Here is a 121,896-nt window from a genome sequence, read left to right as displayed (position 1 = left end):
AGTTATGACCCACTAAGATGGCAGCTGTTATATTTATAATTCTGGCTGCAGCCAACTCCCCACTAATCTAGAAAAAAACCTTATTCTGCCCAGTTATACGTAAATTTATTTAAATCCATACAAAAAAAGTAAAAAAGGAAACAGAAAAAAAATTCTTGTATAAGCAGGCTATAAAAGTGTTTCTGTTGTAAAGTGACAACATGAGGCTTTATGGAGATTGACTAGTCTTTGGAGACAGCCTCTAGTGGCCGCAGGTGGAACTGCAGTTCTCCGAACTTCTGCATTAAATTATTGTTAGTCTCCAAAGGTTCAGTCTTGAGCAGGTGATATGTAGTCCAACGAGCAGTTACCCCATGAGAAATGTTGTCAAACTAACTTCCAGCCAAACTAGAAACTAGCATTGAGATAGACTTGAGAGCCTAGAATGCCACACGCCTCATTCAAAAAAATAAATAAATAGATAAATAAAAATCAAGTCTAAAGAGCCAAATTGTTCTTTTTTTTTTTTTTTAGCAGGCTGTATACATGTTTATCTCAGATGTTGAGTTTGTAATTTTTACATGAGGCCTTGCGGAGATTTGATAGTCTATGAAGACAGCCTCCAATGGCTGTCGGTGGAACTGCAGTGCTACTGTATTGGCTTTATCTTTAAACACAGATTGGGTGCCATTACAATAAAAACTGAGGTTAGGGCCTGAGTAAAATTTGAAGTTTTTTTTTTTTTTTTGATTCAAATGTTTCTGAGGGTGCAATAAATTTTATTACCTGCAGGAGAGGCTCTGGGGGTCATCTTTAAAAGGAATCAACTTTATTGCATTTTATGGTTTTATGAATGCTGTTTTAAACAGTCAGATTCTGGCACAGTGTGTAGCGCTCTCGGCTTCCAAAAGTGTTGCTTCTGTCATGAAATTTAGAGGTCTGAGCAGCTGGTGAAACCCTGCAGATACATTACATCCCAGTCTGTTAGTGCCATGGAGCAGTAAAACCCTCACTGATTGCTCCTTTTTAAACGGATGAACATGTTTTTTTCTTTTCCTGGAGGAGCTTTTGGCGTTTCTGGCAGAAGTTTTTCAGTGGAGTGGCAGGTGAATATCAGCGGGACTCATTCTGCCACTGCTCAGTCTCCACAGCCAGTCAGATTAGAAACGACGGGCAATAAAAGAAGAGAGGAAGCCAGTTTCCCTGGGGAACAATCTGGAAAATGACTCTCTATTCACACAGACAGGGAGAAGACTGACACTCCCTCACAGCCAATCAGCTCTCTGCTGCTTTTTATCAGGAAGTCTCCGAACATCTGCTGCTCCTTCGACTGATTGTCTCTTGTTTCACTGTCTCAGAGCCAAGTCTTGGATCAGTCCAGATTTGGCACCAACAGCTCCTCAAACTTAACAATAGGTGTGTGTTTCTGTGAGTGTGTGTGTTCAGGTGGTGGATCTCCCAGAAGATGATCTGGCATGCCAACATAGTAAGCAGTAAGAAACAAATAAGCGCCAGACGACGCTTCTTTTTCTGTGTGCTGCCTTGATTACGGGCCAATCAGCAACTTCAGGTGCGACTGTGTGTTCAGATGAGAAGAGAAATTCACTCCTCAAGAGATGTCCGAGGAATAGAAAACATGCTCATTTTTTAATTAATTCAGTCCCCCTGACCAAGTCTCAGTTTCATTTATAAGAGTTATACAGACGTTTCACTCCCCGTTTTTCTACTTGACTATGGTGAGTCTCAGCTTCACTGTAAATAGTAAAACAGTGTTTTTTTTTCTCCATTCAGCTGTTTGTGTTGAGTCTTAGCTTCACACAGGCTTTGCTCTGGCTTAGATTCATTTGTTTTGAGTTAGTCTGAGTTTCACTGTAAATAGGTTTCATAGTGGCTTTACAATGGCTTACTACAGTATTTGAGGTCAATCTCAGTTAGACTGTAAAAAGTAGGTTAACCAGACACTTTACTCTGGCTTCCTGCTCAACTGTTGTGCTGAGTCTCAGTTTTACTGTAAATAGGTCAATCAGAGGCTTCACTGTGGCTTATCATTCACCAGTTTTTGGAAAGTCTCGGTTTCACTGTAATAATTGAGTTATTTAGAGGCTTTACTTTGCCTTAATAGTCACTTGTTTGTAAGTCTTGGTTTCACAGTAAAAAAGTTCATTTTTGCCATTAGTCTCAGTTTTACCTTAACTACTAAGTCACACAGAGGCTTTCCTCTCATTTCTTGTTAAACTGTTTGTTGTGGGTCCTAGTTTCATTGTTATCAATAAGTTGAATAGACTCTTCTCTAGCTCCCTGTGCATTTGTTTGTAGTAAGTCTCAGTTTTATTGTAAAAGGTTCAGGTTGGTCAAACAGAGGCTTCACTTTGACTCACAATTTCTTTGCTGTCTGGGAGTCTTAGTTTACTGTAAACGGTATGCTGAACAGAGGCTTTAATATAAAGAAGTACATATCTGTTTTTGTTAGTCACAGTTTCCAATTTTTAATTCAACGGTTTGTGGTAAGTTATAGTTTCACTGTAAATAGAAGGTCAAAAAAGGCTACACTTTGAGTTACTATCCATCTGTTTCTTGTGAATCTCAGTTTTACTGTAGCAGTGAGTAACACAAAGGCTTCACTCTTCCTTCAGCAGTATGAAGCTGAAATAGAAACAGGTAGAAGATGACAAGAAAAAATATTTTCATGTAGTTAATGACTTTTAAGTTTGTTCCCGCCTGAAGGATTCACATCAAAGCTTGCTGTGTAAGAAAATACATTTATTTACAGATTAACAGTAATTAGGTCGTGTCTGAGCAGATAAACAGCCTGACAGTCTGCTCCACCTGAACAAACACATCCTGAACTAATGAACCAGAATCATCCATGAAATAACAATCTGCCCCGAGCTCACGCTGTCAGAGGCAAGAATTAAAGAAACGCTTCATTTCATCTTTGATACGAGAGGATTTCAAACATTCAAAGGAAAACTGTTCTGTGAGGTGTAAGCACAAAATTCATGACACTTAATTTAGCATCGTAAACAAATCCCTCGCACAGTGTGAGGTGACATTTAAACACAACATTTATACAGTCGCACAGTGCATACCCAGCCAAGCTCCTCAGTGTTGGCCTGGTCGGAGCTGCCTCAGGATGAAAGAGTCTGGATGATAAAAAGTTCATTTAGTGTATGTACAATTATTCACTGATCTGTGGCAGTTTGAGAGGATTTTATGTGTCAACAGACCGACTGATCGGAGGTCTGTTTTCACCAAGTTTCCAGAAATACTGTTTATGCTAATGATGAAAAGCAAGACACAGCGTCTTCTGCAGAGAAAGGAGCTGCATGGAAACAATTTCAACATTCAGCCCTGGTGAAAAAACTAGGTGTGAACTCAAGTTTACCTGATGGAGCCTTCTGCAAAGAGGAAAACATGCAGGCCTGCTCTGTTTGCAGCTCTTCTTGCATATTTGACACAGTTTATTTGCATTTATTTTAACTTCACAAACAAACACAACTCCCACATTCTCACACCTTCTGGTGTTTTCTTCAAACCACGTCTGTGCTTATTGCGTCTCCTCTCACAGCTGGGTTAATGTCTCCTTGGGGTTGACCAGTTTGATCCACAAACCTGTAGACTGGTGAAACTCAGGAAACTCTGTAAGACTCCAAACAAGTACTTCCTTTAATAACGGTTTGGTAAACTGAAAGTAAAGTTATTCTGCATAAATAGTCGCTTTTTCTCCTGGAGTCAATTTGAAACATTTACATCTTCATCAGAAATTGCTGAGCATCGATGTTTGAGCCACGAAGGATCGTAAGTGAGGTGTGTCGGGATGAATCAGGACTATACACGTGATTTGTTGACAAGATTGTAAAAAACATTGACATCAGGAATCGTCCAGGCTCTCCTCGTCCTCCTCAGCTGAAGAAATCTTTAGAAATAGCCTCCACAAAGTTCGGAGCGGACATGAGGATGCCGATGGTGCACAGGATGGTGAAGAGTGAAAATGCCACCAGACACAGCCGGTCGATCACCGCCGCAGCAAACTTCCACTCATTGCACACGTTCTCCTCCTCATCCTGACCACGGAAACGCCGGGCGATGTACCTCACCTCCTCCAGGATCAGGTTAAGCTCCGCCTCCAGGGTTGAGTTCCCGATAACTCCTCCCCCTCCTCTTCCAACAGCTCCGCTTCCTCTCAGCATGTCCTCCTCCCCGCCTCCCATCAGGCGTGAGCAGAGAAGCTCAGGGTCAGCCGAGGAGGCGTAGTGCAGCCCCTCCATTCCCCTGAAGCCCACGTACAGGAGGTTGCCGTTGGTTACAGGCGTGTGATGTCGCAGCGAGGCCTGACTGACGCTCAGCTCCAGGCTGGACATGCTGCCTCGTTGACGCTTTGATGCGTTGTGGCACGCGAGGCGGACTTTCGCCTCACCAGGACGCCGCATCCTCAGAAACCAGGCGCACCAGTTCAACAGAATCACACGAGTCTGAAGGAGAAGGAGACAAGGAGAGGAAGAAGCAAGTCAGGAAGGAAAAGATAACTGAAGAAGAAGGAATGAGGAATGAGGAATGAGAAACAGACAGATGAAAGGAAGAAGAAACTGTGAGGGAGAAGAAGAACTGAGGGTGAGAGAAGAGAAAAAGGGAAATGAGAGATTTCTCATCCTTCATCAGGTGAAGCTGGAGAAGCATGAGAGATGAGAAATGAGATGACGGATGAGAGATGTGAGAGTGAAAATGGAAAATAACAAAAAGAGGAAGAAGAAAAAAGGGACAAAGATACAACTGGTTGAGAAAAGAGAGGAGGAATGAGGAATGAGAAGAAAAGGAAATGAGGAAGAATAAAAAAAAGTTAAAGAAGACAAAAAAGGGAGACAATGAAAGTATGTAGGAGCAGGGATGAGAAACGAGAAGAAAGTTAAGGAAAAAGTTGAGGTAGATGAAAAAAGATGAGTACAATGATGAAATATGAGAAATGATGAGGGAGAAAATAAATGTGGAAAGAAGGAAGATTATGAGGAAAAAGAGAGCTGAGGAAGGGGAAAGAGAAAAAATGGGGAAGGAGAAGAATAATATAAGAATGAGAGAAATGAGAAAGAAGAAGAGGTATATAAGGGGAAAGATGATTAATGAGGAAGGAGAAGAAAGATGAGGAGCAAGCTGGATGAGGAAGTAGAACAGATGAAAGAGAGCAGATAAGAAAAACACAAAGAAGAAAACTGGAGGAAGGTCAAATGGGATAAATGAGAAATGACAAGAAGAGAGATAAGGGAGGAGAAGAGAGTAAAAACATAAAGAGACAAAAAAGAAGAGGAAGAAGAACAGGGAAGCAAAGCAAAGAAAATGAGAGGTTTGGGGAAGGACAAAAAATGAAATAAAGGGGGGAAAGATGAGGTATGAGAAAGAGATGGAAAAAGATAAGGACAGAAAAAAGCGACGAGGGAGGAGAAGAAGAATCTAAAACCTGTTTTTTTTATCAAATGGAGCTAAAAATACTTAAATGTAAAAACAGTTTATTAAAATTCATGTATGCAGAAATGTGTTTAGGCTGAACAAATGTTTACATTAGCGAGACGAGGGTCCGCATGTGTGTGTGTGTGTGTGTGTGTGTGTGTGTGTGTGTGTGTGTGTGTGTGTTTACTGAATCTGCAGGAGAGGCAGTGTTTAAAAATAGATCCTGAATTAAGCAGCTGCTCTCCTTTAGTCCATTTAATACCACACTAACTCAGATGTCCATTAGCTCTCCTGCTCGGCTCTTTTCACTCACATCCAACAGTTTTCTTCCTGCTTTCATCACCTTACGCATCCTTTCATTCAATTTTCATTCCTTCACTTTGTTTTTTATTTGACTTCAGGGTGAATCCAGACGATTTTTTCACACTCTGCTCTCCTAAAAAGTCAAACTGCACTGATTTCACAACTGCCTGCTTCATCCCACATCCTCAAACTATATGACAGTCGGTTTCAGCCGACAGATTTCTGCTCTCAGCCTCCACTTTATCATCACGACACTCATACCTTCACCTTAATAACTCAACAGCCCCCCCTTGTCTTTATCAGAGGACACATTCACATTCAGGACACACAGAGAGGAGCTGTCACCTCTCCACCTCCACCTGAACCTCACGCTCTCAGACAGCTGAGGTCAGAGCTTTGACCTTGAAGCTTAAAGAAACCAGTACTCTCTCAAAGCCCCAGGTGTATGGAGTCAGAGCGGTCTCAAAATTTACACCTGCAAATTTGCATGTGTGTACACTGTAAACTCCAGAGTTCAAATTACTCAATTGGATTAAGCTATGAAAACTTAAAATTTGTTAGTGAGTTCAATTTACTCAAATGTTCGAGTTTTCAGTGTTGAAACTGATGATTTCTGAGAAGATTTAACTTTTGTTACTGTTTAAGTAAGCACAACTTAAAATCATTAGTTTTTGACTGTGTTTTGTAACCGTGAGTGAAGAGGGGAAGCAGTGGATATGAGACCCTGCTGTACTTCTAGATGTGCAGCAGTGGCACAGATTGTCTGTGCTCCACATGACATGGACTGTTTGGCTGTGCGTCACAGCACGGACCAGCTGTCTATGCTCCTTGTGGTATTGATCAGCTGTCTATGCTCTACATGGTGTGGACTGGCTGTCTGTGTCAGAACTGAGTAAATATATCTTTTTACACTTTCAAAATTGGCCTAAATAGCATGATAGTCCAGACAAAATTTCATTGATAAATATATGAACCATGAAGCACACACTGCAAAAGTCAAGAGGTACAAGACCCCGTGCCATGAAGCACAGACCACCAGTCAGTGCCGTGGGGCTCAGACAACCTGTGTCCCCTGAAGAACAATATTTCAATGTACAGTAGGGTCTCATATCTACTGCCTTCCCTCCTCACTCATGGTTACTAAAGTTATGAAATTAGAGCTGATCTTTATTGTGACAGCGTTTGTAACCATGAGTGAGGAGGGAACACTGTGGATATGAGACCCAGCTGTACTTTAAAATGTTATTTAATTTAATTGTTCAGATCTACTTCAATTTATTATTATCACATTTACTTAATTCATAAGGCAAATTTATCACATCTTTCAGTTTTAAGTGGTAGTGGGTAAGGTCAACTTATTATGTTCTACAGTGATAAGTTACATTTTTTTTAACATTACTTAATATTTTAATGAGTAACAAATAAGCATCAAGATGTTGGGTTAAATTTACTTAAGTTTCATATTTCATTGATTATTTTTTTTTAATTCATATATGTTTTTAGAAAACTGGTTTGCAAACATTTTTCAGGTAAATTCAACTTATTGACAGTTGAATTAGATGCGTTTACAGTGTAAAATCATTCAAAAATGTGCAAACGGATTTGCAAGTGTGTAAAACATTTACAAATGCGTGCACAAATCCACAAAGGATTTGAAGGAAGGATTCATAGATGTAAAAAAAAAAATCATCTGTCATTTGTAAACCTCGCTGCATTTGTGTGTGAATTTTTAAGACTTCCCTGGCGTGCTTAGATCCACAGATACATTTTTTTTTTCATCAGGGAAAGTCTGTAGCCAGATGTCTTCCTCCATTTCAGCCAATCACAGTCGTGTACATTTGAGGGTATGTTTCAATGTGATCACTGATGCAGCATCTATATGAGGTTTACAAATCATAAACAATTTTTTTTTTTTAAATTGTGAATCTTATGTGCATTTGTGCACACATTTGTAAATATTTTACACATTTGCAAATCTGTTTGTACATTTGTATGTAAATTTTGTGACTGATCTGACTCCATACAGGTATCTGTAAGAATAATCTGATAGCACATTGACATCCAATCAGCAGAAAAGAAGAGGAAGGACTGACCCACTGAGGCATGTGTCCTCCGTCCGGGTCGTGGTGATGATACTGCAGAACCAGAACCGTGGCAATGACGGACAGACCCACGATCACCATGGTGGTGGCGAAGTACTGAGCTGAAGCACAGAGGTCAAAGGTTATAGGATGAAGAGAGAGGAGGAGGAGGAGGATAATAAAGCTCTTTGAAGGAAGTCTCACCTATGAGGGGGACAGAGTCAGAGGTGGCTGGCATGATCTCAGCGACCAGCAGCATGAAGACGGTCAGAGAGAGCAGTACGGTGATCCCTGCAGGATGATAAGAAGAAGACTCACATCTTCAGAATCTGACGGCTGATTTTCACGGTTCACTCTGTATGAACCACGGCTAACTGTTCACTTTAAACAAAGTTTAACTTATAAAAAGTGTTTCTTCCAGAGTCTCTCAGAGCTTCTTGATGTTCTCTGGCAGCTCCGATCGAACAGCTGCTGAGCTCAGGTTTGAGGCAGAGTTGGATGAAGTATCAGTGAAGTAGAAATCTGGGATAAAAGGATGTTTACTGGCTAATGAGAGGCTGAATCCCCTGGACTGAACACGATGAGACAGATCTGTGCTGAGCTGCCAAATTACAGCAGAGTTTAAAGGTGAGGAGATCTGACAGAATCTGAATCTGGTTCAAGTTTGTACTTTTTTCTTCAGATTTAATTTTTGGAAAGTAGTCAGAGAGGTCATCTGCACGCTAACCTTCAGTTATCACCAACATTAAACCTGTCTGAGAGGAGGGCGAGGAGGTCAAAGGTCAGATTTATGCACCACTTCCTCACCTCGTAAAGCCTCCTAATCCAATAACCTGGATCAATAACGAAAACAAACGCTTGTAAACACACGCACACACAGACGCAAACACATACACACTCATCCACACACAAAGAGATGAATGAGCATTGTCTCTAAAAGTGCGCCATAAAACCTTTTTTATGGACAAGCTGCTGTTGTGGTTTGTTCAATTGGCTGACCTATTTTTTTTTGTTGTTGTTGTTGTTTACGCAGTTTCCCTCAAACTTTTCATTTTACTGTGAACTCACCCTTTAACTGAGAGGGGCTTTCTGTTGAGTTGTGCATTTATGTAAAGTCTGAACTTGTTTCATGTTTAAGCCAAACCTTGTAGCGAGCATGTTGTTCACAGTTTGCGTCATGTAAAGTTAGTTCAAAGAATAAACAAAAGCCTAATCCTTAGCTAAGTTTGAACCAAGAACTTTGATTTTCCTTCAATAAAGAAATAAAAACAGTGAGGATTAAATTTGTGAACTTTTGAGAAAATAGGCACAAAATTGTGATTGAATTTTTATTTATGTAAAGCCAGAAAAATTGTAATTTGTAACTAATTATCTTACAGATTCACAAATTTGCAATCGTAACATTATCTTACTTAACTGTATAATCTCATATATAAATGCAACATTTTATTCCTAATTTCATTTAACAGGTTAAAAAAATCACATGTGCCACTTTTTCTCATAGATTAGCAACATTTTAATATCACTCATTTCTGAGTTTTTAATCTTAACAAGTTGGTAACATTCTAATCTCTTTTTTTTTACCAAGCAAACTCACAAGTTTGCCACTTTTTTTAATATATGAGCAAATAAAAAATCAAAAATAAAAAAAAGTACAGACACGTTTATTCTTGAATAAGAAACTTTGTAACCTCAAACATTTGCAACAATCTTCAAACACATTTGCTACTTTTCCTGATAAATGTGCAAAATCTGAATCTTCAATCTTGATAGTTTGCTGATCTAACTAATAAGCTACGTTTGAAATGCACTAGTTTGCACCTTTTCTAACAAACAGCATATTATTATTGAGTTTTTTTTACAAATTTGCAACTTGATACAGATAGTCTGGAATGTTTAATATCTAAAAATTCTGAAATGTGCATTTAACTTTTTAAAATGTTTTTATACATATACATTTTTAAATATTTGAAATAATTCATTCACAAATTTGCAACTTTTCACCCCCCCAAGTTAATAATCTCACTTATTTTTCCTTTTTTCTCCTCACAATTATGAATCTTTTGAATCTAAGGGCGTATTCAGACCTGGACTGTCTGGTCCACTTTAAATGGACCAGGGTTCGTTTCCCACGCTGGTGCGGACTTTTCATGCAGGTGTGAATAGACACAAACGAACCCTGGTGCGGACCAAACAACCAGACCGAGACCCACTTTTTGAGGTGGCCTCGGTCCGCTTCCAAACGAACTCTGGTGCGGTTTGTGGTTCTCCGGTGCAGGTCTGAATATAAACCAAGGTCCATCCGAACTAACTACAGGATACATGCGCCTTTTGGGCCTATAAAGCCACCGTAACCTAACCGTCTTTGGTTCATACCTGATCCTCCGTCTTCTGTTTAGCCACGCTGTTGCTAGCATGTTGTGGGTCAGGACACGCAGAGCATAGCGTCTCCTTGCTGCGATCATTTGTCTTCGCTGTTCCAAAACTTGAAACAGTGTTGTTAAGCCTGCTTTGAAGGAGCTGCTCTTGAAACTGAAAATAATTTTGCAGCTCTAATAAGAGCACAAACACACGTTTACCCCATTTCCGAGTCTGTATTCTGTGTGCCGCCTTTGTCAGTGCTGTCCAATGAGAGCACTGATCGTCACACGTGTGGATGTGTTTACAGAATATAGTCCACTTGCAAAAAGTACAATCTGAATACGAACTGCACTAAACGAAAAAATAAAGTTCGCTTTTGGTCCGGACCAAACAAGTGGACCAAAGGACTTTTCTGGTCTGAATACAGCCTAAAATTGTGCCACTTTCCAAACCAAAAGCAAATCTTAAATAAGTCAGAACTTTTTCTCTCTCATAAATTTGTGTCTTTATGATCACGTTGTGTAACTCCATTGATCTCAAACTTTATGACTTTTTAAACATAAAAAATTTGCCATTTTTTTATTTCAGTGTACTTTCTCTTCTTGTGCTGTTGTTTGCTGTGTACAACCACAGTTGTAGTCAGAAGTGAACTCCCTCTTATTGATAATCTGTCCTACAGACTCTTGAACAGTGTTTCAGCTGTGCCTGGACGGATGGAGACTGATGCTCCAGCGCACATCCAGCTTTGTCTGAGAGTGTAAATTAAATCAGCTGTTGTTTCTGGTCTCAGTGGCTGGAAGCCTCGCAGCAGCTCTGACTTCATGTCTCAGGATGTTTTATGTCTGATGAGAATCGACTCTGAGACTTCAATCATCTGAGGTCTCAGGAGGAAACAGCTGGCTGAAGAAAGCATCCAGCAGACAGACTTTGAATATGAGCAGCTCGTTCGATCATTGGACAAAAACACAACTTGAAGGTCGGTATTAGTGTATATGTCTCAGCCTGCTCTGTGAATAAATAAAATCAGTAAATCCGTGACTTTTTTGACCCTTCAATGACCCTTTAACATGAACAAAGTGTGAACGCAGGGATTTGGTTTGTGAGTTTCTGGCAGCTCCAAACTTTTGACCTTTCTCCCTCTGAGAATATAACACATCCAGAAGTGTGTGCCCTTATCAGCAGTGAGCGCTCACCGAGGGAGATCTTCTCTCCGGAGTCAGCGGGCAGCAGGAAGACGAGGAGCGCGAGGGTGGAGATGAGGACGCAGGGGATGAGAAGGTTGAGTCCGTAGTAAAGCGTCCTCCTCCTCATCACCACGGTGAACGTCACGTCGGGGTACGGCTCCTTACAGCAGTCGTAGAAACGCTCGTTTCTGCGTCCAGGAACCTCTGGACATAAAAAAGAAAATACAGATGATAAAGAGAGCGTGATAAGTGGAGGTTTTCATCATCCAGTTATTGAATCATCACTTATTAACAGAGCTGAGGACAGATGAATAAATTAGACAGCTTAATGTAGAGTGTTTGTACGGCTGTAAACTCAGACCACAGTTATTTAATGATTTATTCTCCTAAATTAGTCCTCCTCCTCCCTCCCCCTCTCCTCTCTGTGGTTATTTCTCTGATGAATCAGCTGCAGACGAAGCGTCTCGCTGCCTTTCATTTGCCTTTACAGTACCACGCTCCACACTACACTGGGTTTAATCTCTGCAAAAGGTGCTGGAGAGGAAAGCAGAGGCCTGAATGGGAAACATGCTGCTGAGATTTTCAATTAAGTTCCCGTGAAGGGCTCATTGGCTGAGCGGCGTCTCTAGGGGATGCTGGCTTTATTTCTTTGCTATCTTCTCTTTCCATTTCACTCGTTTTTTCTTTGTTTCATCCCTTGCTACAAACAGAACAGGTCTAACTCTCTAAAGACCAAGGATGGCTGGGTCTGTCCTCTGCTGGGTGACCTGTGCTGGCTTTTTGTTCTGCTCTTTGTGGCTCTGAAACAGCGAATATTCATATTCACACATGATAACAAAAGGAAAGCTGAGAAATTTTTTTTATGAAACATTGAAAACTGAACCAAAAGGGTGTCAGATAACTTATCAGTTGATAAAAGGAATGGTTTCACATCATAAAAAACAAATTCATTGGATAAAAACAACTGTTACAGTTGCTGGTTCTGGCATTAAAGGTCCTGTGAGGACTTAATGACTTTTATCCAAAGCAACGCACAACATAAGCAAGAATTCAGACTGGAGGGACAGACATTAGTCAGCGCAACGTGTTTCAAGTTATTTTGGCGTGTAATTTTTTATTTTCTAATCTAAAATAATGGCAGAACGTGTATCCATTTATGGCACATAGACTGAAAGTCTCTTTAACTACACTACACTAGCCAGCTAAAGGCTGGCACACATCACAGGATTCTCCAAAACTTCACACATTTAGAGACCACACACTTGCATATAACAAAAGACCACGGAGTGCACACCACACCTGAGTGCAGATGTATAATCCATAGACTGTATATAGAGTGGACAGCGTGGCTCCACCATTTATCATTGTGCGGTTTTGAAGCCGAAATACCCCCGTCACAGGCACCACCATTGTAGCAGTTTGCAGCCAGAGTCTGCGCAGTAGAGACGATGAGGGATTCTGGGAGAATCTGAGTGGAGCTGGTTGAAAATAATAGTAATTTTTTTTTTTCTTTCAAGAGTCTAATCAATTCCTGACTCTACCTCCTGACTTATTTTACAATCCCCGAAAAAAATACACGAGAACGGCAGCTGTCAATCATCGTTAAATGTTACACAAAACCTTGACACGAGAAACATTTCTACGAGGTGTATCAATTTCTCAAAGTTTGACCACAGCCCATCTGGAATGGCTGGAAAGCTGGATTTTTTACCTATACTGCAGCCGGCCACCAGAGGGAGCAGTTTTTTTGGAGACCTCACTTCAAGCCGAGCAAGTGGACGTCCTTTTTTTTTTTTGTAGTCTATGGTATAAACCAGTGTTTAGCATCAAAACAAAGATGAGTGCTGTATGGCAGATAAAACAGACTCAGTGAGCTGAGCAAAGTGAACCGGCCGACTCTAAGCCGAAGCAATGAGTGACAAATTAAAGAATTAACAGCACTTGATGAGTCACCTTTCTCCTGGGAGAGGGCAAAGGTTTCAGCATCAGTATCCTGAGTCTCTGCTACTCTGCAGATGTATCAGTGTCTGAGACAGAAGGTGAACCATGGACATGTAGACTTCTGACATGAGTCTTATGAATGTCTGACAGCCCAGACTTTAATATCGAAAATGAAGATGACGTTATTGCAGCTAAGGAGAGAATGAGAATTGATGTCTCTTCAGCCTGATATCCTACATTCATCACAGCACATGGTTCTTCTTTTCAAAATAATCGCTCCTTACAAGACAAATTTGGCATGGAGTTTTGGTTTTGATCCTGTAGAAAAAGGAATACGGAGAAATAGGAGGAGGACGGATCTGCAGTAAATATCCTGATCATCTCCTGTAATCCTGAGCGAACGTCCTGATGCATGGAGAGTAAACATTCAGTCCATGTGTGCGTGATCAGACAGCTTCATGGCTTTATTGAAACACTGTCTGTGATCCGTCTCACAGCATGTCAGCAAGCAAACACATTAAAGCTGAAGTTTGTCGACGCAAACATCACTTATTGTTCACGCTTTGTTGCATGATGTGCCGTTTGTCAGCGGTGGATGGTTTAAACGCAGCCTGCAGCGCTTGGGTTCAGCTGCTCGCTCTGCAGAGGGACGATTTAATTAGCAGCAGATTGATGCAGGATGGGAGATAGAAAACCCTCGTCGGCAGACGGACGGGCCTCCGAGCTGCATGCTTAAGGAGCTGGTTTGTTAACAGAGAATTTCATGGATCTCTCTGTGAAATGAGTTTCTAAACTTCCTTTCTTTATTTGTTTACTAAAATTTCTTTCACACACACTCTGCTCTCCTCTGGAAAGAGTCTGAATCTCTTCACCTACATACTTAGCAAACCTTCACCTCCCTCTCCAACACAACATCCATGTGCAACAAAAAACACCAATCAGTGTTTCATTCACAGTAAAAGCAACGGAAATAGCTACGTGCGCAAAGATTAAAGTTGAAACCTTACTTTCCCGTCTCTGGTAAAGCTCCAAAAACACTAGAGAAAAGTGTCAGCGAGTGTTCAGCTGAAGGTTTCAGAGAGTAAAAAAAATTGGCAGATTCTCACCCCCACAATTTCATCAGCAGGGAAGTGTCAGGGGAGGCATTTTACCCAGCTGTTTGATCATTTGACATCATGTCTGATGGAGTGCACTGATGCCTTTATGCTCCTGTGGCTGAATGGGAGCGAACCTCAGCTGCCAGGTTTTAAAACAGCAAACAGAGATTTCTCAGAGGAGAGGGGAGCAGGGAGAGCTGAACATTAACTCCAGTTATCTATTTAATCACATTGACAGTCCTGAGTTCTGCTATCTTTAAACAAATACTATGTGAATTTATACCAGAAAATGTGAGGGATGGGGTTTTAGCCTGAGAAGCATTCTGGTCCTGTTTGTAGTCTGAGTGTACTGCAATAAAATAAAATTTTATTAAGTGTTTTTGTCTTATTTTATGTAAAAATTGTCTTATTTTACTTGTTACAAGCAATTAAGACATCTTTTTTGTCTTTAAATAACTTGAAATAAGACCTTTCTCTGGACTGGTCAGGTGAACGTGGCTCATATTGAGTCTAAAAAGGCATATTTTACTTAATATAAGGCAAAAACACTCAATAAGATTTTAGTTTTTTTGCAAAATGGTATTGACCAATCAGGTAACAGCAGTCTGTTCCAAAATTCTAGAATTTTAGAATACAGAGTTCTAGAATTCAGAACTGGATCCGCTCCATTGTGATTCTGCTGCATGCTAGCTCCAGTAGGCCCAAGCCCTTTGGATAATAAACACACAGCTCCTATTTTTCCCAGATGCCAGAGCATCGATGCATCAAGTTACAAAAAACAAATCAAGCAGGACAGGAAGTCATGTATAGAAACCTCATGAAAAACGCTAATTGACTTTCAAAATAAAACAAACTGTATCAAAACCTGATCGTGTTTATCTTGACTACAACAACAACAAACGCTCTAATGAATGGAACTGGGCCAAGAGTTTTACAGGTTTGAGGTTTTGCAGGTTAACATAAATGAAAAGAGGCACATCAATGGCGTTGGAAGCACGGGAACTCCTTGGTCTGGCAGCCCTGACATGCAGTTTTGGAAATACGGTGTTACAAATGCCCTTAATTACTATCTTAAATGTTAAAACGTCGTTACAGTTACCGACAGTGAGAAGTGCGTTACCATTTATCTGACCTGGTTTGTTAAGCTAGGCACAAGAGAGGAGCCGCAAATAAAATGTGGGGAAAAGCTGCAGATAAAGTAATAATGAGTTCAATCATGATGATGTGTCTTTAATAAAGAGCTGATGGTCAAGTTAACTTTTCAGCAACAAACATCACACATACCTGTGTGCGTCTAGGTAACCTGCAGTCAGAGAGGATCTCCTGCAGCATCTTTGGATCAAACAAACTCAAAGGTAAGGGGTGGATACTTTTTTGAGGATTGAATGTAAGGCACAAAAACCTGACTTGTTTTGACTTGAAAATATCAGAGATGACAAGACCACACTAAAAACACTTAATTGGGAGAAATTTCAAGTCAGAAGTGGAGTGAGAGACGGGTTTAAAAAGCAGGAGAATCCCTCCTTAATCAAGAGAGTTGGCAGGTCCGACCTAACTCACTCAGCCAGATACAGGACAGGAGCTGTAAATTAAATATGTGCGAGTCCGGAGTGATTGGGGTTAAAACTGGCATTTTCAGGATGGAAGTAAAACACCACTTCAGCGTAGATGTAAAAGGCAAGAGCATACATGTGAATATTATGTCCCAGAGCAAAATCTGCTCAAAAACGAACCTCTTTTGCAAATAAAAGGTTTTTCAAAAAAGTAACGCAAAAATTACTTTCAAAAAATTACTTGTTTTTTTGTCCTAAGTCCAAGGTCTTGTCTTACATTTTTAAGTACCACAAACTATATTTTGCAAAACCAGAATGAATACTTGTTTAAAAAATGCTGCTTCAAAGCTGGGGTATCAAAAGAAGCCACTCTTTTGTTGGGTTCTATGTTCTCTTACCCACGAGGTCCCACTCTCCATTGGCGATATATCCGGTGACGTCTGCCTCAATCATCTGCAGGTCCAGAGACCAGCCCCCATACGTCCACGACCCGAACTTCAGGTCACAGCGCTGCACGTCGAACGGAAACCAGCGGACGTCGATGTAACAGGTGCTCTTAAATATTCCTGAAAGAAAACATAAAATAAATGCGCCATGAGTCGGCAAAGGAAGACGGTAGCCTCACTGCAGATAAACTTCTGAAAACAAGCGCTAGGAATAAAAAAAATGGATCAAACCATCAAAGTGTCATTAAAACAAATTAAAGACAGAGAAAAACATCATTTTGAGTGATAGAAACTGCCACTATAAGAAATAAGAGAAGAAACAGAGTTGGGTTGGAATTGCCCAAAGAGACAGGAGATGGATGAACTCAAAAACTCCAAAACATCACAAGTAAAGTTATTTTTCTTCACAGGTAAACAAGAAAACTTGTCAGTCCTCCCCCGGTAAAAGCATCAGTCCGCTCAGGGGGACCGTGTTTGGGGTTTTTATTGAATTTGCAAAGATCAGCTGGGAGATCCAATCCGATCCCAAATCAGCCGGCACCTGCTGCCTCCGAAAAAAGATGAAAGTTTAATGATCCCGGAGGAGAAATGAGGACGCTGCTGCAGCACAAAGTAAACAGGATACAGTGGAGAAGACTTTGGGATAAAAATAGGACATTAAGAATAACGCTGAGGAAAGTTTCATTATAAAAACACGGCACACAGCTTGGAGAAACGAGGGAAGGATTCAGAGCAGAGGAGGCTGGGAAAATCTGGATTTTGGCTTTATTAGGAGGAGAAAAAGCAGAGTAATTACATACGGACCTCATTATGAATGTATACCGAGCATTCTGGCTGTTTATGTAAAAGATGATAAAATAATTCACTGTATCCACATTAAGCTGTTCATCAGAGCCTCATTTTAGGGTTTATAAACTCTGAACTCCATCATCTTTAGGTCTGTTTTCTTCCATTTACGTCAATCATTAAACCCTAAATCTGAGAGGATCACCAGCACTTCCTGTCGATAAACCTGAGATGATCATGGTTTTATGAAGAAAGCAGTTTTTACTTTGAACCAGACTCAGTGCGTGTTTAACATGCTGGTCTGATCTGAGCGTGCTCAGAGTTCTTGCACAGATCATCTGTGCAGAATGTCAGCTGAGAACAAACACACCAACACACACACGTCTCAACAAGCGGGAAATGACTCTTTTGGTAAGAAATTAACGAGTATTTCCTCTGCTGATTTTTACACCTCTGTTATATCGAATGACATTTTCTCACCCTTTAAGCCTCTGCTTGTCTCTGTCACCTCCATCCATCCTAACAACAACTCACCCTGATCAATACCATGTGTCAGTGGTAATGGAGCTGTTAGGATGTTTATTTCTTATTGATTCCTGGTTGGATGAGTGCTTTCCCTCATCTTCATGACAAATAACCCTTGACTGCTTTAAAGATTTCAATTTTTCTGTCGGTAAAGCAGCAAAAATGAAGTTTTGACATGTGAAAACTTAATAATATGTTATCAGTTTGTGTTGTTTGAAGCAGATTAAAATATAAATCCTGCTGCCTTGTTTCTATCAGAGTCCTGATGAGTCTCAGGTCGTCAATCAAAGGATCGTAACTCCTCTTGACCTCCTCCTATTGACCCTTGACCTCATATTGAACTCCCAGACCCTCATAAACCTGCAGGAAACATATCTGTCAGGGTTTGATGTAGTTGTTCAGTATTTGTAATGATTTCTGAGGATGAACATTTTCCACCTTCTGTCTGGAGGGACGCTCTGGGAATAGGAAGTCATTGTTGAAATCAACACTAAAGACAACCAGCGCGTTGTTGATGGTATATGAGCTTGTTTAACTTGACGTGTAAAGAAAAAAAACGGGGAAAAAAACCCATGGTATTTTATTCTTAGATGGAGATGATTTGAAGAAAAAGAAAAGAAGAGTTTATAAATAAAGAAAAGTTTACTTGAAATTGAACAAAAGGTGTAATCTATTTGCATCAATATTCAAATTAACATTCTTAGTAAAAAAAAAGAAAAAAAGAAAAATGTTTAAACTTGAGAGAAAAAAAAGCCTGTCATGAGAAGACACAGATGTCACATTTCATCTCACAAATTTGGTTTAAATGTCAAAGTCTTGACTTTTCATCTCATTACTTTCATGTTTTAGCTCAATGGTATGATTAATACCTTATTTTTATGACTTTCAATCTCAAAATTATGACTATTACTGCAAAACTGTGACTCAATATCTCACAAATTTCACAATTTATCTTAAAATCTTGGCTTTTTCACCCAGGATTATTGCTTTTACTAGATCATTTTCACATTTAATATAGAAATTCTGAAATTCATTTTATTAAACCTTTATCTAACCAGAAGAACCTCATTTAGATTAAAAATCTAATTTACAAGAGTGTCCTGGCCAAGACAGCACAGATACAGACATATCAATCAGTTAAGACACAGTCACAGAGCAGAAAATTTTCAGTCAAAGCATTGAAAGCCTACTTAATCATCCTCTAAAGCTTTTAATCTGCATTTAAAACGATTCAAAGAGACCAGCTCTCCAAGACACAGTTTTTCTTGTAACAGATTCCAGTCTACAGGAGCAGCATGTCTGAAGCTTCTTTAACCCATTTCAAGATGAACTTTGGGGACCGATAGCCTTGTAAATCAGAGTGTGCCAATGACTCAGTCTACGAATATTCAAAGAGGGCCACCCAACTCGCTCATACAGAGTACAATGATGAGTTAGAGCCTTGAGATTTGTTATGAACCTTAGAGCTCCATGATAAACAGTACCCAATGATTACAGGCATTGAGAAGAAGCATGCTGGTATAAAACATCACCATAATCAACCAGAGGCATGAAGGGTGTAGAAACAAGATGCTTTTTTGCAGCAAACAAAAAACAGGACTTATTTCTGAAGTAAAAGCCCAGTCGCAGCCCTAGCTTCTTTACAAGCTGTTTAATAAGAAAATTAAATTTCATTGTAATCACTCACTAGCTCATAATTTTAACTTTACATCACCAAATTATTACTTTTATCTCATGAGTAGAAGTGTGACTAACTATCCTATAATTTAAAGTTAAATCTCAAGATATTTTTAATTTCATTTTCACTGACTTTTGTTTCAAAATCTTTATCTGAATTTCTTTTGTGACTTTTGTGTCCTTTGTAATTGACTTTCAAACTCTTTTTTTTTCAACATCTGATCTCAACTCTTCCGTTTTTAACCTTAAAACCTTTTTCCTCTTATTGTTAGATCTCCTATTTATACTTCCAACTTTTTAATTTCTCCTTATTATGACATAACACTTGGGATTTTTCTTTTACTAAAAAAAACCCAACCCTTTTTTAATTAACCTGCTTCTTATTGGGCTTCCATGGTCGGGATACTAATTCTAAAACTTTAAAAACTGTTTGCTTATTCATTTCAGGTTCCCCACTTTTAGCCAGAAACATTGCAGGGACACAAACTAGAGGTAAGAAATATCAGACAGGAAGTTGTTGGCAGTAATAGCCTGTTTGTAGGGGGCGGGGCTTCAAGGTGTGTTACCTGGTGGCAGGTACTGGCAGTATCCAGAAGAGTTGACGAGGATGTTGGTGTGGAAGGAGGCGTCGAACCTTTCATCAGCACTGAGGAGACAAACACATGAACAGCAGTGAAGTCTAATAGGGACCAGGAATTTGGTTGCAGCAACTATTTTGTAACTAAGCAGGAAACCTCAGGGTCGGGGTCAGCACTCTGAGCCTCTTTCGCTCTGGTCTGTGGCTTACACAGACCTGAAAATTGATTTTCAAGTTGTTGTTAAGTTGCATCTAAATAAACCTCACACCAGCCCTCGCAGAGACACTCTGAGAAAAAAGGAGGAACAACTGGCTCCATTTGTCTCCTGTGGACTGTGGATGTTTCAGTTCACAGCGAGACGCTCTGAACGATGGCGAAGACACCACCGTTTGTTTTCATCCCTCGGTTCTGACTCAGTAAACAAGCTGGTTCAGCTAATTCCCTCCTGTTATCGCTGCAGAAGACGGCTGCTCTCCTGTCAGGATCAGCACCTCTCTGTTAACACCCCGTCGCTGCACGCTGTGGGAGGCTCTCTGCCAGGTCCTGAGCGTCTCAGCTCATTAAGCAGGCTGCGTTCAGGAGAAAGTTTGATACTGGCGGAGGCTGACGGAGGAGGGGGCAGGCTGTCAGGGCGAATATTGACCCGGCTGGCTTTAATGAGAGGAGGTCAATGAACAAGATCAGAGCCTGACTTTGAATTACTAACCAGTCAAATTTTCCTGTAAACTCAGAGTTCTCAAAGTTTTCCTCTTTTCACGTAACTTTCATAACTTTGAAAAACAGCAAACTTTGGGTGAACTCAGCGTACCTGTTGTACAGCAGGATGTCTGGCCTCCAGATCTGGTTGTCTGGAAATCTGACGTTTGTCACACCTGGATAGTCGGACATGTTCCACTGCAGGTAGTGATCTGTCCAGTACTGCAAACAAACACAGAACAAGAAGCCATTTAGTTCAAGTACTTTTGAGTTGCTGTGGTTGTTTATGTGTCCCTGTGAGTCCACAGGATAGGATGAAGAAACATCAAATCACAAGGTGCTAAACATACATGACAACATGATACATGGACTCACCCAAAGCAGTCAGTAGAGCTAATTGTGTTAGAATCTCACCAATGCTAAAAACTTAAATTTAAGTGTCTATGTCTTTTTTTTTCTTTTTTTCAAATTGTCTCATTAGACTTAACATGAACCAAATTAACCTGGGAAGTCCAACAAATTTTCTTATTTAAGACATAAAAAGGCAAAAACTTTCTTTTCTTAAAAAGATATTTTTGGGGCTTTTTATGCCTTTATTTGGATAGTAGAGAGGACAGTGGATAGAGCAGGAAACAGGGTGATGGAAAGGCAACAGTAACTCAAATAACCACTGGTTACAACTGAGGTCTGCAGAAGAGCATCTCTGAACGCACAACGCGTCCAACCTTGAGGCAGATGGGCTACAGCAGCAGAAGACCACACCGGGTGACCCTCCTGTCAGCTAAGAACAGGAAACTGAGGCTACAATTCACACAGCAACACCAAAACTGGACAATAGAAGATTGGAAAAACGTTGCCTGGTCTGATGAGTCTGGATTTCTGCTCCACATTCAGATGGTAGGGTCAGAATTTGGCGTCAAAAACATGAAAGCATGGATCCATCCTGCCTTGTATCAATGGTTCAGGCTGCTGGTGGTGTAATGGTGTGGGGGATATTTTCTTGGCTCACTTTGGGCCCCTTAGTACCAACTGAGCATGGTTTAAAGTCCACAGCCTACCTGAGTATTGTTGCTGACCATGTCCATCCCTTTATGAGCACAGTGTATCCATCTTCTGATGGCCACTTCCAGCAGGATAACGCTCCATGTCATAAAGCTAGAATCATCTCAGACTGCTTTCTTCAACATGACAATGAGTTCCCTGTACTCAAATGGCCTCCACAGTCCCCAGATCTCAATCCAATAGAGCACCTTTGGGATGTGGTGGAACGGGAGATTCTCATCATGGATGTTCAGCCGACAAATCTGCAGCAACTGTGTGATGCTATCATGTCAATATGGACCAAACTCTCTGATGAATGTTTCCAGTACCTTGTTGAATCTATGCCACCAAGGATTAAGGCAGTTCTGAGGGGGTCCAACCCTGTACCAGCAAGGTGTACCCAATAAAGTGGCTGGTGAGTTTACATTCTGTATGTATTCAGGCTTGAGACTGAAACTAATGAGAACACTGGCCTTTGGTGGCTGGGTAGAAACACCACAAAACAACAGAGGGAGCAGTGTGGGGTTCAGTGGCTCAAGGACACTTTGGCTTGTGACTGCTGGTGCTGAGCTTGAGTTGTGATTAAACCTGCCACCTTCTGATTGAGAGACAACCACTCCACCACTGAGCCACAGCAGCGCTCCCTTTGATCCCTTTTAACTGCTCTCCTAAAATGATGACATATTTCTTCTTGTTATAACTTTACTCTGAGCACTTCAGACATTTTTCATCACTCCATGCTGTAAAAGTTGGTCTTGCTAATACCTGTGAGAATAATAACAGCAGCTCATTTCTGTTTGACCTCTATATTTCAGCCGTTTATTACCATGAAACCCCCAACAGCTCTTCCGTAACAGCTGTCGTTTCCTCTCTGTGTTTTCATCTGGAAGAGAGGAGCTTGCTGCCACGACCGATCAGCACTGCACTGACGTCTCATTTGCATCCACGGCTCTTTGGTCGGCTCAGTCCTCAACACGCTGGAGCCTCTCCGAGCTCTTTGGTGTGTGTGGATGGTTCCAGGCAGTGAAGGTCACACACGTCTCTCTCAGTCTTGTTTACTCCCTGTCACTGCGCTGAAATGTTTTCCTCAGAGGGATCTGATGAAAGCAGCGAAGTCACAGCGGCTGCAGAGATACTCACAAATCACAGGACGGCACTCGCAAGTTCCTGGGTTTCCACTCAAAACGTCTACAGTTCAAACTTCTAAGAAATCTTCTTTGGAAGTCTGTTGGATGTATTGAGGTTTTCAAGTTGTACAAAAAAATGTAATTAGCAAGTTTTAATTAAGTGAAATTTAGCACTGAGGAAAGTTGTTTGAAGCTGAGTGTGTTTACATGCGCTTAGATAAAAATCTCAGACACATTAAAAGTGAAGCTGTCTTTCAAAAGACTTAATGATCACAACTCTGTCCCTAGATCAGCAGCACAGGAGAAATCAAACTGATAAATATAATGTTATTTGGCTTTCTGCTGTTTGCTTTTCATGGAATAACAGAGAGGAAGTATAAACCTAAAGAAAATACCCTTTTATTAAACTTTCAGCAATGAAACCATGGTGCCATATGTCGATGTAGTCTCAGCGACGTCACCCATCTGTTCCTGATACAGTGAAATGAAGCTAATCCAGGGATGCAGCCACATTGGATGTGACATGGGCTTTGAGCTTCCTTTCTATAGTGCACCAGTCCCCCTTATAACGTGTGCTAATAGCAAAATTAGCGTTTTTGAACCAGGCAGTAGATATGCTTTTTAATGCTGTAAAAGTCTTTCATGGCTGGGTGTGTACGTGACCTCTGGTCTTTCTACAGCCAACCTCAAGCGGATCCTCGATGAACAGCAACTTTTAGCACTTCCGCACACACTGTTAACCCAAAAGTTCAAATTACTCAACTGGATTAAGCTACGAAAACTTAAAATTTGTTTGTAAGTTCAATTTACTCAAATGTCTCAGTTTTCAGTGTTGAAACTGATGATTTCTGAGTAGATTTAACTTTTGTTTCTGTTTAAGTAAGAACAACTTAAAATCATTAGTTTGCTACTGCATTCTGTAACCGTGAGTGAGGAGGGGACACAGTCAACATGACACCCTGCTGTACTTCTAGACGTGCAGCAGTGGCACAGGTTGTCTGTGCTCCACATGACATGGACTGTTTGGCTGTGCGTCACAGCACGGACCAGCTGTCTGTGCTCCTTGTGGCATCGCTCAGCCGTCTATGCTCTACCTGGTGTGGCTTGGCTGTCTGTGTAATTAGGCACACTGCAAAGTTAATCAGTACAAGATGGAACAAGATGGATGCCATGGAGCACAGACCAGCAGTCAGTGCCGTGGGGCTCAGACAACCTGTGCCCCCTGAAGAACAATATTTCAATGTACAGCAGGGTCTCATATCTACTGCCTTCCCTCCTCACTCACAGTTACTAAAGCTGTGAAATTAGAGCTGATATTTGTTGTGATGGTGTTTGTAACCATGAGTGAGGAGGGAACGCTGTGGATATGAGACCCAGCCGTACTTTGAGATGTTATTTAATTTAGTTGTTCAGATCTGCTTATTAAATTTACTTAATTCATAAGGCAAATTTATTGATATCTCATCTTTCAGTTTTGAGTAAGGTCAACTTATTATGTTTTACAGTGATATGCAACATTTTTTTAACATTACACAGCCAGACCAGGAGTCAATGTTTTGAGGTTTTACAGACCAAAGTGAACAAGGAATCTTGTCATCAACGTGGGAAGCATGGGAACTTCTTGGTCTTGTGAGTCCAGCAATGTGCTGGAGTGAACACACGGACGGTGAGAGTTGGAGAATGAACACACGCAACAGAGCAGAGTCGAGAAAGAAATGGATCTGGTTTATTCCTGGAGTTATCCACTGCTGAGGTTTACAGTTAGACTGTAATCCATGTTGGAGTTGGAGATGTACTCATCACACATTCACATATTCATATAATCCCATAGACTTATAACATGGTCAGTTGAATTTTTTAAAATTTCCTTTATGTTTACAAGGATAGAATATCCGCAAGTTAAGACTCACTGGACTAACACCTAGTGTTCAAAAGAAACTCACCAACTCCTCACTCTATCAACTTGTTAATTTCTTTTTTTTTTTTTTAAGTTAATGTTTCTGTTAATTCTTAAGCCTTTAGCAATCCCATGACATATCCCTTCAACCTAATGACCATTGATGTAATTTTATCTCCATGTGAGTCCCAAAGGAAGAGGACTACTCTGACAGTTTTGTATCTGCTCTCTTGGAGACGATGCTCAGTCTGTACACATTTAATCCAGCTGAGCAGAAAGAATTAAAGCGTCCTCACAGATCCAGAAATATCCTGTAACTGTGTCCAGGAAGATAATCCTGTTAGAAACTACTGAATCAGACCCAAACAGAATTTATAACAGCACCGAATAGTTCCTGGGTTTTATCTCCTCAATCTGTTTCACAAAAATGGACAAGTGTGTGTGAACTGCTTCCATGTTCCTCACTTCTTTTCTTTTCCTCTTATTGCATCAGGTCATCACTTCCCTTTATAGTCTGAGGTTTTCTTACACTCTCATCCTTTTCTGTGAGCCTTTGAACTTGCTAAGACAGGAGATTAAAGAGCAGACACTCCCACCTGTTCATTAAAAATAAATGTTAGAGCTCAATTTTTTCTGCTCAGATCTGGACTGCTTCTCTTTGTGAGTCAAAATTTGAAGGAAGTTATTTAATTTATTGGCTCAAACCCCACTGAAATTTGTTGCGCAGATCCATTTGGAAACCAACATTAATTTAGGGAATATGCTCCTTGTATTTGCAGGAAGTGGCAGCCCACTCACTGGTTTAAAAGATGTTAAGATCACAAGTTCACCTGACTGACAGGTCTGGCACCCTGTAGCTGTTAGCGAAGAGGCTCAAAGCCTGCCTCTTCAACTCAGCATTTCCAATATGGAACCATTGTCCAAAGGCTTAATTTCTCTGTTCAGGATCAGATGGGTGATATCACAGAGACTATATTTATGAGACCAGTGGTTCTCAAAGACGTACAACACAGCGTTGTACTGTTATCATTACTCCGTTGATGAACGAAAACTTGAATTGGGTTTAAACACTGATTGAATAAATGTTGTTAAGGAATTTTGCTTGGTTGCTATTTTTTTATATATATTTTTTAATCTTTGGTACCCCGTATAGTGCCCTCGCGTATCCCAAGGTGTACACATACCCCCATTGGAGAAACACAGAAATGAGACGCGCAAGATCTGGGCGAGAGAACGCGTGAGGCTCTTGTGCTTTTTAACATCTGTTGGTTTCCATTCCCAAACTGCAGGGGGCGGTGTAACACAAACGTACGTCTACCAGAGTACTAAACAAGAGTCAAAGAAGTTTGGCTTTGTTTACAGCACATTTACATATCTGTCCTGGAGACTTTTCCAGGTTCTTTAACCGATTCCTCTTCTCTGCTGAGAGTGGCTGCAATTTCACACTATGAATTATTTACTACTTGGTTACCATGGTGATCTCCGTGTGAAGATTTATAGAACTGCCTGTAGTTCTGCACTTCAACCACTTCAAAATTTTTGAGTGTATGCAGCGCGGAACTTTTCCGCGTGAAAAAGACCCCGCGAGGGGGTGAAGGTAGGGCATCTAAGGGATAAAATAAAGTCATTTGTTTTAAAGCTGGACACACTTCATCTGGTCCGTTGATTAATAAACTACTGGTTATACACTTTTTTACTAACATGTACGTTCATTTTTAAAATTATTATCTCAGAATTCCAGAACACCTGCTTCTGCACCGCATACAGACATTTTTTTTTTTTTTTCCCGGGTGATACGTGATTGGTTGATACTATTCAGACAACAAACAGAAACCAGAACACTTCTCTGCAACACAGAGTTATAGAGGTATAAAACTAAAAAAAAGAAACTGATTTTCTTGTGGTTAAAGGCTCTTACATTTCTGGAAATAACAATATTATGATGAAGATTAGTAAAAGGTCAAAAGTCAAGCATTGTCACATTTGACAGGTCTTCAAATGTTTGTTGAACTGGGCTCTACACAAGGGGACAAGGAAGGTCTAACAATAGACTATAAAAAGAATGGACGTCATCTTGCTCAACCTGAAGTGAGGTCGCCACGGAAACTGCTCCCCCTGGTGGCTGGCTGCAGCGTAGGTCTAAAAATCCATCCAATCATTCATTACTTATCAGAGAAATGAGGCTTAAAGTCACGTTTAAGGATGATTGACAGCTGCTCTTCTTGTGTTGTTTTCCTTTTTGGGGATAGTAAAATATGTCAGGGGGTAGAGAAAAGAAGAGATTAGATGCTCAAAAGAAGAAATAATTATTATTTTTGTCACCCAGCTCCACTCGTATTCTCTTTGAGTCCCTCATAGCCTCGACTGTGCAGACTCAAGCTGCACCACTGCTGCCAATGACGGCACCTGTGATGGGGGTATTTTGGCTTCAAAACCGTACAATGGTAAATGGCTGAGCTACAATGCCCACTCTATATACAGTCTATAGGTCTGACCCTGATCTCAGTGTCCTGAAACACCTGCTTTTGCTCTCCATATAGACTATTTTTCCTGCTGACACCTGATTGGTCAATCCTACTGAGACTACAAACAGAAATAGTTGAGGGAACAAAACTTGACCCAAACAAAGGTTTTGGTGGCTCTACAACACTGTTGAATACATAAATCTTCCTTTTTCAGTTTGACATTTCTTATTCTAGTACTGTGCCTCTCCTTTTTGTTCTTTTTCTGTTCCTTTGTTGATCCCTAAGTGAGTCAAAGAGTTCATGACTCCTGGAAAAATTTCCAAAAGCTGCTCTGAAATTCAAAAACCCTGAAGGATCCCAGCTCAGAAATGTTTCCTCACACTCCCAGACATCCATCCCCCCCTAAAACACACAAATACTCCAGAAGCAGAAGGAGAGGAACAGAGGAAGAGGAGGAGAGGAAGTAAAAACCAAATTAAATTAAGCTTAAAGACTAGTTGTCCTGGGAGGATGCTGCAGAGAGGAAATGCAGAGTCTCTGGGGAGGAACTAACCTTTCCATCTGAGAGGAGCAGATTAAGCCGGATTAGTGCATCACCCCTCCACAAACACACACTCCTCAGGACCTGATGTGAAACCTAATTAAATCTGGACCACTGCATGAAATGGGTTTAGGAAGTTCCCGTAATGAATTCCTACGCTCTCCATTAGCTTTGACATTCACACAAGAGTCAGTCCCATGCCACAAAAGGCGGAGAGGAGCAGCTTTTTATAGACTGAGGTGGAGTCGCAGCGAACAAAGGAGATGCAGGAGTTGATCCGAGGAAGGTGGAGGAGGTGTCAGGTGAGTCCTCTGTCAGAGCGAGCGGCAGAAACTGAAGATCGAGTGCTTGTGAAGGCAGAAAAAGAAGCTGGCATGGATCAAGTTTTTCCTCCGTCTCACACAAACTTATCTGGGTCAAGAAGCAGAGCTGGAGTCGTGTGTTTCCTCCAGAGTCTCTCTGGAAGCTGAACTGAAGGAAGGAGGGAAAGATGTGGCTGCAGGCTTCCATTTATCATCAATGTTTACTCAGTGTCTTTCCTGCAGAGTCAGTTTACACATCGTCCCCGGCGGTCTGAGCGGCAAAAATAGACTCATCTGTAACCGCTGGAAGTGACACAGGTTTAATTTACTGTAATGGAGCTGCTGTCCTATCCTGGAGAGGCAGGTTTGTGACATTTCTGTCAAGTCTAAATCACTTCAAGGTAAAAAATATTTTGGAGCTGCTTCAGTAGATTGCCTCAGAAGTTTGCAGAAAACTGCTTCAAAGATGGATACTTTCGAGTACATCCACAGTCAGATGTTACATGGGTAAGTCGGGTCCGAGTTTACCATATTTAGTCCAGTTTATCAAAAGGCTTGTTTTTCTTCACCTATCATAAACATTTTATTCATCCTCCGCATGCATAACACAGAGGAAGAGAAAAAAAGCCTCTGTGGTGTTTCTGCAGCCCACCCACTGGAGAAAAAGCTTATTTGAGGTGGTTTGACTTTGCTCCTGTGGTGATGCAACCACAGGATCTGATGTGCATTAGCATAACATGTGAGAATAAATATGTTAATATGCCAATAAACTCCTACCCCAACACATGTAAAAAAAAAATATATGGATATGAAAGTAAAGCATCAATATTTTATGTGAAGGAATAAGGTTTTTATCAATTTGATGTTCAGTGTCACTACCTAATAACTCCAACAAGTGAGATGATAATTACATAAATCCTGCATTTTGTCTTTGAAGAGGCATTTTTCAATCTTTGGTTAATGAAATATTGTGATGAATTGTCACTAGAGATAAAACAGTTCACAAAATCCACGGTTCGGTTCTTATCACGTTTTTTTTGTTTGGTGTACATTGTTGTTCTTGTAACACCCCAGATTACCGTATACACTAATAATCCACTATTAACAGATTAATTTTAATCAGTTATGTCATTTTTAGTCATGAAAAACCTGAAAGAATGAGGCTTTTTCCCATTTCAAGCATCATTAAAGCTGAGTGAAGCACTGCTAGTTTCAACATGCCAACTCCTCAGTAAGGAAAGTCCTAGAAGTCACTAAAAGCCACTAAAAAACGCTGCTTTCTAATTTGCATAACAGTCTATTTGCATGTAAGCAGGTACAACACAGCATCATAAATATGTTCAGAACTACAAATTAACTTTCTTTTGTCCATTCTTGTATTTTTATGTCTAAATACCAACCCTTCTCCTTTATCTGGGCTGGGGACCAGCAGAAGTGACCATAATGAGACTCACACTTGCCTGATTCATCTGGATGCAGTTGTCTGCTTGGAGCAACAGGAGGAGACTGCTGTGAGTGAAAAGGACTGTCTGTCTGTGTTTTGGATAGGGGAGGGATCAAAACACGCTTTAACATCAGATTCTCCAAACTCAATAAAAGTCGCAAGAATTCTCGTCTTTAAAAAAAACTCATCAGAGGGGTCTGAAAAGTCATTAAATGTAGCGACAAAGTCTCTAAGCTGGTAACACTAAGTCGCGGTTTATCCTCCACTTTCTTACAGCCGTCCTCAGAGCTCACACTGAATCTAAAAAGCTCCCAGACAGCAGAAAGACTCAACGCCACAGGTACACCCTCTAACTCTGTCTTCTCCGCTCGTTATGTAAACAACACATCCTTCACTTTGCGTTGCACATGGGTATGATTGGAGCTACATACTCGCTCCAAACTGAGTAGTAAAAAGAAAAAAAAAGAAAAACATGAATTGAACGGAGCACATGTCCCGAACCAAGTGAGGAAAACCGAAGAGTACAATTCTTTTTTTCATAAACCTTTCCATCCCTAATTGTCACACAATTCGTTTGCAATATATTGGTTATCGCAGTATATTATCATCGTCAGCCAATCATTGCATTCTGAATCATGAGTTTCCAAGGGATTCCTCGCCCTAATAGCTATTCAAATTACTTCTTGAAAACTACATTTTACAATCTCAAAAGCTACCTTCTCAAGGACACAGTTTAGGTCTGATCAGATTTGGTGTTTTTCTGCCTCTGCATCTCAGACAACATGCCAATGACCAATCAGCCCAGTGTATAATGCATTATGACATTACTTAACAGTGCTTTACGATTGGAAAATCAAGCCCAACAGCTGATAACACAAACAGGACACTCACCCAAGAGATAAGGGTACAAGTCGGGTGAAGAACTTGTGTCTTCCATGAATAGTAATTAACTTTTCTTTTTAGATAATTATTTCTGGGTGCCTGGACCAAGAAATACCAACACATAAGAAATGAGAAGTGAGTTGTAATTGTGAATATTTTAAGACTGACTTCCACATGTTTAAGATGAAACACCGTCTTCAAGGAAACTCACCAGCTGCAGCCAGATGTTGGTGGTCAGCACCTGATTCTTCTCATCCTGTAAAAAGAAAAAACAACAGAAACGGTCAGACCCTGGTGTGTTTGTGGATCAACTGAAGGTCCTCTGCAGCCGTGGTTAATAGTCTGTCCACTCCTCGCTGTTTCCTTCATCCCTTTAAATTAATTTTAAACATGGCGGCGAGCCAGCGGAGAGGGGGGTGAATATAAGTAACGTCAGTTTGATGAATGTCCGGCCTGCTAATAGATTCTCAGGTAGTGGAGCGTACAGAAGGAATTACAAGAAGGAGGTTTGTAAGCAGGTTGCTCTCCGGCAGGATGAGGCGTAATAATCCCGCACTTATCCTGAAATAAGAGCTCAGCTTATTGAAATGGAAACCAAAATAGGGAGGGTGTATTACATATTTAGATCTCCTTTTCCAGGGGATGTATAAAGGAGGATCTCAGAAAGAGTCTGCAGAGACACCAGACTTCACTGGAAAATGAGGTCGTTTTACATCACTATGAACAGGAGATGCTGGTCGACTACATTAATTATTAAGATCACTGTTTGTTTGTTTTTGTGCTTTGGTGTTATAAGGTGTTAGTTTAATTAGTTACAACTGCTTAATTCTGTGTGTTTAGAGAGTGATGTAACATTTTTGAAGGTTAAAAATTCTTCTTTCTCTTTGACAAAAAAAACTCTGTAATAATGTCAGACATCATCGTGTCCACCTTACTCAGCTATACTTGGGTATATTTAGCCCCATTTTTACCAAGCGGTTCAGTTTGGTTTGTCTCGGTGTGACAAGCATTTTGTGGCGTTTCCTGAAACCAGGACAGCTCTCCAAGTTACCAACCCGACTGTCCCACTTTTTGGTCCATTTCTGTTGCCAGACAAACCAATCTTTCCCAAGAAGGTGGAGCTAGAAACACTGGAGTCTGTTGACTGGCCGAAAGAGTTGCCATCTCCCGTGCAACAGCGGTAATAAAGAACACATAACCCTACCATTTGTAATTCTTCAGTCGACTTTGTGAGAATATAGGTGTCTTCCGTCATCTAGCTTACACGCTGCCTTCCAAGAAGGGCACAATTGGCTGTAGAAACCATAGACTGTGTAAAACATGGATGTTGCTTCCATGACATCACCCATCTTTCAAGATACCGTGAAATGAAGCCAATCCGTGGACGCAGCCACATTTGTTATGACGCCCACTGTGAGTTTCCTCTGGAACAGCTACAAGGTGTCTGCCAGTCACGTGACCTGAGCAGTGTCTCTGATTGGACAATCAGACAATCCTAATAACTTCCAAACCACGGTGCCAGAAAAAAATTCACTCACTATCAACACACAGTGTGTGTTGATAGTGAAATCAGTGTTTTAGACCCAAGATGTTTTTTGAACCAGGCCGTGAATATACTTTTTAATGCCTTGAAAGTCTGTTTTTATGGCTGGGTGTCTACATGACTTCTGGTCTTTCTGAAGCCAGCCTCAAGTGAATTCTGGATGAACAGCAACATTTAGCACTTCCTTACAGGCTTCATTTATACTATCGGGATGTTGACCCTTGGTAGAAACGCAAACAGGGTCAGGAACGACCCGTACTACACTGTACTGATCCATCCCGGCCCGCTTGGTGGAAACGGGGCTTCTGATAGTCAGATCCCTTGTACCCCTTGTATCCCTTGGCCTATTCTTTGGCTTACTTTTTTACAGGGACTGCAGGTGAATTATGTTAAAATACAGCTGATAAATGCTGCCATTCATCGTACAGCTACAGTATTACAAGAAAGAACAGAGAGAAGACATCAAGGGAAACAGAATGTGCTATGGTTCCAAAATGTTAGTAGAAGTACAATGCTGTCCAGCTGACCAATCAAAGGGCTTGTAGTCTGCCTGTGCTTTACACAAAGGCCGTGTCCTCATGTAGCCGGATATTTGGGATATTTCTGATAGGCTGGCATGGGTTCTATGTTTGGAAAACACTGCCCAATATGGGTTTGGCATGCCTTGAGCCGCAATTATCGGCGGATTTGCCCGCTATGTGTTGACGAAAGTATTACTAAAAACGAACGAGGGGGGGTATTTCTTTACGAAAATACCCAGCTACGTGTGGACATGGCATTAGTTGCATTTGAAGGAGGTGCACATCAGGCTACATGTAATGGAAAAAGAGTTATGTGGACCGACAGCGTTGATCTGACACAAAAGTATATACTAGGCTTTAGTCATTCAGATGTCAAAATATGTAAAAAATATGTAAAAACATGGTCCAGTTTATAAATAAATAAATATAACCCATGTCCGGTATTTCAAATTTTCTATGACAAAGACAGAACAATAACAAGCTATGGAGTCTAAAAGTCCAGGTTGTGTGCCCTTTTTTTTATCGGTTAGGAAAGCTTAAATAAGACAGGAAATGTCATTGGTAGAGAGTTGGGGAAGACATGCAGCAAATAGCTGTGGCCAGGAGTCAAACCTGCGTGTGCCAGACACTGTTAGCACATGCATAAGTGGTACTGCTTTTTCTATACAGGGCGCTAAAGTAAACACATATTTTAAATTCCTCACAGCGCTGCTCATTTTAAGTTCAAAGCCGCTGTAAGACTTGAAAAAAATGTCAACAGATTTTAGAATACCTTTACATTCACAGAACCTGGGAGTATGCAGGCATAAAAATGTCATCCAGACTTCATGAAGGCAGCAAAGAAAGCGACTCCTATCAGAGAGGACAGATGTGCTGAGCTGCCATTTATTAAGGTGGAATGAAAATCAGAGCCATTAAACCTTGGATCCTGTCTATCCCTCTCGTTTTTTTAGATTAATGATGTAATTTTTGTAGCAGTGCTCTCTTTTGGCCATGATATTAATGAGTTACCTGCTGCTGACATCAGATGTCCTTCATCGTGCTAAAATGATGCCATTATTTTTTGTCCAGCAGATTAATTGAAGTTCTGCAGGTAACTTCATCAAAGTCATGGTGTGTTTGTAAAGCTTATCATCCTCAGCTGCAGAAACCACGGTTCAGGCCTAATCAACCTCACTGCAGAGACACAGCCTGGACCGGACTAGACTGGACCTGCTGCAGAGACAAACCTACTCATCTGGATGAAAAAGTCAGAAGCAATGAGGCAAACCAGCAGCTGCTGTGAGACTGAGCTGGACAGCCAAAGTGACACCAGATAATAACTGTCAGCACACGCGGCTCCCAGGCTCCTGACAGGCTGCTGTTAGAGACAGAGGGATGATCTGAGAGTTTAAAGTCACCATGACAGGGAAAAACACCAGGGATGCATGATGAGGAAGTTTTGAACCAATAATGATGACAGATAATAACCTGCTACACATTTTCTCAACTTTTTGTGTTGTTTGTGTACATTTAAGGTTTGGTTTATACTTCTGCGTTGACTACGCTAGCTTGGCCAACTACATCTCCCTGCAATATTCCACTAAAACATCTGTGTGCAGTGCGGTCTCTTTGACAGTCTAATTGCCTATACCTGGTCCCTTCTTTTTTTCTGCCTGCTTTTCACAGAAAGCACTATGGTAAAATAAACTGCGGTTTTGGTGTATATCCTTAGTTAACAGTTAGGCTAATGACTTCTGCCAGCTACAAAGTTTTGCTGTGTCAAAGTGAAGCAGAGACCTCCAGCAGCAAGAAATTGAATAGATGGAGAAGTGCTGAAAATTGCAGTTCCTTAAGCGACCACTAGAGGCTGGCTCAAGAAGTAGTGTAAACCACACACACACATATTCAGAAATGCTGTAAAACCAGCTTGATGCAAAATGGCTCCAGCCTGAATTGCTTATTTCTCTAATAGCAGACGTTACATTATTTTCCTATAAATCCTATAAGAGCCCAAAAGCGGGTCTTTGTCTGAAGATAATTTTTTAAGTGCTTTTATTTTGAAGGGCAGTTATCAGTTTGATCAATATGTAGCTAATTGGGTAGAGATATTTTCCTCCCTATTGTGGCATCATGTTGGTTGTTTTGGTTTATCATGAACTTTTTTTTCTATCTTAGGTTCAAACTGCACATTTTATTACATAAAAGAGGAAGTTTTTTTCTTAATATATGGTTGTGACTTGCCATTAAAGGGAGATGATGGGTCTAGAAGCCAGAGAAGTTGAGGTACACTTGTTTATTAGACTTCAAGATAGGGAGTTTGCAAGAATCAGAAGAATGTCTAACCTGGTTTACAGGTGAGAAAACTTGTGACTGAAGTTTCAGAATGCTATAATCATGTTTTGTTCAAGGACAACACCAAAACTGAACCTGTTGACATACAACAGGCATAAACACCCTTTCAGGTGGCTCTACAGAGACTAATAGAACGTCTGTTTTGACAAAATGCAGGATTGCAAAACAAATTCAAAACCTTAAAGTCACTGAATAACAAACAGATTAGAGCAGTACAACACACAATGTGGTAAAATGACTGGTTTTTTTTCTTTTTAAATGAGACTGGTTGGCTTTGACAATGGTAGATGTGTCTTTTTGGGAGTTGGATCAGGGCCTTGGGCTCTCTGCGGGCTGGGTCTGGGTGGACCTAGACTTTCTGTGCCTAAATCTTTGATAACTTGATTTCCCAATGCCCTGATGCTAAACTATTGTAGAAGAAGAACAACAAAAAGAAGAAGAAGAAGAAGAAGAAGAACAAAAAGGAGAAGAAGAACAAAAAGAAGAAGAAGAAGAAGACACAGAGTCCATTGAGCCCAAGAGTTAAGGCTAGAAAAAGAAGAAGAGGAAGTAGAAGAAGAAGAAGAATTACAAGAAGAAGAAGAAGAAGAAGAACATAGGGGGTCCATTGAACCCAAGATTTAATGCCAGCTTGAATCCAAAACCTTAATTCAAAGACTTCGATTTTAAACAAAATTAGTGAGTTGAGGGGTCTGCAGAATAAAAATCCCCGATCAAGACAGAGCAGCTTCTTTTATTTCTGAGTACAGCAGGCGCTAGGCATCTCTTTCTCTGTACAACATGTTGGTTGGCCGTTCTTTCCTCCCACCAATTTTTATTTGGGCAACAGGAGCTATTCTCTCTGGGTTCACAACTGAAAGGTTTTTTTTGGTTCCCTTTTGAAGTTTATATTAGAGTCTCATTTGGGGGTCAGGAAAAGAAGAAATATAAACCTGTGGATGTGAATATGTTGGTGCAGGCTCTTTTTGGGGGTTTTCGAGGCCTGGGTGCCCTTGTGCTTTTTTTCAGCCATGGCATACTTCTCAAACAGTCAACCGAGGCAACTGACTCTTCAAGAATGCGAGGGCCAGATATTTCTAGGTTTCTGTTTACCAGAAGACTGAAGAAGAAGACAGCTGGCTGCTATACTTAAGCTACTTCACATACTTGAACTGTCCCAGTATTCACTTCTTTAACAAAAAAAATCACCACACAATGAATCAGCTGTTTTTGGTTTGAAAAAAAACCCAAACAAACCTGATATTTCTTTCTGGCAAGAATGTCTTTCTCTGTTAATTTATTAAGTGTCTGACAACATAACAGAAATAATCCCTTCAATCTGGGGCTGTCAGTGGGATAAAATAATAAAAACTTTTCAGAAGCAGTTCCAAACTTCCTCTCAGGGAGTCATCCCCAAATATGCCCTAACTTTAAAAGTACAAGCCTAACCCTGTAATCTGCTGCTTCAGAGATTAACTTCAACATACATCCTGATGTAAAATGCTTGTATAACATTGTGCTCGCTATCTGCTGTGCTGGGACGTCCCTGCGCACTCTTGATGTTTTAATATGTAGGAACTAATTTGGGTTTAGCGTTAAATTAAGTCTGCAGGAAACTCCCCTGAGATAAAGCCTTCACTGCATTCATAAGCCTCCTTTACCACAGCCTGCAGCGAGCAGACTGACTTATATAAGTCTGTCTGCTTTTAATAACCTGTAGGAGGAAGTGAATCTGTGCGTATAATTCATCTGAGATCAGAAAATAAAACACTGACAACAAAATGACAGAATATGAGGCCAGCTGGGGTGACAGAGGAGGGTAAAAGCTGCTTCTGAAATAAATATGAGTCTGTTATTATCTGATATTAATAAGACATGCCAGAGTGGAAATGAAACAGGATTCTACGCAGTGATGAAGGAACAAAATACAGAGTGATACAAATTAAACAGAATATAAACATAACGAGAAGAGATATCAGCTGAAGGGATATATACAATTTATTACAAGAAGAAAGAGAGATATTAAAGAGGAAACACGCAAATGAACTGAAGCCTGACCGCAAACTGATACTGAAGATTTGGTGATGAAAAATGATCAAACAGCATGAAAAACATCCTTTAAATGGATCACTTTTCAGAACTGCAACAGCTGTAAACTTCTACGAAAAGACGCACAACAAGAGTAAATTTCTCTACAGATAAACGCATAAAGACTTTGTCTTGACCTTCATCTTGTTACATTGGGACCATGTTTCAAATTTTATCCTATGTTACAAAACTCAGGTCTGCTGGTCACAACCATAGATTGTAAAGAAAATCGTCATCTTGTTCAACTTGAAGTAAGGTCGCCACAAAAACTGCTCCTCCTGGTGGCTGGCCGCAGTATAGGTCAAATAATCCGTCTCCCCAGTCATTCCAGATGGGTTGTCAAACTTTAAACATTAAATTCACCTCGTAGAAATGATTTGTTGTGGTGATTTGAAGATATTATTTGGCTGCCTTGTATCCAGGTCTTCTATTTTCCTGAAAAGTTTCGTTTTCATTAGTTATTAGAGGTAAAAAACAAGGCTTTACGTCACGTTTAACGATGATTGACAGCTGCTGTACTTCTGTTTTTTTTGGGGGGGGATTGTGAAATTTGTCTGGAGGGAGGGCCAAGATAAGATTAGACTCCCGAAAGAAAAAAAAAAAAATGTCATTTTTGTCACCTGGCTCTACTCAGATTCTCTCATAGCCTCTACTGCACAGACTCTGGCCGCACAATGGCTGCCAACAGCGGCACCTGTGACGGGGGTATTTTGGATTCAAAACTGTACAATGGTAATGCTGAAGCCACGCTGTCCACTCTATATAAACGTTAAACTCAAGGCTTGTGGAGACCAAGCCTTTATTTGCCTTTTTGACTTTATTTTTAATCCATTTCAGTGGCATGTCCCTCGTCTTCTGTCACAACAAAACACTTAAGTGCTGTATTGCTAACATCACTACAAAGTCTCCAGGTTCAAAACATAGGCAACATATGATGCCCGGAACAGAAATACCTTTTGTTTAACGATTTTGTTTATAAGTTAGGCTGGAAAAGGTAAGATATCCGATCCCCTGAATAAATCCTAAAAACTGACTCACATGTGACATATAATGTGCATTTTTTGGGAGAATACCGCTCCAAATATAGTCTGTCAACCTCATCATTGTCTTTCAACTTTTTCACTTAGTCTGGTTGTAAAAAAACAAACTGAAAATCAGAAATGTTGAAGAACAGCAGAGTTGGCACCCAAAAAAGTGTAAAAAAAGAAACTGAATCTGGAGAAAAGCATATTGTCCTACCCCTATAATAAAACCGGAAAAAACAAAACAAAACATGGCAGCTGTGGGAACATCAACCAGGGAATCTGAGTAGAACAAATGTGGGGCTGCTGCAGTACGACTCAACCATGGCTCGTCTAAAACAATCCGCTGCTTTTCCAAATCCACCACAGCCGAGAAACTGAAGAATTTCCACAAGTGGATGTAAAAAGTGACATCAAACGCAAAGGAAGTGAACAGAAAGAAAACAGACTAGCACACAAGTAAACAGTAAGCCGCAAAGGCAATGTTGATTTCACTCAGAATTTAAAGGAGCTGGAGCAGAGTCATTTTGTTGCATGTGTAGGTGTGCACTAATGTACATTAAGCACGATTGGATGGATATTTATTCTGTAATAAATATTAAAGTAAGGCCTGCCCACTAAACACCCAGGTGAAGGTACCAAACGTTTAGAAGTCAAGAGGAAACGAGGCGGTGAATGTTTGGTGTGTAAAGCTGAACTCTGCTCTGAGTTCAGGCTGACTCACTGTTTATTGATCAAACTCTGTGAGCCCACACAAAATATACTGTTTTTTTTTTTGGTGCTGTGGGACACTGAGAGAATCTTTAATTACCACATTAACTTATCAGTGTACTTACTGTTGTTTAGATAAGTGTGTTTGTTTGATACTGTATCTTTTATTCTATGTTTGAGGATTTTAAAGACACACAGAAAAATACAAACAAGAACCTGAGCAATGTAACAAGTCCTGAATGCCCTCCAGAAGTCAGGCACAGTGGGCACAGAGCCTCTTTAGAAACTTGGTGATGCGTTCAATGTCATCTTACAGAATCTGACCTCCTATTTGAGGCTGCAGATAGAAAACACAGTGCAGACTCATCAGGTGTTTACAGGTGAGATATCCAGCTGATTTACAGCTTCAAGCTGAAATCTTCTGCAGTTTGATCTCTAAAACCACCTGCTGGGTCAAACAGAGTCTCAATATGTGTGTGTGTTTCTGCGTGTGTGTGGAGCAATCCTGCAGTGAATCTGTGCCATGCTGAGACTCAAGTGCAGCATTGTGTTCAGAAACCAAACAAGAGACTCACAAAGAGGATGAAAAGTGGTGCAGCCCGACGTCTCTGAAAATCTGTGTGCGAGTGTGTGTGTGTGCAAGTGTGTGTGTGCGTCACATGCTGAGATAGTGGAGATGAAAAAGGTCTCCTGCTGTCAGTCCCTTTCAGGAGGCAGACTGCTTGTTTGTGAAAAAGGATGTTTGATGTGTGCGAGCTATGAATGAATAAGTTTTGTTCATTTAGCCGTGTTTGTGTGTGTGTTTTATTCTCTGTGCGTGCATTTTTACTTGTAGTACACCGACTGCCTCCACATTCTGAAAGTTCATCACTGAAGTCAGCAGTGAGTGTTGATCCTTCAGGGGCTGATTAGATTATTGATCATCTCTCTATATGAGCAGTTTGTTCTTCTTCTTCATGGAAAACTTCACTTTAATGAGCACACGCAAACACTTCACATCTCTCAGGCATGGTTTGTGTTTTTCTGAGTGTGTACGTGTTCGTACCACGTCCATGATCTGCAGCAGGCTGAAGCTGAAGTGAACTGTCAGGCTGTGAGAGTCGTTGCTGACCGGTCGCTCTAAGGGGTTGTAGTTCCTCATCAGCTCCTTGTAGAGGCGCCGCTGATACTCTCCCTGCAGAGAGCCTGGAGACAGAAACAACAGCACTTCAGCACTTTTCAATATTCAGAAATTTGAAGCCCTGAAGGCAATTTAGACGAATAAAACCAAGTGACCACTTCATAAAAGTGTCACATTGTTTAAATACCTATATTCAAGCTTTGTGGTCAGGCTGCAACGACAAATTGGTATATTTGATAAAAATGTGCTGCACCATTTCTGTATCGGTTTGTCTTCAGTTTATTTGTCTTCTTCCTTTTTGTTGGATTACTTGGCGGTTGGCAACTAGCTGAAGGTACACTACTGCCACCTACTGGACTGGAGTGTAGATTACCTGGGCTGTGGGGCTGTATGCGTCACATGTAAACAGATCAGCGTGGCGGAGGAGAAGCCGAGCCGGCAGGTGAGGGAAACAAGTAAACACGTGAATAATGGCAGAGCTAGAGAGTCCGTTGATCCAAAAAATTTCAGAGTTCGGGAGTATTTCAGGCTAAGTAAAAGCACACAGCGTGTTAACTGCAACATTTGCAAAAATGACCTCGCATGGCGTGGCAGTACGACTGCAATGATCCAGCACTTAAATGGTATGTCATGGTATGTCTTTTAGGACTCGGTTTGGCTTTTTATAGAATTGTCGCCCCATTTGAAAACCACAAGGAGTTCATTAAACCAACGTTAGCATTAGCTTTAGCTGCTAAAGATAGTGGTAGGGCAGAGGGGGTGAACTGTTTGACCTGCAGGTGAAAAGATTGAGGACACATTTTTATTAATTTGCCTTTTTGGCCCACTAAATTCTTCATCTGATGACATAAAAATGTATTTTCTGTTATTTTGCCCATTTTCCAGCGACAATACATTCACGTCATTTTTTGTACTTTATAAGGTGAGCACCTGGCCTGCTTAAATTATGTTTATATATGCTGTTTCTTTGTATATATCATTAAGCAAACAACAGTCATTAAATAGTATAACACTGCTAGGAATGGGTACCAAATTGGGCACTTTTATAGGTACCAGCCAAATTCTGTCAAAAGTACCAGGAACCAATTCACGTAAAATCAAGTATGTTTAGGTACCTAAATGCAATTTTCCATGCTGGAAATGAACACAGCATCACAAGGCTGTGTATTGAAGAATAAATATGTTAAATTGAAAAAAAAAAAAATATATATATATATATATATATATATATATATATATATATATATATATATATATATATATATATATATATATGTATGTATGTATAAATAAAAATGATTATTAAACATATTGATATTTTTCATTACATAAACATACAAAAGTACCAAAAATTGGTACCCTGGAGTACCAATGTGAAAGGTACTCATCCCTTTTACTATTATGCATTCTCATCCCTTTTTTTCAGAACAATCCATTCATCCCAAATATAGTCGTTAGAGTAATCGATTACTTAAACAATCCTTAGTTGCAGCCCTACTTTGTGGAAATATTTTTTTTTCAATTAGGGCTTACTTTAAAAAAATAAAGGTACTCTGAGTGACAAAAGAATTATTTTTGAACTGTAAAATGTCTGTTTGTTGGAGTCTTAGCCGTAGAGATATCAACACAGCTGACTCAAAGTCAGAGGTTTGACTTTAATTCTAAGAAAATAAAAACAGCGTCACACGTTCAGCTGGTTTAAAACTTTGTATTCAGCGCTGTGTTCTCAGACGACATTTTAAAACCCGCTCCTCCGGCAGACACTCACAAAATAATCCTCAGAAAGCTGATCAGACTGCAGATGTCTGCAGAAAGATGTATCCTCAGGCTGTGACACTTAAGAATAAAAGCAGCTCCAAGCATTCAGCATTCTGCACACCTGAGAGGAGCTTCAAGTAAACATGTGATTACATCTCTTTTGTGTCGTCTGCAGAGAAACTGAACTCCGTAAACAACATTGCGACCTTTTTTTTCAGGAGGGAGATAGGACCTTGGTAAAGTCTCTCCTGGTTGCCTCGCAACAGCTCACAGCTCTATAAGAGTCTGTATATCTGATAAACTGACCTATCAGGGGCTTGTTTACTCAGTTTGGAAGTTTTATTTCAGTGGTAGATAAAAGAGATGCAGAAAAAGTGACTTCCTGTTTTATAAATGTTCCAAAGTTAATAAATGTACATTAATACCTTAAAATATTTATGATATTAACTCTGAGTGCAGAGTTAACCAGTCATAAAAGATTAAAACCTCTTACTGTTCTGAAAATTTGGCCTAAATCTGAGTTTCTTTCAGTAATAACATTTTACTCAGCCTTGTAACCATCTGAAATTTCTTGTTAAGCTCAATTATCTAAACCACTGATTTGGAAAAAGCAGCAAAAGATCTCAACCAAGTAATCTTTCTCCAAACATTGATTAAAGCTGATTGCTGTGACACCTTTGGCTGGAATCTCTAGTGTTTCCTGGGATAAAGACACCTTTCCCCAAAAGCATCCATTTATAAGATGTAACTCTTTGGCACATTCCTTCACAGCACTGCTGATTCAGTGAAAACCCTCTGAGAAGATTGTCAATCGAAAAAAAAAGCCACATCCAAGGAAACCAGATTACACACAGGTTATTTTGAATTGACTGTCTTCAATAATTTTCTCTCTGCACTGCAAAAAATTGAAACCTTTACAAGTGTTTTTGTCTTTTTTTTTGGTATAAAATGTCTTTTTAGACTTAATATGAGCCACATTCACCTGACCAGTCTAGAAAAATGTCTTATTTGAAGTTATAAAAAGACAAAAATGAGGCATGAATTGCTTGAAACAAGTAAAACAACCACCAATAAACAAAGAGAAAAACTACTTGTATCAAGACATTATTCTGGTTTCTAGCAAATTTTCAAGCACATTTTTGTATTCCATTTTTTTTACTTGTTGCAAGCAATTCAGATCTAATTTTTGTCTTAAAATAACTTAAAACAGGACATTTCTCTGGACTGACCAGTTAAATGTGGCTCATATTCAGTATAATAAGACAATTTTTACTTAAAATTAGACAAAAACACTTGATAAGATTTCATTTTAATACAGTGTGCCTGTTGACACTGTGGTAAAAGTGTTTAAATGGAATGAAAGGCTTCAGCAATAGCTGAAGTGACAACAGAGACAACCTAACCACACACATCCTATCAAATCAATCCACAGAAAGTAGTCCCTAACATTCCCCCTGACTCTGTGGTCAAAACATTTGTGACTGTCTCGAGCATAGACTGTATAAAGAGTGGACTCAGAAAGAATCAGAGGAGACGAAAATAATATTTTTTTCTTTTACGAGTCTGATATCGTCCTGGTTCCCCTTCCCAAAATATTTTACAACCTACGAAAAAAATACACAAAAACGGCAGCTGCAAATCATTGTTAAATGTGACGTAAAGCCTCTTTTTTAACCTCTTATAACTAAAGAAAACAAAACTTCTCAGAGAAAAGAGGACTTGAATACAAGGCAAGCAAATGATATCTACAAATCACCACAACAATCGGATGTGAGAAATATTTCTACGATGTGTATTAACTTTTTAAAGTTTGACCACAGCCCATCTGGAATGACTGGGGGATGGATTTTTTGACTTATACTGCAGCCAGCCACCTGGGGGGACAGTTTTTGTGGCGACCTCACTTTGAGCCGAGCAAGGTGACGTCCATTTTTTTTTACAGTCTGTGGTCACCAGCTGGTCTTGGGGGTCGGGAAATGATGACCGTTAGGGTGCACAGATGTAAGAGTGACCTGAGAAACTACAGGCTCCTCCTTTTTGGTCGTTGAATTATGTTTTACAAGTTTTGCTCAGCTTGTTCTACAGTCCATTAATATTTATAATAAAGGGCTACACTGAGCAACTAGCATTATCCCAATGTACTTTTCTGTCCAGATGTTGAGCATGCAGGCCCCATGGGTCATGACGCGAAAGACCCAGGCCATTCCTTTTCTCTGATCAAAAGAGAAAACGGGCTCTGACTCTGTGCTGCGCTCTCAGACAGAAAATGCCAAAGTGTAAATTCACTTTTACAGACAAACTGCAGAAAAACATTCCATCTTTTCATCATTGTCAAAACCAGTGGTGGGAAGCTGAAATGTGTACTGTCTGCAAAGCTGGCATCTGTGTTTACCTCTCATTTTCTTTTTCTTTAATTCAAGCCACTATTTATATTTTTATATTAGCCCAAATAAAACAGGAATGGATTGCCTCTCTTTCTTGTTTACCAAAAATAACCCTGAAGAATACCTCCATTTCTTTTTTTAACCAAGGTTTTAAGATATTTTTGCACAAGTGAAATATTTTGAGGAATGGGCTACCTCTCGTTTCCTTACTGTTATGAAGCATGATTTATGATTTTCACTCAAACAGAAAAAGAATGTTGTAAATAAATGTACGGTCTTTGAGGCTACTATCTCTGGGTATTTTTGCAGTATCTCCAAGAGGCCAGGTTATGTGTCCTCTTTTTGGTTTTTTCAGAATATGGTCACTCTGCTGATAGAGAAAAGTGGAATGGCACCCTGTCCTGCAATCCGGGCAATAGACACGGAGCTTGAGAGAGAATCTTAAAACTGCTTTTCTTGACCAAGTCAACCCTAAGAGGTAGTGACAACAGCAACAATGTTCAAAACTGTGACATTTCACTTATTTCTGTTCAAAGGTGAGTTCGACATCAAAGCTCTGAGGAAAAGGACAGCTGGATGACAGAAAAGCGAACTAATAATATCATCACATCTTGTTTTACGTTACTTTTTGTGGAAATGTTCACTTAAATGTGAGTTACGACAAATAATCAGGTTTGAACTGGATCCTGAATGAAAATGCTGAGTTTGTTGTGAATCCACCCCACAAGGAGGCAGATCAGAAACAGCTTCTGTGTGAGTGTTGGAGGGAAGAACCAGAGGGGTTTTTTTCTGTTAAGATAAATCATCTTTGAATCAATATTTGTTTCATTTTATTCCCTTATTTATTTCACTCTTAGATGGATGAGCAGGTGAACTAAAGGTTGTGTGAAATTTTAACAAGATGACCCCTCTGCTACCTGTCGGGATATTGCTCACCCTGTTGGGATTCTGATCTGCATAACCATATTATATACATTACACTGAATACATTATCCCTTACATTGATGCTAGTAGGGGAAAAGAAGTTCATTTAATTTCAAAACTTGAAATGCTCTTCAGTAAAAAAAAAATATATATATATATATATATATATATATATATATATATATATATATATATATATATATATATATATATATATATATATATATATATATTGAAACAGTTTTTCATTCTCATCTGAGTGGATTTAATTTTTTAAGCCATTAACCTTCTTAATTTGTTTTTGAGTTCATTTTCTGGGGAATTGTATTTTGTAGTAGAGTAGAATATTTTGTGCATTATTCATTCCCTGCACACATCAATGTGATTAAGCCTGGAGCTGAATATTTATATCTTCAGAAAGTAACATTTCAGGTAGAAAGTTTGACCATTTAACAGTCTGATTTAGTTTTTTAGTCCTGTACATAAAGTTATACAATCACAGACCCTTTGTTTGTATCTTCTTAAGTCAAAAAACTCCAACATCAACAGAAATCAGCCTTATTTTAGTCAGTTTTAGCTTTACAATCTGTACTGTCAAAAGCATAAGGAGACAATAAAACTCGCTGAAAAGACTGATGACAATTGAACATAATGAGATGTATCTATGTGTGTGTGCGTATGTGTGTGTGCCTGTGTGAAGCCTACCATGTATGAGGCAGCAGAGCGTCAGGACGTGCAGGGTGAAGATCCGAGCGTCCATCCTCAGCAGCCGATCCTCTCCGAGACTAGAAACTGAGCCGAGTTCCTCCTGAACCGGCAGAAAAACGAGAGAGAGAGAGAGGGAACCCACACACACACACATACACATACACACACACACACACACACACACACACACACACACACACACACACACACACACACACACACACACAGAGGGAGAGCGGGAGTGAGCGAGGGAAGATCAATGGAGGGGAGCAGGGATGCTCCTCCTCTGAAAACATCTGAAGGAGAAGATTGGACAGCTGGAGACACTGAGGAGGAGGATTCTGCATGTGTGTGTGTGTGTGTGTGTGTGTGTGTGTGTGTGTGTGTGTGTGTGTGTGTGTGTGTGTGTGTGTGTGTGTGTGTGTGTGAGTGTGTGTGTGTGTGTGTGTGTGTGTGAGCTGATGATTTATTTGACATCTTTTTGGGGGATAAGGGGCTCAGAAACGATGTTGCAGCTGCTATTCAGACAATAACAATCTCATTATTTAAATTATTCAAATCCCAAACATAAGAACAAACAATAATATAAAGTTGCACTCAAAATTATTCAACCTCCCTGTGGCAAATGTTTTTAAGCAAAATGTACAAACTTTCAACTGTTTGTACATTTGAATAAAACAAGAACTATTTGATTAACTTGACACTGCTTATATTTGCAAGTGTTCTCTCAAACTTTAACCAAAAATTACAACTGAACTCTCAAAACCATTCAACTTACTTGAATGACTGTAAAAGACCAGCACCAGGACTTGCTGGCAGAGGGCGCTAAGGTTTCAGCTTTTACAGCACGGCACATACTGAACACTGAGGGTTTCCGACTTTAATTTGACACAGTTACTGACACCACATGTGTAAGACAAGTTGTTTCCAGTTTGCTCAAAGCTATATAAATAAAGTAAACCACAGAGTTTGGGGATTCCAGTCTGTGGAGTGATGGAACCAAACTGAAATTTTTTTGGGAGAATGAAGCACGTGTAGAGGGAGAAGACTGACAACAGCGAAGCATGGCGGTGTCTATTTGATACTCTGTGGCTGCCTTTGTTCCGGCACTGAAAACCTGCAACCAAATGGATTTAATCAAGTCTCAGGAAATCTTGTAAGTAAATGTCATTAAATCTGTGAGGAAGCTGAAGTTTGGGTGTTGCTGGACCTTCCAACCGGACAACGTTCCAAAGAAGACCTTAAAGTCTACCAAGGCTTGTTTTAAGGAGAAATCCTGAGGTATTCTGGAGCCAAACTTGAACCAAACAGGAAATCTGGATTGAGGTTTGAAGAGGGTGGATGCAGCTTGCAAATCCAAGGATGTTAGTGAACTCGGGGTCGTTTCTCACAAGGCAGGGGTTCTCAAACCTTTTTAGACCAAGAACCCCTTTCAGGTGGGACATTTTTCCAAGGAACCCCTATTATCATAACAGTGATGAGCATAATTTCATTCATTCATTCATTTTCTGAACCGCTTAACCTGTTCAGGGTCGCGGGTGGCTGGAGCCTATCCCAGCTGTCATTGGGCGAGAGGCAGGGTACACCCTGGACTGGTCGCAAGTCAATCACAATCACAAAACTGTTTAATTATGTATTTTGCAACACTGGAATTTAGAGGTGTCCCAGTCCGATATTGATATCGGATATCGGTCCGATATCAGCAAAAAAACAAGTATCGGTATCGTATCTGAATGCATCTAAAATCTCCGATATAAGCAGTTTCTGTTACCAATTGGTTAATAATAAATGGGTCAGTTTTTCCTTATACCTACTGTTTCTGACTACTGTTCTTTGTTTAAATAATATCACTTAATCAAGCCTTTTCTAACATGACAGACATACTACAAAACTAATAAAAGTATGCATGTTTAATGCTGATATCGTATCGGATAAATATCGGTATCGGCCAATACTCAATGCTGCAGTATCGGTATCATATCAGAAGTGAAAATGTAATATCAGGAAATCCTTGCTAGAATTAAGCTCAAGTGCACTTTTCCAGTAATTTATTTTGTAAACTCAACATTAAAACGACATTAAAACTCCAACTTGTGGCAGTGGTGTGCACAGAGGGGGGCCGAATTGTTGAAAATCTTGAGATGAAGTGCCCTCTCAGGAGCCAAAATGTATGCAAAAGTGCCCTCCTGGTTGACGAAACACTCTTAACCGCCCGTTTGGGTGGTAAAAATATGATACACTGCTCTCTTGGGCAACAAAATGCTTTTTTTTCTTTTTTTTCCACTCCTGCCCTTCAAAAGTCTGTGCACGCCACTACACCAAGGTTTTTTGGGGGGATTTTGAGGTTTCTTCTAGAGTCGCAAACTATAAACTGAAAGACTGTCACTGTCACATGAAAACTGATCTTATGGCAAAAACTAAACTGGGAAAGAGTACTGGAAAAATAGCTGATTTTATTAGTGCAGGGGATCCCAGTTTGTTCATATGTTTTTTCAATGAAACAACACACTTTAACAATTTTTTTTATTATTCTGCAGACCCCCAAGCTATGGTTCACGGACCTCTGAGGGGTCCTGAGACGCCACTTTGAGTAACACGGTCATAAGGAATGGGATGAGATTCCCGGGATTTCATGTTTGCAGCAGATCAAATCAGCAGAGAACTGGTTAAATCATTTTGAGACTGCTGTTGTTATTAACTTAGGAATTTCTATTGTCCAAATTTGAGAAACCACTTGCAGATATGAGCTGTGCCAAGCTATTTAAATTGTTCTTGTTTGATTGATTCAGTGCAAAATAATTACATTTTTTAAATCCTGCCAAATAAAGGAATGGAAAAGCACAAACCAAAACATTTGGTTTAATATTGTTTCAGCAGAAACTGCAAAAGCGAATTAATGTGTCGTGGACTGCAGCTTTACGCACGTGTTTCTGTGCAGTTTAATCTCCCTAACAGAGATACGACTCCTACTTTAACTCCCCTCTGTCTGCTTCACTTGAGGTATATTCTCCTCTTTGGCTTCACTGCCTCGCTGTCGCCAATTAGACGTGTTGAAATACACTTATTTCTCACTATTTCAACAAAATATTTGAAGGAGGAGGCAACTGACGGGAAACATGCTGCGACTCTGACATAAAAATAACCTAGTGTGGAATAAAGAAAGAAGGATAAAACTTCTTGCATCAATGTGATGGATTCTTGTCTGATGTGTTGAAAGTTTGTTTTCATTTCACACAAAAAAAGTGAAAGACAGCGAACAGATTCTTCTGAGGAGGGAAAACAAACGCTGATATTTCTAGCTGTGCTGTGCAAAAGAAACCTGAACTTTATAACACTGCTCCCTCTTCTTTTAATGCTCATACTGTCGACTGAATATGTTGATATTTCTTCAGAGGTAAAAGTAAAGTCTCAACCTTGCCTTTTATAATATTAACGTCAAATACAATGGAAAACACTGTTTTCAGCATGCTTATCCTCAACATAAAAGGAACAAATAAACATCCTCTGGTACATGATTTTAATGTTGCATATTATTAACAAAGGCATGAAGCACAGACCAAGTTGCTAGCAGTCATACTTTACCCTAACTATGAAAAATCAAGGATATTAACTCTAAACTCCTGAGTGCAAAGTAAGGCGGACATAAAAGATTAAAGGTTCTGACCCATCTACAAAACTGTCCTAAATTTGAGCTTCTCTGAGTAATAACTACATTTTGCTCAACGTGTGCTCGTCAGAAATCTCCAGTTTTCCTCAATTATCCAAACCACTGATTCAGAAAAACAAGCAACAGTACTCACCCTAATGATCTTTGACAATCATCCATTGAGAATAAGGCATTAGGAGCCGGGGTTGCTACTCAAAATTTAAATAAAGCATTTTAATGTTTAGCATGTTAGCTTGAATATTCTCCTCTTGCTTAAAATCAATACCAATTTTTAACATTTTCACAAATCAGATGAAAATTTTGGGTTAGCATTTTAATTGTAGCATGTTATCTAGAAAATGTTGAAATTTTTCTTATCCTTATCATGTTAGCTTAAATTTTCTCTTTCTGGTTAAAATTATTAGCTTTGTAATAGTTAGCATATAGCAGATTATTATCCCGGAAATTCTTTGCAAGAGCTACTCTGTACAATAATATCACTTTAATTTTCTGCATGTTGGCCTGGATGCTTAAAATAAGTAGCGATCTTTGGCATATCAGCTGTTAGCATACATCATAATATATAGCATTTTAATTTTAAAACTTATTTAACCGGAAACAATTCATTTTCATCAACAACTGCTCCTCTTCTACTGCCCCCCTATCCCAAGGTGTCCCTCAGGGTTCGGTGCTCGGTACCCTCCTCTTTATCCTTTACCTCCTTCCCCTTGGTCAGATTATCCAACGTTATGGTCTCCGCTTTCATTGTTATGCCGACGACATTCAACTCTACATATCCACCGAATCAATAAACCTCTCTGACCCAGTCCGCCCTCTCTAGCTGCCTCTCCGACATCAGCTCCTGGTTACAAAGTAATTTTCGAAAACTTAACCTCTAAAAATCTGACATTCTTTTAATCGGTCCAAACTCCCTTACTTCTACAGCCAATGACTTTCACATCATTTTTCAAAACTCCATTCTCACATCACATCAAAAAAGTCACAAAAACAGCCTTCCTCCATCTTAAGAACATCGCCCGCCTTTGCCCCTCTCTTTCCTTCTCTGCAGCTGAAACCCTCATCCACGCCTTCATCACATCACGTATCCAATACTGCAATAGCATTCTTTATGGCACAACCAACAACCACCTCAACAAACTTCAGTACATCCAAAACTCTGCCGCCCGCCTCCCCACCCGTACCTGTTCCTGTGAACACATAACTCCCATTCTTCAAGATCTCCACTGGCCTCCCGTCCTTTACCGTATCCAGTTTAAAATCCTCCTTCTTACCCACAAAGCACTCCATAACCAAGCCCCTCCATTCCTTACTGACATGATCCACCCCTACACCCCTTCCTGCACCCTCCGTTCTTCAGTTGCAAACCTCCTCACCGTCCCAAGGACCAAGCACCGAACCTGGGGTGATAGAGCCTTCTCTGTTGCTGCCCCCTCCCTTTGGAACTCACTCCCACAACACCTCTGTGATACTGCTGACCCCACCGCCTTCAAAACAAAACTCAGAACTCACCTATTTGTATGGCTTTTAACTTAAACTAACAAACCCTGGTACTGAACTTGCTTTTTCTCTGCACCTTTGAATTGTTTTTGTCTCGTCTTCTATTTCTATACATGTTTTTTTTTTTTTACTGTTATTTCATTTTTTGTATCTGTTTTCAAACTTGCTTTTTATACTGCTTTTACCTTGTAAAGCGTCTTTGAGATTTTGAAAAGCACTCTATAAATAAAACGCATTATTATTATTATTATTATTTCTTATCTTTGGTATTTTTGCTTGAATTTTGCCTTTTGGCTACAAAGAAGTAAATATATCATCAGCATGCTTATATTGGCTAACTTAAGCACCCGAGTGGATGCTTAACATTACCCTATTAAAAGTTAATGTCCTGTTAACTTGTAAGCTGGAGTAAATTAATATTTAACATATCTGTATTTAGCATGCTAATGGCCATCAAGGATGTGTAAACATAAATAAGTAAAATAAACATGTTCCACTTCAGCCTGTTTGCAGATAAACTTTGAATAAACTCTGAATAAACATTAAAGTGAGCTGAGTCTGCAGTGTGAAGGCTTTCATCTGCTCCTCTGAGCATGATATAAACTCCTGATTAATTTTCTAATTAAGGCTGAATAATGAGATCGTTTTCTTAATGACTCTCTCCATTCGAGGAGTCATTGCTGATAAACTGAAAGCTCAGAGGAAATATGTTGTCCAACATTTACAGCTGCTGCAGATACAAACTCATCTGTAATGAACTGGATTGTCTCACAAAGTTTGAGAGCTTGTAACTGTAATAATAGGAGTAATAATGCTAAAATCTGTGTGTGTTTAAGTGAAGCAATAATATCATCATGAGCAGCCTGACCTCGTCCAGAGACAGATGGGTTTAATTCCAGGATGTTTCCAGGCGTCTTCTGCTCTACACAGCTTGGTGCTGTCTGTAGATTATTACCAACCAGCACTGCCTGCAGCCTGCAGAACAAAAAGACAAACTAGAAAGTGGAGCATATGAAAGTTTGTTAAAACAAGAACACATTTAAAAGTGAAAATAGTTTAAGAAAACGCTGGTAAGCAAAATCGAGAAAGTTTACACCTGCAGGAATCTCAAATGTTGGGATAATGAGGAGTCTCCAGACCATATAATGTGTAGAGAATGGGCACCATGGCCCCACCTGGGCAAAGTACCCCCGTCACAGGCGCCGTTATTGTGCAGCCAGAGTCTGACTGCATAATGGAGTCATAGTTAGAGTAGATACACTGGGGAAAAATGAGTGGAGCTGGGTGACAAAACACCCAAATTTTCTTTTGAAAGCATAGTCTCTACTTGGCTCTCCCTCCCGGCATACCATTTCCGAAAGAACTACACAAGAAGGAAGCTGTCAATCATCCTTAAATGAAACATAAAACCCCTTTTAACTGAAATATCAAACGAGAACAAACGTTTTGATAAAAAAAAAGAGAACTAAAACACTAGCAGCCCAATAACATTTTTACATTACCACAGCATAGGGATGTGAGGACAGTTTCTAAGACTTATTCATTTTTTTAATGACCACATGACTGGCAGACAGAGCAGTTTTGTGGCACTCTGACGAGTAAGTGGACGTCTGCATTTCTTTTACAGTCTATGGTCCAAGCAGAGTGGGGAGCCATCTAGTGGACAAACATGGAACTGCGTTCTTCCATAAGTGGTATGAGCACACACATTCAAATACATGTATAGAAAGACATTATTGAACAAAGTTATAACAATGCAGTGGGCAGAGAGATGCTCATAAACGGGTCCTTTCGTTGAACCCATTTGACAGAGAGCAACACATCCACCATACTGTCTCCTAGGTCTATCTTTGTCAGAATGTTCAGATTGTTTTTTTTTAGGAGAAAAAAGGTGCTTATGACCATGTCGTAGAGTTACCTTCACTCGAGGGGCAACATGTTTTCACGCGAAGTTGAATATGAGCCAAGATCTTAAGGGAAAAGGACAAACTGTCCGTACGAAACTATGTAATCTGAACAAACGGCGAAGACTTTGTCCCTTCATCGTGACTTGACATTTGAGGATCTTTTGTTTGTTATATAGAACGATTTGCGAGCCCGTTGCATGCTGGGAAATGACGATCCCAACGGCCGTTATCGAGTGTTTTTTTATTTCAAATGTTTAGAACGTAATCCTCAAAACCAGGTATTCTGTGTATGACAAAATGTCAGAAAAGTATTTTTTATTTTTGGCAAAGCACCTCTAACAAACAAAATACCTTTTAGCCTCGAATGGATTGATGGATGATCCTGAGCGAACATTCAGCCAGGTCCAGCGGGAACCGTCTAACTTCTGGTAAAGTTCCACGTGAGAAAACTGAAATGTCGTCTATTATTGTTTTGAGTTTGAACTTTTTCTTGGCAGCGCTGCCCGTTAGCCCACATTTACTTTATCTTAGCTTAGCCGAAGCAGCCGCATAGATAGGAGTTTGACAGCCTCTCATCTGCTAACTGGTAGCCCCTGAACAAACTCAAGCAAGTGAAGTACTAACGTCAAGTGTGACTTACCGGTTGGCTACAGCGACAACCAGTGGCTGGAAGCCGTTGGTGCAGCTCTTGTAGGTTGTTGAATTCATTATCACAAGAAAAAATATCAGTTACATCAAGATAACGAGATTATAAATCATCACGAGTTAAAATTGCATAAAAAAGAAAAATCCATGGCCGTTTTCAGCTTCCAAATCATAAAATGAGTATTAAATCAATTAACATTTAATGATAACTTTGTATGTTTACACCCATCCATTATGCTCCAAATCAGAGCAGTTTGTTGCTAGTCTTCATCAAAACCCCACCAAATGACCAAATTTTATAAACATGAATTCAATATAGATTAAACAGTGGTTCTATCATTTCATACCGCATTGTTAAAATTTGTAAGATATAAACTAAAAACTAACTGCTAGAAGGTGCCCTGGCTCAGGCCTCGGACCATAAAAAAAATTAATGTGAATGTTTCAACTAAAACTTCTAGTTTGCCTGTGGTTCTGCAACCAGCCTCTAGTGAATTGTGGAACTGCAGTTTCCCAAACTAAGTGCCACTTTTAAGGTACTACAATCTCAATGTAAGAGTTTCAAAGCAAGGGATGATAAAAACAATAATAGGAGGAACCATTTTCATGATTCAACTCAAGAAAATGTTGCTAATACAATTTTGTGCATAACCTGTGTGTCGGCTTGAGGAACAACTGACAGAAAATCTCCCAAAGGCTTGAGCTTCAAAGTCCTGGCAAATTAATGGCACCATCCTAACCTTCAGTGGATAGACAACCATAAATAATATTCTCCAGGGCTGAGAAGTGACAAGCTGCAGGAAAAAAAAGTTGTTATAGGTTAAAATATCACAGTAAGAAGCTAAGTCTTTCATTAGGATACAGTTTACAAAGTGCCTTTAATGTAATTTTTAGCATAATTTTATCACAATGTGAAGATTTTGTAAATCTAAGGTCTGGACAGCTTTTTATTTATTGACAGAAACAGCTTCATGTGAATATCTATAAATACAATCACATTGTATTTAATTTTGAATCATCTCAGTGGTTTGGTCAGTTAAGGCAGGTCAGTTAAGAAAGACGTTGATGAAAACTGCTACAAACATGGTTTTAAATGGCCAGTCAGTCAGGTTTTGGTTCAGTTTCTTTTGAAGAACACAGTCTGTCATTTCGCTCGGACAACTGATCTGATCAGCTGGCCAGCCTGTCGTTCAGGTAGCTGGAGGTCTTGGCGTCCTGCAGCAGCGTTTTGGTGACATCAAACAGTTTCTGCTGATAGGCCAGTCTGTAGCGGCTGTACACGTCGTCACAGTGTGTCAGGAGGCGCTTCACGTTGGGGGTTACGTTACTGGGAGCGCCGTCCAGCCTGGAACAACAACAGAAAGAGAGAAAAGGGGAGTTGAGACTTAACTCTCAGCTGGTTTCTGGATGTTTTTAGCAGCTTCACTCCATCTTACTTTTTGAAAATGTCCTCAAACAGGCTGGAGGTCAAAGGGCGGTAGCGTTTGAGCTCCTCCAGGTAAACAAAGTCTCCTTTCAGGATAACCCTCTGGTACAGAATCTCAGCCCAGTCCGGACTGTAGCTGTACGCCTCTGACACCACAAACACCTGACAGGCAAGTAAGAATTTGAAGTTGATACACTTTAACAGCCTTTTTTGCATCTGGAATAAATCTACATGTGCTGTCTGGATTGTTTAACATCATCCACAGACCTGATAGCATCGTGGCAGCGCTATGACAGCGTTCAGCAGCTCTGCAGGTCGAAGGTTGATGACCCGCAGGTCCAGTCCGTGGTTCAGGAAGTGAAGTTGAAGAGCGACAAGTTTAGCTGTGCGTACACAGCGAGTGGCCTGACGTACACACGAGTCCTGGCAACAGATGAAGACAGAGTCAGAGAAGTCCGAGGTTTTGAGTTAGGGTTCATGAAGAGGTGTCAGGATACCTTTGAGAAGCTCTCTGCAGCATCCTTTAGAAGACCCAACACCTTGACCAATGAGTTCTTCAGATCAGGCGTCACCACTGTTGAGAGACACATTGTATTGCTACATTATATTATATTATATCATATATATTACTAAGCAACGCCCTGTTGGTTGTGGCTGCCTATTGCAGCAACTCTGTCTTCTTTGTCTGTTTCTTTCATCTCTTTTTCGTAATCTTTGTATTTGAAGTGCATTATTACTTTGTATGGTTCATTTGTTGGTCATTGACACCAAACTGGTTTTGTCTTCAGTGATATTTTTACTATTTATGCTTCTGTGTTTGTCTGGAGATCCTACATGTAACCATGGCGGCATTGTTTACATGTGAACTCAGCTGTTAGAAGCCTGTAGCATGTCAATGCTAACTGGTGCAAGGCCGGATGTTTCCCACAAGGTGAAGAGAAGGAGGTGAGGAGGTGTAAGCAAAAAAGTGACGGCATCGACCTGTCCTTCCATTTATTGTTATTGGGAATGTAAGATCTATCTCCAATAAGATGGACAAGCTAGCTGTGCTAACCCAGCAACAGAGGGAATACCAGAGGGCAGAGTAGCATCATGCTATTCACAGACATGGCTAACGGAGCTAACACCAGACACCAATGCCACATTGGAAGAGCTTCACCTGCTGTGAGCAGACAGGATCTAGGAGACAGAGACTGAACAGACTGCTGAAGAAGCTCAGTCCTGGACCCTGTGGAGGTGGAGGCTGGCTGACTGGACAATGATGGACAAGCTGTCATCATCTGTTTTCTTATGGACCTTTTTACACTTCTATACACTTTCTTACTTTTGTTTTCTTGATTGCTGATGTGACTCCTCCTGAATTTCCCCTCAGGGATAAATAAAGTATTTTCTATTCTATTCTGTAAGGAAACCAAAGGTGAGTTCAATCTGTGATCAAAGATTTCAGTGAATGTTCATGTCGGGTTAGCTCACCCCAGGCCTGAGACTCGATCATCTTCAGCTGTGTTCTTGCTGCGATTTCGTGGTTTTCTCCGATCTCCCTCCTCATGCTGAAACACAGCGCCACCATGTTGTGTTTCTCACTGTCTGCAGGCAGGCAACGCTTTATGTAGTCCAGGAGAGCCGTCTTCAGACTTGAGCTCTGCAGCAGTACACAGACTGAGGTTAATACCAGGTTAAAGCAAATTTAGTGCTTGATTTATGTTAGCTCGCATTTTTCTTATTCAGTATCCAAACATGGTTTTGTTTCTGGGTGTTCACCTGTCCTCTGTCCGTGTCCACTTTCTTCCTCAGCAGCATCTCAAAGCGATGGTTCTGATGCAGCAGGTCAAAGACATATGTCATCTCATTGTACCTGCCGATACCCGTCAGCAGACGCACCTTAACACACAAACAGAGAAGGTTAATGCAACTGTGTTATCATTAAAATGTTAGCATTGTGATCTGCAAACACCATAAATCCCATTTTGTTTACTTTGATTTTAATCATTATAAGAAGAACAGAGGTTTGTGCTTACCAGGAGGCCGAAATGCTCTCCAGGGGCGAGGTGGGTGTGGCTTAGGTGACGGGCGGCTTGCAGCACTCTGACGATGCCCTCCATGTTACAGGTGAGACTAAAGCAGTCGTGAGCTACGATCAGCAACTCCACAACTGCAGGAGAAAGAGAAAATGAGACTGAATCACACTCAAAATGATTCAAAACAAACTTTCAGCTGTTTTCACTTCGAGCCTGCTGCCTCTCAGTCTTGCAGCGGGTCTTTTAAATCTTTACTTCTGTGCTGAACTAAAATTCTACACTTCAATATGAAAAAATACATTGTGGTTGTTTTGGGGTTGAATGTGGGCTTCTAACACAGCCACAAAAGCGCTTTTAAATACTTTTTTTGTGCCTTATTTTTATAGTTCATGCAAAAAGAAAGAATGAATAAATGAAACTGTATTTTGCCAGACTCAAAATAATTTCATTGTGTCTTTGGTTTTAACTTAAACTTAACCATTCGCACACCAAAACAACAAGCTCAAAGATGCTAAAACTAGTGCCATGTGTAAGTATATTCTGTGTGTGTTTGTGTGTGGGTCGTACTGCAGCTCAGGTCTCTCAGAGGAACAGTGTTGAGGTTTTCCAGCAGACTGAGTCCCACCAGGTTTGGATCTTCACACAGCTTGATGAGCTGGACCATCGAATCTCGCCCCTCTGACGGCCTGAACACCTGCCTCTCTGCTCAGTCACACACAGACATTTATTTTAGGGGACATGTCACATCTGATGAGAGGACTCTGTGACAGTTTCCATCGTTGTGGATCTCACCTGGTTGCAGCTCCTGGTTGGAGGCGAGCAGCGCCTGCACCACGGCCGAGGAGACAAGCTGAGCCACAGAGTCTGCAGACAGACTCTGAGCTTTGATGAAGGCCTGAGCCTTCCTGAAACGCTCCGGCTGCTCGGACAGAAGCAGCTTCTCCAGCACTGAGCGAGGTTCCTCTGCACATATCTGACCAAAGGAGCACTGCAGCTCCTGGAGGGGACATAGAAGTAAAGACGTTGACCAGTATTTACAAAGCATCCTAAGGCTAAAAGTAGCTCTTAGTGATGTCATTCTTAAAAAAGATCTTAAAATTCCTCAGATTTTAATATTTTTTTGATAATTATTTACCTTAGTTAGATAAAAGTTATTCACAAAGCGTCTAAAGCCTTAAGAGAGCTGCCAAGGTGAAAAACTGTTATGAGGAGGTGTCGGGCTTTCCCAACACACTAAACACAGTTTCTGCCACCTGGAACAGCTGTTCATTTGCTGATCCATCCCCTCTGTCTAGTTCTTTTTTATCTCTTTTGTTAATTGTTTTGGTTGTTCTGCAGAATCAAACCGCTTTTCATAAGGACGCCTGTAATCACAGGTAGTGCTGTAGGCTGAGTCTTCATCCACCATTAAAATTGAACACATTGAGTTGTAACATGAGCAGCATGGACAGTAAACAGATCAATAAGCAAATCAGCATATAAGATGTGAATGTAAATGAGGTACATTCAAGCATTTTGAAGCTGTTGCATTGTTAATTTAATCTAGCTGAGTTTCATCAGCATGTTATAAAATTAATGTCCCCATGACACATTTCTGAATACAGTCAGAGTTACATGATCCGTTGGTTTTACTGTCCATTCATTATCAGGAGCATGGAGCGTTTTTTCCCCCTAATTTCTCCCATTTTTGTACCAACCAATCACAGCTTTTAGGAGACTGTGTTGTACCTAGCAACAGGTCAACCACACCTCCTCCCTAAGTTAAAAGTTTCTGTCTCCTCCTTGCTTAGAGCTGCTCTCAGAGGCTTCCTGAATCACTCTTAAGCCAAGGTTAGCAAGGAATTTTTAAGCTAAGTTAGGAGCTCTGTGAGAAGCTTTGTAAATACAGGCCCTTGGTGCTATCTTGGATTCTCAACTGAACTTTGTAAGACATTAGATAAAAAAATATATGTACCTGCTTCATTGTGTTTCAAATCTATTCAAGAAAGTATTCTGACTAAAACCAGAAAGAGACTGCATACAACACTGTTTCTGGCATCTTTGTGCTGGTTACCTGTGACTTTAAGGATACATTCAAATTCTGTCACTTATATTAATGCAAAAAGAGAAAATGAACAGGAGCACTCATTGTTAGGAATGTATATTTCTGCTCTGTACCTTGGAGAGCTGGTAGAGGCTGAGGACTTGCTTGCAGTAGTTATTTCCATGTCGACACTGATCCACGAGTTTCTGCAGCTGGACAACAACCTCGTCTTCAGGGAGCGGGAGCATCACGAAAGACGAGAAGCTGTTGACAGAGGCAGCTGGAGGAAAAAAAGGAAAGTAAGTTTATATTCCCCCTCTCTGGATCAGGATCATCAGACAGCTGGAGCTCATGGAGGAGTTGCTCAAGGTTTAGTTTGGATCCTTTAAGTTTGTTAGTGGCACTATATTTTTTATTTTGTTTACACAAAGACAAAAAGTGTTAGAGAATAAAATAAAAATCAAAGTTTAACTCTAATCTAAAAAAAAGTGATATGAAGCTTACAGCTGGTGATGCTCTTCTTTGGCAGGGCCTCTGCTGCCTCTTCTGTCGGTTCAGTATTTGGTTCTCCAGACGCCAGACCTCGGCAGCGCAGCACCACCCACATGTCCGGGTGATAGAGTGAGAAATAACGACACACACGGCTGGCTTCATGGATGCTTCCTTCATCTAACAACTGACCAATCAGAGCAGCCAGAACTCTCCTCTCATCTGTACTCAGTGAGGGGTCCACGTTCGCCTGGTCCTGCTCCTCAGGCGGACCTGGGAGTCCCTCCAGACTCAGACACTCCTCCGTGTTCAGGCCTACGATGCTGGAGAAGGAGAACTCCTTCATGAGCACAGCATAGGTGTTCATTTCAGGCGTAAGGGCGGGCGGTGGGAGGTTGAAGACGCTCTCTTTCTCCATGGAGACGGTGAGGACGTGCTGTCTGACTCGGCTGACCCACAGCATCTTCTCCAGACCCTCCAGTTTGTCCACAGGGGGCGGGCTGAGCAGGGAGAGCCAGTGAGCGGCGAGGCAGAGCAGCATGCAGCGCTCCTGGACGTCCAGGAGCTCGCTTTGGGGGTCAGTGTCCTCAGACAAGTTTAGAGGACGAATCTCTTCAGCCCGAGAGAGGAAGAACTGAGAGGCTGATTCAGGATCGGTGCTGTCTGCTTTCAGCTGATCGTGACATTTCCTCCAGAAACTGACTCTCGTCTCCAAGCGCCTCCACTGCCGCTTGGACTTCTGGGAACTCACCTCCTGGAAGAGCTGCACAGAAAACCGAAATGTCAACAATGAAAGCAAAAAGGAAATTAATCAAGTGTATAGTTTCTTAAATTAAGTATGGGTCCAGAGAGACGCTGCCGTTCTAACTTTGTAAAAATAAAAACATGTAAGATTTGATGTATTTTTCTGGATATGTCCCGTGTGGTGGATCAGACCTGACTGAGCAGCAAGCGGTGGACAGGCAGACCAGCCAGCAGGGCCACCTGTCGGGCCTGGTTGTAGCGCCCCGCAGCCTGCAGAGCATCCACTGCATCCTCAAACTCCTCCTGCTGAACGGAGGGTGAACTACACTGCAGCAGCCGAGGAGACACAGTGACCTCTGACCCCTGCAGCAGCTGACTCAGCTGACTTAACTTCCTGAAATCTGGACCTGCACACATTTCACAGAATTCACTGGTTTATGTTCAACAGATCAGTGAGTGGAGGAGTTTAATTTTTCTTATGGGGTCTAGTATCTCACCGTTTGATTTGAGGAGTTTGTCGACGTCTGCGAGGAGCTGCAGCAGCCGGTGGAGGTCGTACTGGGAGGAGCAGCGCTGCAGCATGGTGAGAAGCAGAACAGAGGCCTGACTCTCCACCCACTGCAAGGGGAGACCACCAGAGGGTGCTGGACCCCCATTTCTCATCTGCATAAAACAATGATAACAGAGTTATTCTCTGTTATGACACAGAAATGTTTCCACTGTCTGCTTTTTTTGGTCTGTTGGTGCGGAGAGCTTACAGCGATGAGTGTCCTCTGGAAGTCCAACAGCTTGGTTTTGGCTTCAGAGAAGTTTCTGTAGTCACAACACAACTCAAACATCCTCAGTACCAACACCAGAGGACAGTCCTGAGGAAGAGGAGGAAAATGTAGAATTAATCAGCAGTTTTTCAAAACCTGGTCACAACTTTTAAATTACTGACATTTACTGAAAGTTTTGTAGATTGCTTGAGGCATAAAATATGAAAATTAAAATCAAAATTTCCTAGACTTAAAATATTCTCCTTTCAAGCAGTTTTAACTCCAGCAGAAGTGGGAATGTGTTGATGCATACTTCAGTGACCTAAAAATCAGGTATTTAACACCTCTACCTCCTCTGGCATACCTCAAGGAGGCATCCTTAGACCCTTTTAATTCTCCTTAGACATGCCTAAACTTTAAAATATCATAACTTTAATCATATCATAACATCACTGTCAGCTATTTCTTTATGCTGATGATACTCAAATATACAGCAGAGTCTCTTAAAACAACCAAAATGCACTTTAGACCTTTCATCATCTGTCTTTTTGACATTAATTCATGGATTCATGGAGCCAAATAGCCAGTGAAAAAATATACATGATGATGTAAAGTTTGAATGAGCAGGTAAAAACAAAAGCAATACTTTTGGGTGTGGTTTAAGACACAGATTTGAGATATAATGCTGCATTGACACATATCATAATAATATTATGAGTACTCCCTACCTGTTATAGCGCAAAAATGTCCTGAAAACCAAGACTGATGTAATTGTCTTTTCACTGGATAACTGAAAAATGTCTTAAAATCCCAAGTCTTGCCCAAATTGCTACCAGAGTGTTGATGCATAGAAGAAAACTGATCACATCGCCCATATTCTTAGATCCGTCCTTGCTCTTCAAGAAAGATTTTATAGCTTGTAAACTTGTTTTTAAAGATCTACACGGCCATTTATAACCATGTCCCAGTCAGATCATTATGGTTCTAGAATGTTCTCCATGTGTCCCAAACAATGTCCCTACATTCCGGAACTCTCTTCCCCTGTATGTTGTGTTCTTTAAGGCAAATAATAAACCTGTCTTTTTAATCTAGTGTGGACTTTAAGGGAACTGATCTACATCTTGTTTAACTTTTCATTGATTTTAACTAATTTTGTAGTGACTTACGTCTTTAACTGTCTTGATTTAACTGAATTCAAAGTGAACTGGCAGAAATTGTCTTTTTTGAATCTTTAGTTTCTCATTTGTTTTTACCCTCTGGAAAAGCTGAAAGCCTCGTAGAAGGGGTCTGACATGGCCCCGCCCCAGCAGCGTCTTCCAGATGATTGACAGGTCATGGAGGGTCCACTCATGGTGCTGAGGGGCTTCAGCCAGGTGGGAGGTGGCCTCCTCAGCTGTGACATCATCGACTGATGTCAGCACCCACACACACAGGCACTGCAGTAGCCCTGCCTCCTGTAAATCAAACAGATATAATAGAAATGACTGTTCAAGTTATAGACTGTAAACATTAGTTCAACATCAACTGTGGTTCACATGGTGACATTTAATCTGATGAGGTATTGTTTATCTTTTTTAAATGTAAAGATCAAAACAAAAAACATTATTGGTTTGGAGGGTTGTGTGCCTCAGGGAAGCCCAAAAAAAGGTACTCCTTATATAAAATTAATGTTATTTTTAATGTAAAATTCATAAAAATCTGAAATTTTTTTGCAAAATACCAAAAAGTTTTAAACATGAAGATTTAAACGTGAGCCCCCCTCCTCCTTTCTTTTATCATTAGTAGCATTATATATTATGAGTTCAGTTTCACGTTTTTACCTGTTGACAGGCGGCCAGCACAGCTAGCGTCGGGCAGCGCTGCACAAGCGCCTCCTGCAGCAGGTACCTGCAGGGCGCCTCCTCTTCCTGGCTCTGCAGGAGGACCTGGAACAACTCTCTGGGGTGCTCCGTGCTCCCAGAGGCCCTCTCTGTATCCAGGGACCCAGACTGCAGCTCCTCAGGAGCCCCGCCCTTCCTCTGACTGTACACCTGCAGGTCCTGGAAGGCCAGAGTCAGGTGGGACTGGAGAGCTGGGCCGAACTGGGTGGCCAATGACCTCACCTGGAGGGATAGCCCAACATGGTCACAAAAAAAGACAGAACACCAATAAATCTTTTGTATTGATGGAATTTTAAGTCTCACTTTGTCTATGTGTGTGAGTGTGTGCTCACCTGTTGAGGTGGGAAGTTGTGGAGCTGAACAAACAACAGGAAGTGGATGAATTGTCCGTCAGCGGCGCAGTGGGCGGGATAAACAGAGCTTAGCGCCAGACTGTGGAGCTGACAGAACTGAACAGGTAACGCCCACTCCTGAGCCGCCTCGTACGATGACCTGATACACACAAACATATACATTCATATCAATGTTCGTGTTTACTACTTTTTACAGATTCTTATTGATAATTAACTAATTTTTTGGCTTTAACATTAAAAAAAAAGTTTTCCTGTTTCAGATAATGAAGTGACTAGGCTGAAATCAAATGTTTAGACCAGGTTTCAGTAGTTTTTGTGGCTCCTCTCTCATAGTTTCTCTGATTTCCCTCCTCTCTCCTCGCTCCTTTGTCCTCCCATCAGCGCTGAGAGCTTTGTGCTGCAACTGAACATGGAGGGGCCAGTAAAAACTTGCATTCAATGGAGGAGAAAGGAGACAGGAAGCTTGAAGCTTTGGGATTCACCCACTGAGACTTGGCTGTCAACGACCTCTTACCTTCTTTTGACCTCTTTTGTCTGAGGTTTTTCCTGCTACAAAACAATATCTTCAAAGACAACATGTTCACCTGCTGACTGACAGATCCCACCCACTGACAGGTGACACCACACTGCAAAAAAGTGAAACCTTATCAAGTGTTTTTGTCTTATTTTAAGTAAAAATTGTCCAGAAAATGCCTTAATACAATTAGCTTTTCTCTTGTTTCTTTAGAAGATGATGTTCCTTGATACAAGCAATTCAAAGCTCATATTTGTCTTTAAATAACTTGAACTTCGACATTTTTCTGGACTAGTCAGGTGAAAGTGGCTCATATCAAGTCTATAAAGGCATTTTTTTACTGAAAATAAGACAAAATCACTTGATAAGATTTTATTTTTTTTACAATGTGTAAACAGATATTCGATGATGTTGTATCACTTGAGTTTACCTGCTGATGCTTTTCTGTTCCAGAGTGTGTGTAACTGCAGCTTCCAGGTAACCAATCAGCTCTTCTGCTGCTTCAGGCTCCACCTCCGTCAGCTTTACACCTTTTGACAATAAAACACAACAAATCAGGGTTTATACCCTACTGGCCTGGTAGACACATCTTTTTCTTTTTAAGGAGATGCAAAGACAGCAAATAATTCAAAATGTCATCAAGCTTGAGTTTCATCAGAGCGGTTTGCTTGGGACCCAAACTTTGCAGCACTTCTGAGACACTTTGTGAGTTTGATCTGTAAAGTTGTTGAATCATCAAATGTTTTATCCACAGTTTAGTTATTAAGTGTGTGAGAGTGTGTGTTGAACATACCCAGAGTGTGTAGATGCTGTGCAGAAGCAGGGTGAGTGTTCTGTTGGTTCCAGTGCTGCAGGACAGCGTTCATTGCTCTGATGTCGACCCTCAGCTTGAGGCTGCAGATTCCCAGTAGCTCACAGAAACAAACGCTCGCTGACGCCACTGATGGGACATCGAAGCACTGCAGCGCCAAGCGGTCCACCTGCTGCTGGACCTGCTGCAGCCTGAAACACAGCTCAAATGTCAGGGTGCGTGTTTCTACTAGTGCTGTCAGGCGAGTAAAAAAATTAATCTTATTAATCACAGGATTTGTAATTAATTAATCTAATTAATCACATTTTAATCTCAAATCTGCTAAAGGTCCCAAATTAAGAATTCAAATTCTAGGACATTACAAAATTGTAGTGAATGACGATAATCAAATGAATACACAAAGAAGAGAAGAATTGTAAATGTACATTTTTTTTTCAAGTGGCCAATATTAAATGTCCGTGTTCCCTGCCATTGACGTCTATAAATGTCAATTTGGTTGCAACCATTTACTGCATCTATAGAAGTGAATTATGTTTTTTAGCGAGGGAGGCGGGGTCTGTTAGAGCTTGTCAATCAAAATCCTGCTCATAAACTACTGTGGGTGAGAGCGGTGTGCTCTTTGGATGAAAGATCAGCATGGGTATGAGGAGAAGATGTAAGATGACAGAGACATTGTGAGACGCATTGTGAGTCAGAAAAGTTCAGGCAGCTCACACTTTGAAATGAGGATGTGTCGCAGTAGTTCAGAAAGAAAGGGCAGTGTGATTGTGAGAAAAGACAATGGAGATCATGGAGAGGATCAAAGAATGGAGTGCCCGAGATAAATGCAATAAAAAAAGTATGTTTCGTCTGTGTTTTGGATCAAAAACATGAAGAGAGACGTAAAAGAAGAGAGTCCAGTCTTCTTAGGTAGTTTTGGTGTTTACATAGACAACGATATTACTTGGGTCTTGAAAGATTGTTCAAGATGCTTTTGAAAATGGCTGGCAGCCAATGAGTCAATTGCGTTAATTTTTATAACGCATTAATCTGTGTAATTAATGAATCTAATTAAAGTGTTAAAGTGACAGCCCTAGTTTCTTCTTCTTCATTGGGCAAACTCAAAAGAAGTGTTGAACTCACAGGGTTTTTACGTCACTGCAGACGCTCAGCTGCTGTACAAGGAAGGTGGCGTAAGCAAAGGATGGTCGACCGTGGCGAAGGTAATACAGGAAGTCGAGGTTCTCCACCAGAGCGAATCTGTTGACCAGGTGAGGGCTGGAGAAATGAGGCAGCTCTGACGTCTCTGTGGAGGAAAACAAAGGTCAAACAATGTCATGTTTTGTTAACTGACTGTGGATTCAACCCTGAGGCTGCTCACCTGTGGAGTTGAGGGTGTTTGCTGCCTGCCAGCCAAACAGCCTAGACGGGTCCAAAGGATGGAGCGACTGGAGAATAAACCAAGTCAGTAATGTTTGTTTATTCAAGCACAATTCATGAACACGTGCTGCAGAGCGCTAACTGAGCGTACCTGCAGCAGGTGGTAGACCGAGATGTCAGAGGACGGGCTGTTTCCTCTGGTCCCGGTGGGAAACAGAGCAGCCCTCAGTTTGGGATAAGGAGCCAGCGCCATCTTCAGGAGCTGAGGGTCGACTGTCCTCTCTGACCTGCCAGACCTTTCACCCTGAGACACCACCTGAGGGTGATGAAGAGGCACGTTAAGACCGATGCAGGTTGTTTGAGCATTCGCTGCAGAAAACACACCAGAAGTCACATTTACCTGATCGATTCCTCCTGGTGCGAACATGACTGAAGCAAGAGCCAGCAGACTGTGACCCTCTAACAGCAGACTGCTCAGAGATGCCTGGCTGCCAGGTAACAACACCTGAGCACTGGTGAGACTGGCCTGGAACAGCAGACCTGGATCTGACAGAGACAGAGAGAGTTGACAGACCATGAACTCTACGTTTTACATCAAGAAGTGCCCCATGTGACACCTGTTGGATGATATGAGAGTCTGATTTGGCAAGAATCAGAGAGACGATCAAGTCTGACTAGAGAGGTAAAAATCAGCTCTCGCTTTAAAGAGTTCTCATCCTGTTCAGAGGTGATGCTGCAGCAGTTCAGTACCTGACAGATCTCTGGTGATCTCCTGAATCTTCACCAGCATCTCAAACCACGGCTGACTCTCAGACAGGCTCTGATTGGTCAGCAGGGGGCAGTTTCTGGGCGTCAACCTGAGGAAAAACACACAAGAACGGCAGCTGTCAATCATCATCAAACGTGACTTAAAGCCTTGTTTTTAACCTCTTAAACTAAGGAAAACAAAACTTTTCAGAGAAAAGAGGGCCTGGACAAAAAGCAGCCCAATAATATCTTTAAATCACCACAACAATCAGATGTGAGAAACATTTTTACGAGGTGTATTCATTTTTTAAAATTTGACCACAGCCCATCTGGAATGACTGGGGAGATGGATTTTTTTGACCTATACTGCAGCTGGCCACTAGGAGGAGCAGTTGACCTCCATTTTTTTACAGTCTATTGATGGCATACAGAGTTTAAGCCCACCTGTAGTGCTCCAGGTAGCTGTAGAGCAGGTACTGCAGGCCGTGGTCCAGGCAGAAGGTGATGAAGAGGCTGTGCAGGTCGAGGCCAAGAGGCGAGCGGTGATGAGGGACCGGAGGAGAGGAAGCCATCACTCCTCCACCCTGAGCCAGTCTCCACAGCAGCTGCTCCAGGTCAGACAGCTCCTCTGGGATGAACACGCCTCTCCTGGCCAGCAGGTCCAGGATGTTCTCCTTCATGTAGGAACTGCAGATGGTGTTACCATTAACCAGCTCTGGGGTTAACTCCGGCCACTGGGAGGTGCTAGAGGGCTTGCTGTTCTGGATCCAGTCTACCACTCGGAGCTGGTCGTGCAGGGCGGTGAGGTAACTCCACAGCACGGCTGGATCACAGGATTTTATCTCTGAGGAGGAATAAAACACAGAAGAAGAAAGTGTACAGATGCTCTTTTATGATTCCAACCAGGAGTTACAAGTTCCTCTGTGGTGTTTTACCCGTGTGTTTGAGTCTGGATAGGAGGACGCTGGTTTGGCAGCTCTGGTCCCAGTTTCTCACCCAGTCCAGTCTGAGGTTCCTCCACAGTCCCTCCTCTTCTTCAGGCCTCCTCTGCCTCACCAGCTGCTTCAGGATCTCCTCACCTTCACCTGCCTCCCCATGAAGCATCTGAACTCTCCTGAGAACCAGCAAGTGCAGGAAGAATTTACCTGTATTTATTAAAGAAAGTCTGTCCTGGCCATTGAAACTCACTAAAAGCTACTGAATGTTCGTTACCTTGGTGACGTGTTCTTCACAGAGCAGCGGGCCGCAGGAAGTGATCCCAGCTTCTCCATCTCTCTGATGAACTCCACACTCTGCATCTCCTCACATGAAAAAGAACTCTGTCCTGACAGCTCCTCCACCTGGACGTCCAACCAATCAGAGGCCCAGAAACATGTTAGCATGTAAGAACAACACATCCTGTAACCTCTTGGCCAAGTCAAAGGTAGAAACAGAGAAAAATAATATCAGGAATAATTTTGGAAATTCATAACCTAATGAGCGACTCACCACAAACTCCCTGAGATCTTTGTCGTCAGTGTAGAGGCAGATACTGTGCAGCTGCTGCTTCACGCTGAAACCCTGAAAAGATAAAATTACTCAATTTCATCTTTAATCTATATTTATTAATCTGTTCTGTTAGTGACGTGCTCTGACCATGTTGGCGAGCAGAGTCTTGGCGGTCTGCAGGTCTCTGCTCTGCAGGCAGGAGAACACCTGACGCAGACCCTCCATCCTAAGAGCAGACAGACGCTGCTCTGGATGGCCCTGCCTCCTCAGAACAGCCTGAGCTCTGGGGATCTGATTGGTCAGGATTGACTGACGGACCACTTCCTGCAAAACAACCCCCACACACACAGAAATCACAGGGTTATGGTTAGGGTGTAACGTTCTTATTTGATTTAGTATGTTATTAAAGTTCGAGACAGTGATGAAAAGGAAAATAAAGAAAGTAACGTCACCTCAGTCTGCAGCTGCTCCCACTCGTCTCTTTGAACCTCTTCCTGAGCAGGATCAGCATTACTGCTACAGGATGTGTCGCCCCCTGCAGGCCAGGGGAATCGCTTCATGTAGCTCCTCAGGTCTGTGACATAACGATCCAGGACTTCCACACAGCTCTGCACCCCTGTGTCCTCATCTGCAGACACGGCAGAGCAGATTTAAAACTAACACAAAGACTAGATTGAACATGCAGGCCTCAAATGTGTGTGTGTTTCCTTACAGCGTGTGTTGGAGAGGACAGAGCGGATCTGTGTGTTAACAAAGCTCATTGTGATGTTGAGCAGCTGCTCAGAGAACTGTCGGCTCTGAGCTTCACTGTTTGAGTCTTTGACAGCCTGGCACAGGAGGTCCAACGCAGGACACAGCTCCTGAACACCTGCACACACAGATATACACAAACATAAAAACAGAGGTCAGAATTACATCAGTGAGTAACTGTAGAGCAGACAAAACAGAAATGTTTTTAAATTCTCTTTTTCTGAAGTTTTAAAAGTGAGTTTACAGTCTGTCAGGCTCAGTGTGGAGGCTGCTGGTTGATCTGCTGCAGGGTTCAGGATGTTTTCTTTACTCTTCAGGTAAAAATCCACCGTGTCCAGCTGACGGTTCTTCAGTCCTGCCTGGAAAACACAATGCACAAGTTCATATTTAATATAACCAGGAAGAGCTGTTTCTGATCAAAACAGAATTTACAAAGGGGGAAAAAAAAGATGGCACCGGTGTGGAACAGAGCAGACATATAGCTCAATTTTTTGTATTTTTCGAATTTTTTTTTAAAAATGATTCAGGCAATTGTTTTAAAAAGGCTCCGAAATATGAAGCTAAAACAAATAAAAGCCCCCCCTGGTGGCAGGCTGAAGTACATTGAAAACCCCCTCTTCCTCCATGTTAATAGACGGGACACAGATTAAACACAAAAATCCCAAACTGCTTTAAAAAAAGTTTGTCAAACATGTTTTTTGTCGTCATAACTAAATCTTATCATGCTGATTTACGTCACGATAAGGGATCGGTACCTTTTACATTTGAAAGGATACGGTACCGGTACCAATTTTTGGTACTTTTTTTGAGTTTTATGTGGTACAAAATATCAATTTGTTTGATAATAAAATTTTAAAAATGGTACCCTTCCCTAGTCATGGTGGTCATTTTTCCATAAGTTGATTTGAAACAGTTATTTGATGCTTAAAAAAGAAGAATAAAGAAAGTAAGGGAGGGAGGTAAAATTAAATTTTTATTTTATACTCAAGTTTTGTTCAAAATTTGGACTTAAGTCTCAGAAATCTGTCATCAAAGGCCAAATTTTGTCCTTGATCTTTAAAGTCTTCCAGTATTCTGTGAATTCTGTCTTTGATCTTTACGCCTCATATGGCAGAATAAGGACCTAAAATATTTGTTGATTGCAATACAAAGCAAAATCAAACAACTAAACAAAAGCAAATTGGAAAGCTGGCTGAAAAAATAGGTAGCACAAATAAAGCAGCCATTGTGACAAAAGTAAACATGTCACATAAAGCTAGAAGCGTGTCAGAAATGGACCATTAACTAGTTGGTTTGAGGCACCTACAGAAGTTTTTCAGTGTCTTTGAAAACAGCCACCTCTACATTTAATCAAAGGTTTCTTTTAACTTCCTGTCACTCCTGTGAGCTGATAAGACATGTTTGTCACAGAGCAGAGCCTGTACCTGCAGGGCATGGATAGGGATGGAGCAGCGCCCCCAGCTGTTCAGATGACAGACTGCATCCACAGTTGCTGCACTGCCAAACAACATCAACCTGCTGAGCAAGTCCTGCTGGGACACTGAGAACAAGACGAGGAAGACCCCGGAGTCTGCAGACAGAGAGACAAAGATAAGTTTTAGGTTTGAGGAGATGTTGGGTTGCTCTTTTTTCTATATTTTGGTGTAAAATAATTAACATTTTACTCCAAACTTCACAGCTGAGGTGCTGAGAAGTCGACTTACTCTTCAGCAGCAGCCTGTGCTGTCTCTCTCCACAGCGCTCAACCGGAGCCGCCTCATCCTCCACATGGTGATAGCTCACACTTCCAGACTCTAAATCCCACAATGCCACTGTGATCTGTCTGTTACCAGGGGAGACGAAGGTCAGCTGGGCCGAGAACTCCGACACAGTCAGCAGAGACGGAGAGGACGACTCAGAAACTGAGAAATCAACCGTAATCCCGCCGGGGGGAGCTCTGCTGTGGGCTGAGGATGGAGCCTTGTGGGACTCCAGGTTTGGGAGGGAGGAGGACCAGGAGGAGCCTGCAGGCTGGAGGGGGGAGGGAGCCACCTGCTGGGCTTTGGTGTACATGGAGGCTAGACGAGCTTCCCAGGAGCTAAAAGAGAGTTCACACACATGACACTTAACTAAATTAATTATTTCTTCTTTTTTCATCAAGTTCCTGATACCCTAACTTTAATAAAGCGAGTGGACATTGAAGGAAGATGCTCCAAGGTTGTGTCTCTGTGTCTGTTTGTAGTTTACCGGTCAGCGCTGAAGGTTGATCCAAAGGCGGTGAGGCTCCGCTCTGAACTTGACAGGCTGTCCTGGTCCCAGGGGTGCTGGAGCCAGAGAGGAGGGCGAGAGGGGGGCTCAGCACACAGTAGGTGGTCCGGAAACATCCTGGGAGACAGAAATACCACCGGAATGAAGTTTGTTTTCTCTAAGCATCATTAACTCTAAGACTTTCTGTGGGAGGCTGACACGGCTGATCTGATGTGCATTTTTTTAAGAAATTGGTTTTTTTTCTGGCTAACTGAGTCAGAAACAATCCCATCAAACTGATTAGTTCAGATCAGAGATTAATTCAGCCAAAAAGACAAACGGGCAGGAGGTTGATTGTTCAATGAGCCAACAAATTGACATTTGTACCATGTGAAATGTGTTCTTTCATGATCTGAATAGTGCTTTTAGTCATATTTATAGAGAGTTTGGAAGTCTGTGTCTAAAAATTATGATTTAAACAGCACAAAGCTAAAAATGAAAAGGAAAGTAAGAAAACTGAAGAGTTTGCTGCTCTTTTTTCTGTTGTGGTACCCAAAGTAGTGGTTGAGGTCAACAGCGATGGCAGTGTGAGTTTCCGTGACGGCAACAGCTGTGCTGAGATCAGCCGACACCTGGAGAAGGCAGAAGGGAGAAGAGGAAGAGAAGGAGGAAGAAGAGAGGAGATCATCGTCTGCAGGGACAGAGCTCAGGTATGAAGGGAGGTCGATGGTGGCCAGCAGGCGACCATCAGAGATGTTGCACACAGCTGGAGGTCAGAGTTAAAGAAGTTGTCTGAGCAGCAGAAGAAGAAACAGAAGTCTTGTATGTGAAATATCTTTTATCTATCTCTTTATCTGTTAAATTTCTCTCAGGTGAGGATACAAATGACTCCTGTGTGGCTCAGGGTGAAGAGTGTTTCTCTGCAGACACAGTGATGGACGGTCCTTTGTTCGTCTCCATCTGTCAGCTGGATTCTGCAGCATGATAACGTCTGCAGCTCCTCCTCTGTCGGGTGATACTGCAGCTGCAGCAGCCAATCAGAGTTCAGGAGCAGACAGCAGCGGCCCGCAACAAACGATAACACCTGCAACGTCTGCACCTCAGATACACCTGAAAATATAGACTCAATTAGAATTTTAAAGGGATATTTCAATGTTTTTAGAGTGGGGTTGTATGAGTAAAAAATATCCCTTCGACATTTATACACTCATGAAGTCTTGGTCCTTACCTTGGTCTTTCTCTCTGATGGTCTGTAGAAGGTGCTCTGCAGAACACTCACACACACACAGCAGAGAGATAGAGGCTGATCGTTCTGCTTCCACCTCCAGCAGCTTCAGCTCACACTGAGACCCGACAGCCAGCAGTCTGAAGGTGCTGACCCCACGACTATGGTTGGCAACTTCCTCCCAGGAGAAACTATTACCAGAGGGACAATATAATAGGTTTGGTTTGTTGCTGGTAAATTCATTTCTGAAATGTCTCTATGTTTCAAAATTATTATATTTCCCCTTGTGATTTTATTTTATTGATGTCTTTTTTTGCTAAGTTAACAAAAGAAATACAAATGCCCTATGAAAAAAGAGACATATCCCCAAAAATCAATTATTTGGCCTACTATTTATACCAAAAGTAATTGAGAGTAGGTCAATTTCATACTTATTTTCACCATATGTACTGTCTTTAATGTTTGCAGGACTTCAGATTCCCTTGATTATATGTTATGTGACAAAAACAAACTGAAACAGGAAGACCTGATAATCTGACTCACTTAGTGTAACAGCCATCCAAAGATGCCGGAGTAGCCTCTCTGTCGGCCGGGTCCCACACTACCAGCCGCCCCTCGACCTCCAGACACCCCAGCAGAGTGCCTCCAGGAGCCAGCTGAGCCTTCTGGATGTTTGCTACCGGTCCACAGTGCTGGTTCTCCGGGATGACACACACCTCTATGGAGTTATCCTCCAGCCGCGAAGTCGCCTCCAACATCTCCACGCGTTGATGTGAGGACTATTTAAACTGGCGGAGGGTTAAAATGCTCACTACGGAGACATTGTGCAAAGTAATAACTCCATCAAACAAAGATTACAAAGACAGGGTCGGAACCTGTCATGTAAACAGCAGCTGAGACGCAGAAGTCACATGCTTCGTCTTCCCCTGTCAGCTGACCGAATCTGACCAATAGAAACACGGCACGCAAGACAAGTTAATCGAATATCGAAGCAAACTGAAGGAGAATCAAAAAAGAATACAAGGAATTAACTGTTCTTTCTCTGTACAAGCAGAAATTAATAGACAATAAGGTAGTTTAAAAATAAGTTATGAAAGAATGTAAAAAATATATGAAGATACGTTTCAGTAAAATAGCCTATTAAGTTATTTGAAAGATAAATTTTTATATGTAAATGTAAAATTAGAAGCACCAAAGCCTTATCTTATTTGTATTTTGTGTCTGTAATAGCAATGTTATTACTACATGTAAGTTAGCCTCTTTTGTATAATAATTCCACGATTGCAAAAACTATGTATTTCTAATTTTGATATTTTTAGAAATGTATTACTTCTTTGGTTTTACTTATTTTGGGGTTATTTTTAGATTTGAATACAATTCATAAATAAATATGGATTGTTAAATTGTTTGATGCTACATGATGCTAACTTTGAGGTTTGTTTTGCAGCGTTTTTGTCCTTGACTCAAAATGTTTCTGTTATAGTTAAACCACAAGTACGCGCAAGCTCTTTTGATAAAATGATCTCTGAAATGCTAAAATAAAATTACTATTATTGTATTTTCTAATTTTCTGATGTAGGAGAAAATTGCAAAACATTTCTTTTTTTTGATTGCCTATCTATATTATTTACTTGCTAAACAGGACAATTACTTTTAGTGGTTGTATGTTGTATGATGAATGGGGTTTTCCGATTTCATGACAGCTGGTCTAATGAAGTCGTTAAATGCTATATCAATTGAATACAACTACAAGCCTGCTATATTATCAATAATCTTGTTTTCAGATATTGTTATTAATGCATTTAAATGTGTAGTCAATTCTCACAAGTGTCAACAAGGAAAAGCTCTATATTAAGGATTCATTCCAAAGTTAAACTGTTTGTTGTGAAAACAATTAACATGTGTTAGATTTCTGAATATTTTAACATTAAATATTTCAATGTTAGCTATTTGTCTAAACCCCTCATACAAATCTTAGAAAGCAGTTTTCTTTAAATTAAAAAAAAAAAAGGTTCAAAATGCTCAATTTAACTTTTGCGATAACGCAGAAGTTTATTGATCGATTGCTTTTCCTTAAAAACATAAGCGGAAGAGATACGGATTTTCTGATTGGCCGAGCAGACTTCGCTGATCTGTATATACTGTGTTTGTCAGTCTCCAGGCAAATTGTGTTGACGTGTATTTGGAGATCTGATAAACCAGCGCAGCGCGGTTCCTTGACACCGTTGTCAGTGTTTTCCTGTCAAAGTCAGTGCTTTCTACATCTGCTTCTCCTCTTTACGATGGCGTTTTTTAAAAAATGGAAGTAGTGTCCAGCCTCGTGTCCTTAACTGTCACCAAGGTTTTACAGTTTTCTGGTCTCGTGGACACCAGGAATGCCCTGAGGACGAAAAAGATGGAGGAGAAAGCGTTGGAAGTGTACGGTGAGTGGTGCTTGAACAGGCCTGGTAACGTGATTACTGTGTGACTACTGTCACAGAAGTTTGATTAAGTGTTACAAACCTTGGTATGATATAATTACACATGGTTCGAGGGGTTTCATGTCAAAAACAACTTTATCAACCAGACTCTATACAAATTTTGAGCATTTTTTGTGCAGTTTAAAACCCGATTACCGACTTTGATCGTACTCTGATAAACAAACGGCGACAAACTGACATGAATATGTAAAGTAGATGCATGAAAAATATGCCGAACTTCAGTTCAACAAACATAAAAACCGTCAGTTAGGTTTTATAATCTTTCTTGGACGCAAGTTACGTGCAGGGAAGCCATAGCTAAATGGCTTATTTATTCAAAGGGGTTCGGTGTATATGACATTTGTGGCTTTCTTTTATGTATTTCTCAGTTCTCATGCGGATTGTTGTTTATTTTTTATTGTTTATTGTATTATTTACTAATGCGTAAGTGGAGGCACCAAGAGTCATAGACATGTATCTGTAACATACCGTGTCATATGACAGACACTGAACCGTATATTAAAGAGGGGGTATTGTGCTTTCTGATATATTTTTAATGTTGATAAAAAGTAATGCTAGATGTGAATATCTGTCTTTAAACTGATTTATAAATAATTTGGCTTAAAACTAACTCAAGATTTCTTCATTAGAGCTTCATCTGAAATTATCAATCTTTAGGATCTCCTAACTGGTTCATGGCACGTTGGAGGAATGGGCCTCAAACACAAAGTTCTAGGGTTGGCCAATCAGAGCAAAGGGGGTTTGTGGAGCAGGGAGCCTTAAAGAGACAGCAGATAAAAACAAATCGTTTCAGACAAAGGCTGAAATAAGGATTAAAATGGAGATTTTAATCATGTAAAGCTACTACAAGGTTGTCAGGAAGACAGTATTATAATAATAATAATAATAATAATAATAATAATAATAATAATAATAATACTTAAATTTATATAGCGCCCTTCAAAGAACCCAAGGTCGCTTTCACAGCAGAGGGACAAACAAATGAACAACAAGGCCTTAAACAGGGAAGGCCAGGGAGAACAAGTGAGTTTTGAGAAGTGATTTGAAACAGTCCAGGGTGGGAGAGTTGCGGATTTCAGCGGGGAGAGAGTGCCAGAGGGTGGGGGCGGCCACACTAAAGGCTCTGTCGCCGAATGACTTTAGTTTGGTCCGCGGGATGGAGAGGAGACCAGCATCGGATGATCGGAGGCTCCTGGATGGGGTGTGTTGGTGGAGAAGATCAGCCAGGTACTGGGGGGAAAGTGCATGAAGGGATTTGTAGGTGAGTAGGAGGAGCTTGTTCCAGATGCGGAACTTGACCGGGAGCCAGTGGAGGTGAATGAGAGTGGGGGTGATGTGCTGCCAGGGTTTAGTGCGAGTAAGAACCCTGGCAGCTGAGTTTTGCACATATTGAAGCCTGTCCAGGGTTCTGTTAGGAACCCCGGACAGGACTCCATTGCAGTAATCCAGCCGGGATGTAACAAAAGCATGGATAAGGGCTTCTGTAACAGAGTCAGATAGTGATGAACGGAGACGGAGATGTTTCTAAGAAGATGAAAGGCTGATTTCGTGACAGATTTGATATGTGACTGGAAGGAGAGGGAGGGGTCAAAAATGACGCCCAGGTTGCAGACCTATAAACCTTGATTAAAACAACAGTATCTCCTCTAAGTAGAAAATGGAGGGCAGCTTATTCAACACGCTTCACAAACATTACACTGACACTTCAGGGTTCTTTGTAACAGAGAAAATGGGTCTGTAAGAGCACAAGGTATTAGAATACTTTAAATGAAGTTGTTGTTTTATCAAAAACCCAAAGAAAAATAAGAAAAAAGAAAGTGAGCTCTAAAAATGGACACCACAGGTTTTTTTAAAACAGAGAATAAAAGTACAATGAAATTGAAACAGATTGAATCCTGTTGTTTTTCTTTCTCTTTCTGGTTCGTGTCTGTGTATTGATTTTAAAAGAATTAGGACACTTAATTGATGGATCATTGACATCTTTCCGTAAACAATGCCACATCTTGTTTTCTATCCTCCATCAGATGTGATTCGATCGATCCGAGACCCAGAAAAACCCAACACCCTGGAGGAGCTGGATGTGGTGACAGAAAAATGTGTGGAGGTTCAGGAGCTTGGAGAAGATGAGTACCTCATCATCATTAAGTTTTCTCCCACCGTCCCTCACTGCTCTCTGGCTACTCTAATTGGTGAGTCCCTGATTAAACCAGAGTGGTTATCTACTCATATATTCTGGTTTAATGTAATAATGTCTGTGAGGTGATAAACTCACCAGAACCTTGGAGCTGCTTCTCTGTTTTCAGCAGAGCTTTGGAAAATTGAATTAAAGAAAATGTGCTGAAACTAAATCAGTGCAACAGCATTAATCTCCCTAATTCACCAAATGAGCCTCTTTACTGTGTTGTAATGCTGTAATCAAACCAGTGAGCCTGTTTTCTAAGGAAATGAGGATTTGGAGGAAGTGAATCACAGCAGCTCTCTGGGCTTGGAACAAAATGTGTAAAAACATAACCAGGATTTTTTGTTTCAGTTGTTAAAAACTTTTTATTGTTATTAATACAGGCAGTCAATTTATGCAACTTCAGCATAAGGTTCAGCTCTGTTAAATCAGCTCTGCAAGCACAGGTTTGACTCTTCACCTCATTACAGTTTGCTGCTGCTGATGGGGCTAATCTTTGGGCTGCAGAGGCAGAAACGTTAAACAGAGGAACAGGAGTGTGTGACTTGTAGATTACAGAATCTGACTCCAGCTCAACTTCTTCCAGGGCAGAAAAACACCTCATTGATATTTATATATTCAAATCTATGTGCAGAGTTTTCTTGTTATCGACTGTGAATGACACATTCTTTACATTACATTTGGCGGGGAGTAATTTTCTACTGTGCTGTTTTCTCTCACTGCACTTTCCCTGATAAACCAAATGTAGGAGGATGATTGTAAAACCTGGCTTTGGTTTACCCACAAACACAGTAAAGTGGATTCATGAGTCCCTTTGGTACATTTCATTATGTAGGACCGGGACCATCACGGCAGCCAGCCTGTTAATTCTGCGTTTTATTTTTGGGGGTCAGAGCCTGGTGAGTCACACACATTATACCATCCTCACTGAGCTCTCACAGGCTGTAATTACTGACATCTTCCCTTCTAATTTAAAACTCAGACTTGTAGTTAACACCAGACTCTTAATGAGAGCACAGGTTAGAATATTAAGCATGTATTACATACAAATCCCTATTCTGAATAATTTGATGTCTTATATTCTGTCCTGGGCTAACCCCTGAAGTAGCATTGTAAGAATAGAAATTATCTTCATATTGTTCTAGTACAACAAGGCTCCATTTGGCAGATATTTCAGTTACCATTAGAATATAAACAACACAAAAGTTCTGCATAAAGTTTAACACCCAACTGGAAAGAGGGTGTCTTGTATTGTTTTGCAAAGCAATCTGACCATTTATGGTGGAGTTATATACACATATGGTGAAAATGGCCCTATTTCACAATGATAAAGAATCCTTTAAAAAAAAGTCCTGGATCCAGGCAGTGATCTGGATCACCTTCGAAGTTTTATCTCTTCTCCCTTATTTCATTTTGAACATTTCCTCCAAATTTGATCAAGATCTGTTTGTTACTTTTTGAGTTATGTTGTTCACAGACAAAGAGACAAACTCTCCCAGAAACATAACCTTCTTGGCGGAGGTAATAAATAAAAAGATAAAAATTTAAGATCATGAGAATAATACCATTAAACTCAGGATTCACCATTATAAAAATAAAAAAGTATAGCTATGAGACTAATAAGAATAAGTTCATGTAGTTGAGAAAATTAAGTCAGAACATAAGAGGGATAAAGTCATGTTGTTGAGAGAAATAAGTCCAACTGATACAAGAACAAAATTATAATGTTAGGAGATTAAAGTTGGAATTTTGTGAAAATACAGTCAAATTTTAGGACATTAGAGTTTCCTAATTACACGGCCAAGGCTATGTTTTCCACTATTGAACACACCAAAATTTTGTGCTTTCAGACACTGTTCATGTGTAAAGGAACAGCCAACATGCAATAATAGTTAACTGTTTTCTATGTTGAAAATTGTTAGAGGGACTTTAAGGACTTTCTGTGTGATCTTGAAAAACTCTCTTTTCCCCTAATATGCCCTATCACAATCAACACTTTGAAATGACATTATCAGCATCAATATAGGTTATTCCTAAATGCTGTTTCTTAGCTTGCTTATTGGGGCCCTGTTTACATGACAACGTTTCATCTGAAAACGCTAAAACGCAGTGAAAACTTAGTTTTAAAAAAATGCATTTATACAGAAACGTCGAGGTCCTGAAAACACTGTAGTATGCCAGGCCTGTAGGTGGTGCCATAACTGTCTTGTCCCGAAGCTGCTTTTAGTAGATCTCCACTGAAGTAGAGTTGAGCCGAACATCTGGTGTTTTGGGGAATACTAACTTAAAAAGTGGAGCAACAGATGCACATTTTGTATGAAGACAGTGGATTCAGCAGATTGAGCAGCACAAGACCTGTTGTATGCGCTCACGTGAAGCGGAGCGTGACGTCAGCGTTTCCACTGAAAACACCGCCTTACTGTTTACACAGCAATGGTGTTGGCAGCGTTTCAGAAAAATCCCACTCTGGAGGCCGTTTTCAAAAGTTTGTGTTTTAGGGCGGCTGAAACGCCATTTCCCTGTTAACGCGAGGCTAAAACGCAACAAAACTTTTACGTTTTCACCCTAAAATCCCTGGGTCTCCATGACAACACCACGCTGGCCCACTAAGCTTAGTAGGTGGAAGATAGATCTGTATTTTTCTCTGCTGAGAACGATTTCTGTGACGATTAATTTTGTGGTGATGGTGGACACTGGAGGCAAACTGTCAGACAGGAAAAGGACAAAGGGGTAGAAGAAAGCTAAACGGGAGAGTGATCGATCACAAGCTTAAGGCTAAAACATGACAAAGCTACGTAACTGTTGATAAATACCTTACCTTGTGGGGTTGTATCCAGTAAAAACAAATAATAACAACAAAAAAAAGTAGTGTCTAAGAGAAGATCTGATCTCTATGTATTCCCAAAACAAACACATGCCTTGATAAGAGTTCATGACAGTGTGCTTGCGACTGTGGGCCACAAGATGTCACTGCCTCCAGTTTAAACACATCCTTCTCACAGCCTCTTTGAACACAGTCTGTAAGTCAGCAGGCTCAGGTTGTTATTCTAAGTGTTGACAACATCACAGAGAGAGAGCATTTTGTCACAGAGGAAGACGATTTTAACACAAACAGCTGTTACGTCACTCTTTACACACACAACACTACACTGACTAAAGCAATCATTATTCTACCTTTTCTTTAACTTCCCATGATTTGAAGTAGACTTTCTGATCATATGATTTTCTTTAATACCAGTAATTATTATTCCATCGGATCATGAGTCAAAATAAATGTAAAGATATGTACATGATGTCCATTTGTGCAGATTCAACTGTGCTGCTATGAAAAACTGCGTGTTTTAAAGCATGCTGGATGCCCAACACCCTGGAAGAGCTGCTGGTTGGGAAACTCGTGAACAATAATATTTTCACATATGAATCTCTGAGAGTTGCTGTACAAGAACCCAGTGTCAGAAAATAATCAAAGCTGTGAGGAAAGGAGGCAGGAGGTGTTGGCACTTTAACACAGCATGCATGCAGACATCAGGAGGAATCACTAATTGTGAAGCACCTCGGTAGACTGTCATCATCGCTGAGTGCAACCGACCATTTCCTGACCAGAGGGAGCTGCTGATGCTCGCTCACTTTTGTTCACATGAGTACCTGCAGCTCTTCTGACGGGGGCAGCTGCTGAAAAAAGGCTTTTAACACAGCTGCAAGTGGAGCCTCGCAGAGCTCCGGGTCCATTTTCGACCATCTTGCTGCTCATTTCCAACGGATCTAGCAGAGTTTAACATCACATTTCTGATTTATCAAAAGCACTACTGGCAGGGGATTCTAATGCTGTTTTACTATAATTTCATATGTACAGTGCCTTTAGAGTGCACTACAAAATAAAAAAAAAACAGAGGCATTTTCTGATGCAACATGAAAGTCAACAGGTATAAAAACTGGAGTGTCTGAACAACCTAGAAATAAAAAGACAAGCTAACAGTTTAAAGTTACACTTTTTTTAAATCAGTTTCAGTACATCAAATTACTCTAATAAAAAAGTAACACCTTTATTAAAACACCTTTAAAGTGTGCAAATATGTAGTAATGCTTAAAAGATACTTTTCAAGTTGGCTTGTCTTTTTTTTTAAAGATATTTGATTTGATTGTGCATTTGCACGCTGTGTTGATTAAATATTTTACAGGATAATTACATGTGACAAGTTAGAAGCATTAATACTGTAGCATAAATACTGTAGGATTAATTAACTAAAAGTATTATGAATTAAATGTGTAACGGGCTGAATAATCTTTTAGTGCTGAGCCTCTAAAATGCACGTTTTGCTGATTGAATATGTTACAACATAAACCAGAGACAAGTTAAAGCATTTTAATAACAAGTCAAATGATTATTTGAATATAGAATCATAGCGTAATGAAGCTTTAAGCCTTAGTTTTTATAACTTTATTGTAAAGAGTTCACATGTTGTGTGGAGTCAATTCAAGTTACAACATAAACGCAAGCTAAATTAAAAGCATTTAGATAATGTAAATGATTATTTGGATAACAAATAGATTAATCCATTAATTATCGATTTATCAAATGATATTCTTACAGTCATTTAGGCACGAGCCTCAAAGTTTCTTTACTGCACTATAAGTTTGCATGTTGTTTAGATTCTACATTGTACACATTAAACACAGGAGACAAGCTAAACTATTTAAATGATTTAAACGATTGATCGGATAATCAATGGATTAAATGATTCATTGGCAATTAACTACATATGAGTTTGACATTCATTTAGCAATGAGCTTTTTAATTTTACGTTCATTCAATAGTTTACAACAGAAACATGAGACAAGTGTAAAGCCTCCAAATAAAGGAAACGATTAATCTGGTAATAAATCGATTAATCGGTTAATGAATTGCACCATAACTTAATTACTTTAATTGAGCAAAGATCTTTTAGAATGATCTATTAAATTTCCTTCGGTCTAGTTCAAGGAGTTAGCATGTTGTATTGGTTCTGGCGCCCCCTTTGGATGTAGTGGGTAGTGCTGCTCTGGGATGAAGATGTGATGTAGACCCATCACCCTGTGAATGATACAGACATGGATCTTCCTAAATCTGCTTACTGGTGTCCCTGCATGTTAAATGGTTTCTGTTAATTACATGTGTCTCTGTGTCTGTGTAGGTCTGTGTCTTCAGGTGAAGCTGCAGAGGTGTCTGCCTTTCAAACACAAGGTGAGGACCACAGCGCCACCAAAGTCCAACTTAAACCGTTTAAGAGCTGACTTTGTTTGCTGTTATCACTTTCAGAAGGAGTTATATTCATGAAGTTAATTACAGGTGATAAAGCTAAGTGTCTGTAAGCATCTGCTTTGGCTTGAAACACCTTTTTCATCTTTTTTTAAAGCACCAGCTCGGACTTTTCTTTTTTATGTCACATCTGCTTTTACAAATGCTCCAGATACGTAGCCTGGGTTCTATTTTTATTGCATTAGCTTCAAAGTTTTGGAGAATAAAATGTGTTTTCAATGGTTTGGAAAACTTGCCCTCCCCAAAACTGGTTCATTTTCACGTCAGTAAGAATATGAAGAAATAAAAACACTCAAATACATTGTTTTCAGCAAAAATTAGCTCACAAACTGAATCATGTCAGAACAAATCAAACACTCCCCTCGATAAGCAAAGGAGGCAGAGGAGCCAAAGGATCATTTTAGCTTGTCTCCGAGGAGAAACAGTTGTTGTTCCATGAACAATCAGGAAACAGCACAGCTTAGAAGCAGAGAGGAGCTTCTCTGTAAACAGACAAAAACACAAAAAACAATGGCCAATTAGCTGTTTACTTGACCCAGATTCAAGGGTTGACGGTCACAGAGAGGAGCTTTCATGAACCAGTGTTGTGCGGGGGCAGATGAAGAAGAGCAAGCATCTCTGCTGCCTCATAAAGAGGAAGAGCGTCCTCTTTTCAGACGAGTGTTTTTTATCAGAGAGCTGAAAAACAGTTTGCATACAGCTGTTGTTTCTTTTTCCCTGAGAATCTTTTTTTTTATCATCAGTAATTTCAATAACTTTACACTTCACTGTTATCCAAGCTTTGCAATGCATTTCCTCATGAACAGTGTACTGTTACTCTTTCTTTAAGTCCTTAAAGAAGAGGTATTGTGCTTTTTTAGCCTTCATGCTGGCCCTTTGCGTATTAGCTTTACATGATTTACAGCTGAAAAAAAACATTATTTTTCTCATACTGGTGTTTTAGAAAACCCTTCAATTTAGCTGCTGTCTCTTTAAGGTGCCATGCTCCACTGACCCCCTTTACTCTGATTGGTCAGCCTTCTGGAGGCCTGTCAGAAGCAGAACTACTGGCAAACCTTGGTTTTCGAGGCCCTCCCCTTCACTGTCTCATGAATGTGTTAGGAGAATCCTTATCTGATGACCTTTTCATTTCAGCAAGTCTCATGAAGATCTGATGCTATTTTTAGAACAGACCTTTAGATCAGTTTACAGACAGATCCAAGGCTTTCTACATCATGTGAATATATAGTGGTTTGAAGACCTGCACACATTTGATTTGAACATCCAGCATTGTTACTTCAGTCCATGTTAATCCATGTAAATCCATGTTTATAATATTGGAAAGCATCAAACCCCTCTTTAGAGACGACAGAAACAAAACAAACAGAGTGCATCTCATCTTGTTTACACACTTGATTTCTTTTTCTTCTCAGTTGGAAATTTACATTTCAGAAGGAACCCATTCTACAGAGGAAGACAGTAAGTTTCCTTTATTCATGAGTTTACATTTAAAGGGGCTGTGAGGAGTTTGAAAGGGATCTTGAAAAAAGTCTCCCTTCAAGATATTTGCCTGACCATAATCCACACTTTATAATGAGATTATCAGCGCCAATATTACAGGTTACAGGTGATTTCTTCTTAGCTTCCAGTTCGGGTTGACCAGGACCGGATTGATTTACGGCACATCAAGGTCTCAATGACAATATCATGTCTGCTGAAGAAGTTCGGTAGTGAGAGGAGACAAAACACAGAGATCTGTGTTTTTCTCTGCTGAAAAAAATTTCTATGACTAATTTTGTAGTGATGGTGGACACAGGATCCTAACTGTCAGACTGAAAAAGCACAGAAGAGCAGAAGAAAGCTAAACTGGAGAGTGATACAGCCCGAGCTTGGGCTGTATCACTCTATAATCATTCCAACCCACATGCCGCAGTTATTCTGCAGTGGTCTGTTCAAGCTTGAGAGTCTATCAACAAAATAAAGAGTGAGGTTACGTTAGCTCTGCTTGGTAGATGACTGGCAGGACATAGCTAGCCGAGATTTAGTAATGTTACACATTACGGACATGTCTTAGAGCACCAGACCGCCAGCTGAACTAAATATAAACGGCTACTAAACTACAACAAACTGACAGTGTTTACTTGTTGTCACGTTAGCCTACAGGTATGTCGGAGCACTGGGCTGCCGATGTCGCTAACATATAGCTGTTTGCTTGATGTCACATTTCAAACTCTATCGCTACATAACTGTACTGATAAGCCCCTTATCTCGGCACGTTGTATCCAGTAAAACGTTGTCTTGAAGAATTTTTTTTTTTTTCAATCCGATGTCCATTTAATTCCAAAACAAACACAAGCCTTGCTAAAAGTAATTTACGACAGTGTACTGAGACTCCGGGCCACTAGGTGGCGATGGAGTGCAATCAAAACAGATCCTCCTCACAGCATCTTTAACTGAGACTGTGATAATTAAAGTAAACAATGTTAAACGTGACAGTGTAAATTATAAAACCATTGTGTCACAACAAATGAAGTGAGCAAAAATTAGGAGAATTACGGTAAAAATCGGTAAAAATCAGAAAGCAATACATAACTGAAAATACTTTACTGTACCATTTTAACACTGGTATACATAAATGCAGTCTTGACAGTGTGGCTCTCTCATCCTCAGTTAACAAACAGATCAACGATAAGGAGCGAGTGGCAGCCGCCATGGAGAACCCCAACCTGAGAGAGATCGTGGAGCAGTGCGTCACTGAACCAGATGACTGACAGCTGGAACTTAAACGCCTCTGAGCCGCAGCGTGTGTCAGAGGAAGTTTCTGTGCACTCAGAGGAGTTTGGAGGATATTATCTGGAGTTTCTAGAGAGCAGCTTGAACACTGAGGGATTGAAGCCCAGATAAAGCAAATATTTGTGTTGACTTTGTGATAATTCCCAGCTGAATGGATCCACGGCGTCATCTGATGAGCCCTGAGTTGAATGCTGAAGAGAGAAAACAGAAAACGCCTCCTCCATCTCTTCTTCCTCTGTTTTTCCTCCTTCAGTCAGAAGACGTCCAATCAATCACTGTATCTTCTAAAAGCCCCTTCTGTGACTGTTTTTAGCTTTCTGTTCTTTTTGTAAATGCACTCATGAGTTTAGAAAATAGGAAGCTTTTTAATAAATGATTATATAAATATATATGAAAAGAAGCCATGATGTACAAAAGAATCAGGGATTAAAAGCTACATCAACAAGACGCTGCTCCAGAGTCCTATTTGACAAGAAATGTGACTCATATTCACCTTCCTCTTCTGGCAGATAAACATCCTGCTACTGTAAAAAACTAAATATCAGGAACTATCAGCATTTCCTTTCGTGTTTCTCAATGTAAAAACTCAATTCTGAGAATCTGTTGGTTTGAAAATGGAGCAAAGATAACACCAGATATTTGAACTAAGGATTGTTCTGTAAAAACAAAAAAGAAAATGTTGCCCATTTCAAATTTGATGTCAACAACAGAAACAACAAATCAGTGTTTGGTAGTTTCAGGTTTCCCTCTCTCCCTCTGGTGATGTTTTTTTGATGTAATGACCAGGTCCTGCCTATTGGTGGAGCTGTAGTTCTTACTCAGAGAGCTGTGAAACTGCAGCACGTTGTCCTTTCCTGTAGACTGAGGTAAATTCATGAAACAGAAGTGTGCATCTAAAATCTAACACTTCTTCTTGTTTGTAAAGACTGTAACATTTTTTTCACACATGCTCTGCGGAAAGTTCCCAAAGTTACAGATGAGTTGGGAGAGTATTTTCATGAGCAGAATGTGACCGAGGAAACTGAGGAAAAACTGAGGAGCAACTTTTTCCTACCAACAGAAAAAAGTCAGAGTAAGGTGAAATCTTTGGCTGTTTGCATTACTATGTTTTTCTCCAGGATTAGAGGTTAGGATACACACTTTTTAGCATGTACTCCAGCTAACGGGGGAATAAAGGATTTTTTTTTTTTTCAGATTTGAGATTTAAGTCTGGATATTTTTTTCAGCGGTCTTGCTCTTTAAAAAAAATCATTTTTGAACTTTTTAATCTTTTTTCCCTCAAAAAAATAGTAAAATAAAATAAAAATAAATAAATAAAAAAATATGTTGTAGTGGCCCTTATCCTCTTCCATATGCATCCCATCCTTCGGTTGAAAAAATATTTGTGTGCAAAAAAACACCAGTTTAAATACGGATGTCTTATCAAAATCTTCAGTTGAAAAATTGAAAAAATTTACATCTTGCAGTCTTGGATCTTTTAAAGGTTTTAATTCTAGTTTTAAAATGCAAAAATAAGAAATGGAAGAGGGACAAAAAAAAACCTTTAGTAAGCAATTAAAAACAAAAACAATTGAAAACAGGAAATCAACTTCAATAGGCTGCTCATCAACTGGTCAAAAGTTCAAGACCATAGCTCAAAGAAAAAAAAAAAAAAAAACATGAGAACCCCCTTAAATATTGATAAAAAGTTTGAAAGAATGACTTTAATTAACCATGACCACAGAACGTGACACAACACAATCAACCGGTTTAAAACAAATGATCAAATATGCATTTGGCTTTCAAGAAAAACAATCACATGCCTCTGTCACCACATTCTTAATGATGCTCTTAAATTCATTAAGAGATAGCTCTTTTTGAAGATTATTCTACGGCCAAGAGGCATTAAAAGAAAAAACAGTTTTCCCCAGGTCTGTAACAACTCTGGGTACAGAGAAGAGCAGCAAGTTAGAGAATCATAGCTTGTACCCAGTAGAGCTGCTTTACAGAAAGGAACAGAGGTGAGATGGAAGTTTTCTCTGCCAGTGTTGTTGTCTGCGAATTGCTAGTGAAGTCCAACCAACCAAATCACAAAGAATACAGTGATGGGTAGGAGATTTCGCGTTGGTTATGAAGTGAAGAGATGCATGGTAATGAGGAGCTCCACCATTCTTGTTGATCTTGTTGTTTCCAGGAGGCTTGTGGGAACACTGCTCCGAGCAGAGAAGATGGAAGGGCATAATTCAAACTGCTGATCCACAGAATACAATAGAATAGAACAGGGGTTTTCAAAGTGGGGGCCGCCAGGGGGCACCAAGGGGGCCTCAGAAAAATTGGATGGAAGATGAAAATAGAATCTAATTGTTTTTATTTTATTTCTTTATTTTTTAAATTATCTTTATAAACATTTGTCCTGAACATACAACACTTAAAGTGTACTAAAAATGCAATGTAAGTTCAGTGCTGTAGGTTGATAGTTGTTTTACAGTAATTATTGAGATGTTATGATGTGCACAAGGTGTGTGAATCAGTAGATGTGTGGGTTTAGAACAGTTATGGCTTTAGCAGAGGAACTGTTCCTGACTCTGTTTGTCTTGGCTTTGGTACACCTGAGCATCTGCTGGAGAGCAACAGGTCAAGCAGGTGGAGAATGGACGGGGGTGTGAGCTGTCCTTGACAATGTGCTGTGCCCTGCTTCCAGCAGACATAAACATCTTTACAGTCTGGTGTATGAAATTGATTTTAGTCTGAATAGCTTTTCCTCTATGAGCACTCTGTATGGGTAGAGTTTTTCACAAGCTGTTACCTCATTATTAAACTTACAGGTTTTGCCCATATAAGGGCATGTCTGACTTGGCTGCCGGGCGGGGACTGTGTAGCTGTCTCAGAAAATGTTGACAGAGCACAGTCTGTTTATGACAGACTACTGTCTTCAACATAAAAGCCTCTTCATGTCGCCAACACAACTGTACAAAATGAGCTCCTGCTGCCTTCAGGGAAAGATCTTTGTCTCACCCTCAGAAACAGAGATCCAACATTGCTCTGTCACAAACTATGATCTCACATACACCAGGCTTAAAACCAGCCGGTGAAAGAAACACTGAGGCACCGTGTTGGGGAAAATCTCAGCCAAAAACAGTCCTTTCTGTCAAATATGTAATTTAAATCTCCCGCTGGTGTCCTGCTGTGTCCTCTCCCTGCTCTTTATTCAGCAGGTAAGGATTAAAAAAGTGCAACAGTGAGCTCTATCTTAAGCTGAGGAAACAAAGAATAGAGATGAACTTATTACCATTAACACATTTCTAAATTATATAATCTGTATTTTTTAATTCTGCCGAGAGTTCACCGTCTCATTCCACAGCTGCACAAAAACATCTCCTCTATTCCAAACAGTCTGCAGCGTGATCAAAGACAGAGATTCAGGCTCCCAATAACAATACAGCGCGACATCTGTGACACATGCAGCAGCAGTTCAGGGACTCTGTGTGAGTGTGTGTGTGTGTGTGTCTGCAGTGCTGATGTATTAAACGCTGCAGGAGAGCTCCTGAATGCAAAGGGATGATTTACATTCAGAGTCACAGAGTGCAGTGTGTTTCTGCTCACAGCTGAATAATGTGTGTGTGTGTGTGTGTGTGTTTTGATGAGGTCTGTGTTACATTGTGTGAAATATGACAGTTTAAAACGTGGCGGTGATTATTCTGTACTTTAAGGGTATAATTTTCCTCCGGCACCAGGCTGTGAGCTATCAAAGCTGTAATTACACAAAACATCTTCTACCACAGGAACAACCATCATGTTCATGTCTGGCTCTACCTTATATATTTCTTCACCTCTTTTACTTTTATAGTTTGATTTTCCTCACAAACGACCTTGTGGCATTTAATTCTTATGAATACAGATAAATCCAGGATCAACCTGTCCACGCAGCTGAGAACCAAAGCCCAGCTTCTTAGTTATTAGAGAAGCAGGCAAAGGTGATTCTGGCTTCAGCACACACATCTCACGTACCCCCCTGTGAGGGTTGTCTGGGCAGGTGTTTCAAGGAGAAGATGCCCGGGGCAATGGAAATATGTTGCTCATGTGGTCTGGGTACATTTCAGAATCTCCTGAGAAGAACTGAAAAACTGCTGAGCAGAGAGATGTAAAAGATAACATGCTTAGCCAGGGATGGATGAATGAATGGATGGATAGATGGATGAATCAGTCAATAAATGGATGGATGGATGGAGCTGTCATTAAATGGATGAATGGATGAAGCTGTCAATAAATGCATGGATGGATGGATGGATGGATAGATGGATGGATGGAGCTGTCAATAAATGGATGGATGGATGGATGGATGGATGGATGGATGGATGGATGGATGGATGGATGGATGGATGAATGGATGAATGATGGATGGATGGAGCTGTCAATAAATGGATGGATTGATGGATGGATGGATGGATGGATGGATGGATGGATGGATGGATGGATGGATGGATGGATGGATGGATGGATGGATGGATGAAATAAAGGATGGATGGATGGATGAAATAAAGGATGGATGGATGGATGGAGCTGTCAATAAATGGATGGATGGATGGATGGATGGATGGATGGATGGATGGATGGATGGATGGATGGATGGATGGATGGATGGATGGATGGATGGAGCTGTCAATAAATGGATGGATGGATGGATGAATGGATGAATGATGGATGGATGGAGCTGTCAATAAATGGATGGATGGATGGATGGATGGATGGATGGATGGATGGATGGATGGATGGATGGATGGATGAATGGAGCTGTCAATAAATGGATGGATGGATGGATGGATGGATGGATGGATGGATGGATGGATGGATGGATTGATGGATGGATGGATGGATGGATGGATGGATGGATGGATGGATGGATGGAGCTGTCAAAGAATGGATGGATGGATGTATGGATGTATGGATGGATGGATGGATGGATGGATGGATGGATGGATCCGTCAATAAATGGATGTATGGATGGATGTATGGATGGAGCTGTCAAAGAATGGATGGATGGATGTATGGATGTATGGATGTATGTATGGATGGATGGATGGATGGATGGATGGATGGATGGATGGATGGATGGATGGATGGATGGATGGATGGATGGATGGATGGATGAATCTGTCAATAAATGGATGGATGGATGGATGGATGGATGGATGGATGGATGGATGGATGGATGGATGGATGAATGGAAAGTAATGAGAGATGGATGATGGATGGAAAAATTGAAGGAAGAATGGAAGGACTAGATGTACAGAAGACAGATGTTGAAATGATGGATGGTTTGTTGATTGTCCAAGGATTGATGGATGGATAAAAGCTGGATAGATGGAAGGGTGGGGGGATGGATTGAAAGATGAAAATGGAAGAACGGATGGATGAAACATGGGTTAGTTGATGGACAGAAGACAGATTGATGAAACATGGATGATGGATTGGTTGATTTAAAAATAGATGGATTAACGGTTTAATGGACAGTTTGATTTTTATATAGATGATGAAAGACAGATTGATGAAATGTTGGATGTCAAGATTTTTTGTACCTTTTAGCAGTTCTACAGTCTTCCTGACGGCTCAGAGTGCTCCACACAGCTCGTCATAATCACCCATTCACACATCCTTCACACACTAATGGCAGAGGCTGCTATGGTCGGGGACCAACAGGTTTAATAACACGTTCATACCCATAAACCCACACACACTGCTGACCAGCAGCAGGAGCAATTTGAGTCCTTGCTCAAGTACATTTTGGCACTGCCTGCAGGAGCTGGGACCAGAGCCCCTCACTTCCATTTAGGAGACATGACTCTATCACTGAGCTACAGCCGCCCACTAATATATGTATGAGTGGAGCAACATCCCACATCTTTCCTTCAACATGTGAATATCTGCAGCTTTCCCCCCGTCACACTGTCTGTTAAAGAGCTCCATGTGCGAGGTATCAATGCGCAGCAGTCCAGCGTGTTCTTTTCCATAAATTAGAAACTCGACTCAACTCTGCATCCTGATTCTGGATCCACCTACACCACCAACACTCCCTCGCATCCTGCAGACTCCCCGCTGGGACCTGAACCTCCAGCAGGCTCTGATTTTATAAGCTCTGAGGTCTAAAATATCTCTGCATATCAATTTCAGCAATTTCTGCAGCCCCACACCAAGGTTGGGATGAGAACATTGAAGTAAAAATATGTTTGCTTTGTAAAATATGAAAGCAGAGGTGGTTAAGTAGCAGAAAATCAGAGTCTAATGGAATGAAAGCGTGTAAGAATAAGAGCCTGAAAGGCATGAGGAGTCTTATAAAGGAGCCTATGGAGAGGGTTTGATAGTTAAAGGCTGACAACAAAAATAAAATTGGCAGCTAATCAGGAAGAAAAAATGAAACCTGTGGTGTAATGGGGAGTATTTTCAGCCACAGTGACTCATCTAATAATTTTAGTACACGGTGAATAGTTTCTGCTTGATTGCCTGATGCCTGCTCGGTCAACAGGAAACAGAACAGCCAGAAAAATACAACAAAACACCAAAAAAGAGAAAACCTGATTAGATTACACTTAACTGGCAAACAATAACTTTATTCTTGGTGCAATTATTCCCACCTCTGGTGTTGATCACACTCTGGAGGGCCGCTGCGTCTACTGCTAAACAGTTTTTGCACCAAGACTTGAGGCCTTTGCAGATGTGAGTCCTGAGGAAACAGTTCTACTTTTGTGTTTTTGTTGCAGCACAAAAGACAAGATTTCTATCTCTCCTTGAAAACTCACTTTGAAATCAGCACATATTAGTTTTAGAGCCACGTTAGAAACTCTGATTGGCCAACAGACTAGGATTGCCAACTGTCCTGTATTAGCCGGACATCCTGTATTAAGGGCTAAATTGGTTTGTCACATATGGGACGTCAGTTGTCCCGTATATTGACTCATTAACTCTTGTAAATTCAGGGGAACTGCACTCAACAGTCCGTAGGATAGTCGAACCTCGGATCCAGGAAGAGCAATGTGGTTTTCATCCTGGCCGTGGAACTGTGGACCAGCTCTGTACCCTCAGCAGGGTCCTCGAGGGTGCATGGGAGTTTGCCTAACCTGTCCACATGTGTTTTGTGGACTTGGAGAAGGCATTCGACCGTGTCCCTCGGGGAGTCCTGTGGGGGGTTCTTCGGTAGTATGGGGTGTCGGGCTGCTTGTTACGAGCCGTCCGTTCCCTGTACGACCGGTGCCAGAGCTTGGTCCGCATTGCTGGCAGTAAGTCGGACTCGATTCCAGTGAGGGTTGGACTCTGCCAGGGCTGCCCTTTGTCACCGATTCTGTTCATAACTTTTATGGACAGAATTTCTAGGCACAGCCAGGGTGTCGAGGGGTTTGGTTTGGTGACCTCAGGATTGGGTCACTGCTTTTTGCAGATGATGTGGTCCTGTTGGCTTCATCAAGCCGTGAACTTCAACTCTCTCTGGAGCGGTTCGCAGCCCAGTGTGAAGCGGCTGGGATGAGAATCAGCACCTCCAAATCCGAGTCCATGGTCCTCAGCTGGAAAAGGGTGGACTGCCCTCTTCAGGTCGAGGAGGAGATCCTGCCCCAAGTGGAGGAGTTTAAGTATCTCGGGGTCTTGTTCACGAGTGAGGGAAGGGTGGAGCGAGAGGTCGACAGGCGGATCTGCAGTAATGCGGACTCTGCACAGGTCTGTCGTGGTGAAGAGGGAGCTGAGCCGGAAGGCGAAGCTCTCTGTTTACCGGTCGATCTTCATTCCCACCCTCACCTATGGTCATGAGCTTTGGGTAGTGACCGAAAGAACAAGATCGCAGGTACAAGCGGCCAAAATGAGCTTCCTCCATAGGGTGGCTGGGCTCTCCCTTAGAGATAGGGTGAGAAGCTCGGCTATCCGGGAGGAGCTCGGAGTAGAGCCGCTACTCCTCCGAGTTGAGAGGAGCCAGATGAGGTGGCTTGGGCATCTGATGAGGATGCCTCCCAGACGCCTCCCTGGTGAGGTGTTCAAGGCACGTCCCACCGGGAGGAGACCCCGACACAGACCCAGGACACGCTGGAGAGACTACATCTTGGCTGGCCTGGGAACGTCTTGGGATCCCCCCGGAAGAGCTGGACGAAGTGGCTAGGGAGAAGGAAGTCTGGGCTTCCCTGCTTAGGCTGCTGCCCCTGCGACCCGACCCCGGATAAGCGGAAGAAAATGGATGGATGGATGGATGGATGATACAGCACACACTTACACACTTTCATTGCACCGTTCACTTGTTCCGCATTTAGTAGTGAGAAACTTGGCAACCCTACAACAGACTATACCAAAGACATAAAGAAATGGCTAAATTAACAACACCAATGTTTAAAACTCAAGAAATCAATAAGAAATAATCACAAAAGACACTGAGTATTTGAGTTATGAGTCTTTCAAATGAGTGTGTAGCTTGAAGCAGATTTACAAGGTCAAACACGCTGAGTCCTGTCAGAACAGACGAGCTGTCATTTTCAAACTCTTGTCTCTAGCGTGTAATGTATAATTTTTAAACCCTCCTATGTTTGCAGAACATGAAGATCTGCTGAGATCAATAGTTTGAAGGTCAAAGGAGTGAGGAAAACAGAAATTAGCCAATCTTGGAAAAAAATATGCAGAGACAGGCCAAAACTGGTGAGTGACAGAGTTGGTTGGGGTTAATTGGTTGAATCTGTGTGAATATGCTTCACTGCAGCTTCCTGTGTGGACTGTAAAGTCTCACAGTTTTTAATTGAAGCTGCTGTTTCTGGGGAGTAAATAGTGAGGTGTGACATACGTCAGTCTTAATTTCAGCCTTTTGACTCGCTTATATTTAATGGTGAGTCACCGCTATACAACTGGATTTCCATTTTAACAGCAGAATTGACTCAAAGTCATGTTTTAATGTGACACTGAGCACAAAAGGAGGATTATGGGTATTTAAGAGTCAGATCATGACTCTGTAATGGCAGCAGCTGGAGATATCGCTAACATCAGGCCGCCACAGAGCAACTGAGAATCCAGACTGGGATGAGGATTAAAGTTGGACCTGAGGAAATCCTCCGACACCAGAAGAAGCAGCGCCAGCAGCTTGACTTCGTCTCGCCAGCCTCAGATCGTCATCCTCACACAGAGCACGCTCGGCTCCTCGAGGTGTTTCTGTTCCTGGATCTGATCCCTCTACTGGCATGAAATCCAATGAATGAATGCAAACCAAATATAAAATAAAACGCCTCAGCTCTCGACATGACGGGATGTCAGTCAGTCAGGTTCGGAGATGTGATGATGTCGAAACTCATTAGGATGAAAGGAGGGAAAAAATGATCTTGACTTGACAGAAATCTTCATGGGGACATTCATTGAGATTTTATAAATGCTAGTTTGACCCCCCAGTGGGTAAAATCTCTCTTTCAGCTCTCTATGAAGGTGGATGCTTTTTCTCTTGCGCCCTCCTCGCTATCTGCCCTGCTTTCTCTTGGTCTTGTACTGTCTGTGTCTGAACAATCTGAGCCTCTTTCCACATTCTATTCAAAACCTAAAATCATGAATTTGAGCAGCTGGTCTCTCAACTCAATTGATGGGAGAAGTGGAGGGTCATGTGCCTGTCGATCTTTTCCATCAAAGATGCTGAAGACGTCTACATAATTGGAATTATGATAACAGGCTTTCTGCTGCTTGGAGCTGTCAGTTTCCTGATTTATCTCAAACTTTGGAAGGCACAGTTTGCTCTTTTGGCAATGGAGAAGCTGCCCGTCATCGAGAGATTGTACAGGGCTGTCAAGACTCAGGCTCCAGTAATATGCGAGCTCACTCACAGGCAGATGTGTTTAGACTTCTTCACAAGGTGGATGATAACTTGGAGAAGATGTCAGCTTGACTGAATTTTGGTATGCTACAGAGATGATCAGAGAAACTTAAAGCAGACAAAAATTGCAGAGTTGACCTGACCTGAGCAATCTTTATCCCTCATTAGATTCAGACGCTGCAGTGTGTATGTTGGCTGCCCCACAGTTCCCCTGTTCCTGTTCCCCCCACATTGTATGTCTTTGTCTTTTTATGTCTCTTGGACAGGAGTAAACTAAAATGAATTTTGCCCTTGGGATTCAATAAAGCATAGCTGAATCTGAATCTGAAAAGAAGCATTGACTACATTAACATGCACACCATATTCAAGTTAAGGTCCATATTCTGGTTAAGGCAAAATACCAAAACATGCTCCTCAGACTATAAATATCTGGGTACGTTTGACTCACAACTCACTTTCAAACAACAGATAAAAAAGACCATGAATAGAATTAAGTTGAACTTGTCTAACTTTAGATTTATTAGGAACAGCCTAACCCCTGAGTCAGAAAAATTATACTTTGACACTTTGATCATATCACATATACTCTATTGTGCAACAAGCTGGGCAGCGGCCAGTGAGATAACACTAAGGCAGATTAAATTTTTTTATCAACAAGCCCTGAAAGTTCTAGATAAAAACCAAAAGTGATTCATCACTGTCAGCTTTAAAAAAAAAAGCATGAGCACTTGAACTAAGCAGTGGTGTGGGGTCAGGGGAAGGCTAACAAGAAAAAAATATATATTTTTTTTATAATTTTTTTTTTTTTTCAGTTGTTCGTATACAATTTGTCATAATTAATAGATAAAAAAGTAAATTGCTGATTTGTCAATAAGAGGGAGGCTAACAGAGGGGGCGGACAGTGTTTCGCGCTGGCTTCATGCTTGTAATGTGCGTCGGAGGCAGAGACTCCGAGAGAGGGAGAGACCGTTTACTTGAAATCACAACATTTTGCAGGTTCGCGCATGCGTACTAAGGTCTAACGCTGATTAACGTGGGCATCGATGAGGCACAGCGCTTCTCTGCCTCCGCAAGTTGTAGTAATGCACCCTCTTTGAGGTCTCGCGATAGTTTGTTAGTGCAGACGTTAAAAAGAGCATACCGGAGGTGCCTGGCCTGTGTTCTTGTGTTGTTGAGATACGAGTTATTTTTGTTTGTATTTGCTCTTGCTCCTGTGATGTAAATCCTGTAGAAATGCAGGTGAACGTATGTTTCGGGTTTTACTTGGCATTTTGTCTCGTTAACTCCAGGACTTCAGTCTGTCTCCGAACCGACTCCGAAAGCTGATTAACATTTATTTACTTGGCTCGTTGCTGGTAACCGGTGTCTAGGAGTCCGGACCAAAGTGAGGGAAAAGACTAAAGAGGAGGAAAAAAAGGTGCACAACCGCACATTTATTGAGGAAACAAAGACCAAAATAATGTACTCCTGCCCCACACACACCATGCATGTACTCAGACCGTCTCTCCTTCTGCTATGTCACACGCGCGCGCACACACACACACACACACACACACACACACACACACACACACACACACACACACACACAGCACAGAATGTCACCGGGCAGGGCTGGCCAGTAACAGTTTGTATCAGCAAATGTGAGCAGTGCACTGTATATATAACACACATAGAAATTTCAACTTTAGCTGGCTGCCTGCCTCCCTCGTCATGGACCTCACCGCACGTTACTGGAACTAAGATAACACTATCAAAAACACTGATGTTATCTTGATATACAAAATTTTCCATGGCCAAGCACCACCTCCACTGCAAGAATTTGTTAAATAAAAAACTCAAATATGTCAACAAGAGCCTTTTCCAGAGGTGACTGTTCCTTTTAGAAAAAAAATGCCTATAGTCAAGCCACTTTTTCTGTCAGCTCATCTCACACCCGGAACTCAGTTTTAAGTACAATACATGGACTCCCAACCCTGACCTCTTTTACCAAACAGCTTAAAGCTTGGCTACTGGAAAACCAGCATTGTTGTCATACCCAGGCCTGAACTTGCGTACTTGTCCTACATATTCATTGTGTCAGGGGCTCTGTTTCCGATTTTTGCTGGGCAATGTGCAATGCATCTGGCACTTTTATATCTGTTGGATGACCTGATTTGATATGCGTTGTGTGTGTGTCTGCTTAGTTTGTGTGTAATATGTTGTGTCTTCTCTTTTTTGATTGGGCTTGATGTTGTTATAAATGTAATACATTTCATTGTATTTTTTATTTTTTTTTAAGTTGCCTTTTGACAACTGACCGGGGACCACGGCTGGAAATTAGCCACAAAGGCTAAGGCGTAGTAGTAGGAGAAGCCTCATGACAAGGCGTCACCTAGGGGCGTTCTTTTGCACTCACTATATTGACATTTCCACCAAATAGTCCAAGATGCTTCCTTTTGCGCTGTACAGTGTAATATTTGTGTCCCGTTTTCATCAAAGTGTGACTAAAACTCTCGTTCTCATTCACCTCCTCAGCAGCAGCTTGTCACACAGTCTTTTAAAATACCACTACAGGCTCTATGCAAAGATCACTTCCTCATTGGTGGAAAGTGGCTTTGGCTTTTCCAGTTATCGAAAGAAACATTAGAAAGTGACTGTAGACGGTGTCGTGATGGCAGAGGTTAAATATTTAAATAAGGTGTTTGCTGGAGTTGCCTACAGTGTCTGTTAATGGTATACAGAGAATTGTCCAGGTATCTAGTACAACACCATGTGGCAAGTCGTATAAAGGCTTTGAAATGTATAAGTGTTTATTTTCTTTAGAGCTTTTAAGGTAATTTTCTAACACTAGCTGGCCTGAGCTAGAAGACTTTCTTTCGTGATTAAAGTCAAGAGCTTCAGGTCTTTCCTTACTGAGGAGTTGGCATGTTTAAACTAGCAATGTTTCACTCAGAAGTAGAATCGATTAAAAATAATCTGTTAATAGTGGGTTATTAGGGTATGTGGTAAAAATAAAGGTGTTAAAAACAACAAGGGGAGATGGCTACAAGAGCTGTCATTTTGTCTTTGAAAGGACACTTATGTACGATCACAAGTCATCGTGTCTAGGGCATAAAAATCGGGTCACAATTAAAAACAGCAACTTGACCATTAATATTAACCACACAGCGACAATGAAAATGAACTGTTTTGAATGTTTTAAAAACAAACATTCAATATTATCATACAGTAGCATGGCACTCTACGGGAACTGGAAATTTACAAGCAACCTGATTTCTAACTGGATATGCTTCATGGTTGCTTGTGCACAAGGACTATTGCGGTGCTTTCGCCCATCAATGTAGTCTATGGCATTCAATTCTTCAATTATTTTCAATAAGTGTGTCTCCTCTTCACCCTAAAAGGGTAAGGACCTTTGCTTTCTCGCCATGTCGAACACATATTTGTATCCTTGTGTTATATCTCTGTGAGGTTATACATGCCTTTCTACAAAGGTAAACCAGGTGTTCAAAAATTAGAGACAAAATTCTTAAGATCTGTGAGGGTTGAAATATAAAACCCATGAGTAATAGCAAAAGAACCAGTCTTTGAAACTAAATTGGAGGCTGAAGAGAGCAGAAAAGAGTTCTCTGGTAGGAACAGGAGATTGGCCTCTCAGCTCTGACCTTTTACCTGAGCTGCAGTGACCTGGACGGCAGCAGGTGTACTCTATTTAATGAGCTGTATCCACGAGTCCTTGAGGTCTAGGAGATCGTGAAGGTTGTGTAGAGCAGAGTGCCTCGACTTCATGTGACTCATCTTCTCACTCATCGATTGCTCATACTTCAGCTGGAGGGTGCAATTTCTACCAAGGATCCAACATCTCGTTTGCTCCTGGCCTGACAGTGAACTTTCACATAATTTATTAAAGTTTGAAAAATGCTTTTTTAACAGCATGTGGATGCTACCATCCACATCCTGTCTTTTCAATTCTGTTACATTTAACTTTTAGTTTCACATACTTGTTTAAGTCAGAAGTTGACACTCTTTAAGATAAATTAAATTATTTTTTCCTTCAGTCAAACTTTATCTGATCTCAACCTTATCAAGATTTATATTTATATATATATATATATATATATATATATATATATATATATATATATATTTAAATCAAGCGGCAACCTCCAGTCTTAGAATATGAGACAATGCGGAAGGGCTAAAATCTGCTGTTTCTTGAGTGTTCACTTGAGGCTGGATACGAGAGTACTGGAAGTCCCATACACACCAAGCCCAAAAAAGCCGTTTTCAAAGCAGAAATTAACCTATTTACAGCCTGGTTCAAAAAACGTCTCCTGTCTGAGTCGTTAATTGTACTATTGGCACCCACTGTACGGGGGGTGAATTTTTTTCTAACTCAGCCGTTCAGAGGATGTTAAGATCGCGAGCTCCCCCAATAAGAGGCACAGCTGAGGGTCACGTGACCGACAGGCGCCCTATAGCTGTAGGCGAAGCCCTTGCCACGACCAGTAAGGTCGCTATAGCCGATGTGCTTCATTTTCCGTTTCAGAAACAGACGGGTGACATCAACGAGACTACGTCCATGTTTTATACAGTCTATGATTTAAATTTAACACAATCCAGGTCACAAGATCTCAAAACGAGACTACATCCTTCGTGTGGATTTGGCGCCTCTTTGTGGACAAACTGAAAAGATCTTCACAGCTGCTGTGAAGGTAGTTTATTGTTGGCTACCGTCATCTCAAGATAATGGTAACAACCAGCAGAAACAGTCAGGTTTATGGATGGAAAGCTGCTAAAAAACCCCCCCAACAACCTGCAGTTCATTGATTCTCCACTAGAGACTGGCTGCTGTAGTCCCAAAAACCACATACACACCCTTTAAAGTGAGCTGATCTTTACAGCAAAAATACACAAGTTAACAGCCTGGTTCAAGAATATTTGTTGTCTCAATAGCTTGTTTGTCTGTCAGAACATGGGGTGAGGGAATTTTTTTGAAGATATTACATATTTTTCACTATTTCACACATTTCTAACTCGACTGACAGGCGGGTACTCTAAAGCTGCATGTAAAGAGAGCACAAAAGCTGGTCTAAACGGTGTCTCTTTACCTCGCACCCCATGGACAGAAGCTAGGTTTAGTCAGGGGTTCAAATGTGGTGGCTGTTGACGATATGCTTCAAAACTCTGCTTCAAAAAAACAGATCAGTGATGTCATGGATACTACACCAATATTTTATACAGGCTGTGCCATAAAAATCATGTTAATAGTGCTCTCTGTGGTTTAAAGATGCTTTCCACCAACTCCTTACTCCTGTCCCCTCAACTGTGGAATGCCTCAAGGCTCCGTATAAGAACTTGGTATTGTTTGCTCAACATGTATTCCCACTGTAGGCCCTATTTCCAAAATCATAATATTTCATACCATCCGTATGCAGACAATAATCAAATATACTTTCTGTTCAACCCCTGCTAACTAGTGTTAAGGCAGAGAATTGTTGATCCATTTCACATTCTTTGGAGTCAACACAGAAGTCTAAACTGAGGCCAGCATGACAAGTTTTACCCTCACTTCTCTTTAAAGTTTACTCTGGCCCTTTGAGACCCCCTGGAGTTTATAAGAAACTTGTCTGACAGCTATCATCCCTCACTTCAGCAAACAGCCACAGAAAAACAGAGTTTTAAATGATGGTCTCAGGCTCCCAGTGGTCTGCAGTGACAGCTGGTTCGGTCGTGAGCTGATAATGTTTGAGACACTCATTGAGCGCCCTCTTCTCCTTTCCTTTCTTCCTCTTTGTTTTCTGAGTCTGTTCTTGCATCAAGGAGGTCTGGTCTCTCTACATCAGCAGAGCTTTTTCATCTCCCTTTGTCTCAGAACAAAAGATCATACATCAGATGTCGTCTCTTTCAGCAGGGAAAGAAAGACATGTCTGCCCTTTAGCTTTATTACTGAAAGGTCTTATGCAACAACAATCATCATAACTTTGAATAATAAAAACTTTTCTCTGATCATATAGCTCCTGTGAATCAAAACTAAGTATAAGCTATCTCTTTTTTTTTATTACACAATCAAAAACTCAAATGCTTACCGCTAAATGTTCCCACACTTCAACATTAACTCTATTCTTCAAAATCAACTTTAGTTTAAAGTTGTATTTGTGGACAGACTTGATTTGAAATCTGTTGAAATATCCTTTAATCCAGGGTGAAGATGGCCTAGCGATCTAGGTCCTTCCCCATGAGTAGTTGGCCCAGGTTCAAATCCAGCCTGTGGCCTATTTCCTTCAAATTTTTTTCCAAATCTCGCCCCGTTTCCTACTCTATCCTTGGTCCTCTCCCATTTAATGTAAGACGTGAAAAAGCCCCAAAAGTTGAAAATAATAAAATAATAATATAAAAAAAAAATCTTAAATCAGCATCTTTTAATCCAGTTATGATATTAAACAAACTTGCATTTGAATTTGAGGTTATCAATTGGTAACTCTTGATTGATGGCATGATTTTTAATCGTTACCTTGTGATTAATTACATGATTTTGCAAAGCTAACTCATTATTAAACTGTTTTATTATCGATAGTTAACTCATAACTTGATGTCTTATACTTAAAGGTAAGGTCTGCAGGAATTTTCGTTACTTGTTAGTAAGCATAACACTTAAACTAGTCTCCTCCTTCTTGGCTCAGTGCCAGCGGCAGCACACACCCAAAGCCTCCAACTAAAGCTACATGAACACAATCACTAGCCCAGCAACCACCTGTAGCATCACGTTTCTATGTATGAGATAGTCAGGCGCCTGACTTGGCACAAGTTAATCACCGGTATTTGACACATACCTGGTTAGCAGAAAGCCAACTTGTGTCACTTTTTGTCCCGAAGCTGCTCTCTAGCCAAGCTTTACCCTCTTTAGGAAAATCTTTATCTGTTTGGCATTTCTTTCACTTTGTTTGTGTTTTTCTTTTTTCATCCACTATCGTAGCTTCTTTCACTTACTATTTTTAATAAGCAAAGCCATTTGTGCAATGAGCATGTTAGAGAAATGTTTGTTTCCATTATCTCTCAGTAAGCTTGGATGATCAAATAATTCTCTCTGTGTGACTGTGAAATACAAGGTTGTAAAATCAACTGCACCCTGTTATGAAATGTTTTGCTGCTGATCATGAAAACCAGAAGTGAAAGTGATGTGTAATCAAGCCTATACGATAGCGCCCTGCTTTGTGTGTTTCAATAAGGACGCTGCGCAGAGGAAGAAACCTCAGAGATTGTAAGAGTCAGTCTGTGGTAACACATCTGACCCGTCTACACCCTGCCAGAAATGTCCCAAAATCACCAAAACATCAACATGCAGGCAGAGGAGAGGATTAAGGCAGACACAGACACTGACACTATAAAGGCCAAAAGTTGACGTTTTAGGAAAATCCTGCAGACTCTACCCTCAACAGATAGATAGATAGATAGATAGATAGATAGATAGATAGATAGATAGATAGATAGATAGATAGATAGATAGATAGATTCTTTATATATCTACAAGGGAAATTCAAGGCATCCAGTAGTGGATACAAGACAAACAGCAGTTACTAGACTAAATGACATAATGAAAAACAGTTAAAATTAACCCCGAGGTACTGCCCCCTCCCACAAACTTATTTACCAATAGAAAACTGTATCTCTTTGAATGTGTAAAATAAGAACAAGAATGTCCACCAATTTAAAGGTCCCATATTCTGCTCCTTTTCTGCAATATGGATCATTGATGTCTTCATGAAATGGTAGTAACATCTTTTGGTCCAAAAAGCCAATAAATCAAGCACAGCAGCATTGTTTCCAGGCTCTCATAGCCCCTCTGTTCAGAACGGTCTGATTTAGTGGGCGTGACCTTCATATGTAAATGAGCCACTGCTGATACCGCCCCGCTCTTCAGCGTCACCAAGAGCGACGCCACGAGCTCCGAATGCACAATGTTCCGAAAACAGCGAAGCTCGTCTACTGTAACATTACAGGCTAAAACAACAGGCTAACGCAGCTAAAGTTAGCATCCTAAAGCTAACACAGAGACAGGGGGGACACTGAGGAAAAGCTCTTACATCTGCTCCACAGCACACAGCATTTAAAATACTAACATTTCCAGGGTCCCAGGTTTGTTGGTGGATGGTTGGTAATGCGACTGGATTCAGGACCAGTCTATTCACTAGCCCTCTGTTGTACTGTCCAAAGATGGAAAAGCAGTCGGCCGTGAAGTGACTAGCACACACATGCACATTTTTACTGAGAGTAGCTGGCACATTTCCTTGATAAATGAACTTTAGCCACTTAGTCTTGTCTTCTTCCGAGATGGGAAGCTTGAGCATGGAACTATGTGGCTGTTTACAGCCAAAAACGTGAGTTCGGTGGTATCTGCTCTGATGGACCAATCAGGTCAGACTTGCTCCTGATTGGTCAAAAAAGGGAATCGCTGACGTCGGCAGATCCCCAGAATCCAAACATCTCGTTTTAGGTCAGGATTTTACATCCACAAGAACTACTAAGTACAGGTTTTGTCATTAAATATCACATTTTGTGGGCTGGGAGGAAAGCCAAGTACCCACAAATTTCACTAATAAAGTGATTTTTGCATAATATGGGACCTTTTAAGCTCTGCTGATCCTTTTAAGATCCAAGCTGGTTTTGCCCTCGCAGGGTCCATGTCCCCCGTTTTATAGTCTTTCTTCCTGCAGCCTGTGATGGTTTTCATGCCCTCCCAGACCTCTCTCATGTTGTTATTCTGTAGTTTCTTCTCCACTTTGCTTCTGTACTCCGCCTCTCTTTAACTCAAAATTCATCACTTTGCTTAATGTTCATAGTTAATTCATGATTAATTGCTTGATTTTCAAAATTACTTTGATGTTTGATGAATATTCGCACACAACTCATGTTTATCCTGAGATAACTCTTGGTTTATCAGACGTTTGACTCTTGTTGCACTAACTTGTGATGAATTGAACAATTGTTCTTTGCCTTCTCTTAATTAAGCACAAATTAATCACTCAGTTTTGATTACTTGTATAAAAACCACATGAGAAGTTTTTCAAGGCTTACTAATTTTTTCATAGGAGCGGACAAACATGCCGGCATACTAAAAATTCTCATTTTGTACTTAAGATGATATTATATCCTGGGATTTGTCACATCTTTTCATTCTTGTCTTTTGCAGAACAGACCTGTTTGTGTCCATACCAGAATGTTTTTATTTGGATTACATACCTAATGCATGTACACATCTGAACCAGGTCCTTTGTAATCCATAAATACCTTCACATTGATCTTTTGAGTTTTATATTACAGTCTCATCCACAGCTACAGGCTGAAAACAAAAGGAACAACAGGGAGGAGTTTCCTCCTTTCCATCACAAACATGACTGCTGCAAACTTCAGTTTGTGGGCAGAGCTGCAGAGGGATGTTTTGATCCCTTAAGAGGTGGAGGAGTCAAACTTTGGCCAGTAAACAAGAAGCCTGCTGAGAGAAAAAGAGCAGGTCTGAGGTGAGATCCATTTCCTACTGTCACTCTGCTCCTGAGGAGGATGGGCGGTTTAACACGGAGAGACAGATGAAGACCTCTTCAGTCGTTTCTGTCCCTGAAGTAAAAACCTCATCTGACTGCCAAAGTGGGAGCAAAGAGGGTCCTGTCACTCACTTCTTCTACCTGCACACATGTATGAAAGTCTGTCCAGTCTGATTATCTACTGGTTTTACAGATGGGGGGTGAATTCAGTGCTTGTGACAGCTAATTTGTGTCTGTCTGTGAAGCCCTGTTGTTTGTAATTACTATAAATTAACCTGAATGATTGCAATTGTTCCTTTTCCTGCTCACAGCTCAGAGGAAGGTCACAGTGGGCTGGAGGAGCCCTGTCTCGATACACGATGCTATAATTGGAGAAGTTCAGCCGTGTATCAGAGAAACAAGCATCAGTACCACCACAAAGATTTTCTGTTTAGTCTGTCTGGTCGATTTTGGCTCCGTGCTCCAACATCCGTCTACACCCATGTGGCCTTTTGGCGCTGCAGGGGGATAAACACATCTGTGCATCATCTGCAAATGGTGCAAATGGTGCCTGACGTGCTTGCTCGATCTGCTTTGAGCTGATTGATGTTTGTGCCGTGAGTAGATGCAGCACAAATTTCCAATGAGTTCATCACTCTGCTCGCCCCATCCTTAACTGGTAGCCATTTAGATTGTCAAGTGACGTTCGACCAAACTGACTTGCAGAGGTTCATTCAACTGTTAAAGTCTCAGACAAATCGATTGTACCCCTGAATCCTATAATACTTCATGGAGCAAAGCCTGCAAGCTAGTTCAGTCAATGCAAACCAGGATAAGTTGAGTTTACTTGAAAAATGCTTGTAAACCAGTTATTAACTGATGAAATATGAAACTTAAGTTGATTTAACTCAATATCTTAAGGAGTTATGATTATTATGGAAGATGTTTCTACTGAATGCCTTAAATCAAATAAACCTGATGCTTATTTGTTACAAATTAAAATGTTGAATAATGTTAAACAAATGCTGCATATCACAGTAAAACATAATAAGCTAACCTTACTCAAAACTGAAACATATGATTTCAATTAATTTGCCTTGTTATTTAGGTAAGTATAACTATAAAAAAAAAATCAGAACAACTAAATTAACATTTTAAAGTACAGCTGGGTCTCATATCCAGCATTCCCTCCTCACTCATGGTTACAAACGCTGTCACAACAAAAATCAGCTCTAATTTCATAACTTTACTAACCATGAGTGAGGAGGGAAGGCAGTAGATATGAGACCCTGCTGTACATTAAAATATTGTTCTTCAAGGGGCACAGGTTGTCTGAGCCCCACGGCACTGACTGGTGGTCTTTGCTCCATGGCACAGGGTCTTGTACCTATACTATTGTACTATCCTTGTACTATTTAGGTCAATTTTAAAAGTGTAAAAATTTATATTTCCTTATTTTTGATACAGACAGCCAGTCCACACCACGTAGAGCACAGGAAAACATTCTGTATCATGTGGAGCACAGACAACCTGTGCCACTGCTGCATGTCCAGAAGTACAGCAGTGTCTCGGACTGCGCCCGTCCTCACTCACGGTTACAAAACACAGTCACAAACTAATGATTTTAAGTTGTGCTTTGGGGTTTGCAGTGTAGGAATCGCCCATGTCTTTCTCTCTGCCTGCCTTATGTTTGTATTACTGCGTGTTCTTTTGACCCCACCGATCACTCCTCAGGGTTCCTATGTAAACTTATCTGCAAGGAGGGATGAGGCCGGAGCCTGGGCACCAAACATATAAATATAATTGATGCTAAATAAACAATTCAAACAAGGATTGTCTGCCTTAACCGGATTTACAGGAACAGGAACAATAAGGAGCTGGATGGGGGTATCAAATTTCTTTTGTCATATTGAAATGCCACCTGTACAATGCTCCTTTGTTGCGATTGCTGCAAGTACTAATAATGTCAAAGCAGTTTGTTTATTGGTTTGCCAGTAGGTTTGATTTGGTGGTGTTTTTAAATATTGAATTACCGCTATTGAAGAACGAATATATTGGACATGGAGCAAGTAAACAGAAAACATTTTGGCATTCAAATACTTTCAAACTAAGTAAGCATAAGACTTAGTTCATGTTCGTCTGAACCGTAGACTGTATATAAAGTGGACAGTGTGGCTCTGCCATTTACCATTGTATAGTTTTGAAGCCAAAAAACCCCATCAGAGGCACCGCCATTGGTAGCAGTTGAGCAGCAAGAGTCTGCGCAGAAGAGACTGTAAGGGGACTCTGGGAAAATATGAGCGGAGCCGTGTGACAAATATAACTAATATATTTTCTTTCAAGGGTCTAATCACTTCTTGACTCTCCCACCTGACATATTTTACAACCCCTGAAAAAAAAAACAAGACCGGTAGCTGTCAATCATCATTAAACATGATTTTAAGCCTTTTTTTTAACCTTTTACAACTAATAAAAATGAAAATTTTCAGAAAAAAGAGGACTTGAATACAAGGCAGTCAAATGATATCTTCAAATCACAACAACAATCACATGTGAGAAACATTTCTACAAGGTCTATTAATTTTTTTGAAGTTTGACCACAGCTCATCTGGAATGACTGGAGAGACAAATTTTTTTTTTTTTAAACCTATACTGCAGTCGGCCACCAGAGGGATTAGTTTTTGTGGCAACCTCACTTTGAGCCAGGCAAGATGACGTCCATTTTTTTTTTACAGTCTATGGTTTAAACACAACATTAGAGTCCAGCACTGCTCGGCAGCTGAAGTCATGGAATAGAGGATTTCTCTCAATAAATATCAGAATTAATAATTTTCACACTTAATCAGCCTCTCATCGTTCATGTTGTTATTTTTCTCTGAAAACCTCTGACCTGTTGACTCTAGCCTACTGCTCCTACCTGCTGCGTCATCTTTTCTGCGTTGTTGTTTCCACTATGCTACTAGAAGTCAATGCAAAAACTGAAACCTATCAATCTTTTTCCATGATGGCATGGGGACACTTATTTTCCAGTTTAGCTGATAGTCAGACTTAATTTCTTGAACAGCGATCAGTGGGAACCCCCTACTCTAACTTCTCCTTGTCTTGTCTCCTTGTTTTTTTTGATCAGGTAAAAAATGGAGATGAAAGAGCTGAGCAGACTTTAAAGTGCTGTCTTCTCAGGACTTAAGAACACAGGCTCTGAAATTGATGTTTTCCCTCAGGTTTATTCTCGTCTTTTGTGCTATCTGAGGTGTTTCTCATTTCAGCTCCCACCAAAGAGGACAAAAAAAACATCAAAAGTGAAATAAAGCAGGGTTTCACATGAATCTTTATGAGACTGGAGACACAGAGAGACCCCATAAGTCCATTAATCTTATCTACCTTAACTTTTAATAGAAACTAATTCAAAATTAATATCATCCCTGAGTATTTCTACCTCTTTATCTCTGATTCTCCACTATCCAGCTTTCAGGCAATCTCAGATAAAGACGTCTCTGACATCAGGATGTAAACAAGCAGTCATCAAACAGTCTAAACACAGCCATACAGACAAACACCATGTTTACTCCTGATCACACAGAAAAGAAAAGAAACCTCATCAATATGCTCTCAGCCTCCCAATCTAAAGTCTCCCTGAAGACAACATGAAAGTGTGCAGATAAAATACAAAGTCAGATCAATCTACAGAGGGCAATTTGTTTTGGCGCTAGAAATGAAGAGCTTTATGATTACATCAAGTCATTGTGAAGAAACTGAGACAGGAATAAGACCTTTAGTCTTCAGCTGTAAACAACATTAGCTGTTATCGTCTCTCCTCAGAAAAACTAAACCGTCTGCCAGGAGTGTGGAGCTGAAAGCTTAAAGAGACGTTTGATTGAATGCGATGTTTCTGTGAATAACTTTATTCATATGACGAGGGAGCTCACAAAAGAACACAGTTTCACCTCCTGACATTGGATAAACCATTTCTTTTGCAAAAAAGAAGTGTTAGGATGGCTTTAAACATTGTGTTTTTGGGAAATGGAAGCTTGAGGGAGCATGTGTCATGCAAACAAGACCAGGCCCTGGGATGGAGCCTTGAGGTACTCCACAGGTGATGGTGATGGATGCAGAGAGGGGGCAGAACAGATCTCTGAAACATAGAGAATACAACCAACATGCTGTTCATTCTGTAGACTGTATAAAACGTGAACTGTGTCTGTATGACATCACCCATCTGTTTCTGAAGTGGAGTTTCGAAGCCTTTTGCTGTCTGTTGCCAAATTGGAAATGCAGACTAAACTTTATGTAACCATTTTCCTTTGTTTGATTTTGTTTTTAAGTGAATAAGATAAAATTTAATACAAATGATGAAAAGATTGGCTTTTTGAATTGCTAAGAATGTGGTTTCTGTTACTTTTAGAGCAAACCTCTGGTGGACACTCAAGGAACTGCAATTTCAACACTACCACATTGGCTTCATTTCTTGAGGCCGGAGTTTGGTGCTTGGTCTAAGTGTGTCAAGTCTCTGAGGATAAGGATACCATTTGGTACCACAGTAGTTAAACAGCTAGATTGTGACTGACACAACGAGCCTGACTGTAAACTTGATCTAACTTTCTTTCATGGGGATTTGCTGACATCAGCAATTCCCTTTTTTAGTTAGTTAGTTTTTAGATAGTTCCATGCACAAGCTTCCCATCTCAGAATAAGACAAGACTAAGCGGCTAGAGTTAATTTATCAAGGAAATGTGCCAGCTACACTCAGTAAAACTGTGCATGTGTGTGCTAGTCACTTCACGGCCAGCTGCTTTTCCAACTTTGGACAGTACAACGGAGGACTAGTGAATAGACTGGACCAACCATCCACCAACAAACCTCAGACCCTGGAAATGTGAGTATTTTAAATGCTGTGTGCTGTGCAGCAGATGTAAGAGCTTTTCCACAGTGTCCCCCCTGTCTCTGTGTTAGCTTCAGGATGCTAACTGCAGCTGCGGTTAGCCTGTTGTTTTAGTCTGTAATGTTACAGTAAACGAGCTTTGCTGTTTTCTAAACATTGTGCACTCAGAGCTCGTGGCACCGCTCTCAGTGACGCGGAAGAGCGAGGCGGTATCAGCGGTGGCTCATTTACATATGAAGGTCACGCCCACTAAATCAGAGCGTTCTGAACAGAGGGGCTATGAGAGCCTGGAAACAATGCTGCAGTGCTTGATTTATTGGCTTTTTGGACCTAAACATGTTACTACCATTTCATGAAGACGTCAATGATCCATATTAACTTGCAGAAAATGAGCAGAATATGGGACCTTTAACTTCTGTTTCATTTTGACTAAACAAAACTTCAGTACTGGACCAAATAACTGTGGCTGTGGAAATCTGTGTTAAGGTTTTCCTCCTCAGTGTGTCATTAGTTTCACAAAGAATAAAGGGATCAACTTTTCTGAAGTTAATGTCATTGTCTTTGATGAATGAACAGCCAATGGAGTTATTGTTTTTGATTACCATGCCCAGCTGAAATGATTATATCTGTCAGGAAAACTCTTCCTGTGCCCTGACTCACAGGTGGGGGCAGAATGATCACAGAGAGCTGAGTAGTCTGTTCATTAAACTTTTACTTGCAAGGAGTGAGCAGTTTACAACAAAGGCAACTTCCTCTCACTGAAGATCGGGATCCTCAGTGTACATCTTTATAGCCACTTGGTGTCCACCCATATGAAAATACATTTCACACTACAACAGGCATATTCACTTACGATCACATGTGTCTTAAAAGATTCTTAATCACTCTCAGAAATGAGTACAAGAGGTGAGAGGGTCGTTTCCTGAGGCAGCTCATCATCCGGGGGAAAACAGTTTGAGTGAATGAAATAGGTGCCCTTTACATCTGCAACACTTACATGCATTTATGTCACACAAGCAGCATCAAGCGATGACTTTTATAAGTCCACTAACTCAGCTCTAAGACGTCAGGTGCTGCTACACCTGTAAGCTGGCTCTGTGAATCGATACATCCTGTTCAGATGAACAGCAGTATCGTGGTTTCTGTTTGGCTCCTGAGTTTACAGCCCTGTGACTTTTGTGTACTCTGTCTGATACGAGGGTTAAACTGTGTCCTCTCTAAATATTGGCACCCGAGGTTTACCTGAGAGCAATAATGAAATGAAAATGAGGAGATAACAAACCTGATGGTTGAGGTCATTATGAGGACCTGACAGGCTGCAGGTACACAAACACACCTGCTGGTTTACGGCTGTTTGACTTCAGCTGTTTGACTTCAGCTGTTGGAGCAGACTGATTCTTAAAGGAGGACACTGCATGACCGCACTGCAGAAGATTTTTGGGATGTGAAGTAGAATCAGAATAATCCTTATCAGCTGATGAAAGCTCAAAAAGGTAATTGTCAGATTAGGCAGATGCAAAACATGTTGCAGTTGACAAATTAGTTATACATTTCAAAAGACGTAGAAAACATATTGTCGAACAAAAATCTCCTTCAGTTCAGAGTAGTTCTTTAATTGAACTCTAGTTCAATATTCCTCATCTATGGCTCTGAGAAAATAAAGAAACAAACCAACAAAAACAGACAAACAAACAAACAAACAAACATAAAACTGTTTTTAGCTTTGGTCCAGAAAAAAGAAACAAGTTCTTCCCAAAACTGTGACATTAACGTCAGAATTGTAGAATTTTAACACTGTTGTTAGAGTTCTGAGATGTAAAAAATAGGGCTGGGCACCGATTAAAACTTTTAATTGTAATTAATCGCATGATTTCCCTGATTAATCATAATTAATCGCATTGTGAAAGTTCCATAAAATCTGTCATGCAAACACTGAATCAGCACTTGTTATACAGTAATAGTTAAATCACATATTTAGTGCAAATCAAATTTACAAAATGTAAATACAAAATTAATGCCACTGTCAGGGCATTAAAGTGATACTCCGGGATGGAACAAGTTGGGTTCTATCACAAGGTTTAGGGCAGAAATTACCCCTACAGCAGTGATTTTGTGCAGCAGAAGCCCAGAGTGCTCGCACCATACACCCCCTCCCTGCTCCTCTGCCGGTTTCCTCTGCACTCAGACGGGGCCATATTTGCCCAGCACTAGTAAAAATGTTACATTTCTGACAAAGTCAGAATTAACACCATAACTTTGATTTTTGAGTGTCTTGCATGGAAAGAAAAAGGGAAGGTGTTCAAACAAATTTAAACTTCACCTAACTTCCTTTTGAACACAAAAAGCTTGTGGTGAACATGCCAGCAGATGAATGAGTTGATGAGTTGATGACAGAACTTGATTTTTTCATGCTATCAATGAGCGGATCGTACCAAACAAGAAATCAGACACAAAAAAACAATCAAAGCATCTGACCATGTCAAAACAAAGCTTCATGTTCTGGCTCCTGATCATAAATCTCATCCTTGTTTATCAAAGCTACGTCTCTGGCACATGGCCAGAAGTACTCAGCAAGTCTGATCCAGATGAAATCCAACCCTCTGGACAAGGAACGTTAATCCTGGAGGTGAAAAACTTAACAATTCTATACGACACAACACATCCTTTCTTTAAGGACACCGACAGAAAGGACAAGGCATAGACTGAAGACGCTGAAGTTTTAGGAGGGCCAGGTGAGCTTAAGCTGCTAATTAATCACCATGAAAGTACGTTGTCATGGGTGGGATTCCTGCAGGAACATGTGGTGCTCCTGTGATATTGTGATCTCGGGTAGCCAGCTGCTTTGGGCCCTGCTCTGCGCTGTGCTGCACTCCAGAGACGCATCCAGTGTGAATTGGCTTGTGCCCCGAAACCACGGCGCTGCGCAGCGCTCACGCTTTATGAGTGAATTACGAGTTGGAGGTTCCAGTCTTCCCCTGTAGTTATCAAACAAAATAACATGGATAGGAATTAAAACCACTAATGTTTCTTGAGCTTTCTTGTGTTGTTTATGCTATGTTTTTGGTAATTACTATCAAATGTGAGTCTGAGCAGATGGTCTTGATTTTGAAGACTAGGAGTATTATTTATGGGTTCTTGAAGAAAGTTTTTAGAAAGTTTTAAACCCTCAAACAGCAATCAGTGGGAGAGTGATGGACAGCTGTGTGCATAAACTGTATATAGAGTGGACATATTGACATATTTTACAACCAAGGCACCCAAATAATACCTTCAAATCACCACAACAATTGGACGTGAGAAACATTTCTACAAGGAGTATTAATTTTGTAAAGTTTGACCACAGCCCATCTGGAATGACTGGAGAGCTGGATTTTTTTTTACCTATACTGCAGCCAGCCACCAGGGGGAGCAGTTTTTGTGGTGACCTTACTTCGAGCCGAGCAAGATGACGGCCATTTTTTTTTTCACAGTTTATGGCTGTGTGTTGTCTGCATAACAATACCTTGAGGCGCTGAATTATTTGATGGTAGCATGTACATAGGAAATATAATGGGACCCAAAACTAAACCCTGTGGTACACCAGTGGACTGTTTAACACATGGACGTACTGTTTATTTCTAATACAGTTTTGAAGCCAATCATTGGTGGGAGCCATGTTGGGAATGCTGATTTAAGAGAGCAGGTTTTGAACTACAGGGTGCCAGAACAGTCAGTCAGTAATATGAGTCATCCAAACCCAAGCTGTTTTTGACCCAGGCTGTAAACATGATTATTAATAGTGTAAAGGTTGTCCTTTGTGGTTCAAGCAGACTCTCAAAGAACTGCAGTTTTTAGCCTTTCTGTATGGGCTTTGATTGCCACTTGATACACACCCAATGAACTGGGAGTAACAGCAGAGGAAGTGATTTGTTGTTGTCCCATTACAGCGCTGCCAAAGGTTCAACCTTTAATTATGTGGACATCATGCAAACTAACACCAGATAAAGTCTGACAGTTTGACAGTTAGACAGCGTGAAGTCTTTTAGAGAAATCAGCTGGCGTTCTGTTCATTCACTGATTTAAAATAGAACCTGTTCAGAAAATCAACAGTGCTTGTTCTGCTGCTCTAAAAGGTTAGTGACCACATGGTGAGCTATGTGGGTGTTCAAGCCTTTTTAAAAATACTGATGCATGAAACAACTGATTACTTTCTGGCATTTAAAGACAAACCAATCAGGATAAAAATAACTTGACTGCAGAGCTGAGCCACATGAGAGTACCAGAGAAGAGGTCTGTGTGATTAAAGTCTAAAAGTAGAAACAAACAGAAAACATTTTATTGCAATAGACTGGCAGCTGTGACTTTAACATTCCCACCAGTTTATTTCAATTTTCAATTTAATTTAGTCTGGACTGAGCGTACAGATGTGGAAATGTCACATCTTTATCCCCTGAACATGTTTGCCATGCTGATGAGAAACATGTCAGAGTTAATACACAGGAGGATCTCACACAGGTATAAGCCATCGTGTCCTCATAATCAGTCAAAGGGCAGGCTGAGCGGCTCGTAATGAGACCAACACATGAGAAACAAACACATCAAACTTCTTTCAAATAATGTCACAGAGGGAGGTGATCACTGCCTGACGTGAGTGCTTTGTGGCAACATACAAAAGCGAAATGATGAATCGTGTGGTGTGGCTGGTTTGATAGAATATGTTCAATTTGTTCTCCCTGACCTCCACCTCTATCCAGAAGCACTTCTATCTGGCAGCACCTCTATTTCCATGTCAGTAACATCATGTTCCCTCCATCCTCTTTTGATCTGCCACCTCATTTGTATGCATTTAGATCCATAAGGTGCTCTGCATTGACCATCTGTTGTTGATGTGAGAGTGAAAAATAGGGAATATAAATCTGGACCATCTGGGCAACCCAAGGTGGCTTGTCATTTACGAAGGGAACAATGCATGACAGCTTTATACGTTAATAATGTTTTATGAGTTTTATGTTTTGGCACATTCTACCAAGCCACAGCCTTGAGCTGCAAGAAATGAAGCAGAGGCTTAGCCCGCCTCACGAGTAACACATTACTAAGCTGGCTCCTGATGATAATAGGCTTCAAAACCCTGTATCACAGATGTTTTATGTAAATGACTTGGGAACAACTTAATTTATCATCAAGTTGCTGTTTTCTACCCTATCCAAGCTTGGTGTACTCTCTGCAAACCTGAGCTGCTTCACTTTTGGAGTCTGAGGAAATTTCAGCCTAATCCAGCATTGTTTGGTGTGTGGTATTAAAGGAGGCGTGACAGTGAATCTTGGCCTGATCAGGAGATGGATTTCTGGCATGTTCAGGTTTTGTTCAGCCAGTTCACCAAATGAAACCGGACTCATGGGCCAACTTTCTGATTTCAGGGACTCTGATTGGGGGCAAAATGGCACGAAAGCTCTTCCAGTTTCCGGTTTCAATTTATATATTTGTCAAAGAATTGAGAATTTGAGTTTATAATATTCAGCTCTGGGCACAAGGGACATTAGTAATGTGGGAAGCGATCCGGACTGATTCAGTCTGGCCCATTTAGATTTCAGATTTTGCAGAACAGGCTCAGAAAAAAGAACTTCAGTTTGTCATTTTTTAACTGAAGAAAAATTTCAACCATCCAATCATTTAAATAATTCATTCAGTCAAGTTTTTCACTAGGCAGACACTTTTGTTTGAGGACATGCACAGCTGAATGTCATCTGCATAATAATACTGAAAAAAATAACCATAACAAACCTTTTCATTTGGAGAACCAATGCTCAGTTTTTTTTCCAAGTGCTTTTAAAACTACCGCAACACATCCACCATTTGGTAAAAATTCAAATGGCACAAAATCTGCAGTATTGCGGTACTGCATAGGACCCCAAGAGCAACAACATTAAGATTAGAGGCAATAATTGATGCAAGCTGTTCTCATTGCTGTAACTCTTTATTCACTGGGTAAAAGTTCAATTTGTTCCTAAAAGACAAGAAGATGAGTTTTCCAGGCAGGATTTCTGGTTCCTTAGAGGCCAAAAAACAAAACAAAAATAACTTGGCCTGCTGGCCTGTATGATGCTTGAATGATTAAGAGTTTTAATGAGACACCCCAGGGGGAGCAGTAGTGGAGCAAACAACATTGGTGCCAAGACTGAACCCTGGGGGTCAGCACGAGACAACAACAATCAAAACACACTGGACCATGAGTTGATTTTTCAGATATGGCTGAACAGCAGCTTCTGTGAAAGACTGTCACCAGCCACTTTCTTAGGCACACCTATCTAACTGCTAGTTGAAACAAATTTCTAATCAGCCAATCACATGGATTTAAGTGACCTTGAACATGGCATGGTTGTTGGTGCCAGAGGGGCTGGTCTGAATATTTCAGAAACTGCTGATCTACTGGGATTTTAACCCACAACCATCTCTAGGGTTTACAGAGAATGGTCCCAAAAAGAGAAAATATCCAGTGAGCAGCAGTTCTGTGGGACAAAATGCCTTGTTGATGCCAGAGGTCAGAGGAGAATGGACAGACTGGTTGGAGCTGATAGAAAGGCAACAGTAGCTGAAATAACCACTGGTTACAACCGAGGTCTGCAGAAGAGCATCTCTGAACACACAACACGTCCAACCTTGAGGCAGATGGGCTACAGCAGCAGAAGACCACACCGGGTGACCCTCCTGTCAGATAAGAACAGGAAACTGAGGCTACAATTCACACAGCAACACTAAAACTGGACAATAGAAGATTAGAAAAACGTTGCCTGGTCTGATGAGTCTGGATTTCTGCTCCTCATTCAGATGGTAGGGTCAGAATTTGGCGTCAACAGCATGAAAGCATGGATCCATCCTTCCTTGTATTAACGGTTCAGGCTGCTTCTGGTGGTGTAAATGGTGTAAAATGGTGTGGGGGATATTTTCTTGGCTCACTTTGGGCCCCTTAGTACCAACTGAGCATGGTTTAAAGTCCACAGCCTACCTGAGTATTGTTGCTGACCATGTCCATCCCTTTATGAGCACAGTGTACCATCTTCTGATGGCTACTTCCAGCAGGATAACGCTCCATGTCATAAAGCTGGAATCATCTCAGACTGCTTTCTTCAACATGACAATGAGTTCCCTGTACTCAAATGTCCTCCACAGTCCCCAGATCTCAATCCAATAGAGCACCTTTGGGATGTGGTGGAACGGGAGATTCTCATCATGGATGTTCAGGCGACAAATCTGCAGCAACTGTGTGATGCTATCATGTCAATATGGACCAAAGGCAAAAGGGGGTCCAAACCGGTGCCAGCAAGGTGTACCTGATACAGTGGCTGGTGAGTGTAAGTCTGGATGAGGGCAGATGTAAATGACTTATTGATCATACAGAGGAAAACGTAAAAGAAAGACTTAGAAGGTCAATCTGACTGTCAGTAAAATCCAGTTCTTTCTCATTGCATTAAGACTTATATGTGAATATTTGCCCCTGACTAAAGCAGCCCTAATCATTCTCAGAGAATATCAACAGTTAGGTTTCTGGCATGCATGGGCACTTTAAGGTAGAGTGTGCAGACAGAAAAACCATTCCTTTAGTTCAATAAAATCTTAGGGAGAAGATTGACAGAAGAAGAAGATTCCGTTTCAATTGTTTCAGGCTCTGCTCTGGAAAAATGAATCCAATTTTCAGCCTCTCCAATGATAATATCCTTCAGGTTAATAACGTCTCTCAGTGGCAGTGAATTGGGGAAGAAGCCACAGAGGTGGGGTTATTTCAGCTTTACAGCCTGGCTGCATTTAAATCTCCATCCTGGAATGAGTTTCTCTTCCTGGAGGCTGCAGAAAGATTTGGGGTGCCATCTCTGTCACCGCCTCTTGGTTTCAGAGCGATTTTTGGTTAAAACTGTCCTCAGGGTGGAGGAGGAGGTGAATCCATCAGCTTCACTGTCCAAAATGCAAGATTTCCCATGAAGAATCAATCATAATAACATCAATCTTTTCTATTCTTTTTAAAAGACCCCTGTATGCTCCCTAATTTCTGAAGTTCACAAGAAGTTCAGCTCAATTATTGATCAAACAACACTGTATTTTTCCTCTGTCATTAAAGCCTAATTTAATGACTCAGAATTAACTGAGGCTTTAAAGGTTGAAATAAAACTCTGCCTGAAGATTGATTCATGGCATGTGTGCCAATTTGTATGCTGACACTCCCCCAAACTCACAGCTTTAAATTTTAACCTCTGGAAAGAAAGCCAACCTCATGGTGCTGTATTTAATTTCCTGTCATCCAGGAACACGCAGAGATGCTCATTTCAGTTAAAACAGCAGGATGACTGGGATATAAACGCACCACAGGCACGACCAGTGTCAACAGACTGAGATAAGCAGAGCCATTTACGGAGCTCCTTATGTTAGTTTAGATGATCTGGGCACTCCTGGAGCTTGAAACATTTTTTTTCTGTCTTTATCTGCAGGCGGGGCGCTACAGTTTAATTAACAAACTGATAAAGGGAGCAGCAAGCGAGCCAACGCCTGCCATTGGAACACTCTGTTATTGGTTGTGTGATTGGGTCAAAGAAAGATTATGAGGTGGAGAGAGTGAGCCAAAACAATCTGTCTGTAAAAGATGTAGGGCAAATGAAGCACTTAAGCAAAAGCAGCAATAAAGATGAGGAGAGATACGACTGGTTATATTAAAACGGATGATGTTGCTCTCTGTTAGAGGTTTTCCTCAGTGCCCAGATTAACTGTGTATTACGGTAATTCAATTCCATACTTTTGTGAGTTTTGGTGCTCCAAGTTTTGATGTTGTATTTGCTCTTTTGTGGTTTGGCTCTTATCTGGACCGTTGGTTAGATGTGGTCATGTGACAGTCAGACATGGCGAGCCTGTCCCCATCCATGTAACTTTTCCTAAACTCTTAAGGCCTCTGAGCTTTTTGTGAGTAGTTCAAGGTGATTTCTTTTTTTACCTTGCTATTTTTGACTATAAACTCCCTGAATTCCTCCTCAGAAGAGTCATGTGTTGATGTGACTCAGCTAATTTTTAGAGGTTTGGTCATCCCAGGGACGGAGCCAGGATTTCAATGTTGGATGGGCCAGACCAATTTTGGGTCAGCCTTAAATTACAAAAGTTAGTGAAGAACTATTACTATATAGATATATTACTATATATGTTTTAAAGCAGATTTGTTGCTTTTTGATCTTTTAATATTTGATAAAATTTTAGTGCATCAGATGTCAATGGCTATCAATAGTATCAGCCATAGAGTAGCGCTCTTATGCACCAATGGGCTGCCCTACCTCAACTTTACATATATTATTGGCTGTAAAAGCAGCAACAATAACCACAGTTAGATAAGAGAATAAGAATATACAGTCTTTCCCAAAATCATACTCTAGTCCTACAGGTAAAACATGAGGCTAAATGATTCATAACTTTTTTACCAACAGGCTAAAATTTTATAAATCAGGGCATCTAACAATAACAAAGCGAGCATAGAGTGACAAATTGTATAATAGTTCTCTTTAAAACCAATATTTTTTGAAAAAAGAAAAAAGAAAGATTTTTTTTTTTAAGTTTGAGGTGGGCCTGCCAGAAACTGGATGGTCCTGGGACTGTTGGGCCCACCCATGACACCGCCCCTGGGTCATCCTACCTGAAGACGCAAGGCAATCACGCCCCCTGTTATCTGTAATCATGAGTGCAAGTGAAGCACATGTGAAGTCAATGGAATATTAAACACAGTTGAATAAAAGACACAAATCTACAGTCTTTCCCAAAATCATACTCTAGTCCCACCGGTATAACATGAGGCTGAATGATTATAGAGACAGGGCATCTAACAATGACAAACTGAGCAAAAAGTGACAAAATATTCTAAAATTTCTCTTTTAAACTAATTTAAAAAAAAGACAGGTAAAGTTCTAAAGAAAAGTTTGAGGTGTGCCGGCCAGAAACTGAATGGACCTGGGACTCTGGGACATGACACTGCCCCTGGGTCATCGTACCTGAAGAGGCAAGGCGATCACGCCCCCTGTTATCTGTCATCATATGTGCAAGTGAAGCACATGTGAGGTCACTGAAAAAACACAAGTTCCTGTTGGGTATGGTGACCATAATTCCTCTTTTGGTAATAAAATACCTCTATTTTTCTTTTTGTTCCACAAAGTTTGAGGCATTATTTAAATTTATACACAAGGTGAATATTTTTCTGAGCAATGGGCTGCCTCTCTTTTTCTTTATATTCAACAAGGAGTCCTCCTTTTGGGCTCTCAGAATATGGCCACCCTAATGTAGGGCGGCACAAATTGAGTGAATGATACTTGCAGATGATTGGAGTTTGGAGGGACTGACCCCCCTTCCTCTTTTGCAAAATTTTGCATCTTTGGGAACTCGCAAATGAAACAGGTGAACACAAAATTTTGGCATTTACATGTACTCCCCGTGCGCTCCACAGCCTCTTTTATCCAATGCTGGTTTCTGTGACTCTGAGTAGATGACCTTAGACCTTTTCTTGGTCCACGATGGTTTAATGGTTTTTCTTTCACTGGTCTGAGATGGCTGATTTCAAGGTCAGCTTTGGCTTTTTGCAGACACTTCTCCCTCATGCTTTCTTTTCTGTTCGCCTTTTCATGTACCACTCTGTTGGTTTCTGCTGGTTTCTGCTTCCCTCCACTGCAAACAAACCACTATACAACTGCTGACAGATGAGTCACGACATTTCATTACTCTTCTGGGGGAGACTGCAGGAAAAATGGAGCTGAGTTCTGTCAAGGTACAGTAGAAATAAAACCTGTCTAGTTTCAAGATCTGTCCAACTATAGTTCTGCAGTTCCACAGTTTCATTTAACAGACGCTTTTGTCCAAAGCAGCGTTCAACACAAGCAAGAATTTAGACTGAAGGGAAAACCTTAGTTAGTGCGTCCAAGTGTTACAAGTTATTTAGCTGCAGGTGCTGCCATTAAGAGCAAGAAGATTTTTCTTTTTTTCTTATTCTTATGTGGAATAATTAGTCCATAACTAACCAAAATCAATTGCTGCAACACTTTAGTTCAACCTTCAATATAATCTGTTTGTTTTGTTGTTGTTTTTGTGCCTTACTTTGTGTCCTGCTGGATCTGCTCTGTGTTTATTGATGTTTTGTCTTCTATCAAAAAAAAAAAAAAAAAAAGTCTTGCTCATCTGCTGTGGAGGAGACCAGATTGCTGGAGCTGAGGTAGGGCTGGAACATAACAAAGCACAGTCATTGGCAATGGTTGACTTTTGCACACCACTGACTCAACTCTGATTGCTGTATTCCTGCGTCAGTTTCCATACAAACATATGGAATATACTACCTGACTGAAATGATATTTACAGAAAGCAGCAGATCATCAACTGTGCTCTGCAAAGAAAGTTATATTATTGTGTTGTTTTTTAAATCAGCCCTGTGAGAGTTTCTCTCAAGAAGTTCACTCTCATTTAAGGACTGCGTTACCTGCTGGTTTATTATATAACTAGGACAGGCAAGTTTCCACAGGATTAGCTCCCTCTGCAAACTGTCAGTGATGAGCTAAAGAGAGAATCTCATTATGCATGATATGTGTGATTTAACACCCTGTCATATTGTCTGCTTCAGAAACAGACTGTTGAATGAACGGTTTGTGCTGTTTGTGTGTTTGAATGAGGCAGGAATCCATAAACCTTCCTGCAAACTGACAAATAGACTGTCAACGCCCTGGAGATTCACAGCCTGCCATGATGACTTGATGAGATGCACACAGCTCCTGAGGGAAGATGCACAAAATTGTTCACAGGACTGGCAGCCCTGGCTTTGCGCCAACCTGGCAACACCAAACGGGAAGATGCAGCCGCTGGTCTGAGAGCAGGAGCCTCAGGATTGGCTCCAACCTGGCAACTCTGACTGGAATTTGATGCTTGGAGACAGGCTGTAGTAAACCGGCATCAGAGTAATGACAGCTCCTGCACACACACACTCACACTCACACTCACACTCACAGAGCCATCTGCGGGGGAACATTTTACTCTCCAGGAGTTGGAATTGAATAGTGCCCTCAATGTTGTATGTGTCGGCTGCTAAATATGTTTTACCTTTGAGGGACCAAAACATGTGAAGAGTAATTTGCATGTTAATGTAACATTTTCTACCTGTTGCTGAACGCAAAGAGCCAGATCTCAGTCGAGTGCTAAAGAGACGGGCAGTGAGAAAGAGTTTATTAAAACCGTCTGCTGCATTTTCAGATTCTCTGTGAACACAAGAGGAGCTTTACGTGATCTTCTTCACACCATCACATGCACAAGCTGTAAATACCATTAAAATCTGAAGATCCCTTCATCTTTATTCTAACCACAAAATATCTCTTAATTTTAAACTTGTCTTCCTTTACAAAAATCAAACAACTATAAATTTTTCTTCCGATCCAGATGGGGGATTTCCTTTGCACAATGTATCTTTTGGCACTGATCGTTCTTAACTAAAATCAAAGACAAAATCAAATTGTATTATGATTTCAACCATTATATGTGGCTTTAATCATCAGTGAAACTGGAAATGTGATTTCACACATTTTTTTTATGTCTATTAATGGTAAATGGACTCGAGCTTATATAGCGCTTTTCTAGTCATGGACCACTCAAAGCTGCTGTACACCACAGGTCACACTTACCCATCCACACCCATTCACTCTCACATTCACACACTGATGGATCAATTCTTTAGTATGACAACTATCCATCAGTACATCTAACACAGTCAAGCCCTTTCATACCCATTCACACACCACTGACGCGGGTTAAGTGTCTTGCCCAAGGACACATAGCCATGTGTCGCTCAGAGCTGGGCTTGAACCTGCAACCTTCCGATCACCAACCAAGCGCATTCTCCAACTGCGCCACCTAATACAAAGACCCTTGCATGTGTAACGTAACTATAGCCCAGTGGTATCAACCATCACATTTTACCTGTAAGTGGCTTTATTTTTGATTCTGACCAGCAGTTTCACTTACTTTTACATCAGAAATAATAATAATATATAATAAATAAATAACA

General features: G+C 40.8%; 3 protein-coding genes across 4 annotated transcripts; 1 reads left to right on the top strand and 2 right to left on the bottom strand.

The window, feature by feature from the left end:
- Positions 1 to 2,724: 2,724 nt before the first annotated feature.
- Positions 2,725 to 51,565, bottom strand: LOC141797112 (neuronal acetylcholine receptor subunit alpha-7). Of its 2 annotated transcripts, XM_074678540.1 has the most exons (11): positions 51,470 to 51,565; positions 45,435 to 45,537; positions 39,589 to 39,728; positions 30,557 to 30,601; positions 20,759 to 20,868; positions 19,939 to 20,018; positions 16,337 to 16,504; positions 11,357 to 11,551; positions 8,007 to 8,093; positions 7,815 to 7,924; positions 2,725 to 4,451 (listed from the first exon to the last, which is right to left on the bottom strand). In XM_074678540.1, exons 2-11 carry the CDS (start codon positions 45,487 to 45,489, stop codon positions 3,882 to 3,884), a joined length of 1,560 nt encoding a protein of 519 aa, XP_074534641.1. In that variant the 5' UTR covers positions 45,490 to 45,537; positions 51,470 to 51,565; the 3' UTR covers positions 2,725 to 3,881. The 2 variants fall into 2 exon arrangements, with proteins under 2 accessions (XP_074534641.1, XP_074534640.1); XM_074678539.1 differs by lacking the exon at positions 51,470 to 51,565 and having other exon boundaries at positions 45,435 to 45,595.
- Positions 51,566 to 54,012: 2,447 nt separating this feature from the next.
- On the bottom strand, positions 54,013 to 72,880 carry spg11 (SPG11 vesicle trafficking associated, spatacsin). Its single transcript, XM_074677741.1, has 39 exons — positions 72,508 to 72,880; positions 71,968 to 72,155; positions 71,622 to 71,849; positions 71,292 to 71,505; positions 70,740 to 70,877; positions 70,217 to 70,590; positions 69,938 to 70,083; positions 68,758 to 68,872; positions 68,476 to 68,631; positions 68,216 to 68,391; positions 67,911 to 68,087; positions 67,764 to 67,835; positions 67,488 to 67,615; positions 67,211 to 67,389; positions 66,720 to 67,119; positions 66,279 to 66,385; positions 65,929 to 66,074; positions 65,680 to 65,844; positions 65,530 to 65,596; positions 65,292 to 65,454; positions 64,152 to 64,360; positions 63,789 to 63,888; positions 62,824 to 62,983; positions 62,432 to 62,713; positions 61,865 to 62,065; positions 60,612 to 60,719; positions 60,351 to 60,516; positions 60,046 to 60,260; positions 59,125 to 59,872; positions 58,755 to 58,900; positions 57,390 to 57,594; positions 57,165 to 57,299; positions 56,598 to 56,731; positions 56,341 to 56,460; positions 56,053 to 56,221; positions 55,077 to 55,153; positions 54,847 to 55,002; positions 54,590 to 54,741; positions 54,013 to 54,498 (listed from the first exon to the last, which is right to left on the bottom strand). The coding sequence occupies exons 1-39, from the start codon at positions 72,720 to 72,722 to the stop codon at positions 54,324 to 54,326; spliced, it is 7,212 nt and encodes a 2,403-aa protein (XP_074533842.1). The 5' UTR covers positions 72,723 to 72,880; the 3' UTR covers positions 54,013 to 54,323.
- Positions 72,881 to 74,133: 1,253 nt separating this feature from the next.
- Positions 74,134 to 85,161, top strand: ciao2a (cytosolic iron-sulfur assembly component 2A). The gene is made up of 5 exons (XM_074676732.1): positions 74,134 to 74,387; positions 76,469 to 76,633; positions 81,795 to 81,844; positions 83,332 to 83,377; positions 84,569 to 85,161. Exons 1-5 carry the CDS (start codon positions 74,264 to 74,266, stop codon positions 84,667 to 84,669), a joined length of 486 nt encoding a protein of 161 aa, XP_074532833.1. The 5' UTR covers positions 74,134 to 74,263; the 3' UTR covers positions 84,670 to 85,161.
- Positions 85,162 to 121,896: the final 36,735 nt, after the last annotated feature.

This window comes from Halichoeres trimaculatus, unplaced genomic scaffold, assembly GCF_033239565.1.
Source record: "Halichoeres trimaculatus isolate MK-OKI-2021-1 unplaced genomic scaffold, fHalTri1.1 fHalTri1_scaffold_10, whole genome shotgun sequence".
Classification (NCBI taxonomy): Eukaryota; Metazoa; Chordata; class Actinopteri; order Labriformes; family Labridae; genus Halichoeres; species Halichoeres trimaculatus.
This window is presented reverse-complemented; position numbering and strand designations above follow the sequence as displayed.

Bases quoted from the DNA above. Each gene is read 5' to 3' on its own strand.
- LOC141797112 (XM_074678539.1), bottom strand. From the start codon at position 45,591: ATGTGTGTGTGTGTGGGTTCCCTCTCTCTCTCTCTCGTTTTTCTGCCG. The intron at 30,602-39,588 runs GTACGAACACGT...TTCTTTTTACAG, and splicing joins TGCTGCAGATCATGGACGTG to GATGAGAAGAATCAGGTGCT. The intron at 16,505-19,938 runs GTAACACACCTT...GTTTTCTTTCAG, and splicing joins CTGCCAGTACCTGCCACCAG to GAATATTTAAGAGCACCTGT.
- spg11 (XM_074677741.1), bottom strand. From the start codon at position 72,722: ATGTTGGAGGCGACTTCGCGGCTGGAGGATAACTCCATAGAGGTGTGT. The intron at 67,390-67,487 runs GTAACGAACATT...GCTGGTTCTCAG, and splicing joins GTGAAGAACACGTCACCAAG to GAGAGTTCAGATGCTTCATG. The intron at 57,300-57,389 runs GTGAGATCCACA...GTGACTGAGCAG, and splicing joins CAACCAGGAGCTGCAACCAG to AGAGGCAGGTGTTCAGGCCG.
- ciao2a (XM_074676732.1), top strand. From the start codon at position 74,264: ATGGAAGTAGTGTCCAGCCTCGTGTCCTTAACTGTCACCAAGGTTTTA. The intron at 74,388-76,468 runs GTGAGTGGTGCT...ATCCTCCATCAG, and splicing joins GAAAGCGTTGGAAGTGTACG to ATGTGATTCGATCGATCCGA. The intron at 76,634-81,794 runs GTGAGTCCCTGA...GTGTCTGTGTAG, and splicing joins CTCTCTGGCTACTCTAATTG to GTCTGTGTCTTCAGGTGAAG.